The sequence below is a fragment of the Cupressus sempervirens genome, chromosome 1, assembly GCF_028749045.1.
Source record: "Cupressus sempervirens isolate cs-2001-9-10 chromosome 1, ASM2874904v1, whole genome shotgun sequence".
Classification (NCBI taxonomy): domain Eukaryota; kingdom Viridiplantae; phylum Streptophyta; class Pinopsida; order Cupressales; family Cupressaceae; genus Cupressus; species Cupressus sempervirens.
In genome coordinates this window covers 498,675,673-498,819,851 of record NC_143118.1, presented here as the reverse complement: position 1 = coordinate 498,819,851, position 144,179 = coordinate 498,675,673, and the positions used below count along the sequence as shown (strand labels likewise).

Here is a 144,179-nt window from a genome sequence, read left to right as displayed (position 1 = left end):
TGGAAGATATGCTCAAATCTTTCAAAACTAGGGTTTTAGCCTTCAAACAAATCTACACAAGGGTTGGCCTTAAAACCAAATTAAAAAAACCTACAAAATCACTTGATTAGATCTAAGAAGTTGCTGTAAAAAATTAAAAATTATAATGTAACAAAAATGAAAGCAAGAAAATGGAGCTAGAAACTTGGTTCTAGCCCCATGGTGGGTGCCAAAAATGTGTGTAGAAAATGCAGACACACTTCTATAAACCATTATTCTTGAGAATACCCATGAAAGAGGGCATCTCAAGAGGTGGCTTATAGCTCTCTATCTATGACATGCAAAGGCTATGAGATGGTGGCTCTCAAATGAACTAAACTATGCAACCCTTGCAAGGTGCACCATAAAACAAGAGATTCAAAAAGTAGAGGCAAGAGTGCCAATATCCAAGAATCTAATAAAATGTAATGCAAATGCAAGCTATTCTAAATGAAATGCATGATAACAAAGAGAACTAAGCTAAAACATAAATGAAATTAAGCTAAAAAGTATGCCATAATGTAAGTAGAATAAGAGCTAAGTTGAAATGCAAAAATGCAAGAATGCTCCAAGTCTCCAAAATCACCAAGAAAACCTACAATATAATAATAACCTGAGAGTCTAAGATTTTTGAATGAGGAGAGAGCCCTCCCTTTTAAATATAAATGGACAGTAGAGAATAAGAGGCAAAAGAGACATAATCAACGTAGGATAATGCATCTTGAGTGATCTATGTGCACAAGCATCTCAACCAATCACAATTAATGTTTGACTTTTGAGAGAGTTTGAAATGTGTGGAGGAGAATTAAAGTTATTTTTAAAATAGAAGATTCCTCTCACATAAAAAATTGTGCATTCATTTATAGAGAAAAATGTCTTTTATTTTATTTCTAAAATAAGAATAATGCTTTATGTGTGCACACTTAGGATAAGAGGTGAGTGGGGAATTTTATTTAATTAAAAGGGGGGAATGTTCTTTTAATTAAATATGAACTTAGGATAAAGTGGTCAAACTATAGGATAAAATCAAATAAATTGATTTTTGGAGATTTGATCAAGGATAAGCATTAGATAAATTATGGAAAAATGCTAGAAAGGGGGCTCATAGTCTAGATGAAGATTTTTAGTTGATTACAGGGGGAAGTTAGACTAATTTGGACAGCAAAATGGATTTGATAGAATTTATTGATAATCATATATTGCATGACATGGACTTGTAAGGTATAGACTATACTTGGATGAACAGAAGATCGGGTAAGGATCTCATACAAGTTAGACTTGATAGAGCCCTTATTAGTAATGATAGATTTCAAAGTTATTAAATGCTCCTTAACGGCTCATGTTAGAGCAAGATATGATCATTACCCCATTTTTCTCTTAGCTAACCTTGTTTCCATTAAAAAGAACTTTCCTTTCCAATTTGAAAAAATGTGGATCTTACACCCAGGGATGGGAAACCTTATAAAAGATTGGTGGAGGGTTAAAGTTGAGGGAAAAGCTATGTTCAAAGTTGCTAAAAAACTAAGAAATGTAAAAGATAACATTAAAAGATGGAATAGAGAAACTTTTGGGAATATATTTGAAAGAAAAAGTAAGATACTTGAGGAAATGAAAGATATTCAAGACAACATTCAATCTGAGGGTTATGAGAAAGTTACTAGAGAGGAGGATGATTTGAAATTGATTGAATTACATGATATTATTACTTAGGAGGAGATTTACAAGAGGCAATGATCTATGAAAGATTTTATTAAAGAAGGGGACATGAACACAAAGTATTTCTATATGACCACTTTGAAGCATAGAATGGTTAACAAAATTGCAAGATTAAAGGTAAATGATGTTATCACTAAAGATGATGAGGCTATTAAAATGGATGCTATGAGAGAACACAATCTTGATAAGGAAAAACATAAGGAGTTTCTAAGGTGTATTCCAAAGAGCATGTCTGAAGATCAGAACAACGACCTCATTGTCATTCCATCTAAAGTGGAAATAACAAAGGTTATTTTTTCCTTTGATGGAGACAAGGCTCCTGGCTAGGATGGCTTCCCCTTTCTCTTTTTCCAAACTTATTGGCACATCATTCAAGAGGGCATTATTAAAGGGGTTAAAGAGTTCTTTGGTTCTAGAAAACTCCTTAAATAATTGAATGGTACTTATTTGGCCCTCATACCCAAAAAGCCTGGGGCAAATAGTATGGATCAATTTAGACCCATTAGCTTGTGTAATTCTTTTTATAAGATCATTTCAAAAGTACTCACTCTTAGGATTTTGACTTTATTACCTAATCTGATTTCAAGACAACAGAATGGGTTGGTTCCATGAAGGCAAATTCTGGATTCTCTCACATTAGTTCATGAAAATATTCACTCCCTCACCAAATCAAAGAAAGAAAAGTTCTTACTAAAGTTTGATTTGTCTAACGCCTACACCAAGGTGGATTGGGATTTTAAAAGTGTGGATTGGAAGCTTTTAGTTTCAATAAAATCATTTTGGATATGGTTCATATGGTGGTCTCCTCTGTCACTTTTTCTATTCTAGTAAATGGTTTTCTGACTCCTTTTATCCATGCTTCTCGAGATTTAAGACAAGGGGACCCTTTATCCCCTATTCTATTCATTCTAATGGTTGAGTGTTTGGGTAGATTTGTGGAGAAAATGGTTCAAAAGGGGGATTTTGTGGGGTTAAGACCTTTATCTAAAGATTTAATATGTTCTCGCCAATAATTTATGGATGACTCAATTGTGATGAGAGAAGCTTCAGTAAAACATGCTAGGAATATTAAAAAGGCTCTTGATGATTATGGGTAGGCTACAAGATAAATTATTGATTGGAACAAAAGCTCTATTTATTTCATAAATGTTAATGTGAATAGACAAACCAATGTTCCATCTTGGGGGTGTTATAGTTTATGGGCTGGTAGTACCCCATGTCAAAGGGCCAAAAGAATTATGGGTTGTGAGATGGGTAGCCTTTCAGGGTCATATCTTGGTTCAACTCTATGTCTAGACCCTCCTGAGTCTTTCTGGAGTTCTCTTATTGATAAAATCCACACAAAGTTAGCTAGTTTGAAAGGATCCCTCCTTAGCCAGGTTGGTAAGATAATTGTGCTAAAATCTATTATTCAAAACATTCCCTTCTATGCTCTAAGTGTTTTTAAGATACCCATAAAATATGCTTTGGCTATTTGAAAGAATTCAGCGAAACTTCTTATGGATTGGTATGGAAAAGAATGACACTGATTACATGGGACAAGGTTTGTAAGCCCATTAAAAAAGGATTCTGGGGTTAAGAAAGATAAATAACATAAATGACTTTTTACTTACTCAACCCATTTGGAGATTGTACAATGATGTTGGGGAATGGAAAGACGTATGGAATAACAACTATAATATGGAGAACAAAAGTTTTATAATATTTTTCTTAGCAGTGATGATATTCAAGGGGACTCATCTATTTGGAAGCAGGCTTAGAAAAATAAGCAAATTATCAATAAAGGGGTGAGATGGAAGGTAGGCAATGGTAGAACTATTCATTTCTGAGATGGCATATGGATTCTTGATCATGCTCTAAGTTCTAACCAATAGTGGAATGGATATATGGTGCAATGCAAGACTATTTTTGGGACATATGTTACTGACTATTGGGAAGGAGATAAATGGGTGGATCTTACTAGAGTGGATGAGTCTCTAAATGACCTTAACAAAATGTTGAATGTTCTCTTTTTAATTTATGAGGAGGATTCTCTATTATGGAAATTTAATACTAATGGAATGTTTTTTGTCTCTTCTCTGTATGGTAATACCTTTAAAGACTGCCATGAGCCTTGTTATGCTAAAGCATGGTTTAAAGGCCTGACTCCTAAAGTTAACATCTTTTATTAGATCTTATTGCAGGATAAAGTCCTTACTATTGACAATTTGCAGAAAAAAGGTATGTGTCTTGTAAGCAAATGTTATCTTTGCAAGGAAGAGGAAGAGTCTGTTAATCACTTGATCATTCATTGCTCCTACACTAGAAGATTATGGGAGAGGAATTTTAGACTTCTGGATATGGAGTGGGTTCTCCCTTTTAGTATCCAATATCTATTCTTACCTTAGAAGTCACCAACCTGTAATGCTTTAATTAATAATTTATGGAATTACATTCTACCTTATTTATGTTGGAATGTTTAGAAGGAAATGAATGATAGGATTTCCAAGGGTAAGGAGTCAAACTCCAATCAGATCTCTCATAAGATCAAGAGTATGGTGATTGAGACTATCAGGCTAAGTGGGAAAGGCCAAGAGCCTCATGATGAGTGGGAAGCCAAAGTAATTAAGAATTGGAAATTTTAAGGGATTAGCTACTCTCAAAGTGAAAGAATTCTTAGAAGCTTGGCTATATAGGATTTCCCACAAAGGGATGGTATACAATTAATTTTGATGGGGTCTCAAAGGGCAACACAAGGATTACATGGTGTGTGTGGTATTGTTATCAGAAATGAAAATGGGGATAATATTGGTGCTATGACAATACCTATTAGAAAATAGACCAATCACATAGCGAAAGCTAGCACGACTCATTTGGATTATTATATGCTAAGAGTATGAGTATGGAGAAATTTTTGCTTGAAGGGGATTCCCTAAATATCATTAACTATCTTAACAAAGTTAATAACCCTTCATGGACCATTCATGACATTGTATGCAAAGCTATGAATTTGATTAATTCCTTTGTGGAATGTGTTATTACTCATAATATAGAGAAACCAACAAAGTGGCTTCCTAGATAGCAAATGTGGCTTGTAAAAGTCATATGAAGATGAATTGGAATAATGGTAATAACATCCCAATTGACGGGCTATCTTTGATAGAGTACGACAGAATTGGAAGTAGGCAAAAGTGTTTTAATAATGATGAAAATAATTAGGAGTAATTATGAGATGTTTTGGAATGGGGGGGGGGGGTGAGGATTATGATTATGTTTGATGAGACTACCCACTTATTACCACACATATTGTGGGTATTTTTGCAAAAGAGAAAAGCCCATTGTTATTTTGAAACGAAGAACTCAAATTTGCTTGAGCTCACTGGGAAGGATAGTAATTTCTATAAATTGAGGAATATGGGAGGTAGGAGAAAGAGTTGTGAGCCAATAAATTGCAAGGAATGAAAGCAAAAGCCAAAAATTTGGGACATTTTAGAATAGGGCAAGTTTATGGGATTCATGGAGAAATTAAAGGACAACAACCCGTCCATCACCAGGTAGTTCATCAAGACATGGAAGAATGATAGCATTTTGGTGGGAAATCAAAGAATGAATGTCACAAAGGATATCATAGCCAAAGCCACTAGTCTGGACATGGAAGGGATTAACTTCTACAGAGATAGGAAGGTGTTTGATAGAGTTGTGGACAAGTTTGTGGAGTTAACCAAGGAGAGGAATAGGTTGGTCAAAATTGGCAATACTTACTTTATCCCTCATTTTATTTCTAGACCCTTGAGGTTTTTTATGTTTGTTGTGATAGAATATATAACCCTAGATGGTCATTTTACAAACATTTATGGCCACCACTTCATGTTGGTTAATCACTTTAGGCATAGGGTTAGAATAAACTTCCCTTTCTACCTTTAGTAGTCACTGGATAATATCATCTTAGCCCTTCAGAAAGACCCAGAAGGGGATCGTGCATGCCATGAGGGTTTGATGGTGTTGATAATGAATCTACTTAAGTCTAAAAGAGTGGACAGACCCCAATTAAGCAAAAAAACTATGGAATGTGAAATTGAGGGGAGTGACTCAGATGAAGTCTATGAAGAGGATACTGAGGAGGAAGAAGCTAAGATGGTGGATAAAAAGAGGAAAAATATTTCCCCTGGGGGCTCGTCATCTAAGAGAAGGAAAAGAAATGAGGTGGATTATGAGATGGACACATGGATAGATGAAGATTTTGAAGAGGAAAAAGGGAAAAAGACTAAGGGAAAAACTGATAATAGAATTAAAACAAGAACTAGTGCAAAGAAGAATGACATATGTATGAATATCCCCTTCGATGATGTTCCCCTAATACAAAAAAAAGAGAAAAATCTGAAAGGTAAGAACAGGGTTATGCTTCAAAGGAAGGCTTTATAAAGATAAAGGCATTAAAGATACTGATGTTGGAAAAGATAATCTAGACGTGGATGAGGAAAACCTAAATCAGAGCAGTGCCCATGACGATCAAGGATATATAAAGGGTATCTTTTGGCAACCTCGGTGTGATAAGAAGGGACATTAACATTATGAAGGAACAGATGCAAGATATCAAAAGGGAGTTTAAACAACTTAGCAAGACTACTAGAGGTGAGAAGACTTTAGGCCAGCATTTAGATAGGCTGTTGGATATGATTGGGAATGCTAAAGAAGTTAAGAATTTAATTAAGAGGTTCCCACCTCTTAAAGCTAAAAATAGAGCTATGGAGCAAATGGTGAAGGACATGCAGAAAAAGATGGATATTATGGAGATTAGAGTTGATAGTACTGAGAATGTGTTAAAGAAACATGCAAATAAAAGTTGTTCCATATTGAAAACTATCACAGAGAATATCAAGAATTCGCTAGATAATCTAGAGCAAGGGAGAAATCAAGGTACAAAGGATATGAAAGAGGATCAAGGCCCCAAAAAATGCACAAGGGAAAATTCAAAGAAGACATATGTTATGGATGACAAAGAGATTGATGAGTTGAGGGCCTCTACTGTGAACATGAACATCCTAGCTGATCAAGTTTTTGACTTATTGAAGACCTTATAGTTGTCCTGATGTTGTCTTTTGGCTATTTTTTTTCCTATTTGATGTTTTAAGGTTGCTTATTATATTTTTTTGGTGCTAATGGACAGTTTCTTGAGGGCTTTCGATGCTTATATGCTTGGTATTTTGTAAAAGGTTTTGGGTCCTTCCAAAACCTATTTTTATATAATCAAAACTAATGCTTATGTTGAAAAAATATCAAACAAACAAGATCTCCAAATAATTTAGTTTTCGACCTACAAGATGGATTGAACCCTTATAAAATAATTGCACACTAGGAAACTAATTAGTACAAAATACTTCATGAAGGGATGTATGGCATCTTGAAACAAATCTCTAAGTTTTATCAAAACTACTTATTATCATTCACGACAAGACAAATATGGACATGTGACTCAAGAGTACATAATGTTTTAAATGGTCTAATAAGGTCTAAACTAATGGTTATCATTGTATTGTGTTGTGGAAGTTGATCTTCTCCTATTGCAAGTAGTATATTTGCACCTACACTAGTGCTATGGTTCCCTTTAGCCACCAAAATAAGTAATAGTAGAAAGCTACTAGAATTTAAGCATACTATGGTTCCCTAGGTGTCAAGGTCACTGTTGGACCTATTAAGCACTCCCTACGATGCCCTATCACCCCATTTATTTTAGGCATTTTATCAAATAGTTCATGTGCTTTGTCTATGCTCACACATTTTGTATGTGTATAACATATCATACCTCATTTCATTCATCAAACTCTCAACCTATTGCTTGAATTGTTTAACTTATTGTTTCCAATATTGAATATATTGGAAAGGAAAATAATCAAATCCTAATTAACATTCACAAAAAAAGTATTTTCATTTTGCTATGTTTGTTTTAACAAGTAATACACATTCTTTGTAGGGTAATACATTATTAAAAGAATTTGCTACAAAGATGCATTAACAACTTATGATTTCCATTTAGCATTCACTGATGAGGAAAGAAAAGCAAATGAAATCCTGTTGAGGAGACAAAAAGCCATGTCCATTGATTTGAAGTTGGAAACCCAAGCAAAATTCAAAGTTGCATTCAGAATGGGGGTGACTTGTCATAATAAGGGAACCCATGTTGATAAGCCAAGAAAATAAGGAAACACAAGTACAAAACATGAATGTCAAGGAAGCATGCAAAAACCACATCCAATGCACTCTATAGGGAACATGTATTACCGTTTCCGCTAACTATGGAGGCTTATTTTTTTGGTGAAATTTATTACAAGGAAAAATAAAAGACTCCTCGAAAAGTAGACATCAATGAATTACAATGCTATAAATATGAATGCCTAAATAATATTGAGCGAAAAATAGTAAACATTATATATTTGTGTGGGATTATTTTCCCATTTACACTAGTCTTGATTATACTTGGAGACATTGAACTGAATGTAAGATGTCTCACCTGGGAAAAAAATGTCGATGGTGAGAAGTTTACCAAAAGTGCAAAACCATAGTGACAAAAACTTAAAAAATATAGTTTGTGGTTTTTGTTGGACTACCTAAAATCCAATGTTGTACAATACAAATTCAACCACCTTCATAGAAATGAGATACAATAAGAGGCTGCAATTAATGCAAGATTGTATTGCACCAAGCATAGTCAAATCAAGTGTCAAGATAATCAACTCTAACATGGAATGCAAAGATGGGGTTGTGGGGTTATTGACAAATGTGTGTGAATTATTGTGGGCGAGGAGGGATCTTAAAATATATTCCAAGAAGGGTTGCCTTGGATAAGGTGTGAGGCAACACAATAATTTCTATTCAAATGAATGCATGGCTCATTATAATAGAAGGGTGTCACATAGGCATAAATTTGAGAAACACAGGGCAATCTCTCTTGATATTTATTCCATTACAAAGAATATACTCAAAGTTGTACACAACCCTTGGGTTTCTTTAGGCACTTTTGTCATGAGGTGTTGGATTCCCATTGGCCCACGTTCTAGCTACAAGGGCAAATTTTTAGATGTATGAAGGAATAAGGAAATGTCTGTCAAAGTCCTACTCTAAGTGATATGTGGTGTTGGCACACTTTGGAGCATACACATAGCACTCATCTAGGAGACAAAGGAGCCTTATTAAGGATGTTATAGAGAGCAAGGGAAAGGAATGTTTCCTCATTCAATATTTTCCTTCATGTATTCATTTCCATTTCTGTTTTCATTCTCATCTCTATTTATTAGGAATGAACTAGATATTTTTTAACTGTGTTTTGTTGCAATAATCATCTGGTCACATGAGAAAGGCCAAAATGTCACAAAAGATTTTTTTTTGCAAGGCATTTTGAAGCTCCATGCACAAAAAGGCATTCAGATGTAATGCCCTGCCCAGAGATCCTTGGAAACAAGGATGAAATACAAGCCAAATTTTTTTTTTTTTTACAAGTATGAATGCACATGACAACATCATACAAGGATCACAAAGATCGCAACAGAAGACTTCACCACAATCCTAGCAACCAACGAATATCTGAATGCCACTGCCAAACTGACACATGCAAACAAAAGCCAACAACAACCACACACATGATGAGGGTTCAAAGAAACCACTCATCAACAAAACACCAAGCTAGGGCAAATGCATAATCCTAAAATTTGGCTAAGCCTGAAATCCTAAAGCCTAGAAATTTGGCTAAGTCTAAATTTTTGAAGCTTGAAATTTCCTAGAATCTTTATCTTATCTCGGAGAGGTCTAAAACCTATCTCAAAAGATTCGTCGCATATATTAAAATATATCTTAAGTATAAGGAATTTATACTTAAACAATATATTTTAAACCTCTTAGAAAGACTGTTTTGAACTAGAAAGGTGTGAAATCCAATAAGGTGTCCAAAATAAACTTTCAAACCTTCCTTGGCCAAGCCTAACTGCCCCCTATTTCTCATGCGAGAAAGTGCACTAGTCTCAAGTTTTGCATGAGATCTTGCATCACTATGCATGAGAAAGTGCATGGCTCGTACGAGGATTCTCTGCACACCGTGTGAGGATTTGCATCCCTGTGCGAGGAAATGCATTCTCGTGCAAAGAAGTACATTCTCGCGTGGGGAAATACATTCTCACGTGAGGAACTACCTATCCACATGAGAAAACACATCAGCACGACAACAAAACAAGAATAAAAAGCATAAAAACATGAAAACCTCCACACTGGGGAGTACTGGATCCACCTAAATCGAGTAATGAACACTCAAGTGCATAAACAACAAGGAAAGAGGAACATCTATCCATCTAAACCATAGTCGTAGGAACATATTGAATGCAACATCACAGTGAACAAAAGTAACATCACAATGTATAGAAATAACATCACAATAACTGATTAACTAGACTAAGTACATGGTTCCTCCCAACCATCAATAGCAGCATAAGACTATTATGGGTCCTAGCCATCCCCCACGCGTAACATCCCAAGCCACCGACTGGATCGTTAGTACTATCGTAATAGGGATGTCATTACTAAAACATGCTATAATAAAAGCATAAGAAAATCTAACATGCTAGTAATAAAGTATAAGATAATCCTACAAGTAGATAACATCACCTATCACATGCTAAACATCAATAAGCAATAGGTAAACCAATACATCAATTCACATCATCTAGTCATATGCTAAACATCATAATATGGGAATGCGTCAAATAAACTAACATCATCTAAGCATGATATCCAAGCATTCCAATGAAAGCATAAATCACAAGAAAGCAAACTCTGGAACCTGAAGCATTAAGTGAAAACATCCAGCAATGGTCACACTAGGATAAAAGACCATCTCTGTACACCGATCCACAATAGTGGTATAGGTAGCTACGCCTTCCAACCATGTGGTACCCACAAGTCCACACCCGCCATGCTAATGGAGATAATGATCCAACCACAAACACACAAAACTAACATTCATGCCAGATAGTATGATGGTTGTAACCAAGAACCTAAGACAATGCAAGGAGTACAGGTCCTGGTCAGACACTCAATAGGCTACTACGTAGGGGCTGGCATCATGGAGAGTCGCTTGGCATTGAAAAGGCCAAGCTTAGATTGTGTGTCCTCAAACTTAAATGGGTGCTCACACATTGTATCCTCGAACTTAATCGGGTGCTCACGCATTTTATTATCTTAAATTTTATTACCATTCACACATTTTATTTAGTTATCACTTATATAAAGCTCCCTCTGCCAACCCATGGCGCCATGATCGTCAGGCTGCAAGATAAAAGCCCCCTCCATATGCTACCCTACCCTACCCATGCTCATCCTATGACAAGTGCCTATGGGCATGCATACTCCCATCCCAACCCCAATGATCATAACTTCTGGAAGTACCACGGAAGATTGGGCCTCGCAAGTCACCCAAAAAATGTACGTGCATATACTTGTGTGTGGCGCACCACCATCATGAAGATCAAAACACAAGGATAGGATGAGAACACAATGCAAAATATAACACCCAACCAAAAGCAACTCGGGAGGATGGATTCTACATGAATCCCAATCCAATAAATCCATACATCATAAAATCACTCAATCCGTCTCAATCCAAGAGTATGGATTCTACACGAATCCCAATGATGTAGCAAGACCAAACATCATGAACTCACTCAACTGGCCTCAATCCGGGAGCATGGATTCTACACGAATCCTAATGTCCATGAAACAATAACAAGGGTCCAAAAGAAACCATAACAAGTATAAAAATCACTCAACCAAACACAACTTCGGGAGTACGGATGCGGCATGCATCCCAATGCAACATAAAAGTGTAATATTGGTCTGACTGATACCCAAATGGATCATTCAGGTCCACAACTCACATTGTGCCAAGAAAACTCAAGAGAATAGGATGGCACGGAAAATGAGATAAAAACCTCAAAATTTTGGAAAAACTTCAAAATTAAAACCCATTTGGCCTTTGGGTACAAAAACCCCAAAAATCCAAAAATAATCAAATTCAGACACTATATGCAAAAATGACCAGCATAACAATGCAAAACCCCAAACCCTCATCCCAAAAAATAGGGAATTGTTCATACCCGTCCAACTAGGTAGAACTAGCATAAAAAAACGAAGGGGAACACTAGTTCTTAGCCTCCAAACAAATGGCTACCAAAAATATAAGCAAAAACGGAGCCAAAACAATAAAACAAGAAAGCCCTACCTCACAACCAAAAGGATAAAATGAGAATCTGAACCATAAAATAAATAGCCTGCAGAAGTAGCTGAAAATTGCGACAATGCAAGGTTTCCCCCAGTTAGATCCAACAAGCTCACCTTGCAACGATCCCACGCCCGTAGCTCCCACAACGAACAAAATAGTAAATCCTCATGAAGAGGATTTTGGGTTTTACTCTCCAACTTTCTAATTCGAAAGTGAGAAGTGAGGAATTAAATTCCTTTTTGGATACTTATTCACTTTTCGAGTGAATAATCGATTAGGGCAAATAACCAGCCAACCTAGTTGAACCCCGAATTGACCCAAACAAAAATAGGCTATTCCTATAAATAGGAATTCAACTATGGAAAAGCTACCAAAAATAAAAATAAATCAATTGAAAATCTCAAAAACAGAAAAACACAGAAATTTCCTTGACAACTTTTGTGACAATGCGAAACTCTAAATGCATAGACACGCTCACTAGTCTAATCACATAATGCAAATGAGTTCGGATTTAATAATCACCGAAAGGTTTAATTTAAACATTTAATTAAGGATACGTTGACCATATAAGGACGATATTGGTAAAATATGAATGGTTGAATCACTAACTCCACGTGCCACTACCAGGCATATAAATCCTACACACTAAACAACACGATCAAGTGCAATTGCATATAATAACATAGCCAAAGCAATAAATGAATTTAAATCAGCTAATTTAACCATTTATTTAATTATATTGAAATAATCTATTTACATCACTCACATTCGCATAAAGCATAACAATGCAAGAATGAAGTAAATAACCATAGCATTAAATCCATCACATAAAATAATCAGTGATATGCCCAAATATCAGATAACCATATATTATCATAAAACACACTGTCATCTCAAAATGGCATCGTCATGCAATATGATCAACTGAACAATAGAGTAGTCTAACATCTATGATACTGAAATCAAAGTATGACATCTGACCCTTAGGTCATCTCAAAAGTAAACATAACATGAGTAACAAATATCTCTCAGATCAAAATATAACAAAGTAAATGTCCACATCACATAACCAAATAATCCAAATGGACAATCCATTTCTAATCATTTAAGCATTTAATAAAGGTTTATTAAAGAACAACAAAAAGGCACTTAAAACACATAAGCAAACATAGTCATAAACATGACCAACCACTGCTACAAGAACCTAGTCCAGTGTAGCATGGTAATAGTACATAGCGCAATCTCTACACACATCTCAAGGTAATCACAGAACAACCTCATGATACCACATTGATCCTAGTAAGCACTAGCACAAACCTCAGTGAACCATAAATCATATCATAATCTCATAAATTAGTCAAAGCATAATCAAGGCAACCGATACAGAAACATACATCAAATCACCTCTACGATGTAGACCACTCATGGTCACAATCATGATCCCATCTTGAGGAGAGATCAACAAGGTTGCATCCATCAGGATGACTCATAGAAGTCAAATGGGAGAGGCACTACATAGGTGTCACTACCATCATTTCCTTTGAAGCAATCTGGTGACTATAATTACACAAATTTGTAGAAAAGAATCAAACCAAACTAAAAAAAATTTGCGACTTACAAGAATTCATTTAAATTTTGCCAAAAAATTATAAAGCATCTAAAACGTAACACTTCTTTCTATACACCTACATCATTCGAGAAACAACAATTTATAGTTTTACTTTCTAACAAAATAGGTTCAAAATGTGTGCCAATGGTGAAAATCATGATTGAATCCCATAATCTATTGAATGTAAACACAACATAGTTTGAATTTTTTTGCAGTGTTGTTCTTAGTAGAGAGAATGTTTTTAGTTGTGAGGGACCTTAGCACATTTGTGTTACAGGCATTAGCAAATAGTAACACTGTTAAAATTAAACAATAGCAAATTTATAATGTTTTCCATCTCAATTACATTGATTAGTGAAAATATATATAAAAGGACAATACCAAATGAAAGGTATTTTTCTTTGGTTGGACATCACTCAATGGAACTACAAAAAGACATTCCATAGACACTTGACTCAAAAAAGAATTTAACAATGAATCACACCAACCACTTGTTTTGATAGACTTGTCTATATTATGCACATTGATACAAAGAATGTGTGGAACAAAACCATATCAAAGGAAGTTTGGGATGCAATCAATAAATTATTTTACAACTTACAAAAATTATCAACATCAACAATGTTTAGTTTTAATCATACTTTCTTTTGTCCTCCAAAAACTTAATGTAATTTTCATTTATAAGTTGGACCACAATTCCTTGGACATCAACCTAATTAACTAGTAGTATCCCTAAAATTAGACCATAATACCCTAGACATCAACTTTTTCACATTTCAAATATCCTAGCAGGGAAGCAGGTCTTGGTAGATTAATGTCAAAGAAAACCATAGGTGATCAAATTCTAGAGTGTATTTAACATGAACAATTTCCCTAAAACTTAATAGGCCTGGATATTTGATGCCCTTATAATTTTCTACCTCAATTATGCTCGCTAGCACATAATACTTGCAATCTACAATGTGCATTCCCTTTGTACTATAATTAGACAAATAAAACATACAACTTAAACATCCAATAAAAATAGAATTAAATCACTTTTTGGGCTTCCACAAGGATTGACAGATGTGGAATTGATAGACTCTGGTTGAAGAGACTTGGACCCCTTGTCTAAAAGGTGAAGGACAAAGAGTAAGAATGTCTTTTTAAGATGGATTTCTAAGGTTTAGTTTATTCACAAAGCCAAAACTAGGCAAGAAAGTAATCCCTAGTCTGCCTCTTTAGATGGGCCAAATTGGATTTTTCTTAAAAAAAAATTTAAAAATTATTTCAATTTATAGTTTATATAATATATTATCATATTCTATTATTAAATTATTAAATAATTGATGTACCTAATAATATTGTTCAATTTGAACATTTATATTATTATTATTATTATTATGATTCTATCATGGATCATCAATTTCTTTAGTGCTTTTCATTTATTCTATCTAATTGATAATATATATCATGAAAATTTTAATAAGTTGTCCCTAACTCTAATTACAATTAGAAGATGGGTGAGAATATTTAATTTTAACACATTATACATAGAATTAAAATTTTAATTAAAATATAAGTTTTATAAATTATAGTTTTTATTTGTTGGGTGTATTTGAAATAATTTAATACAAAATGAATATATAAACACATTAATTGAAATATCAAAGTAACAAAGTTGAAAAGAAAACAATCTACACTGATTTTAGAGTCAATCCATTTTATTTCGTAGAACATAAATTACATTTCTTATAACATCCAAAATTCATTTGGAGAAAGAAATCTCACCTAATTAGGAGCTATGATTATTTTAGGAAACTGTTTAGGTAGAGTCAACTAAAGTAATAACTATGATTAGATCAAAAAAAATCTTCCAATCGTTGCACATAATATATCTCCTTATTTTCCTTATCATGAAAGCCAAGGCATATACCATAATACATCTAACAAAGCAACCCTCCTCCCATAGTGATAAGTTTAAACTAAACAACTTTATTTTATACCATAACAAATTTCACAAAGCAATTCCATAATGATAAGTTAAAGCAAAATAACTTTATTGTACTTGTCATAGGCAAATACTATTGCTTTCAGTTCTCTAGAATTAGTAATTAGTTCTCCATCCATGAACCATTAAAAAATAAATAATTTTTCTATTTAAAAAATTTTTCTAAAGTTTTTTTTTATAATTAAAAAAATATTTTTTTTATCTCAATTATGATTGGTCTATTTGATTTGGTCTTAAAGGAGCCCTTTTCTCGAAGGCTCCCCATAATACTTTTTTTCCACCGAAATATTAGGTCTACAATTTATTAAAGTGCATTTTGAATTTGAATTTTAACATTAAAAAATATTAAAATTTGTTACATATTTCCTTAATTTGTTGTAACTTGAGTTTTTAATATAAAATTGATGTATGCATTATATTATTATTAATATAGTATAAAGAAATTTTTATGGTACATTATGATATATATAAATGATATATTAAAAAAATTAATCAAAAAATATATATGATGTTAATATGTTTATGCTTTCGAATTTTTAATAAAAATATTTATTTTTTTGAAAATAAAACTATTTAATTTTTTTATAATGTTGAATGTTTTAATTTTAGTATGTAATTAGTTAATTAATATTAGACTTCATTATTTTTTTTTGCACTTCACATATTTCTAAAGTTTTGATATTTATTTGTACGTGATTCTAAATATTTATCATTATTAAGAGCTATTATACCTTTCCTTTACATTAATTTTACATTAAATAAATTATTAAAACTGATTTATAATTATTGTTAGAGCTAAAATTATATTAGAATCAACTCCTTAACTATTATGACAAGTAAGGAGTTGCATAATACACTCCAAATGAAATGGTTGGCACTAAAGTGTTTTTGAATTGGCTGGCTCTCTACTAGGTGGGAAATTGGAAGGGGAGAATCTTACGAGAGGTATTGATCCTGGTGGGATAGAAGGATGAATCGAGGAAAATTTGGCAAATTTTGATGGGACAAAAGGACAAATCAAGGAAAATGTAGCAAATTCTGAAAGAAGTATGGATGCTGGTACCACTAGTTGTGGGGTCCAAGACCTTTCTTTGGACTCTTTCACTGCAAATCACGTGTCTGGTTAGGTATTTGAGAATGAGAAAAATCCTTTGGAGAATGTGGGGGTCAATATTGAGACGAAAACAAAAGGTTCATGGAAAGGGTTAGGTGATCAAAGGACATGGTCTTCCCTGTTTGGTAGGAAACCTGGTGGAAAATCATCCTTCCCTCCAGTCACATTGAAATCTTGCTAGGAGAAAGGTGAGTTCCAAATATTTATTCTGGACCCAATTGTTGATTTCTCTGTATCTTCTATGGAATTTACTCTTGTGGGAAAATTTATGGGGGCTAGACCAAATATAGAAACTTTGAAAAAAATGATTAAATAGAAATGGGTTATCCATGGTCAAGTTGATATAGCTCCTATGTTGAATGGATTATTTTCATTTATTTTTAATTGTAAAGAAGATATGAATATGGTTCTCTGCAGAGGTCCATGGTCGTTTGGCAAAAGTACTCTCACTATTTAAAAATGGGAGCCAAATATGGATTTATCTAATGCCTTCTTCTTAACTACTCTAATCTAGGTTAGACTTCTTGGCCTTCCTTTAGAATTTTGACATGAAGATATCTTTAAAAGAATTACTGGTTCCTTGGGGGAACTAATCATAATGGATCATGCAACGGCCTCGAAATCTAAACTTCAGAGTGCCATATTATATGTGAAAGTGGCAAAGTTGAATCACCTCACTAAAAAAGTGGAACTAATTTCAAAACTGAGGAAAAGAATGTAGGAAATTATATACGAAGATCTCCCAAATACCTCTTTTGCCTACAAAAAGTAGGGCCATTGGGTGAAAAACTATCCTAATAAAGGCAAGAACAATCTTAAGACTGATAAGGAAGATAAAAAGAAAGAAGTAAAACTCCAAAAGAAAGTTTGGAAACCTAAAGCTATTCATGCAAAAGATGTGAAGGATAACTTGAACTTGGAATTTCAAGAAACTGGTAAAATGTCAAATTCAACCTTGAAGAAAAACTTGAGTAGTGAAAATTAGGGGGTTGGGGTGATGCTAGAATCTACCTCACTTGAGCAAAATATAGAGAATATGGTGGACATGACCAAGCAGTTAGTTATTTATCAAAAGACTGAGACAAACTAGGAAGATCTAGTTGAGATGGAGGAAAATTCTGTTGGATACTAGTAAATTGATGGTGCTAGAAGAATCCCAGAATTTCCAGTTGATTGAAAATCAGAATGTTACTCCTAAGCCTCTTGAGACACCTTTGTGCAAAGAAATTGTTCCCTTTAGGAATGATTTTGAACTTGAGGAGAAAAATGAGGAAGGTAAGGATTTGAAACATAAACTGAGTCAAAGGAAAAAGATAGAAAAGAAGAGTAATACAGTTCCTAAAGGAGTAGAGACTTGTAGTAGTAAAGTGGAGTAGCAAGCCAAGGTGAAACCAAATGTTGGAACTCCGGAGAAACCTGGAATGAAATCTTCTAGGAGAACCAAAGAAATGGAAAATATGCAGAATATTGCTAATAGAAGACAAGCAACTATTTTGGATTTTACCCCTAAAAAAAAAACATGAAAATTATTACTTGGAATATTAGGGGTTTGAATAGTAGTCATAAACTTGACATTGTTAGGAATTTTGTTAGAGAGCATAAACCAGATTTTTTGTTGCTACAAGAAACAAAGATGGAGAAGGAGAGAGTTGAACAAATCAAGTCTTTTAAAGATCATTGATTAAAAGCAAGTAGTTCAAAAGGAGCTTTAGGTGGAACTCTGATGTTATGGAAGAAATCTTACTACTCAGGAACTGTTTTGAATGCTAGTAAACATTTCATGGTGGTTAAATTACTAGCATTGATCAGAATAATGTTTGGTATATTGTTAATATGTATGCTCCAAATATAAAGAATTATAGGAAAAAGGTATGGGATACTCTTTCTCATATAAAGAGTAAAGATTACTTTGGTCAATGGATCTTCATGGGGGACTTTAATGTTCCTCTTTATGACCATGAGAAAAAGGGAGGTAATGTGAGCTAGCTGGATGGGAGACTGAACCTTATGGATTTCATTAATAAGGAGGGTTTAATGGACTTCAATCTTCATGGAATTGAGTTTACCTGGAGTAATAAGAGGCTAGGTAATGATTGTATTTAGGCTTGATTGGATAGAGCTCTTATTTCTCTTGATTGGACTAAAGAGTTTATTTGCAAACTAGAGGCATTATAGAAAATCGGGTCAGATTATTTTCCTTTGATTTTTGTTGCTGAAAAGATAAATTTCAAAAAAAACTTTCCTTTTAGGTTTGAAAAAATGTAGATGCAACATCCACAATTTGAAAGTAAACTAGTTGAATGGTGGAACATAAATGTTGAAGGAACTACTCTTTTTAGAGTGGCTTCATAATTAATAAATGTTAAAAAGGAGGTTAAAATATGGAATAAAAGATGTTTTAGTAATATTTTTGAGAGTAAAGCAAGTATTAAGGAAGATCTCCAATATATTTAGGGCAAGATACAGAAGGAAGGTTATACTTATGATCTTGTAAGAGAAGAGAATGAAAATTTGGTAGAGTATCATGACATTATCACTAAAGAGGAAATCTATTGGAGGTAAAGATCTAGATTATTCTGGCTGAATGAAGGAGATAAGAATACCAGGTTTTTCCATCTTTCTACTCTGAAGCATAGAGCAAAAACTCGTATCTCATATCTTGAAAAGGGTAATTTGAAGATTATTGAGGAAAAGGATATTTTGAAAGAGATGGTCTCCTTTTTTTCTTCTTTAATGGCAGCTGATCCTAACATTGATTCTGCTCACCAAGCTAAACTTTTAAAGGAGATTCCTTCTCTAATTATTGAGGAACAAAATAAATTGTTAGGTTCCATTCCTAACGAAGAAGAGATTTTAAAAGTTGTTTTCTCCTTAGGAGGGGATAAGTCTCTAGGACCAAATGGTTTTCCCATGTTCTTTTTCCAGAAGGCATGGAAACTGGTTGGAAGAGATGTATGTGGTGTTGTTAAAGAATTCTTTGGGGCTAAAAGAATGCTTAAGGAGATCAATTCTACCTTCCTATGTCTTATTCCTAAAAATATTGGGGCTGATTCTCCAGACCACTTTAGGCCTATTAGTCTTTGTAATTCCCTTTATAAGATTATCTCAAAAGTCCTCACATCCAGGTTGCTTTTGGTGCTTCTGTCTCTTATTTCTATTCAACAAAATGGTTTTATCCTAGGTAGGCAAATTCTTAATTTTGTTATTGCTGCTCATGAGAATATTCATTCTTTATCTTGCTCTAATAATTAGGGTTTTATCATGAAAGTTGATATTGCGAAAGCCTATGACAGAGTTGAATGGGCTTTTCTTGTTAAGATTTTACAGGCCTTTGGGTTTAATCATAAGATTGTAAGAGCTATATCTTAGTTGATCTATACTACTTTTATAGCTATTTTGGTGAATGGGTGCTCCACTAAATTCTTTAGTCCCTCTAGAGGATTGAGATAGGGAGATCCTTTTTCTTTTTATTATTATGGTTGATTGCTTGGGGAGATATATTGGGAAACTGGTTTTGCAAGGGGATATTAAAGGTTTGCAACCTTCTTCTCAACCTCTTACTTGTTCTCATGGTCAATTTGTTGATGACACTATTTTCATGGGCAAAGCTATAGTCAAGGAAGCTAAAAATCTCAAGAAAGCCCTTAGGTTGTACTCTTCTGCTTTAGGTCAGTTGATAAACTGGAATAAGAGCTCTTTGTTTTTTATTAATACCCTTGCTCCAAGATAGAACAAAATTGCTAAAATTCTAAGGTGTTCAATAGGATCTTTTCCTTGTATTTATTTGGGTCTCCCTTTGGAACCTAAAGCTCTAGACTCTTTTTGGGAAGATCTCATAAAGAAGTTTAATAAGAAATTGGCAGGCTAGAAGGGTAACCTTTTGAGTCAAGCTAGTAAAATTACCCTCCTTAAAGCTTGTCCCCAAAGTATCCCTACTTATGCTTTGAGTCTTTTTAGAGTACCAACAAAATTTGTAGATACTATTGATAAAATTCAAAGAATTTTCTCTGCTTAGGAACTAAGGAAAGGAAGAGAATGGCTCTGATAGCCTGGGATCAAATTTGTAAGCCTATCAGGGAAGGTGGATTGGGAATCAGGTCAATGCAAAGTATGAATAGAGCTCTTTTGGCCAAACAAGGATGGAGGGCTTATCATAATGATAAGGAATGGAGTACTATATGGAAATAAGTATCTTTTTAATGCTCATTTATTATTTGATTTTCTATCATCTCCTAATTTTCTTTCCCCTTCTGCTATTTGGGGGGCTGTGTAGGGAACTAAGAATACCTTAAGCAAAGGTTGTTCATGGAAAATTGGAAATAGACAGAAGGTTAGATTCTGGGAAGATACTTGGATAATGGATCATCCCCTGATTGAGGACTTTGAGGATAGGACCCAAGTTGATAGATGCAAACAATTGTATAAGACTCTTATGGGACATTACTGGAATAATAACATTTGGGTTAACCTTGTTGATGTTAACTAGGTTTTTCATAACATACAGATTATGTTGAATGCCTTTTCTTTATATCCCCTTTAGGAGGATAACATGATATGGAGTGTTGATCCTAGTGGTCAGTTCAAGGTTTCCTCTATTTTCAAATCTAAGGAGAAAGGTAACCAACCTTTATGGACAAAAGCTTGGATAAAGGGTCTTATACCAAAAATAAATATCTTTTATTGGATTTTGCTTCAAAATAAAATTCTTACTAAGGACAATTTGCAAAAGAGAGGCATTAATGTGGTTAATAGGTGCAGTCTATGTAAAGAAGGTTTTGAAGACATAGATCATATGTTTTTAAATTGTACTTACAGTCAACAAGTATGGAGCTCTATTCTCAACTACTGGAATATCACTTGGCTTCATTGAAATAATGTAGAACTTTGTTTTAAAAGTTGGATCTATCCATCTAAGGATACTAATGTTGATTTCCTATGGAAAATTACTCTCCCCCATCTCTGGTGGGGTATTTGGAAAGAAAGAAATAACAGAACCTTTAGAAATAAAGAAATGCCGGAGTGAGTGCTTGGTCAAAATATTGTTCAGGCAATAAAGAATTTTTTTAAGTCTCAAAGAAATTGTAATAAAGATTTTCAAATTGAAAATCCAATGTTTTCCAAAAGTTCTAATATGAAGAAAGAAGACCCAAGATTGAAGACTAGATGGAAGGCTCCCCCTATGGGATGGCTTAAAGGGAATTTTGATGGTGCTGCTAAGGGAAACCCAGGCAAAGCAGGTTGTGAAGGAGTTCTAAGAGATCATACATGTAATATAATAGATGTCATTGCTATACCTATTGGTATTTCTAATAGCTATAAAGCAGAGGCTATTGCAGCTCTATATACGATGAGGTTAGCAATGGAAATTGGTTTTTGGTACCTTTGGATGGAAGGAGATTCCTTAAACATTGTCAATATGCTCAATGGTAAAATTTTGATTACTTGGTCGATCAAAGCCAGTGTAATGGAAATTAAATCTTTAATGAATAAATTTGAGAAAGTATTTATACCTCATTCTTTTCGTGAAGGTAATGCTATGGCTGACTAGATTGCTGACCAGGCTATCCAACAGGAGTATAAGATGACATGGCATGATGACTTAAGCAAGAGTGTAGATTTGAAAGCCCTTAGGAGTGTAGATTTGAAAGCCCTTATTAATTATGATAGAACTTACACAACGAAGGGAAAGATTTGCTAAGATTAACAATTTAATGATATATGGAAGTGGGGTTACAGATGTCAGTGTTATTCTCCCGAGAAAGTACATTAATTTGAATTTTATCCTGGCTTTGCATGTATATGTTTTAATGAGTGTCTTAGTTGTTTTAATGAATACCTTGGCTTTGATTTATTCTTTATTTCTTCATGTCCACTCGACATTGGCTTTTTGTAGTAAAATGAAGTCTTTGGAAATGGGCGGAGAACCAAGAAAATAGGAGCCTAAAAATTGTAAAGCATGGAAGGCCAAAGCCTTTGTTTGGCAAATTTTATAGAAGGGTAATGTCACCACTTATCTGGAGCACCTTCATGGATGTAAACCACATGTCACAGAGACCTTCTTCAAAAAATGGATTGAAGATAGGGTTTCTATGCATGGGGTGACGGTGCATTTGTTTGAAGATTTAGTAGCCGAGGTGACAAGTTTGCCCAAGGAAGGCATAAATTTTAGTAAGGAAACATGTATTTCAAATGTTGTGTTTAAGAAATTTTTGAAATTGGATGAGGAGGAAAAGAACTTGGAGAAGAATGGTGACTTTTATGAGCTAGGTCAAATTAAGGTTACTTGGCAGGACATGCTCTTTTGCATCTGTGAGTATTTTATTTTAGATGGTAGAGCTAAGCATGTTCATAAATTTCATTTTGTGTTCCTGAATCACTTTAGGCAGAAGGATAGGATCTTATTTCCTTTTTATCTGAGATTTTCTTTACTTGAAGGTCTTCAAGCCCATAGGAAAAAAGAGTCTCATTCGATTTTACATGAAGGGTCAATTTTACTAATTGAGGATTACTATAAGAACAAGGCCATTGTGTCTTCCCCTACCTCTGAGAAAAAGAAGGGCTCTATTTGAGGAAGGGGTTAGTGGGAAAAGGAGGAAATTGAAGCAACAAACCCCTCGGAAAAATGTGGAAGAGATTACTGAGTTTGACAACTCAGATAATAATGATGAAAAAAATATGGAGGAGGAGGAGAATACAGATGTGGGAGATTTCAGTTCTACCTTGGAAGGTTACCCAGGTAGTAAGTGTGAAACTAGTAAGGATGAGGTAGATGAAAGCAATGATAAAAATATAGGGTCGGGTAATGTTGGTGAAGAGGAAATTAATCAAAGTGAGCATTCCTAGTGAGTGAGGGATGAAAAAGAAGTAATGGTGAAGGAAAAGGAGGACCTTACTAACAAGGATGTTGTGGATGTAAAGGAAGATACAAGGAAAGAGAAGGATGAGTTTACTGGTAAGGAAGAAATGGGGAAGGAGAAAAATAAATCTACTGGTAGGGATACTATGCTTTCTTTCTTGCATACTGCAAAGCTTAAGGTTGATACCTCTCTTCAAGTAGACTCCTGGATGCACAATGAATTAATGAATTTGAAAAGAAAAGTGGGAAAGATGCAATAGGATCAGGAAATTGACTGTGCAAAGATCACTCAGATGGAAGTTCAGGTTGGTAATATACCAGACAAACTAAAGGAATATGAACACAAACTTTGTTTATTGATCAAAGAGAGTGGCAATAAGATGAAGCAGTTTACTTTAGCATTTGTGCAGTAGTTGCAAGCTTAGGGAAGAGAACTAATGAAGAAATCATGTCTCCAAGTGGCCCAAGTAAAAGAACTAGACAAAGCTAAAGGAAAAAGGCAACCGAGGTAACTGAAGGATCTATTGCTGATACCATCCAAAGCACTGCGGAGGTAGGCAAATAGGTGGTGAAAATGATCAAAGAGCTACAGTAGCAACTAGTAGTGTCCTTGGTATTTGGTCTCTATTTTGGTAGTGGTCCTAGTAACTGGTCAGTGGTCTTGATTTTTCTAACTGGTTTTTGTTTGTTTTTTAAAAAAAACTAGGTTCTAGGTTCTTGTAAAACCTAGTTTCATTTTATGGTCTTATTTTGTGGTTTTAGGTCCCTATAAAACCTGATTTTGTAAATTTTAAACTGCAAGGTTCAGGTCCTTGTAAAACCTGGTGGTGCTTCATGGTTTATCTTTTGCTTTTCTGTTAAGGGTTTCGGGTTCCCTTCAAAACCTGTTTTTACCTTAATCTAAAACTATTACGACAAGTACATGCCTTGTTTTATTTACAATTTTAAATTGGAGTGAGAAATTAAACTTAAAAAATTGTAATAATTAATTTATCAAAAATATTAATAATCTTAAAATTTAATATTTCTATTAATGTTTCATTAATTAAGAAAACTAATTAAGTTTAAATTGCAGTATATAAATATGTTACTTTTTAAAGATCAACAAATGCATAACCTTAAATCATCTATTTAAGGTGAAAAACTTTTGTTTGAATTTGACTATTTCCATAATTTAGATTGATAAAAAGTGTAAGTTTTTTAATAATTAAGATAAATTTATATTATTTCATCAATAAAAATATTTTAAAAATTTGTTTATTGTAATTTGTAAATTTGTAAGTGCAAATATAATTATAATTTTCAAACTAATGGAACTTTTGAATAATATATAGAAAAAAATAGAGTAGGTGTCATTCATATTTTTTAGGAATTTTGGTCTCATGAATTTTATTTCACTTCAAAAACATTTAGCCCATGAGTTTTAGAATGAAATTGACTAAAGATTTTAAATAGATAAAGGAAAAGGAAAGGAAAGGTGGTTTTATAGTCCACGACACTATGCCATAGTTTTTGGGTTTACATATGGTGACAGTGATATGGGACTACCTCGTACTCTTTTTCGAGAGGTGCTTGGTGCTACAAACGAGGTGTACATACCCTACCCCCCAATGGGATTTGAACTTGTGACCTCTCTTTCAAGAGTACAAGTTCTCCACCACTAGGCCAACTCAAATAACATTATTTTATCACAATCATAATTAAAATTTTTATTTTATAATATGCTATTTTGAATCATGATACTTAAATTAAAATAATTGTCTACAATCCATTTTGTAATAAAATTTTACTTGTAATTTGTTTAAATATATTTAATTTCAAAAATTAAAAATATAGAATAACTAGAAAAGAAAACCCAATTTTTTTCCACACGGAAGAGAATGAAAATAAAAACTAAAAATATTTTAGCATGTAACATTTTCTACATGATAGATCAGCTTAAAAAACATTTCACATGACATTTAATCAAAACAATACCTACCATGTGATGGCTTCTTTCAAATTTTCTCCACTGTGCAAATTTTTTTTTTTTCCTTTTTTGGTAGGATTATTTGGTTATGAGACGACCTGCTCCTTAAAAATAATGCCCAAGCCCCCTCCATGGAACCCCTACATTAATTAAATCCATTTATTAAATGACTAGGTTTTGGAAAAGGCTTAAATGTTTGATGATACAATTAGAAAGAAGTTGGATGATAACAATTCAAAATGCATCTTTATTGGATACCAACTCAATTAAATCCTACTATTCTATATGATGGGAAGACACCCCTCTCATGTTCACATGCCTCCATATGGTATTACTTCTAGAAACCATGCATATAACTATATTTAACCTATACAATACCAAATTTCTTTGGACAACAAAGCATATGAGAATAATCATTTGTTCATTTAACATTGCACCATTCCAGTTCCAATCATAGGCTACCTTACAAGTAGCTAAGAGAAGGAAAGAACAATTGCAATGAGTCTGTTCACATCATTTCAATTGTACTCAGAGGCTAGGTTACATATAACAAGGAAAGAATGTATGTAGTGGATCTTGATGTTTAAACGAACAAATATTCTCTAAAGAAAATGAAATAATTGCTACAATGAGTCTTTGACATCTCTATATGAAAATGAGGAGAAAACTAAGAAGAAAGAGAAAAAAGGAAAGAAATAACTAGCAAAGGAGAAGTGGAGGCAAAGAAAGCTAAAATATGGAGAAGAACAACAACAACAACAAGAAGAAGGAGAAGAAGTAGAAAAAAGAGGAGGAAAAAGAGAAACAACTAGGGAGGAGAATATAAAGAAGAAAGAGAATAAAAAAAGAAAAAATGTAGCAAAAGATACAAAACAAGAAATAGATAAGAGCAATAAAATGTTAGTTATAAAAAATAAGAATAAGAAGTTCTATATATCTCTATCAAAGGAACTATTGCACCTCTTTTAGATGCAAATGATAGAATTAAAGTGTCAATTATATATATCTCTATCATATCCTCTATCAATGGAACTATTGCACCTCTTTAGGGCCCATTTGGTAGTTGGAATTAGAATGGAATTGGCATTCAAAATTCTAATCCATTGTTTGGGTTTGCACAATCAGAATTGGATTTGGGAAAAAGTAGAATTCAGAATCCCCATTTGACCCCAAAAACAAGAATTCCAAATTCTTCAAAATAATTGTTATTTGGAATTCTAGTTTTTCTTTTTCTTTTTTGAAAAAGAGGGGTAAAAACTTTATTGAACTTTAGAACAAAGCAATATAACACAACAACGAGCCAAAGCCCCAAGAAACACTAGAGACCACAAAAAGAAAGGAACTAAATCATCTCTCCCTAATACCACTTACATCCTTTGCCAAAGTCCTCTCCAAGTCTTGACATAACTCGCCTGGTAGCTGCTCCCACTCATCAATCTTCTAACCATCTATATTTCTAGATGCCCATTTTTCCAAGCTATCAACCGCCCTATTCCATTCCCTTGGAATATGGGCATAAGACACTGAATCCATCATAGAGCTACCTGCAAAATTTGCTGCACTATCGTAGATAACTGCCAACTAACATTCAAACTCTTCCTCTCAAGGAGAAGATTCACCAAAACCTAAGAGTCAGATTCGAAAATCACCTTATGCCACCGTAGAGCATAAGCCCACTTCAAAGCATATAGGATAGCCAAACCTTCTATCCTATTAATAGTTTGCATTCCTTTATTGATCGAGAAAATAAAAACCACCAGTCCAGAAGAGTCCCTACCAATACCACCAATTCTAACCGACCCCAGACTACCCTTGGAAGAACCATCCATATTAATTTTCAAAATGCCAGCAGGAGGGGCCAACCATTTCCCCATCCTTTGAACTTTTTTCTTCGCACTTCTACCTCTCCTGACACAGGCTAATTTCGAAGATATCCCCTATATACCGAACCTATCAACCATCACAACATCATCTCTCTCAAGTACCTCGCCCTTAGCTAAGACTGTATCTTGAATCATTCTCATAATTCTGGTCCAAACCTATTGAATCCCCAAAGTTTCCCCCTGGAAGATTCTTCGATTTTGTTCTAGCCAGATTTGTCATAGCAGAAAGGTAGGTCCAGCATACCAAACATCCTGTAAGAAGGGAGCCAAAGATGGAGGCCTCCCTAGGATCATCCAAAATTCTGCTAGGGAGGAGGCATGAATGCACAGGTATTTGCAAACACCCCACTAGAAATGCCATAGTTGTAGGGTGAAAGAACAACAAAAGTACAAATGTGAAGAGTCTTCCTTCTCACAACTATAGAGGACACACCTCAAAGGGTCGGAGAAACCTCTATTACGACTATTGTCCCAAGTCAAGCATCTATTTTAGACTAAAGTCCAAATAAAACAATTACATTTTGGCCAAGAAAACTTGTTTGAAACTTTCTTCCACCATGGAACCTCCCCCAACAAGTTGTTGGGAGAGCAACTCCTGATATCCAAAGGAAACAATGTACACACCCTTGGGATTAGGGGACCAGGCCAACACCTCATCACCCATAAGGGCACTACAGTTTTGGCCAAAAAGAATATACTGGAGCTCAGCATGCACCACTTCCAAATTGAAAATAGGCCATTCCTCTAGGTTCTTCCATCTTGCCTCCACCAACTGCCCCTGAAGGGAAAAGGACTTAAAGTCGCTCATCCTTGATCAACCAGCGCCACAAAACCTCTGGGCTAATATGCATAAATGAGGATATTGAACAACCATGGGAGGGTAACTATCCCAAGCATCATGCCAGAAAAGAGCCTCTAATTCACCCTTGCAAATCTAGAATAAACCACCCTTAATGAAAGCAACCCCTTTCTTAAGAGTATTCCAAATCATCGAACCTTTCCCATATAATAAGCTATATCGAGGGATATCTTTCTGGGGGATACCTGGAAAGTACTTCCGAGTCAAAATTCTAGCCCATACCTGGTCCTATTCCACACACCATCGCCAATACAACTTGGTAGCCAAAGCCGTACCAGCTAGCACTGATTGCCATAATCCAAGACCACCCAACTATTTTGGGCTATAAACAACCTCCCATTTGATAAGGCTCCACTTAGTTGAAGAAAGATTGCCAGCCCATAAAAATTGTCTTACTAAGGAATCCAGTTCCCTAACAAGGCTCATCGGCACCACCTGAACCATACTCCTATAGAGAGGAAGAGCCTGAACCACCAATTTTAGCAACTGGACCCGACCAACAAAGGATAGCCAGTGATGGGTCCAATGAGTAACTTTGTGACGAAACTTATCTAGAATAACCTGCCAGGATTCTCTAGACTGCCTACCACTTGAGATAGGAATCCCAAGGTAGATAGGAATCCCAAGGTAGAGCAAAGGAAGACTTCCAAATTGGAATTTGAGAATATGAGCAATTCTCCTCTTAATAGAAGGCAAAGTGTTGAAGAAAAAGATGGAAGACTTGCCCTCATTAATCAACTGACTTGAAGCAGCAAGATAAACATCCAACACCCTACATATATTAGAAGCCTCCTGAATGGTAGCCATGCCCATCAAAGCCGTATCGTCCACAAACTATAGGTGAGATTGCACAGGAAGGGATCCCCCCCATTGTCATCCCTAAATGAAGCCCTCTTCTACATTCTTTTTTATCAACTATCCCAAACCTTCCGCCAAAAGAACGAACAAGTAAGGAGAGAGGGGGTCGCCTTGCTGTAATCCCCGAGAGGCACCCAAAAGATCAGAGTGTTCCCCATTAATCAAAACTAAGAAGGAAGTTGAATTCACACAACCCATAACCCAACAGACCCATTCCTCCTCAAAACTAAGAGCTCCCAAAACCTTTTGGAGAAATGACCAATGAACCCTGTCGTATGCCTTAGCCATATCCAACTTGATGAACATAGCCTTATCTTTGGAGTTGGCCATAGAATGAATAGTCTTAATAGCCACAACCACTCCATCCAAGATCTGGCGACCCGTTACAAAGCCACTTTGTCCTTCAGAAATTAGCAATGGAAGCCACTTTTTTAACCTGTTAGCAATCAACTTAGATATCATTTTATAAATAACATTACAAAGAGAGATAGGGCAAAATTGGCTTATCCGGTCAACCCCTTCCCCCTTAGGGATGAGAGCAAGGAAGTTAGAGTTCAGGGCCCAAAGCATTTGCTTATTCTTCTGGGATTCTTGAACAACTGCCAATAAATCTATCTTGATAATATCCCAAAATTCCTAGAAGAACTCAATCGAAAAGCCATTAGGACCCGGAGCTTTACCTTTTTTCATCTGGAAAACAATCCTCTCTAACTCCTCCAAAGATATAACACTCATAAGATGCTCTTTCATTTCCAAGGAAACCAAGGAAGGAATACAAGAGAGGACCTAAGCCTCTTCAACCGAGTCCTCGTGCGATTCCTCCTTAAAGAAAGACTCAAAATACTGCACAACTTCACTGAAGATATCCTAAGAAGAAAAGAGAGCCTCCCCCCTATAATTCACCAAAGTTGATATGGAATTACCTTTTTGTTTGGCCTTCACCGAATTGAAGAAGAAAGTAGTATTCTTATCACCTTCTTGAAGCCATTCAATCTGAGCTTTTTCTTTCCAATAGATTTCCTCTCTCAGCTCCCACTCCTCCAAGGTTTTCAGAGCCCTAGCTTCCTCCTGCAACAAATACTCTAACACCCCATCCTCTCTAATCAATCTGGTAATATCATTCAACTCAGCCTGAGCCACATTTTTTGCTTGGAAAATATTTCCAAAGCAATACCTATTCCACCATTTGAGCTGATACTTAACATATTGTAGGAGCTTAGCAAAAATATACATTGCTGTACCAAAGGCAGGTCTGCCATCCTTCCACCACTTAGCCACACAACCATACAGGTCCGAGTCCCTCAACCACATGGGTTGAAATTTGAAGGGTGGCCACTAAGGTAACCGGTTAGAGGAAATAGTTAACTTAATGGGCCAGTGATCAGAACCTCTCCAATCTAATATCTTAGATCTGGAAGACCACAATCCACCCACCTAGTAACAGGAAACCATGAATCGATCTAATTGCTCAATGATGCAACTATCTCCCATCCTTCTATTATTCCAAGTGAATTGGCCATTGCTGGGCTTGATATCCATGAGATTAAGTGCCGAGATATTCTCCCGAAGAAGCACAGAGGAGGGCTCAAGTCTTGCAGTACCTCCTCATTTTTTAGATAGATCAAGAATATCATTAAAGTCTCCAACAATAATCCATGGCAAATAAAGAAATAGACCACGAACAAAATGAATATTATTCCATGTAAGAAGCTTACCTTGGAACTCAACAGGAGCATAGACATTAGAAAAAAGAACAGACTCACCCAATTTAGGGCATAGAGAGACCAAAGATAATGAGGACCTAAAGAATATCCACAACAGAGGTTGGATCTTCCGTGGGTTTTAGAAGCATGCCACAACCCCCAAAGATCCCTAAGCTCCAATGCATTGACATTGACCATTCTTCCACAATTTAGGTGCTATACTCATCATGCACTCAACATAAACCTTGGTATCCTAAAGAAAAAGAACATTAGGGGAATGATTTCTAACCAGTTCTCGAACAACTTTTTGTCTAGGGCCATTGTTCAAGCCCCTTACATTCCATGAAATAATGATCATTTCGGGGGAGTCAAAAAATTGGGAATCCAAGGTCTTGACAGATCCTGACTCCACCATAGTCTCCCTAATCATCTTAATCTTCTCTATGTCCTTCTTTCGACCACTTTTCCACTTTTCTTAGAAACCCCCTTCTTACCATCCTTCTGAAGAATACCCAGATGAGGAGACAACTTTCCATGCTTATCCATATCCGAAACTACATTCCGTGCAGGAAGAGTAGTGCCCTCTTCTCTCTATCCCAAATCAACATTTGATCCAAGAATCACCTAAGCCTCTGCCTGCCCATCAGTGACCATAGGCATGGTAGATTCCACTTGTGGAGCAGGGGGAGGACTGGACGTGACAATCTCTAGGTTGGACTCCGCAACAAATTGATCCACACTGGTAATTCCTAGATTAACTTCTTGTTGTCCCAATTCATCCAAAACCTCAAATTTGTTAAAAGTATCCTCCTCTTATCTCTCCATCAGAGTCCTCTTTTGTCCTCTATTATAATTATGAGCCTTGACCTGAACAAAACCCTCAGCATCCTTACCCTTGCCAGAAGCCAACTTCTTCCCTTTATTAGCACTAGGAATGTTATGAGGAGAAGGCGGAGGGTGCTGTTCCACTGTCTTGGCCTTCGAGCATCTACGCAGCAGGTGGCCATATTCATGACATAGGCGGCATCGAAAAGGAAGTGTCTCATAATCCAATTGCTGCACCTAAGAATGTGGACCCGCACACATTTCCACTACATCTAACAGTGGTCTAGTCAAATCAAGTTCCACACAAATTCAAGCAAAAGTCATAACCTTCTTACCAAGGGTTTGAGTTAAAGACCCCACTGGTTTTCCCAACATTGAAGCAAGCATATGAAGAACATCCTCCTGACAACACTCTATTGGAAATCTAGGTAACTGAACCTACATTCGAACCCGATTTAGAAGCTCCTTAGAAGGATTAAATCCTACATGCCATGGCTTAACAAATAGCCCAACCTGGTTGTAAAAATAGGATCTGCCCTCAAAAACCCTATTACGATCTACCATGCAGGTGAATGTGACCATGAAAAAGTTATTAGCAAGCAATGTGACCTCCATTTCGCCCTCTAGTTCCCACATTCTCCGAGCCCAATTTTTCAAAAATTGAAGGGATACTCTTAATCCCAAAAATTTGCAATACAACGAATGCTTTGAATAGTATTCAACATCCTCAACAATCATTTCATAAGGGATTACCAGTTTGGGTCTTTCTTTGCATCACTCAAGGCACCCGTTGATCTTCATGATCTGGGATCCACCCGGCAGACTTGATTATGTAGCTCCTGAACTTTGAGAAAAGAGGGCATTATTAAACACCCTTGCCCCTTGTTTTGATGGGTGCATATCCTTCCCATCATGCATAACTATGTCGGGTGAAGCCCTAAAAGGCTTACCTCGAGACATAACTTACCCACCGGCCTGGAGTGATCACGGTAGGGGACCACCATCCAGGCTCCACACAAAAATGACGACCACACTACCCGCTGAAAGTCGAACATCGAAGATCCACTGACATTAAAATACGTTATGCAAACAATACTTTCCCCCACGCAAACAAAAACTCACCCCCCCCTTAGACGCATGCCTAGGAATCACAGGAACCAGAATTCCCGTTTTGACTCCCATTTTAAATCTCATTTTTTGAAAATGAGGATTTCAACTAAAGTAAAATTTAATTGAATTTGACATCTGGATGCCCGTTTGGGGGCACCTATTTTTGCACAAATTTTTGAAATTTAATTTTTTTAAATGAGGGGGGGGGGGGGGGGGGGGGGGGGCGATTTTCCACTATTACTTGCTCATTACGTTTGGATTAACATATCTAAATTCTTTCGTCTTTCTTTTAATTTTTTCTTGAATTTTTATTTTGCAATGAACCTTGACATTTTTTGGCATGTGCGGAATTGGTATTATGAACAAATAATAATATTTCATTTGCAACATTAATAGAGCCGATATTATATTTAAAATATATTTGACAATGTTAGCTTCATTTAGAGTCCCCCGAAAAGTTTTGGCTACTGCAAAACAATGATTTACACAGACACCATCAAGTCTTTGTCATTAAAAGGAAAGTATCATTCACAGTAACAACCGCTTTCAGAGCATATTTACAAGCAAGTCACCTATGTCTATATTCCAATCACATTAAAAAACTCTTCTATTCACAAACAATTAACTCATAGAGGAAAAAGTAATCGTTTTACATTTAGCATTGTTACAGATTTGAAATTTATGCTCACTATTTTTGAATCTGATTATATCTTCTTCGGTTTGAATCAAACAATTTTAGAATACCATATTTAGAATATTTTTTTTTTTTGAGTTTGAACCAAATGGTCCCAAATTAAATTTTTAAAATCATAATCTGAACTCAAGTTTGAGAATTCCAAATCAAAATGCTAGAATTAAAATTGGGTAAAACCATAAGTCCCCGCCTAGAAAAGAAAATCTTTAGAATGTATAAAACCTAACTCCAATCAAACCTCTTTAAAAAAAAGAAACAAAACCAGGCTAAAGACGATGAATTTGGAAGGGGAAAACGTTCGGTTATCTCTCGGTTTGCGCGGTGGGTAACAAGAACATTTATTTTTCCCATGGAGCCATGTGAATGAAGACGAGACTAATTAGTGTAAGGCACCGCGGATCACAGCCTATGGTTTTCAACAGTTCATTTGGTCTTTTCCTTACTAGAAGAATTGAAAGGCAGGATTTGCGTCACACCGGTTTCTGGGCGGCACTTGTTTCTATTTCGCTTTGAAGGGAAGGGCAAACATGTCCGATAGGTATGCACTGTCTTTTAAATTTTGGATATTGCTTTCCATTTTTAATTTTTATCATCAACCATCTGTCTTCTCGGCGTGGAGAAATCTAAAAATTTAAAACCATGTTGGAATTTCTGCTTCGTTGTGGTAGCCTCACTCACTCGGTTAATTAGATTAAACGCAAGCTTGTCGTTTTTCGCTTTAGACTATTAATCCTCAATGTGCTTGTAAAAAGGACTATATTGAAGCGGGTTTAATCAGATTATTCAAGAATGTTCCCAACCTATGGTTCAGACTATTGAGATTATAAATTGGAATGTGAGGAAAATAACACAAACCATGCAACATCCCTTGCACAACATGGGCACCAGATGATCTGTATTTCAGCTTACTTCCCTTTACGTGGTACTGATTTTTATTATTCTGAATATGAATTTTCTTCAAAAAGAAAAAAAAAAAAAGGAAAAACAAAACGTTGGAGACTTTCATGAAAATTCTCTCATAACGTTATACAGAGCTCACATGCGAAATGGCCATTTCTTCAGATTGGATTATTGACTTCCTAGCATAATGTGAAATGATAATTGCGGATAGACAGGAAAGAAAAGAAATTTCTGGCGTAAAGCTGAAAGTAGTTCGAATGTAAAGATTGGCATTCCTGGATTTCGTGGGTTAGGAAAAATTGAGACATGGGCAAGGGTTCATAAGCTTTATAATTATTTTAACTTAAATTCATTGACCAGTTTATAAAACATGCAATTTGTATAGGTTGGCTTGCTGCAATTAGTCGGTGGCATGACATAACTTAGATCTATTTTCTCTCTTTAATGTACATGATAAAAGCGATGATCACTATATGGAGTCGATGAATTTGCATCTTATAAAGATACAAGACTTATTATATATAGTGTGAAATTTTTAGAGGCTTTTGCATGTGTGTTGCAGATCATATGGAAAATTCCTCTAAAGGTAAATAATTCAAGCAAGTGAACTTGGACATCATTGTTCTAGTACAACTTGAGTGGGCTTGATGGTGAAGGCATGTATTTGTACTTGGTGATGACTCAAATACAATCTTTACCTTTTTAACTTTGAAAGGGCTGGAAGGAATGCTGGTTAGCACTTTGAGAAGATTTTGAGGAATTTGAGCTGTTATTTTCTCATGGAAGGATAAGTGGGTTCTGGGGTACATATATATAGCTGAAGGACGAATTCAGCTTGTCACGATGACGGATGAATTGGGTAGCAGCGGTGTCTGACAAGATTAAAAGATGCATACTCTTTAGAGGAGGCATCGCAAAAAGGGCCAACTGATCTGTTTATTGTATCTTTGGTGCTTTTAGAGGGATAGTATGACACTCTACTTTAAAAGTGGAGGATGGTCTAAAGGAAGATGTGTTATAGTTGTCATTGCCTTTATATTTTTGCAAAATATGAATTGCCTTTGATCAGCATTTTGATTGTGAAACCCAAAAGCACTCCGGCAATTTCTTCCTAGGTAGCCTGCTTTGGAGGATCATATCTGCAAACTGGTTATTAGCTGTGTTATGGGGACGCGTCCCCTGGCTTTTTGCCTCGTACTCGTATCAGGTATGAAACGGGGACACGGGTACCGTTATTTTCTGTACCTTGTGCTGTTCTGAAACAAAATTTTTTGGCACTGTCTTCGAAATGCTATTTAAATCTGTGCAGGAGAAAGGCATATGAAATTCCGTACTGGGGACTGCATTCCCATCTCTCGACTCTACCTGATACACATTCCTGTCCTCTATTTTCTAGAATGGCGGCAGTTACAAAAAAGAGGCAAAAGTTGTTTAAAATATTTTTCTCTCACCTTCGCGCAGGCCCCACATGGACATTGGGGTATAATAAAAAATTCAAACCCTATTTTGGCTTCAAAAAACAAAAGGCTCAAGTCTTTTGTTCATTTGGAATTTTTTGCAAGTTGTGAAGAGGAAGAGAAAAACAGCAGCAGCAAGAGAGGAGTGCATTTTGGAGGTGCAAGAGGAGGTTTTGCCTTCATTTCTTCTTCAATCCAGGTATTTATTTTCTTTTCTTTTTATTTGATTCAAACTCTATTGTTATTTGTTGCCATTTTCATTTATTTTCATCACATGGAGAGGGCATGTTGAATGAAACATTGAAATAATTTTTTTTCCCCATAACTTGCAGCAGTATAATAGATTACAAGATCCAAAAACATGAGAAGTGAGGGTGAGGGAAGTAGTGATAGCATGGAAGTTGCCATGCAAGAAACTCAAATGTCAAGACAAAAAAAAAGACCTAAGGCAGTCATAAATGATTCTTCAGCTGATATAGATGTCCCAATAGAAGATGCAACAATTTTTAATCCATTTGAGTGCCCTTCCAAAGTCCTCAAAAGATATGCCAAAGGCCCATACAACCCTAAGAAACCTCTCCTACAATTTGCCACAAAAGTAGACAGCAATAAGTTAAAAAAATTCAGGGGGTAGTAGGGAATGGGAGTGTCATATATGCAACAAACATTATTTTGGGAGCTACACAAAGGTGTATTGTCATTTTTTATGAATAGGCTGGCAAGGGGTGAAAGGTTGCAAAAACGTTACAGCTGAAGAAAAACTTGAGGTCAGTAGGTTGCATGTGGAGGGGAGCCATTGAAAGCAGGGGGTCCAATAGGTAGAACACCCACACCCACTAGCACTACTGGCAAAGGGAAAGGGAAAGGCCAAGAGATATACAAATGTGGTTGAATTATTTAACATACAAGCAAAAGAGAAAGCTGAAGAGTCTATTTGCATATTTCTTTTTGCTCATGGTATACCATTCCATGTTTCTCGTTCCTCATTCTATAGACAAATTTTCTAAGTTATATATGCTACTAGTCCCTCATTTATACCACTAGGAGAGACTAAATTATGTAGCGCTATCCTTGATAAAAAGTACTCAAAAGTAAGTGTTTTGATGGAGGATACGAGACAAACACGGACGAGTGATGGATGCTCTATCATCATGGATGGGTGGACTGATATCAAACATTGACCACAGACCAATCTTATTGTCACTAGTATAACAAGGCCCTATTTTCTTAGAGCCATTGATTGTTCAAGAAAAAAAAAGGATGCATCTTTCCAATTTCATATTTTGAAGGATGCTATAGAAGAGGTAGGGTCTTTAAATGTTGTGCAAATAGTCACTAACACATTTTTGGACCCTGTGTTGTGTACATGCATTGAATAACACCTTGAAGGACATTGGAAAAATTGATTGGATAAAGGCTATAGCGTCCGAGGCTAGAGATGTGCAAATGCTTATTTGCGATCATCACACATCTCTTGCATTATTTAGGACATTTTCCAAGAAAGAATTCCTTAAGCCCGTGGACACTAGATATGCTAGCTACTTCATTTTGTTGGAGAGGATGCTTGAGGTTCAAGAGGCCTTACAATCTATGGCGGTCAATGTAGATTGGAATAGATGGAATGAATCAAGTACCTTAGATGGAAGAAGTGTGAAACGTAGAATCTTGGATGATAATTTGTGGACCACAATGAGGTAAGAATCTTAAATAATTGGTATTACTGATTTAATAAAAATATTTCTGATTTTAGCATTTGCTGATTTTTAAAAAATTATGATGTTTCTCACTTGTAATTTTCTTTTATTTGCAGATACATTTGCTCTTTCATTGACCCTATTGTGTAGGTCAAGCAAGTTATTAAAAACATGGAACCTACTGAGGAGTTCTATGAGGAGCATTTAAGCCTATTGTGATGAAAAGGTGGAACACTATTAACATCCCACTTCATATGGCAGCCTATGCAGTCAATCCTAAATGGTATACACCAAGGCCTGCGAGAGTGCCTCCATCTGCTGATAACGAGGGGGGTCTAATTTATATTTAAGTTTTAAGCTTTTAACAATTTAAGATTTGAATTTTTAATTTTTTAATATGGTTTTAAAATTTATTTGTAAAGTTTTTAAATTCTAACTTCTAAATTATTGTTTGTTCAATATAGTGAAGGAGGGCTTCTTCAAAGCCCTTTAAAAAATGTTTGATGGAGAGGATGCTACAAAAATTCAGGGGCAATGACTTGACTTTGCCAATCTTTGTTGTCTAACTTTTGGTAGACCAGAGGCGAAGACTGATATAGTTACATTAGCTCAAAGGGACCTGAGTGGATAGTGACATGACATGGTAAAGATGCACTTGAGCTGAAAGCTCTTGCTATTCGTCTTCTTTTGCATGTTGTGAGTTACGTTGTTGCAAAGAAGAATTGGTCTACATATAGCTTTATCAAATCAATCAAGAGGAACAACCTTACCTCTAGACAATCAAAGAAGCTTGTGGGTGTTTACAGTGTATTGCGACTAGAGGAGTGGCAGAGTCTTGAGTATCGGTTGACTCTAGCACTACATTGGGATGTTAATCCCAAGGATGCATTGCAGATTGATGAGGATGACACACATCTAGAGCTGCTTGGTGTTTTATTGGATGAGGACTCTCTACCTACCCCTACCAGTGATTCAGAGGGATAGGCTGATTTTGATTTAGATTCCTAGAGGACAACCATATTTGGCTTTCCGCTTTGTAGATACTCATATACATTATGGAGTTGGACATCTCATTTAGACTTTTGGTATTTACTTTATCATTATGTCATTTTGATTTCATGCATGATACATTGACACTTGGAGCTTTTGGGCATTTTTGTTATATGTATGCAATATTAGGATATATCATATATCATATATCATATTATCATTTGAATCTTGACAGTTCAATTTGCATGTATTGATCTTCCAAAATGTCTATGCTTCTATGGTGGATGGTTTATCAATGTTATGATATGAATATTTGTATTCTGTTTCTATATACCAAAAAACCTCCTATTTTTTAATTGCTGTCCCCTAAATTTTGGCTTCAACCCATATCCATACCATAAACATGTCCCCGTCCCTTAAAATGTCCCCATCCTAGAAACTACATGGAGCATAGGTTATTAGTCATGAAACGTTGCTTGGTAGACACATCAATGTGACATATGTGAGTGTTTGTGCACACTATCAAGTCCCCATGTGCAAATCTGACGTGTCTTCAAAATACTAATTAGGAGATTTGAGAAAAGGTTTGTTGTTTGCACATTGTTTGATCTATTGGAGTAGCCCTCTTCAGAGATCGACATTTCAAAATCAGATGATTTTCATGCCAAAACAATTGGTGCTTGCACTTGTCCACATATTAGTGTGTTCCTTTGCCCATTTTCAAGATTGCAACCCTTTGTTTCATATTTCTATAATACCAAATCCAAAGAAAATACAATTTATTGAAATCTGCAATCTGCATGCTATTTGTGCCTTGATCTTTAAATGGGCTAATTTTTAAAAATTCTAAGTCTTTTTCCGTTTTGTGTGTGAAAATATATTAAAATCCTAACTCTCATGCTTTCCTAGCCCCAAACACTAAATGTCACGTGTTTGTAGTCGCAAACCTTTAACTTTCCATATTTGTTTAACTTCAAACCTTAACTTTCCTCTTCAGAGATCAACATTTCAAAATCAGATGATTTTCATGCCAAAACAATTGGTGCCTACATTTGTCCATATCTTAATTTTTTCCTTTGCCCATTTTCAAGTCCCCAGCCCCTTGTTAAATATTTCTGTAACACCAAGTCCAAAGAAAATACAGTTTATTGAAATTTGCAATCTGCATGCTATCTGTGCCTTGATCTTTAAAGGGGCCAATTTTTTTAAAATTCTAAGTCTTTTGCGTTTTTGTGCGTGAAAATATATTAAAATCCTAACTTTCACGCTTTTGTAGCCCCAAACACTAACTATCATGTGTTTGGAGTCTCAAATCTTAACTTTCCACATTCTTTAACTCCAAACACTAACTTTTACATGTTTTTAACCTCAAAGCCCAACTTTTGCACTTTTCAAACCCCAAACTCAAACTCATGTCTTTTTGGTCAAATCTTTACTTTAACTATCACGTCTTTTTTGTTTTTACTCAAAACCTTATCTTTTGCATATTTTTAACCCCGAACCTAGTTTTTGCAACAATGGTTTCAAATTCTTAACTATTCTGGCTGTGGAATCTGCATTTCAAGAAACCTATAACTACCCCTCAGTAATTCTCATAGAATACATAGGTTTAGGCACAAAATGGATTGTTTGAAAAGGTTTACAAACTTAAAAGAAAGTGCAATTCACTGATTTAAAGTTGAACTCTATGAACTTCACCTCAAAAATTGTCTTCCTATGATATGCCATGATCACAACATAAGCACTGCATAAAGTTGTTGATGAAGAACGATGAATGCATTTGACGTATGCTTGCTAAAAAACAAAAAGAATTTGTGCAAGTTGTCAAAATTATTCTATTTAAAATAAGGAATTGATAAACAATAAAGTGATGGATCTGCTATATGTATATCGGAGTCAATGTATCCCAAAGTAATTTTCCCCAAAATCTATCAATCTTTCTTGCTAGTGAAATAAATATAGCATTCAACATTTGACTTGGCCAAGGATTTTAGAACGAAAGGTCCGGGACCTATATAGTAAAGGATTCAAAATCAATGGTTGCCTTATATCCATTTTGAAAGTGTGCTATGAGTTAGCTCAATGTTTTCTTTTGATAGTTATTGTTGATGATCAAGTGAAGTGGGTTATTAAGTAGAAATTTGAATATCTTTGTGAAATCATTAATAATGAGCCCTTCAAGGATTTTAAGGTTCTTTGCAAGATGAAGATTATTGTCCTTCAAGATATGCTGGACATTGCAACTTGGGATCTTATTGCAATCACCTGAAGAATGAAAACAAAAAAGACCTCCAACACATGCAGTTTAATTTATTTGGAGCCATGGACGTTGAGATGGAGAAAAGGTACAACTAGTTGGAGATTTCAGAGAAAAAGGAAGACACATTGCTCATTAAGACTAAATTGATGATGTCCTTAGTGTTTCTAGGTATTCTTGTCATAAAAAGTGATTTATGTTACTTGTTGTGGCTAAAGTTAGGCTTTTGACTTTTATTGGTTTGATAACTTCCATACTCTAACTTACTTAGTTACTAACCTAAAGTTAGTTATTGAAGGAGCCCATAAATACAAGGCAATTTGTAATGAAAGGGAGGACTTTTCGTAGTGGGGACACCATGGAGAATTTTTCAAAGATGCTTTTGGTTTCACGCCATGTAAAAAGAAGTTTTTGATTTTCTATATTCTCAGAAAGACAATGAAGATTGCATTTGGTTGTATGTCTTGAATGTATTTATGAGTTGTTTCTCTCAAATTTTCGTATGTCAAGTTGCGTATCTCTTTATGTAATGGTGAAATCCAATTGTTCTTCTAACTATTGTAATTGATGTGACAAAACATTTGCATTTCTTGGTATCTTGATGCGAGTGTGCTATAATAACTAATATTTTCTTATGTCAAGGTTTGTTATCCTTATTTTACTTTCTTTTCAATTGTGCTCAACCCCTTTGTAATCATCATCCATATGAATCTCAATTAGTATTTGTATGTCTATTGTTGGGGTTTATGTTATACATTTCCTTTAGTTTTGTCGTAATTTCAGATGAAAAGTACACAAAAATATCAAACACCCCTATCAAATGAGGGCATTAGCCCTCTCAAATGTAGAGGAAGATCACATTATTGAGTGATCTATCCAATTGTTGTGGGCAGTTTGTCACTCTACCATTGGGCTTTTTTCAAGAAATCCAAATTGACTAATTTGTTTACCAACACTATCAAGTCTGTCAAAGTGACCTTTCATCTTGATTACTATTTCACTTCCATTAATTGTCTTGTCAAATGGGTTGGTTCTTGTGATTCTCCTAATGTTAATATACTCCCTTGCTCAATTGTAAAACTCTAGGATTTAATGTAATATTTTTTTAAAAATCCAAAACCAAATAGGGTTTGCGGAGATTTGTTGATTGCATGTTCATGAAAGCTTGAAAGGTCAACTTTGACCATCAATATCTCGCACAAAAAATGGGATTGGACAAATCTGTTCGGTAGATGTTATTTTTGTACCTAAACAAACTAATCCCCTAGTTGTGGCTTCCTAGAGCATGATTTGGTATTTTTTCAAAGTATGAAGTTAGCAAGGTTTAGAGGGGTTTAGCCATATGTAATTTTTTGAACAGCTAAGAGACCTATTGTGAGCATTAAAATTCTATATCTTAGGCAACGTCGCACAAATCAACTTGGCAATGTAACTCTCACAACACTAATCAACATGTGTCATTTTTCGAGGCCAAGGGAGAGTGTTTGGTCAATTTCAAGGTGTTTCAGGAAGCCAGTGGGCTCGACTTAGCCACTATGTAGAGGTATCATAGATTGACTTTTAGTCGATAACACATTTTGTCTTTTGGCTTCAAATGCATGCAATTGCTATTGTAGAGAAGTTTTCGGTCAAGTGCTATCTGAACAAAATTAGTTGCCCTCTAAATTTGATTTAAAATTTCAAGTATTATTATTTAAATCATTAGTGATTTAATGATTTAAATAAAGATACATTTGATAATTAGTGAACAAGAAAGCATTGATATTATACTACCTTTTGGAAACTAATTTGAAGATTATCTAAGATTTTGGGGGAAAATTGAATAAAATATTTAAATCATATTTTAGAGGCGATTTAATATGTTTTATAATTGGCATTAATATTATATTAAAAGGCATTTGGATATAATACGACATGCAAAGAGATTTGAGATCTTGTTTTGTGGGGCCCTATTCTTTTTTTTCGTTACATGAGCTTTTTCATTAACAGATTGTGGGAAGTAAAAAAAGGCCCTACTAATACTTTTTTTTTTTCCAATGATATATGTAAAGGTTCTGCCAACTCAACAATTGAACTTTATCATTGGGTTAGTGAAAGCGTGAAACGACCCTAGTGAAGTTGAGAAAATCCAATGACGAGAGTTGAAATGCATTGACCAAGCTAGAAGGATGATATTGAAGTGAAGTTCACAAAAGTTGTTGTTGATTGTTGGCTTTAAAAAAGGGTTTCAATGATGCAATAGAACTCCAGAGATATATTTTTAGGGCATTATTTGTACAATAGAGGCTTGACAATTAGATTTTTTCAAGGTTACCGGAAAAGCCACTCCCCAACCCTAGACACGTGTATTGCCGTATCTGATAAGGATACGGATACGAAACGGCACAAATACGAGGGAAATTCGTTTCCACCCGTATTTTGAAATTCATCTTTTCCATACGCGTGCCAAAAACGTTGATTGCAACTTGCTAATTTTTTACAGCCGAATTTAGGGTAAAAAGCGAGTTCTCTGCCGTTACTGCCATTTTTCAAAGGAATTAAATGCCGCATTTGGAAACAGCAAATACATATTCTAAAAACAAATGAATCGAACTTCAGATTTAACGGGAAAAATCAGAGACCAAGTCATTATAAATAAATGCTTCAATGGATTAAATAATGAATTGCGAATCGATTTCTGGTGAACTTCTGTCTACGTGCGTCTCTGTCATTTCTCTGCGTGTGCGTCTCTGTGGTTTTCCGCTCAGGTAATGTTTATTTTTCTTTAAATTCGGTTTTATTTTTCATTTTTTCTAATGTTTGTCTAGTTTTATAATGAACAGGTTCTTTTTTTTCAATTTTCTATGGCGAGGTCAGCGAAAGTTTGAAGAAAGAAAGCTTACTGTCAATTTATTTTGTCGATTTGAAAATGTCGAATGAGTTAAACGAATGCACAATAATTAGGGCTTTGTCATCACATACAATGTATTTGTTCTTTACTTTACTTAATATTTACATTCTACTAATTAATCAATGAAAATATTATATTAGTATGTAGTTTAGAAATTTAAAATTAATATTAATATAATAATTACATTATATTATATGAAATTTAATTTAAAATTAGTTAAAAATATAAATTAAGTTAATATAGTAATTAGTTAATATAGTAATTAGTTATTAATATAATAATTTAAAATTAAATTTGAACTACATATTTTAAAATTAAATTAACTTAATATTTTATTTAGTTTTAAAATTAAGTTAAATTTAAAATCAAAATTAGAATTTTGCAATTACTAAATTTTAAATTAAATTTATCTTTATATTGTTATTTATTTTTGTTAAAATTTAATTATTTAAACTTTATAAAAATCATTAAATAACATGAATAATTATATAGATATTTTGACAAAATTAATTAATATTATAAGTATATTTAATTATTATTAAATTATAAAATAATTAAGATTCAAGTTTTAAAGTTATATTCTTGTAAAATTAAATTTGAAATAAGAATTATTTGATTTATATTTAAGCTAATCATTTTATAAATTATAATTTTAAATTTGTACTTTATAAAATCAATGTAAATTTATTTTTATTTCATAATTTTACTAATTTTTTAATTTTTTTCAGGGCACTAATCATGGCATCATCGTTAGGGTATGTCAGAGCATCAGAAAATGACAAGTGGATCAAACCAAATGCTAAATATCCATTATGGAAACATGTAACCATCATTGAAAAATTTCAAGGTGGCGGAGGTTTTAAATGGAGGTGTCATGAGTGTCTAATTGATTATAATGGTTCTTATACGAGGGTTCGTGGACACCTTTGTCACATAAAAGGTACAGGATGTGAAGTGTGCCTTGGTCCAAAGGTTGGACACCTTTGTCACATAAAAGGTACAGGATGTGAAGTGTGCCTTGGTCCAAAGGTTGATGGTCAACCAAGGAAGGGATTGTCATGTGAGAAGATTGCAAAGTATCAAAAAGAAGAGGAGGAAGCTAATAGTCAAGTTCAAAAGTCAACACAAAGGTCAAGTCTCAATAGACCTCCTTTGCATCCAACTTCAGGAACATCTGCTGGTGACAAGAGGCACAATTTAGGACCTCTTGAAAAGGCATTTAATTTGCAAAGTCGAGAGGATACAGATCAGAGTATTGCACGTTGTCTATATGCAAATGGAATTTCATTTAATGTGGTTCGCTCCCCATATTGGCAAGAGATGGTTAGGTCTATTAATGAAGCTCCAAAAGGATACAAAAGCCTAGGGTACGAGAAGGTCCGTACTACTCTTTTGATTAAAGAAAAAGATATTATTGATAAACAATTGCAAGTGCTCCGAGATTCATGGAAAATTTTAGGGGTTTCCATCATTTGTGATGGATGGAAGGATGCTAGAAATAGGCCACTAATCAATGTGGTTGCAATGAACCCAAAAGGGGCAATGTTTTTGAGAGTAGTGGAATGCAAGGCTGAAGAGAAAGATACACAGTTTATTGCTAACATTTTAATTGAAGCAATTGAATCTGTGGGGCCAGAAAATGTTGTTCAAGTGATCACAGATAATGCAAAAGTATGTAAAGCAGCCGGGTTGGTCGTGGAAGCAAGATATCCAAAAGTTCGGTGGACTCCTTGTTGTAGTTCATTCTTTGAATTTGATGCTACAAAAAATTGGCAAAATTCAATGGATACAAAAGATTTATGAAGAAGCCAAAGAAATTCAGATGTTTATTTGTAATCATCACATGTCACAGGCCATTTATAGACAATTTGCCAAGCTGGAGTTATTAAAGGTAAATTTCTTGTCTTAAAAATAAAAAATATTCAAATGTTTTTAAATTCAAATGTATTTATGATCTATATGTTTTTAAAAATATTTATTTATTTATTGAAGGTGGCTGAAACACGCTTTGCCACACACTGCATTGTTCTCAAAAGGCTGGAGTTATTAAAGGTAAATTTCTTGTCTTAAAAATTAAAACTATTCAAATGTTTTTAAATTCAAATGTATTTATGATCTATATGTTTTTAAAAATATATATTTTTTTTATTGAAGGTGGCTGAAACACGCTTTGCCACACACTACATTGTTCTTAAAAGGCCTGTTGATGTCAAACAAGCTTTGAAAAGTATGGTGATTAGTGACATTTGGGTAGTATGGAGACAATCACAAACAGACAGAGCAAATAATGTAAGGACATTAATTCTTGATGAGGATTGGTGGGCTCAAATAGATTATTTACTATCTTTCACTGAGCCAATATACACCCTCATTCGTCGGTGTGATACTGATAAGCCAATATTAGGTGACATCTATGATTGCATAGATACAATGGTGGAGAAAGTTAGAGATATTATTATAGCAAAAGAGCAAGATCCCTCTGAATTTTTTTATAAGCAAATATATGAGGTAATAAAAAAGAGATGGGATAAATGACAACTCCTTTGCAACTTTTGGCATATGCTTTAAACCCTAAGTACTATCATGCTGATATGTTAGCATTGCTAAATAGGACAACACCAAATAAGGATGTTGAGGTTGTTGAAGGATATAAATAAGCTTTCAAGAAAATGTTTACAGATCCTAGAGTTGCTGCAGAGATTCGAGATGAGTTTGGGACATTTGCTTCCTCTGATGGAACTTATGCAGACATTGATGCAATGGCAGATAAAAAAGAAATGAATCCTATAAAGTGGTGGAATTTCCACGGTGCCTTGACTACACATTTGCAAAAGCTAGCCATCAAACTTCTATCATAGGTCTGCTTTTATACTAATTATTCTAATAAGAATTATTTCTTATTTCAATTTTATTTGATTGTTTGTGTCTTTGTAAATTATAATATAAACACTTTTATTGCAGGTTTCTAGTTCTTCTGCATCTGAGAGGAATTGGAGTACATATGGCTTTATCCATTATGTGAAATGAAATAGGTTGGTAGCCAGCAAAGCAGAGGACCTTGTCTATGCGCATTCCAATCTTTGTCTATTGTCACATTCCTCCACAAACTACATCAAAGGACCCAATAAACTTTGGGATGAAGAACCAGAGATAAGTGACATTGATGTATCCATAAATGCATTGACACATCTCAACCTCAATTTTGAGAATTCTGACAAAGTTGGAGGCTCCTTAGGTGAATCGTCAACGGGTTCTGAGAATCTAGGTGGTGGTTGCACACGATCCAACTATCCTAGCTCTTTAGATAATCTTGATGATCTAGATCTCGAGTTTCAAGAGAACAGTGATGATATTTTTGATAGCATTGATTCAGCCAAACTATTAGTATTTATGTATTTGATTCTCGTTTTAATAATAAAACTATATCTAACTATAGTATTTTGGAATATGTCACAATTATGTGTTTATAATGCTTTGATTATAATGAAAATCTTCTTTAATGATTCAGAAAATTTGTTATATATATATATATAGAAGTGTTTTATGAATGTTGTATCCTGCTGTTCCCAAATGAGAGGTCCCAAAAAATAGGCGTACCCGTACCCAATACCGTACCTGTATCCGATATCGTATCCATGTCCATGCAACCTTGGATTTTTTAGCTCGGATGTGATACCATTGATCTGGTCAAAAGAAATGAATTGCAGCGATGTATCTTGGTTCAGTAATAAGTTGCCAATGGTGAAAGTATAGAACTTCCATTTACATCATATGTATTCGGCAACAATAGTAGCAACATGTGTGGATATTAAAAAAGAGCATGTTTGGAGAAAGTGGAGATTAAGATGAATGTGGGCTGGTCCTAATGCTGTGATTTCTGCATTTCCTTTCTTCCTTTGTTGGCTGCATTATTGCTAGGCGGCAACACCTATATTAATAGTTGTTCCTTTGTAATGACTTTATCCAAGGAAGAGGGAGCTTGTAGCAATGTTGTCTATGGGATCATTTTGTAGCAGTGAGTGTATTTTGAGGGTGCTATTTTTGGGAACACATTGAATGTTGACATCGAACCATTCCCAAGTGAGTGTGTTCGTGTAGTGACCATAAAGATGGCTTTGAGTAAGTCTCCACATAAGTAAGCATTATTACCTGTGTTGTATCATTTTATGTGGCTGTGCAATGATTGTGAAAGATAGTCATGGAAAAAATTGTGCATAACATTTCGATGACTTCATGTCCCTAGGAAGGGAATAAAGAGATTGTGTGTTCTATTAAATGATGGTTTTTTTTTGCTTGAAACTCTATATGGGGGCATGAACATAGGATACAATGTTTTGAGGGAACAATGAAGGCTACGGTTAAGGTCCATGCAACAAATTAGCACCTGCGTTTTGAGTAGATTATGGTGCCATAGAAAGGTTGCCTCCTTGTAAGGTCCATAACTTGGACTTCACTTAATTTACCCTAAACTTGCCAACTAGGGTTTGTCTTGTGCTTGGGAATGGCAAATTTGCAATGTTCCGCACTAGGAGGCCTCAGGCAATTAAGTTTCTTGCTAAATAATTTATCTGTCCCCACCTCTCTTCCATAGGCATTAGAGAGATTAAGAATAGAATTTTGTTAATGTTTTGCCTTGAAATAATGATAAACAAAAATAAGTAGAAGTAGAATAAAATAGGTACTTAAGTAAACAACTTCTTATCCTAGGAAAACCCTTCAACTTGAAGGGAAAAAAACGCAACAATGCCAGAAAAATATCTCTTATATCAATGTCATAAATGTTCAAGTACAATACTTTTCACTTGAAACTATATCTATAATGTCCCCATTGGTTGCCAGCATCAGAATTTCAAGGATTAGCCTAATATTGGATCCTTGTAGGCTAATGAGGATGGTTAGAGGGTCTTCTGAGGATTGATTCATCTCCAACATTCAGCAATTTATGAATTTGACCTTTGTTCGATGTCATTTGGACTCCATTTGTCATACTTACTATGTATAGTAATTCAAGGGTAATAGAGATGGACCCTTTCAAACAAGTATTTCAAGAAATATTAAAGTTCAAGTGACTTAAGTGATCTATTTAAATATTTTAATGTTATAAAGTTATAAAGTTACTTAAGTGACTAAAAGACGAAACAGTCTTTTATCCCACATTGCTAAGTTGTTCGAGCCTCTTCTCATTTCGAAGTTATAAAGGAAAGCATTTGCATTGGGATTGTTACCACAAATATATGTTATTTACTAAAATCCTAAGAGTTGCTTAAATTTGACTGGATATTTCCTAAGGACGAAACCCCTTGAGAAAAAGAGTGAGACTAGACGCAAACCTAGCATCTCACATTGCACTTTGTAATCGAGATTCCAAATTGATGCATTGAAGGCTTATGAGAAGTAGAAGTTCAGTGGCAGAAATACAGGTGATTGAAGATATTTCTAGGTAATTAGCACGTATAGGTCAGTAATTGGTATTTTGGAGGTTTATGAGAGATTGAAGCTTGGATGACAAACAAGTGTGCAGTCATTCCATAGCCATAGCCGAGGAAGGAGAGGTTAACGTGGGCTGTGAAACCTATAGTTTGGACTTACTAGAAGTCGGATCACCTACAACTAGGCACGTTATAATCCAACAGCCATATATCGTAGCCTGCAGGGAGTATAATATTCTGTAGGTTTATCAGATGGTAGATTGAACATGGCAGCTGCACCTTCATCACAGGCCCAGGTGGCACACTAAGTCTGAATTCGGTAGATAGGATGAACGTAGAGTGTTTGGGTGTTGGCAATTTTGGAGTTGAGATCATTGGAGGCAGTAAACAGCAGTACAAATTTCCCGGTATATGCGATTTGACCAGGTTCCAATTATTACTCATTGTGTTTGAAAGCTTGTGTTAGTAATATAAACATAATTAGTACGTTGGAAATTCATTCAGTAGTTATTCCTCTATGTTTCAAGATTGTTAGAATATTGTATAAGGTCTACTGTAGTGGAGTATATATTTTCAGAACTGTTATTTCTTGAGTTTTCATATTGTTTGCACATTCCTTTGGTCTCATTACTATATTCCTATGAGTCGGATTTCTTACAGCAGTATCCAAGCTTAAGACATGGGTTACATTCCAACTGTTTGACAAAATATTTCTAACCCAAACTTGATTTCCTATCAGAACAAGCAGGGATTATTACAATATCATTCCTCAAGCCAATCATCTATATATTGAATAGAGAGACTCTTCATATCATAACTGGAGGTCTCTTTAGTTTCGAAATGCGAGCCTCTGTATATTTCAAACACAACTCTTCGAATATGCATGTCTATTCATATAATAAAATGTCAATTATTTAGAGTATGACAAAAATAGCATTATTAATATCTTCTCTAGCTATTGATGCAATACAGACATATTGGTCCAATTTCAACATATAGCAAAATTAGAGATAAAGCTCTCTATCACAACTACAATCTTCAACACTCCCTCTTAGCAAGAGAGAGATCTTAGTATGGAAGACACACACATAGCTGCAACCAAAGATGTTAATAATAAATTCTCATCACATAGATTCTCATTAAAACATTGTTATCTCAACATAACATTATTCATCGTAGTCACTTCATAGTAGCATAAAATCAAAGTCGTGGAGTCACACACATGACTTCCACCATGTCTACTCGCATAGGGTGGATCCACCATACCTACTCACTTAGACTTCTCCTAGAAAAGAACGGATTTTCATTTTGCCTACTCGCAAAGGGTGAAATGAAGAGTTCCACCTCAGAATTCTCCATAGAAGAATGCATTTCCACCATGCCTACTCGCAAAGGGTGGATCTATTGTACCTACTCATAGAGGGTGAAACAAGGGATCTCCCCTCGAACTTTTCTCACAAAGAAGAACTCATTAAAGCACATAAAGATCATCTGAATGCTAAGATTCCCTCTCAGCCAACACTCCATCCTAAGCTGACAACAAACTCACAGTTTGACTCAAACAACTAATCAAGCAAAGAGTTTTTGCATTCTCCCTTTGCCACACAAGATCCCTCTACAGCGGAATGGACTCTCTATGAATATCATTTCTTCTTCTTAAATGAAGATATGTATGATGACTGCAAGCAACACCCCCAAGTTCATTTCTATAGTTTGCATAATCTTTCATCATTTCATTGCATCTCGATTTGTCCTGTAACCAAGAAAGATTAAAAATATCTCAAAAAATTAATACGTAATGAAGAGAAATATAGCATACACTATTCTTGATAATATAACAAAAAATCATGATTTGTACTCAAAGTATATTTATAGAATGCTTATCTCTTTCTAGTCCAATATGTTTTGATACAATGATCTTGATGTTTTCTTCATATCCGATGCGACTGTAGTCAGAATAATTAATAAATAATAGAAACAGTGGCCTTTGTTACTTCGGTCTATCCGTGGTTGTACACCAACTCCAGCAGGTAAATCCCAACTTCTACAAATATCTTCACGAAATGCTGGAATGTGCACTCTCCTGCACACAATCTACAAACCCAGAACTTCCTCTATAAGTTGATCACTAAAATAACTACCCAACTACATTCACAAAGCGATGTTGTTGATAAGACATTATGACTATTGACTATATCTTAAACTCCACCACTCTGAAAAAGTGGCAAATGATTTATTTAAATGCGCAAGACTCAAGCCCCTCAAATTTCATTGGCTTAGGTTAGCAAATCTTTGAGCATAAAACATTTTGATCAGAATATTCCCTAAAAGATGTTGTTGGTTTCCAAAACCGCAGATTGGAATCTTAGGAGCCTTGCCTACTCGATGCTGGGATATCCAACCGGTTAAGACCAACTTGTCGGGATCGATCGATGCGATCCAAATCCCCTGTGCTTCTGGCGTTGCAAAACTGAGGTTGGTGTACCCGATCTTGAACAGAACACTTAGATCGAAGATGCTTATAGCAGATAAATTAGAATGTGAATACAACAAAAGCTTTTCAAAACGACAAGAATTATAAAAAGCTTTTATCTTGCAAATTATGAATTAAAAGTAAATAAATGTATGAATGTTTTTGAAATAAGGATAAGTATGAATTAATGCAACAAATGAATATATTAATTCTTCAAAGGGAAAGATATGGAATAATTGCCAGCATATGGATTACGAATCAAGAGTAAAAGGCCAGTGCTTAATTACATGGGCAATCAGAGTCAATATTATAAGTTGAAACATACAACTTTATAAAGTTCAATATACTTAAACTATAAACAATTTTAACAATTCAGATGTGATGCGTCAATTATATAAACGCAATTTTAAATTAGTCTAAGATGCACTTTAACTCGTGTGATATGGAGACAAACTAGGCATAAATATGGAAACAATTAAATATTCCACAATATCTATGTTTATCAAATTTAAAATGCAATAACGACCTAGTCCACTTATCCGAATATTAAAATATTTATAGAAATTAAATTTTTTTTTTAAAGGACACAATTTAATAATAAATCAAAACTCTAATGCAAATAAATTAAAATAAATATTTCATACTGATCCAGATTTAAAATCGTACTTGAGACACTCCTTAGGGATGATCCATTCAATACAGTTTGACTCCAGAATCGCACAAGAATTTATTCGATAATCCACCATCCACAGGTGTAGTTCAAAAAATCATTTCTTTATCAATAAAAGAATAAAAATATATCATTGAGCATAGGATAGGTAAAATTTTAAAATATAAAAAATGAATATTGTCCCTCGTTTTGATTTTTACATCTATTTACAACCAAATAAAAAAGTTGGAAAGGTTACCCAAACCATCGTGTCCCTTCATAAAACAATTATTCCTATGTCAAATTTACTAATACTATTTTATTAAGGTAGAAGATAATCTGCAGTTATGCTTCAATTCCTCACTCTATAAACCGTGAAGACATTAGTGATTTGGTGTTTTCATATCTGCATAGGCTAGTCTTTATTCTCATCGAATATCTTCTTAGACCTACAGCAAATACGGTGCATCTGTAGATGATTGTTCTTGAATTGGGAGGCCAGGCTGGGCATCGTTTCAAATGATTATATATCTTCTAAACCTTCTGGCTTCTCCGATTTGCGGCACATATGCAAATCAAATTCCTTAAGCGAAATTAACTCTAAGACTTGGAAAGCTGCATAATTCTGGACTGTCATATATACGGAATGCCTTAAGTGATATGATACTTTCAAATCCCTCTACTTTCTTCACCTTGCTGCCTGTCAAGCTACCTATCAGTACAAAGGTTCATAGAGACACTAACTGTGCAAAACATGGAAGGCACTCTAACTCCCCAGATCCATATATTCACAGATGCTGAAGCTTCCTCAGGTCACGGACACCTCCTATGTCATTGAGGACATCACAGCTTTCAACTTCTATTGTCTTTAATATTGCCGGCAGGGTTTCGAACTCCTTCAATACATAGCGTCTCAAAGAACAAAAGTCTTAAGGAAAGGACAACAATTTCCACAAATTGATATTTTGGAAACATTCATGTGCTCTAGTTGTATCTCCTCGACCATGGACCTAGGCTCAAAACTAAGCTCCATGATTGGCATCCAAAATATTATCAGCTTTTTAAGATGGATCAATGTTTTCAAAAAGTACTTCAGTGCTGACCTCGCTATCCATAAAGCTGTTAAGAACTTAAGCTGCTCCATGGAATGTGGTAAATTTTCTTTTAACCAATGAACAAACAGGCTGCATCCAAGAACATCTCCTTCTCTTGTTTTGTTCTGCATTGATGTGCAAATAGTTTGTGCTGTTTGGATTCAAATCATTTGCATATACAATGTAACCTGTCTATGCTGCAGGGATAGCAAAGGGTCCTATACCAGCAAACATGTCGCAGATGATCTGCCTGGGCTGGAATTGTGTTACCAACCTCTTGTGTTCATGTTCTAATCTTGAGTTCCAGATGACTGCCATGGTTGTAGATGCAGTATTGAATACTTTCATGGCTCAAATTCCTTGCTCCCTCACTGGTGCAACTCGCTCAGAGATCATAACTGTGGATTTTTGGCTTCCATTTCTCCATATGGCAGTTAACCTTACCTCTCCCGTTAATAACTATTGGCCTCACAAAAATCATCAGGTACATTCAAAGATTTGAAGTTCAAATGAATGCGTTCACCTTTCTTCAGGGACAAATCAAGAAGTTAAAGTTTTACATTAATATTTGATGATGACATATATACCCCATGTGTGACCTGGAGAATCAAATTACTGGTTATCGACAATGGTATTTTATTCATGCTGCTTAATAATGTCTCCGGTAATCACTGCTCATAATGATATTTGCTTTCCATCAAAATCTGGAAACCATGCTTAGTACTGCAAGCTAGTATCGATACTTCTGTCCTGATGACCTTTATAACGTAAGGTAAGATCTGATGCCATAACTTTTTGTGTAAACATTAGTGCCTTGCTTTGTATTCCTGTATTTCTAATATTATATGACCAGTATTTACATCTGATCTCCATATATGAATAACAGACTTCAGGAACATCAACAATTAATTGCCAGAAGAATCTTAAACAAGGTCCACTTGTTACTCCACTCACTTGCACTATCTCTGACTGGTATTTACATCATTATTACCTTCATATCGACTGGTAGCAAAAGTCAGAAAGTATTACCGTTGATGCTCAGGATATACAACTATTCAAAGTTAGATATGCTACAAATCTCTCTCAGAAAACTTCTGTCTCTGGTTGCGATTTAAATTGTACCCATATGACATTATAGAGTGGATTCATGATCTAAGTAAGTCCTTCAATCCTGACTTTGCACAACATATGCTAAAATCTCCTTTGACTAATGAACAGGCCGGCTGCATCAGATTAACATTAGCACTTATCTTTTTGACTTCAATGTCTTATCAAAGAGCTCTCCATCTTTACATAACTCCATCAGTTTGTGAACACGATCGTCATCATCTTCAGATGCATTGCAGAAATGGATTTCAATCATGGAGTCTGATACATAAAATATGCCCAAATGGATGCCAAATTTTTTTGAATTTTAAGACTCCATCAGACGCAATGAATTCTTCACAGTATCAAAGATGAACACGCACAATTGGAAACTCTATATATTCACATGCTCAAGACTATATATTATTAAATGGTTTCCAGATACAAAATGTCTGACTGAACAAATGCCCTGCCATTTCACATACTAGCTGGCATGATGAATGATAAACTATCTCTGATAAATAAATGCTGCACACCATATGCAATCTAGGAAAATAACTTTTTGTGTAATCATCACACACAAAATAAAGTGGGCCTGTATGAATTTTTCAGTTTCATACCTGTCGACCAAGTCACAAGGTTCGAGTTCGACGACTATGAAATTCGGATGAAGTTCGACAAGTCCAAAAAATCCAAAAAAATTCGACATTAAATTCGCCTAATGTAATTTTCAAAAAAATAAGTATATAATAGTTTTTATTATTATATATTTTAATAATTGATAAAATAATATAAGCATTGACATTTAATTATAAATATATGATATTTATGATTATATAATATAAAATATTATTAACATGTTTTAATATTTAATAAATAATATAAAATTAATTACAGAAATAATAATAATAATAACAAAACATTTGATAATAAAAAATTATAGTTATTAAGTAAATCTAAAGTTAAATATTTTCAAAACATTAAACATACTATAATAAAAATTTAAAACTATAAATCAAAACCTAAAATTAAATAATCTTCGAACATTGGAAAACAATATAATCCTGCCCAAATTGTCGAGGGAGAGGAATGGATGCGAATGCGAGATGCCATTGTTGATGGAGAAGAACGAAAGAAGCCAAGTTCACAAATTTCGTTCGTTGCAGGAACGACCATGACTTGCGACCTGCACTCACCTGCGACCACGAACTCCAACCTGCAACCCACGACCATGACCACGACCTGAGATTTGCAACCCACGACCATGACCACTAACTGCAACCTGCACTCACCTGTGACTTGCACAAACACGACAACCTGCGACCTACAGTACAAGCAATGACGTGCGACGTAAGACGAATTAGAGCCGAATTTATGCGAATTTTTAATTTATTTTTTAGGTTCGCCGAATTTTGAACCTAGAGCCGAAAATTCGGCGAACCTTGTGACATAGCTTGAGACCATATCATAGACACAAGCCAATCATCTATATATGTTGAATATAGAGACGCTTCATATCTCATTTGAAGGTTTCTTTAGTTTCCAAATGTGAGTCTCTTCATATTCCAAATGCATGACTCTTTGTATGTTGCATATCTCTTCATATAATAAGTTTTCAGATATTTAGAGCTAGTCACGTTGAATGCCACATTGTGCTCACTTAATTATAATGAAGAAAATGATGAAAATATCATCATAAATATCTTCTCTAGCTGTTGACAGGATACAGACGTATTGTCCCAATTTCAGCATATAGCAAAATCAGAGATAAAGATCTCTATCACAGCAACAATCTTCAACAAATTCATTCATACATTAAACATTAAATGGCAACTGAGTTCTTTAACTATTAAGAATCGTCAGATTAGTGATTATTATACAAGTTTACTTGGCGATTAAGTATAGATCGGGTTCCTTGATTTTGATTGGTGAGACCTCACAATAGATATGTATTATGTTTCTTTCACTTTTATACAACGTAATATTCTTGATCATCCAAATCAATGGTATCTTTGAAAATGGAGTCATCCTCATTTTATACCAATGCAAGAATCAACCTGTCCTAAGAATAAAATAAAAGATCACAAGAAGTCAATGATACATATTAATTTTTAAACAAGGCTATTATCATTTTTTTTGTTTACATTGCCATATTAGCTATTGATTACTTGAGATATACTGCCATAAGGATCAGCCATTTAAATAGTTAGAAGTGGGAGACAAAGAGACATGAGTTTTCAAAAGCACTAAATATGTGATTAACAAGGAGATTTAATATTTAAAGAAGTAATCTAGTAAGCTAATAGACCTGCATTGATAAATATGCATAAGTTAAATGTCCTAATAACAAACAGAGACATAGGTGTTAATAACCATCGGCCCTAATTATTGAAGAAAGCAGTTATTGTAAGAAGTCTCTTGCCTTAAGGAGGAGGTGCAACTACGACTTTTCTGAATTAAGGGTAAGATATAAACTTAAATAGAAATTCGGCAATCATATACATATACATATACATATATATAAATATATATATATACATATACATTATGTGTGTGTATATATATATATATATATATATATATATATATATATATATATATATATATATATATATATATATATATATATATATATATATATATATATATATATATATATAGATATATATATATATATATGCATATGCATATGCATATACATATAAATGTATATACATAGATAGACACACACACACACACACATGTTGAGCAATGTCATCAATTGTCCAAAGAAGAACTCAACAAATTCTACTTGCAGCAAAACAATCAAGGGGACATGATTTATTGTGTGGAATATGGAGCAATAGTGTTTATGAAATAACTCTCCAAATGAAATGAAATTGAATGTTCAAAAATTGTAGATACACCTGGTATTTTTTAAGAAGGATATACTCAATCTTAGCTGGAAAAGTTACCCTGCTTCAATTTCGCAGCTGCCCTCTTCTTTCCTGTTTTTTTATAAATCTAGTTATCCTTTGTAAGAAAGGCACTGGTCTGAATTAGATAGACAAACATATATTCACACTTCACTACTCTAGACAATGCCTTTTTTTTCCCTTTCAGTCAGCTGAACATAGGCAGTCATGGCTTCCAGAAGGGTTTTGTGGATGGACGTCAATCTGATTTTTTAGCTCTGAGTTCCCCATGTTGGCTGTAGATGTCATAGCTCAGCCCTTTGTTAGCCATGTTGACCATTGACACTGCTACTTCACATAGAAATGGACGCGTATCCATGCCCTCCTTTCTGTTCCATCTTCTTGCCCAAGCTTGTATTTGATAATGAAGAAATGACTTTGGATTTTAAATTTTTTGGTTTCTTAGCAATATAAATATTGTCTTTAAATTATTCAATCATTTATATGAACATATTTCATGTTTATAAATATATTCCTACTTGTTCATTCATATAGTTATGATGGTTATTTATTTATATTAGTAATTGTGTTATTATTTATTTTGTTAGGTTCCTTTTACTCAAATTGTTAATATTTATTTTATTAAGGATTGTATTTATTTTCTTATTAATATTTCTTTTATTTCAGATTACTTATATCATTTATTATTATTTTTAATTATTTGACAATTATTTAAAACCTTTGCTCAATATTATAAATATCTATTTATAAAGTTTGACAAACACTAGAAGTTGAATAAAATTGAAAGTCCAACCCTCATTAAAAAAATACAAGCTAATATAGTGTCTGTTGTATTTACAAAAATTGGATTAATATCAAAGTAATGTATATTATTCAAAGAGTTGCCAATGTTTTCTCTTGCTATAGCAAAATGTAATGTATCTGCCAAGTAATATGTTCAAATTACAGAAATTGTTAATGTTAGTCCATAAGGTTCGTGACAACCAAGTCTTATGAGTCCAGGAGTTTTGTCTCTTCATTGCATCAATATTGAGGAACCCTTACATTGCACCACTTGGATTGAACTACTAATCTATTTTAGACATGATAAAAGACTTAATCTTTCTTCGATCACGGTGAACATTTCCTTCTTATCATTAATGATGGTGATAATAATTGCAATGACAGATTTCCTGTAATTATTCTTTACAGCCCTTATGACTCCTCACGATTTAATAATTGCTATTTGCTAATGATACTTTCGATTCTTTCCTTAGTTTATACTTTAGTCAATAAATGATTACCAACTGCTAATCAGTTTTGATTAGTTTCTTTAGGGATCTATTGATATCTGTTCATGCCTTGCCAATATAATTGTATTTGATTATGTCTTGATTGATCAATATCTTCATATCTCATGGAGTGTGATAATGTTATTTAAGTCTCTCTCAGTAACTATAATTGGCCGTATCAATAGTATTGATGTAATGAGCATATGTCTTATCCTTGTCTTTGATATTACATGGTGGTGCTGTCTATTCTTCAAATGCCAACGTGGACAGTATCAATGCTGGTGGTGCTTATTTTTTTTATGGAATAGAGAATGATATTATTGAGATGTTCACAGCATGTGGTCTCCAATTATATTTGCCTTATTCTCATTCTTTATGTGCGCTCGCTGTATAAGCCTAGTTGCAAGACATGTACTAACCTTGTTCTCTTTCTCAACTAAGATGACATGTCATCAGTTTGTTTCCAAAAATCTTGTGCATTATTGTATTTGGATATATGGAATTTTCATGATTCTTATTTATATTTGAATCTCTTGATATTTATTTGGTCTCCAATTATATTTGCCTTATTCTCATTCTTTATGTGCGCTCGCTGTATAAGCCTAGTTTCAAGACATGTACTAACCTTGTTCCCTTTCTCAACTAAGATGACATGTCATCAGTTTGTTTCCAAAAATCTTGTGCATTTGTATTTGGATATATGGAATTTTCATGAATCTTATTTATATTCGAATCTCTTGATATTTATTATCTCTATTTTGTGTTGCTCACTGAAGTCTCTGTTGAATGCCGTCACTGATGTTTTACTAGTCTGTTTCAAATTGCTATCTTCTAATTGACATCTAGTCCTTTCATTGTCCTTGTTGTTATAGTCTACGGTCTTTATAGATTTTCCTTTGTAATGTCCCCCTGGGCAATTTCTCCATGTTTATCTTATTCCTTATTGTTAACACTCTTAACAAATTGACTATTCATATGGATTTTCACAAATGTCCATATATAAATATCTACCATATGAGTGCCTTGTAAAGAACGAAGAAATTAATTAATTATTCTACCATCTTTATAATAATAAGGATCAAAGTTACTATAAGCTCCGAATCTCTATCTCAATGAAAAATCTGATATAATTTCCAATCTGAAAGGTAGTATTGATGGATCAATTGTCTTTGATGTTGATATTATAGATTAGATCACAGTATATAAATTTGCATGTAAATAAATATTGTTCTTGGATTGATATCGATCTGATCCATGATAAGCCTTTCTTTGGTCGCTGCTCCTGTCTTAACTTTATACCCATGGCTGGTCTTATCTAAAGTTAACAATCTTCCTTGTAATGTTTATTCCTAGGACACTCACCAATGAGATAGTTATTAATGTGCTAACTATAAGAAACTGTAATGTCCCCTTTTTGGGACATTAGAAAAGTTAAGACTTATTTGTATAATATTAAAATTGACTTGGAGTGTGTGGACTCAAAATATAAAACGTCAATTTAATATTATAAAGTGGGCTAAAAAGGGACAAAGAGAGATAAGACAAAAAGGCTAGGAAGCGAGTCGAAGAGTCACAGTTGTGAAGATAAAAGGAGATGAGACTCATTCATTTGGCATACTTGATTTATTATTTAGATTTCAGTTTCTCTCTTGTGAGAGTATTTGGAAAGCTTCAGCTTTCAACCAGTGTGAGGATGTAGCCCCTCTTGCCGGCAGACAGTGGACGCAAACCCATTGTCCATGGAGACGTCACTTTAGGTGTCTTGTATGTGCTTATAGGTTCTTATCTAAGTGTTCCAATTTGACTATAAATTCTGTGTTTAAGATTGGATTCGGAATGTTGGTTATTGTATTGCTGTTGTATAATGCAATAATGTTGTTTTAAGAAATTTCATGAGAGTTTATTAGTTTCATTCTGTTGGTTTGTAACACATTTCCACATGCTTGAATACTAAATCCTATTTTGAGAAAGAATGGGTTTCTGGTTTCTATGGTGTTGCGTGATACATATGCCTATGTTTAAGTTCTGAATATATTGTTGAAAAAGAAATCGAGTAAATATCCAGTTTGGGATATTTCAAACACAGAGGACTTGATCCTTCCAATAGTCTGATTGCCTTTTCTGGAATTATCTTCTAAAGTCTTGGTGCCTTCTCTGATTAATGTCTTAAAGTTTTCTAATCATGAATCTAGAAAAATAAAATATCCCATCCTTCCATGAAGTTAGGTTGTGTGCCTTCTTATATCTTTTATATGGATGATGAGTTGTACTCAAAAGGCATGTCTTGTGCCATTTTAGAATTATCTTTCTACTTTAATTGTATTGTTTTAGGTTAATTGGTGATTGCTAACTTTTAACTAATATTAAATGTTGTACCTACAATAATGGTTGCCTTGAGAGTCATCCTCCACTAGACATTGGCTTGTCATAATTAATCGCACCCTTTGTCATAATAATTCCTTGCTAATACTTGTTCATTTGGTAATATGCTTTGTATCTTCAATGCTATTGGACCTCGATGCTTGGCGTCTTAGAATGAATTCCTCCAACTCCTTCCATAAACATGTGTTTCACTCCCAATGCGTGGACGGTTGTTACCAAACAAAAAACATATGCTGTTATATGAATCTATCATGTTGATAGTAATATCCTTGATTAAATAGTTCTCAATTTTTGCATGCAAAGCCGCTAGAATATCTAGGTTGTTGTCTTTAGAAATGGTATAATCATTATTTGTTTATATTATTGATTTTTGATACATATATTTTTAATATATATGTTTCATGTATTTCATATTTGAGATGAATATAAATCCTCACCAAATAACAATATAAATAATAATATAGATATAATGTTTATATAGTCCATTTTAGTATTTATTAATTATTTTGTAAATAACCATATAGTATTTTTTTTTTGGATTGCTAAAAGGTCGAAGTCCTATATATTATATTTATTAAAATTCAAAACAATACAAAAGACACTGGTAGGAAAGAACAGAGAAGAAAACCTCCAGTCTTGCTCGGGACTAAGTCTTATATTATTACATATGATAAAAGGGGCATACCATTTTACAAAATTATAAGATGGGTATACCTTTTTACATTTTCAAGTTTGAGTTTAGCAAGAAACTCCTTTATTGAATTATAAACTCTCTTCCATTCATATGGTATTAAAGTATTATGTTGTATTACTCATATAATCTTTATAATCTAATATTTTTGTTTATGTATTTAATATTATTATTAATTTTTATACTTTAAATTTATTATTATTTTATCTAGTAATATTTTATATTTAATTATTGTTGAATTCCTATTTGAAACAGGGATGTGATAGTGCACCCCGTTGGTCTTTAAAACCACAAATTGGAAATCTAGGAGTTTTGTCAATTCTCCATAGGATCACTCAATCACTTCTGGCCAACGAATGGGAATAATCCAAATACTCTTGCACTTCAGGGTTTGCTACACCTAGGCGGGTAGACCTTCACTTTAAACATGATCGCCTGGTTCAAAGCTTTTATATAGCGAATTTAAATCTTTGTGAATTCTTAGGCTGCGAGGTCCTCGAACTCAATCAATATGCTGCTTTATATATGATTGCTTGAAATGGTTGAATGCTTATGTAGGGTAATCAATAATTGATTAGATACTTGCTAGAATGGGATATAGACGAGAAACTCTGACTTCAACTATAAATTGAACAACTATATTTTAATGATTTCAAACACCAGTGCTTTGTTTATTTGGGCAATAGAGTTAACACAATGGAGACTTTTATGTAGAACTGAGACAATATTTATCCAAAATAACATCAATTACTCCTGAGCTCTGCAAAAGATAATTTTTATACACAATTTTATGTTACTGTTTTGGATTTTGAATTGGGGTGCTTGCTTAACTATCTCTACCGTATATGTATTTTCCTCTGCTGTTTGTTAAGATGGATGTGCTGTTTTGTTTGAATTCTTCCTGATCATAACTTTCCTTTCCTCTTTATCACTTTATATTCTCCTGTACATACCACAATATCTTTATTCTGAACAACTTGATAAAGGCAACTATACAATCTTTACAATCAGTCTTCAAGATCCTTATGGAAACATCTTTAGATTCTTTGTGTTGGTTTGCACAGGTTTTTGCACAAATGGATGCTCAAAAATTTGACCTCCATTAGTGGCTCTTCTTGGGGACATATGCTCCTTGTGGGCTATTTCTGCATGGAGCAAACCATATTAAATCTGCAAAGTGAAATTGGGTGGCCCCTGGCCCCCAATGAACTTAGCTCCTTTCCTTTATTGAACACCCAATCTTGATCATGCAACATCTTATATCTTCTAATCATAGTATACTTTTCCTTCATCATTTTGGTCAGCTGCCCATGTTTCAAACTTGTATTTGGTGAACCACCTTTATGTACGATACTTATTTGGTTTGCTCCATCAATGTGGTTTTTGCTGAATGGAAGATTGCTAGAATCATACTTTTGATCAGTTATACAAGCATCAAAATCAGTCTGCTTTGCTTGGTTGTTTTGTTGCACACAATCTTCTATGTCTCCACATTCAGGATGCAGATTATGATTGCCTGATTCAATCTTTTCTTCACATCTATTCTGCAGAATCTGTTCATATAATGGTTTGAAAGATGGTTCATGTCTAGGAGACACTTCTTCACATATATCATGGATATGGTCAGGTGAGATATCTAAGCAATCTGCAAAACTATCCTTCAGTCTATCTTCCCTGTAGTGCTTGGCTGATTCCATGTTACCCTCACATATTTGATAGACTTCCTGTTTGAAAGATGTCTCACCTTGTAGATGCATATCATTTGTTTTATCAACTTCAAACTAATCACTAGGCTTGTTATCTCCATGATGCTGATGGATTTGATTGCATAGAAGATCCTCTTCAAAGAATGTATTCAAGAATGTAGAGAGCCCGGTCATATTTCCATGAGAGCTTTAATCTGAAACCTCTCCTGTTTATATGCTGCATGCTGTTCTATTTCATCTCCACTATTTGAGTCTTGGAAATTATCTCCTTCATTTAGTACCCCTTCAATATGCACTAAACCATTCACCTGTTTATTCTAGCAGATTGAGAAAAAATTTGGACCATATTTCTCAACATGTTTATGATATTCCATGTCCAACAAATTCAAAATTTCTTCCATGCTAAGACATTGATCCTCTTCCTTTTTACATTTGTTGTCATCTGTTGTCGCACAAGTTTCATCATGGATGGATTCTTCTTCATATTGTCCAAAAACTTTTTCTCCATTCAAATCTGAAACATCTTTACACTTTTGTCTCACTTTGGTATATTTTTCCTTGTGTTCATCATCTTCTTCTAATATCTGACTGAGAAGCTTCACGTTAGGGTCCTTTGGCGAGATTCCCAACTAAAAGATTTTGTTTAGGAATTTCTCATAAGGAGGCATGAGTTTTGATGGTATCTCATGATAAATGTTTACCATTCTTATGAAATAATGGGTTGATGTCTTGCCTTCATATCTTTCTAGATTGAAAAAGGCATCAAGTGGAGACATGTTAAGATACTCTTCCATGCTGTAGCTTTGGTGTTCATACTGTTCATAACACATGTTATCTTCCTCGCTTGCATCATGAAATTCATATAAGAACTATTGTTCAAATTCTTTCCAAGATGAGATACTTCGTGTAGGTAATGATTCAAATACTTGATTCACATTGTCTTTTAACATCTTGACAAATAGCTTCATCACTTGATCTTTTGCACAAATTTCATAATCCTCTATAAATGTATAAAACTCATCCAAATGCCAAAATGCTAATTCATCCCATTCTCCATGGAACTTTGGTACAAGTTGTGAAAGCTTCGGGAACAACTTGTTAGGTTTACAATCAAATCTTCTGAGATCCAACAACTTGATGCCATCTAGAATGAGAGGCTTTCTTTGAAATGATCAATACATTTGAAAAGGCTATTTACCATTTCCTTCTAAGTCTTCTCCCTCAACAGAGTTACCTATTGCAATCTTTATTGAATAGAGTCTCCACCTCTTTCGAGGAATGTGTTGATTTTGTTGATCTTCGCAGTTCTCGCTTCCAACAACGTATCCATCCAAACAAAATGATGAAATTGCTTTCTAATCCTGATTTGAGAAATCTGAAATTTTGGGTTTCTTCACAATATATATTGTGAGCAACTCTGCCCAATAGAGTTGCCAATCTATTGGTTCCCAAAATCATAGATTGGAAATCCAAGAGTTTTGCCAATTCTCTGATAGGATCATTCAATCAATTCTTGTACTAGATGTTGTTGAGACCCCTTTTATGATATCCTTTTTGGTATCCAATGTGCCTTCTTTTTCTTCATTGAGTTTTGTTTCTATTCTATGGAATTGACTCCTTTTTCCACACTAGCACTGGTTCCCATGGTTCTTTGCATCTGAAACATAACTTCTTCCTTCTTAGACCGAGAAACGCATAAAACACGAGTTACCTTTCCTTGTCTATTGGTTTATTGTTGTCCATGCCCAATCATAAGTTGTAAGCTATTTGGCTGTAGTTTGATACCTTTCACACTTTGAATAACTTAGCTTTAGGGATTTGGGAAACCACAACATTAAACACCAACTTAATGGAGCCGATGCTAAGGAGGGACTCTTTTGAAGGTTCTCAACATTCAATTTTCTGCTACTGGTCTAATGAGCACCTGGTAAGTTTGTGGATAATTGCAAATAATTTTCCCCTTTTCCAAGTACTGAGTGAGTCAATAAAACTGAACCCAGTCAAAGATCACATCTTGGAATTGAAGATGGAGAGGAGGCGGCACAAAAGCAATGCCTAAGAACATGAAGATGTGTGTTAATGGAGGGAGGAAAGCAGCATGTTGCTTGGAAAGTTAAGAATATTGGTATGTCTGCTAGACCTCCTTAAAGAAATGATTTTGGTACTTTTGGCAAAGATAGAGTATTGTTGAATTGAAATTCCAAAACTAGTATATTTCAGATAATCCAGCAAGTGTGATTAGGATTAGTTGGAGAGAGCTCCAGATATGATTATAATGTATAAAAAGTAAAATGCACGTGGGTGGAAGAAATAGAGATAACTTTTGTTGTGCACATGTTCAAAATTTTGGATTAGCTGATCCTAGTTTAAAGCTATATGAATTAATTACATCATAATTCTCCCACATCTTCACATAGATTTGAGCATGAACATGATGCAACATTCCATGGTGCAATTGAAGCCATGCGGTTAAGAGTGTGAGCATATAGAGAGAAATTGAACAAATATTAGATTCACTCAATCACTTAAGGCAGAGGAAACAAGAACTTAAAGCACAAATAGATTTGCAGGAAGCTTAACTTGCTCGACTTGTTTAACAAGAAGCCTAAATTGCCCAATAGCAAAAGCAGCATTATGGTTATAATATCTTAATCAACCAGTGCAAAAGTAGCAATGTAATTTGGAGTCAATAATCTCCATATGTAAGTTCCATTTTGAAGATAAGCTTAGACATTTTCACTAGCAAGGCAACCGAAGATGTGGAAAGGCATAACTATAGACAGGGAGATTTCTATCCGATCCCTAAACTACCCTGACCAAATATGAAAGAATTTGGGGGAAAATCACCCAATTTTAATGTAATAATACTACCAGTAGAGAAGAACACCTTAGGCATTCAAGAATGGAATTGAGATGATGATGTTCTGATGAAATTGTTTGTGTAATTCCTGGAAGAGATCATAAATGATTCAACAGCCTTCTAGATTGTATAATGATTCATAGGATGGGTTTATGAGATTATTAAGGTTACAATATAGAATATGTTTATGGGATAGGTTCACCATCCATGAGTTGACAGCTATTAAAATGAGAGTGAATGAGACTGTTGTAGATTTTATTAGCAGGTTTATCATGGCAATGAGGAAAGTGCCACCTGATTTGAGTGCTTAAAAATTGTGTTTGGTCCTCTCTTGTGGTGCATTTGATGCTAAGTTTGGAAATTGCCTTTGAAACAAGAACTCTCAAACTCTTGAGAGAACCATATATTATTGCAATTGGCATTGAAAGAAACATGAGAGCATCAGTTAAGCATATCGATAGGGTTTCTGTGAAAATTTCATAACCAGACAGTTACTGATAAGATTGAAAGCCTAGCAGTGCCATGAGAGATCTATTCTATTGGGTTGCAAGAAAGGAGAAGGGGCTTCTTTGTCACAATGCTACTACCATTATAACAAAGGGCAAAGGTTGCTCGATAAGCTTCTTAATACTTATTGCTGTAAGGACTTGAGTAGAACAATAAATAAATGATTTCTCAGCGAGGTAATTCAAAACACCGAGACAACAATCCCGTCCCCTTAAGGAAAGATCATGCAAATGCCCAAGAAGATTCACCCTGGTGTGAGACATGTTATTTACCCCATTAGTGAATGAAGAGTGCTATTGTAGGTGCATTTTTAAGACAGAATTTCCTAATGAAGATGGTAATCCTGTATATTATGAAGACAATGACATATGTTAGTCTGATGCGTATGAATTTAAACATAAGATTGATCAAATTAAAGTGCATCTCATTGTGTGCTTCTTTCAATATGATAATGAAAACATTTCAGTTTCAGTTGTCCTGCCCCGATCATAGTGGCTCAGGTTGCATCAATTTGGGATCATTTAGTCTAGCAAAGGCAAAACCAAAAAGAGCAATGAATTATGGACAGTGATTCTTCCAAAATGAGCCTGTCCTACCAAATAAAATTGAAGGATCAATTGGTGGCCAGCATTAAGGGATGCTTCACTCGGAGGAGCTGTATTTATTGTTAAAAATTGCTGTGAAGTTGACTCTTCATTCCTTCACGGGGGTTATAAGTAGGGCAGATCTATTCATGAAGAAGGCATCAGCTGATCAAGTATGACTTGAGCATGATTCAGAGAAAGTACGGAAATCTATAATTTAGGAAATTGATTGGTATGCAATATGATTGTATTTACTATTTATCTGTACAAATCTGTTAGGAAGCTTGAAGTTTATTTAATTAATTAAATTGCAAACAGAGGAGTTATGACTGTGATTAGTTAAAGTTATCTATGTTTTATTCTTGTTTCAATTAAAATTTAGTTTTGATAGTATGTTCTATGTGTAATAGGACTTTATGCAAGTATTTTATGCACGGTGCATGCCTCAAAGGTGAGCACTGCGAATTCTCACATGATTGGAAGGATCAGTCAAACAATGTAAGTCCTGAAAATCATTAACAAAAGGAAAAGGCATTATGATAAATGTAAAAATCTATCTTAATTCTTTGTTGTATGCTTGTGTATTACATTACTTTGTGAAACTAATGATAATATTTCTTTGATGGTCAATGCTTGCAGGTGTGCACCTTCTACCAGCGAGGAGTGTGCTCTTATGGAAGTCGATGCAGATATGATCATGTTAAGGTTTCACGTCCTCAAAGCATTCTTTCTTTGTCTCCAAGTTCTCGAATAGGATCTGAAGTAGAGCTGAATCAACCCAGAATAAATAGTGGTTTGACATTGACTCAGAATAGTCCAGTTGCCTGGAACACAGGAGATCTTTCGGCTCTGAGTAAGCCTTATTTTCCTCCTGTTGGACATGTCGGGACACCTGGTTTACAGGATGAATTGTCAACTTCAGGAATTGAAATTGCAACAAAATCTTTAGATGGTAATGACCAGCCAATATGTTCGTTTGCTGCTGCTGGGAAATGCCCTCGTGGCAACAACTGCCCCCATCTTCATGGAGAACTATGTGCTACCTGTGGTAAGCACTGCTTACATCCATACAGAACAGTAGAGAGAGAGGAACATATCAAACAATGCCAGCGTAATCAGAAGCGTTTAGAAGCATTACGACACAGTCAAGAGATTGAATGTAGTGTGTGCTTGGATCGGGTGCTAACAAAATCAACACCCGCTGAGCGTAAATTTGGCATTCTGTCAGAGTGTGACCATCCATTTTGTATTTCCTGCATACGTAGCTGGCGAGGAAATACTCCAATCCCTGGCATGGATGTGAACTCTGTATTACGAGCTTGTCCTATTTGTCGGAAGCTATCTCATTTCGTCACTCCAAGTGTGATTTGGTACTCTAGCCAAGAGGAGAAACAAGAGATCATTAATAACTACAAAAATAAGCTCCGGTAATGTGTATATCTTTTTTAGTTGATGTTTTAGAGTACTTAAGAATGGTGGGTTATATTAAGTTTTATTATCTAAATCTCTTTGTGGATGTTAATGAACATTAGAGAGCAGGGATTTCAAACTTGTTCTCTCGGCAAGTACTTTTTTGCCATGGATTTTATCTGATTGAGATTATGCTGGAAAGACTTTAAATATATCATATAAAGATTGCAATCAACTTTATTACATCCTATACTTTTCTGCAAAATCTTATTGCAGTCATTTTCTTGGTCTCATCGTTTCATTCTCATGAATTTTTTAACCCTTTCTACACAGGTTTGGGAATAAAATCTTATTCTGAACGGTAGATGTTTTCAAACATGTGTGCAAAAAGTTGATGTTACATCATTAGTTGAGATTTTATTATTTCCTGACACTTCTACTTTCAGTTCCATTGATTGCAGGCACTTTGACTTTGGAAATGGAACATGCCCTTTTGGAACCAGTTGTTTTTATAAGGTATGCGTGTTTGATTGTCACAAAATTTTAACTTACAAATTTCTCTTGCCTGTCATCCTTGCTCTTAGCCTTTCATTCTTTTGTTCCCCACCCAGTTCAAATTACATACAAAAGAAGAAAATACAGAAGATCATTTTAACACTAACACAAACAACAAGATGTCCAAAAAAAAAACATTGAACAGAACACCGGCATAGTAAACAGATGACAGGAGACAATGACATGCCCAAAATACACGGCAAATGAATAGAGAGAAAATTACACTCTCTATCCATTAATCAGGTAGCCATATATTGTCTTTCTTTTTGGTAAATTACATAGTAACACGGGCATGCATCCTCCCCCCTTTTGTGTAAAGTTCCTGCAAATTCTATAGATTCAGATCTGAGATAATACCTTTAGGATTTGTTGCTGTTCTGATCTTCTTCCTCTTCTAAATGTAAAAGGTAATTTTCAGAATATTTAATGCTATTTTGAAACTTGTTTGTCTCTGCAATAACTCATATAGGGCAGTATTGTTTTTAAGGAGCAGACTCCAATGTATTGTGTGTTCTTAAACTACAATAACACCCACCTATTATACCATGACCAAAGGGCATGTCCCTCAAAGGGACATGACCCTCTCTAGATCAGCCCATACTACACTTATAGAAATTGGCGTCCATGAAGGAGATAACACAAATATTAACTAACATAACTACTAGTTATAGTTAGTGCATAACATGTTTATTTCCCAAGGATCGACGCCCATCCTATTTGCAAAGTGTATAGTATATAATGCTTTCAAATGTTATACAAGGGGAGAAGATTAAGGTGCGGTCTGCACTCTCATACTAGTATGATATCACTGTTATAAATTTAACACTCCCTCTTAACTTATTATGCTAAGAGATAACATATCTAGCATCATCAATTACGATGAATAAGCATAGATTGATACTCTATATCTATTTGAATCTTCTGAGCAAATAGTGTCATGGAACACATGATACTGAGTCATATAACCATCTTGTGATATGACTTATACTAGTGAAATCAGTATTGCATGTAATGCAATACACATAGGATAAAATCCGAATAATGATTAAATTCTTCATTTATCCAGGTTGTGACTCATAGGAACTGGCAATCCTATATCACAACTTGATCTTGAGTCAAGATCTACTAGAACATAGGATAAATTCTTCCTTTATCCAAGTTGTGATTCTTAGGCATAGATATGCTTATGTCACAAATGCTCATGAAGTCACCTAGATCTAATAGTAGTTCTATACTGTTCAACACATTATTTGAGAGATCGTAATCTCTCATACTGTCTTTTGTACAAGTATTCATTACCTCAGAGATTGTCACCTTTAAAATAATGAACACAAATGGTGGAGCCCATAACAATCAATAGCCTGACAATAAAATTATTTTATTAATAATATAAAGAATACAAAGAATACAAATGAATATAAAGAATACAAAGAATACAAATATAATGAATATTAATATTTTTTATTAATAATATAAAGAATACAAATGAATTACAATTCAACCATACCAAGTCTTTTCTTGAAGTGATCTATCTTCACTCTAGAGAGAGGTTTGGTGAGAATATCCGTTGTCTGATTTGCAGTGCAAATGTATTCTAATTTTATAGTTTTCCTGTCTACCATATCTCTTACATGATGGTAAGGAATTTCGATATGCTTGGACCTGTCATGAAAAACTGGATTCACTGAAAGCTTGATGGAACTCTGATTATCACAATGAATAATTGACGGATTCATGGCTTGATCAAATAATCCTACAAGTAACTTTCTAAGCCAAACTGCTTCCCAAGAGGCCATCGTTGCTGCAATGTTTTCAGCTTCTGTGGAACTTTGTGCTACTAAAGATTGTTTTCTGCATATCCAAGATATCATTGCTGATTCTAAATTGAAACAACATCCTGAAGTACTTTTTCTGTCTTTAACACTTGTACCCCAATTTGAGTCAGTGAATCCATGTAAATCTAAGTCAACTTTCTTATATCCTTGTAAGTATCTCATAATGTGTTTGACTGCAACTAGGTGAATCTCCTTTGGCTCACACATAAATTGACTTAAGGCATTAATTTGAGTCAGTGAATCTGTTTGTAGAGAGTAGAATCTATAGAAGGTGATTCTGCTGTTGCTTTTTAAAGTTTATGTAGATTGGTCTCTATTAGAGAAGACATAGACTTGCAATTCCACATTCCAAATCTCTTCAAAATATCTAACGTATACTTCCCTTGATTAAGTATAATGCTATTAGAATTCTGCCGTACTTCTAGTCCTAGGAAGTAATGGAGTCCCAAGTCTTTCATCTCGAATTCTCTAATTAGAGCTTTCTTGCATTGATCTATGAGATGATCATCACCTGTTATTAGTAAATCATCAACATACAGTATCAAAATTACCATATCATCTTTATCCCTTTTATAATATAGATTTGGATCGGCTTCATTTTTGCAGAATCCTAAGCCAGTGAGATACTTATCAATTCTTTCATAGCAAGCCCTTGGAGCTTGTTTAAGCCCATAGAGAGCTTTCTTGAGCCTGCAAACAAAAACGTTAGGATTGATGAGTTTCAAATCCTTCAGGTTGTTCCAAATATACCTCTTTTGTAATCTTTCATTTAGGAATGTTGTTTTTACATCCATTTGATGTACTTTCCATCTCTTCAATGCTGTGATGGCTAGAACTACTCTTACAAAGGTGTATTTGACAACAGGAGCAAAGGTTTCTTCATAATCAATCCCTTCTTTTTGAGAGAATCCTTTGGTTACAAATTTGGCTTTATATTTTTCAATGCTACCGTTAGCAACATGCTTTATTTCAAATATCTACTTGGAAGAAACAACATATTTTCCTTCAGGTCTTGGAATAATTTCTCAAACATCATTCTTCATCATAGATTGGTATTCTTCTGTCATAGCTTCTTTCCAAGTTGTATGTTTAATAGCATCTGATGTATTGGTTGGTTTTGATTTAGACAAATCATTCATGTTTGTTGTATAACTAGAAAATCTTTTGGGTCTTTTGCTTTCTTTGACTGTTCTAGGATGTGTAGCAAAGTCTTGTGCTTCCTCTACTGTTTTAATGGCCCAATGTGGTCTTTTCTTCGAATTTTGAGTTTCTCCAAGATTAAGGTTGTGAATTTCATCTTCAATTTCTTCCATGTTCTCCCTTTGAGACTCAGATTCAGTATTTCTTTTAGAACTAGGTAAAGGAGAGGGTTCTTCAGAACATAAGGCTCTTTTGAATGCTAAATCTTCTTCAAAAATTACATCCCTACTAAGTTCAATATTTTTCTCTTCAGGTATGAAAATCCTATATGCTTTAGATGTTTCACTATACCCTACAAAAATACCTTTCTTCACAGAAGGTTTTAACTTAGTTCTCTTTTCTTTTGGAATATGGATATATACAGGGCACCCAAAATCCTGAGATGACTTATATTGGATTTAATTTTAGTAAAGACTTCTTCAGGAGTTTTATCTCTAAGGTAGGAGTGAGGGCTTCTGTTTTGAATATAGAGAACAGTACAAGAGGCTTCTGCCCAAAGATAATATTCAAGATTTTGATCAAATATCATAGCTCTAGCAGCTTTTATAATTGTTCTATTCTTCCTTTCTGCTACCTCATTTTGTTGTGGGTTATAAGGAATGGTATACTCCTTAATTGTTGTTTCATTACAAAACCTTTTAAACAAATTTCCCCTCCATTATCAGTTCTAAGAGTTCTAATTTTATTTCTTGATAAGTTTTTAGTTAAGGTTTTAAATTCTTTAAATCTCTTTAGGATTTCTTTTGATTCCTTGCATTTTAGGAAGTAAATCCAAGTTTTACTAGGGATGTCATCTATGAACATAATATAGTACCAGAATCCTCCAAGAGAAAGAACAAACATAGGTCCACATAAATCTGAATGGATTAATTCCAACACATTATTAGTTTTTCTAGTGCTATCAGGAAATGGACTTTTGGTGTTCTTACCTAGAGCGCATCCTTTGCATATGCTTGAGTGATCTTTATTCAATTTAGGTAAACCAGTAACCATCTTCTCCATGGTTGATAAAGTTTTGAAATTTAGATGTCCTAATCTTCTATGCCATATTTCATTTATGTTTGCAACTTCATGAATTAAAGCTCGAATAGGTTGACTAGGTTTTGAATTTAATTCATACAAATACCCTTTTCTTTGACCAATCAATTTTGCTTTCTTAATTAAGGAGTTCTTAGCCTAGGTTATGACTTTACCATCCATAAATGCAACATTATGTCCATCATCTTCAAGTGCTATAATCGAGATTAGATTCCTTTTTATTTCTGGTACATAGAGTACTCTTTTGAAAAGTAAAGAACTACCTGACTTTAGTTTCAAGGTGCAATTTCCAATTCCTTTGACGAAGTGTGTTGAATTATCACCGATGTTGACTTCGCCATTAACCTTTTTTGACATAGAGTCTAGTGCTTCTTTGTATCCTGTAATATGTCAAGATGATCCACTATCAATTACCCATGCTTTACTTGAGACTTTATTTGATAGTGCTGAATACAATATGTGATTCTCAGGATTATAGTTATCTTCTTCCCTAGTGATGTTTGTACAGTTCACTTGTTGTTTAGAATTCTCAGGGCAATTAGATCTGTAATGTCCAAATTTTTCACATCTGAAACATTTTATTTTGGATAGATCTTTCTTAGGTTTATCATTCTTTTGACTACCCCTTTTCTTCTTGAAATGCTTCTTTTTCCCTTTATAGGAATTTGTATTAAAAACATGAAGTTCTTCATCTTCCCTTTTCAGTTTTCCTTCTTTCTTAAGTTTTCTGGATTCTTCCTGAAGAGAGTCTCCCTTAAGTCTATTGAAGTCAAGAAGATTATCTGTGGCACTTACTCCTTCTGCGAATGTTTCCCATGAATTTGGTAATCCATCTATAGCCATCAGTTTTAGTATTATATCATTAATGATGGTTCCTATACTTGAAAGTTTATCTCTTAGGCTGGCAACCCTTAGGAAGTAAGAATTCATCAATTCTCCCTTCTTTATTTGTATGTGATTTAGTTGCCTTTTTAGTGTGAGAACTCTAGTTGCATTGTTAACCTCATATGCATTTAGTAATGCATTCATCATATTAAATGCAGTATGATGTTTCGTTAGCATGTGTACTATATCATTTTTCACTCCATCTAATATGATCTGAATGGTTTTCCTATTTCCTTTACTTCAGATAGAGTTATGAAGTTCAACAGTAGGTTGTCTAGATTCTGAATCAACAAATTGTTTTACATCATTTTTTTCAAGAGTCATCATGATTTTGAGTTTTCAGGCATCAAAGTGTTCTTTCCCATCAAACCTGTCATGGGGTTTGATTGTGTATGCTATTGAAGATAGGAGAATGATGCTAGATATATATCAAGTTTGATTATTTAATTTGTAGAGCCTAGGTTCGACTACCAGAGCTCTGATACCATGTAAAGTTTTTACATATTCTATAAGTTTAGATATGAGATAATACCTTTAGGATTTGTTGCTGTTCTAATCTTCTTCCTCTTCTAAATGTAGAAGGTAATTTTCAGAATATTTAATGCTATTTTGAAACTTGTTTGTCTCTGCAATAACTCATATAGGGAAGTATTGCTTTTAAGGAGCAAACTTCAATGTATTGTGTGTTCTTAAACTACAATAACACCCACTTATTATGCCATGACCAAAGGGCATGTCCCTCAAAGGGACATGACCCTCTCTAGGTCAGCCCAGACTACACTTATAGAAATTGGCGTCCATGAAGGAGATAACACACATATTAACTAACATAACTATTAGTTATAGTTAGTGCATAACATGTTTATTTCCCAAGGATTGCCACCCATCCTATTTGGAAAGTGTATAGTATATAATGCTTTCGAATGGTATGTAAGGGGAGAAGATTAAGGTGTGGTCTGCACTTTCAAACCAATATGAAATCATTTTTATAAATTTAACATTTTGCCCCACATCTTGGAGATGGGAACTCACTAGGGACGTGGGCACTTCGTTCCCCGATCCTCAGTGGCGCCATCAGATTCTGCCACCTCTACCAAGGATGGGTAATGTCCCAGTGTTGACTATTTGTTGATTTGGCTATTTATGTGAATTCAATGTTTGATGTTCCAATTAAATGCAATGTTCATGTATTTTACTCTTTTACATCTTTATATCTTATATTGCTATACATCTTTTCATGAGTAGCATTTTAAGTACCATATGTATAGTATATACAACCCTCCTGGTCCCTTGCCACCATCCCCTCGCCCTCCCCAAATTAAGGCTCCTTTGCCTCGTTGTCTCAGAAACTTGTCTCCTCGTTCCGGAAACCCGTCTCCTTGTTTTGGAAACCTATCTCCTCGTTTTGCTTTCCCTCGTCCCCCAGGGTAGTGTAACTATGGTAAATTGAAATATCCCAAACTGGATTTTTACTCGATTTCTTTTTCAACAGTATATTTAGGACTGAATATTGCAGATGCATTACGAACACAATTGAAACCCATAGAAATTCCAATAGATATATATTGAGCTTCTTCTTGAATATAATATTCAAAACTCAAACATAGGCAAATGTAATATGATACAACAATGAAACCAGAAGATTCTCCACAAGATAGTAATACGTTCTTTCAAAAATAATATTCAAGATTCGAGCATATAACAATGCGTTACAAACCAATAATATAAAAAACCCAACAAACTCTTATAACTCCTTAAAATATGTTATTGCATTATACAACAACAATACGATAACCAACACTAACAAATCCAATCTTAAATACAATTTAACAGTTAGATTGGAAAATTAGAATAAGAACTTGTAAGCGCTTATGAAACCCCTAAATAGATGTCTCCTTGGACAATGGGTTTGCGTCCATTGTTTGCCAGCACGAGGGGCTACGTCCTCATACTAGTTGAAAGCTGAAGCTTTCTAAATAACTCTAACAAGAGAGAAAACTGAAACTGAATCATAAATCAAACATATCCAAATGAAACAATCTCTTCCTTCTTTTATCCCCATAGATATGACTTTTCGACTTCCCTCCTGGCTTTTCGTCTTATCTCCACTTGTCCTTTTCGCCCACTTTATAACATTAAATTGACCTTTTATATTTTGAGTCCACGCTCTACAATGGTATTTGTCTGACCACCCTTATTTTAGTGAAGATTGTGGATGTAAAGATGGATGTCAGTTCTATTCCTGGGTAGAGACCAAACTACTACTTTGACGTAAAATGTTTCTCACCCTCATTCCCTTGCTCAAAAACTTTGTTCACAATAATGGAAAATGTAAACCAACATCTTAGAGTAATCTTTCAAAATTTGAGGACGTTATATTGCAGTCAGAAGTATGGAGAGGAGCACTGTAATATCCTTGTGAGTCGATAATTAGTTGCTATTGGAGGCCGTTCATACACATATGACTCAGCCCTCAATGTGGAGTCTAAATAAACTGATCGGCAATATAATCTTCTCTGTCTTTTTGGCAAGGAGAAGTCCACGTCGATACCAATCCAATCCAGGGGCTATCGTGAACTAACTGCAGCTGATGAAAAATCTTGGCCACAATGTATGGTTCTGTTGGTATTAATGTGTCGTAGGAAGTTGAAACTGCGGCCAATTTCTTCACTGCAAAACATGAGACTCAACTCTCGATGAATAATCTCAGGTGCCTAGTAGATACTAATGTTTCATAGGCTTATAGAAGCCAAATAATAAATGCCTTGCAATATAGACAAACTCGGTTACACTAATATTGCCAAGATGATAAATTCATTCATGCAAATAAATTCTACAGTCTTGACCTCTGTCGACACATATGGGTGAATATGTTTATTTGCCACAATTGCAATATACATCTTCTTTAGAAGTCTTTTCAAAGATTCCCGCTAAACTTTTGATTAATGCAGACCAAATAATTCCTCACCATTATTCATATTTGGTCCAACCATAGGAGCAAGTCTCCTGTGACGATGCAATCTGCTTTATTGACAGAAAGACTCCTCTATTTGCAAACAGGTATGCTTTCCAAAAGAGAAATACAACTTAGAATGAGAGGAAGTTATCACCTGTGTATCTAGATGCTTCTACTGATTTGACGCTATTATTCTTCTTGCGAACTCCAGAATCCATGCTGCCATGGTTAACTATAGACTTGAATATTTTACTAATTGTTTTTGTTCGTAGAAGCTTCATACATGTAAATGCTTCATGTCTTGTTTCCTGAAATTTTCTCTCTTATAAAACCCTAATGCTAAAACTATCTTTGATAAAAATTTCAGAACTGCGTAATCTCATACACTATTTATATATCTGCAACTAAGTGCTGATCAATCTTTTGGCTATACCTCGCAGGATGGCAGGAACTACGCTCTGATACCATTGAAATATCCCAAACTAGATATTTATTTGATTTCTTTTTCAACAATGTATTCAGGATTGAATGTTGCAGATGTATTACGAACACCATCAAAACCTGTAGAAATTTCAATAGATATTTATCCAACTTCTTCTTTGAATATAATATTCAAAACTCAAACATAGGCAAATATAATATGATACAACAATAAAACCAGAAGGTTCTCCCCAAGATAATAACCTGTTCTTTCCAAAATAATATTCAAGATTCGAGCATATAGCAATGCGTTACAAACCAGTAATATGAAAAACCCAACAAACTCTTATAACTCCTTAAAATATGTTATTGCATTATACAACAACAATACAATAACCAACACTAACAAATCCAATCTTAAATACAGTTTAACAGTCGGATTGGAATACTAGAATAAGAACCTGTAAGTGCATATGAAACACTTGAATTGATGTCTCCTTGGACAATGGGTTTGCGTCCATTGTCTGCTAGCACAAGGGGCTACGTCCTCATACTAGCTGAAAGCTGAAGCTTTCTGAATAACTCTCACAAGAGAGAAAACTGAAATTGAATCATAAATCGCATATCCAAATGAAAGAGTTTCTTCTCCTTTTATTCCCACAGCTGTGACTCTTTGAGTTCCCTCCTGACTTTTCTTCTTATCTCCACTTGTCCTTTTTGCCCACTTTATAACATTAAATTGACCTTTTATATTTTGAGTCCACGCTCTCCAAGTCAATTTTAATATTATATATAATACGCCTTTAACATTTCTTATGTCCCATTCTAATGTCACAAAAAAGGGGACATTACATAAATTATCACACATAATTATTAGCTTGGAGATGTGGGGTTATAGATTTGACAGTTGGCATATGCTTTTTAATTTTAATTTTTTTTTTTCTGATTTCTTGTTTCGGAAATTTGTGTAGTGCTTTATAATTTAATTCTACGATAAATGTGATGCTTCCATTTTGAAATAGGATTCAACAATAAATACTAAAATAATAATAATAAATTAATAAATTAATAGATGAATAAATAATAATAAGTTATAATATAATTTATTATTAAATCAATTATATCATTAATATAGTAATGAAAGAATATTATATTTTATTAGATGCTAATGAATAAATACAATATAATAATAATATAATATTTAGTATTATATCATAATATAAATAAAATATAATAATTAATATAATATCATTTCATTATAATAACAACAATAGCATAAGAATATAGAATAAGTTTCAAATAAATAAATAATAAAATTTTAAATAATAGTATAAAATAATCCATATCTATAAAAATAATGATATATTATTAAAATAGTATAATGTTAATATAATAATCAACAATATATAAGTTGAAAAATATATTGTATATAATAATAATATGTTATTTATTAATAACAATACTAAAGGTATTTCAGGAGAGTCGTGTCTTTCCTTATTCTCCCGTAAGGATGTATAGTGGCAAATCGAACTTCAATTTGGTGGGGAGGAATATGGTGCATGCTCTGCATAGTTGAATCTTTGGGCCTTCCACGTGGCCTGTCTAGATGGTTTCTGGCCTTATCTTTATGCTGATTCATGAACTGATTGAAGTTTATCAGTTATCTCACATCAGCTGGTAACTGTAAGTACTCATCCTTGTCTACCATATTGTCATCGGTAATATGAGTCTCCTCTTCCTCTGCTTTTGGATCAGGATCCCTTTTCACCGGAGGAGGAAGGAAAGTGGGGCGTACAGGTTGATCAAACCTTGTATCTGCTGTTCTGTTGTGAGTTCCTTGCCTTGCTGTACTCCAACTGTACTAGTTGCTAGATCTTCTAGAGTGAGAATGACCAACTCTCATTTGATCCATAGCAGTGATCATTTCGTCCTGAGATTGCTGAATCATTTGCTGTTGTTGATGAGCAAACATAGTCAAGAAATTATCTAATTGATTATTTAAATCATGAGGAGGACCTCTGTCCTCTCTTTCCCATTTTGGTCTCAACTGGAGTAGTTTCTACTTCGTCTTGTTGCGCAACTTTACTCCTTGTATTCTATCTATGTGATTCAATTCCTTTGGAGTGTATAGAAACCTGTTATACGAACATGCAAACAAAAAGCACAAAAAAGAAAATTGAAACCTCATAGGCTGGCAAGGTTTGTGACTTTGATACTCACTGAAATATCCTTACTAAGGATTTAACGAAAAATATATTAATTCTCAAAACAATCTGTAACTCAAACTTTTACAACGAAAAAACTAAATCTGACTTGAAAAAGATACCTACAGTAGAAAAGTTTTATTATTCGGTGTAGTGCCTACCCTTAGTTTGCATTTTTGCTATCATTGCCAAACTCTTTTAGGCCAGTTTTATGCTTGTTGATTAGTAGTATTGTTTTGAGATTATTAGATATTGTTTCAGATTCAATTGATTTATGATGAGATTACTTGGTACTCTATACTTCATATTTGGCATGATGATTATTACAGTGTTTTCAGTTATTAATGATGATTAGTTAGATGGATTATCATATGTGTATTCTTACGGATGCTTACCCCATACTGCATGTGTATGGTGTGCGTGTATGTTTTCTTTATGTATGGCGTGTCTGATGTGGTTAAGGAAGGGAGTCGTAGTCACCTGCTAGTCGGGATCTACACAAAGCACCACTTCTTGCCATTGCCTGTTTACTTTAGAATATTGTGTTTGTACATTTGTGGATTTTATGTAGATTGCAGGTACCGGGTATTGACTTCCCTGAATTGCAAGGATGAGTGTACTCTATCGCATTATCTCAATGGTAAGAGAGGGGAGATAAATTCTTAAGTTCAAATCCGAAACGTTTAAGCCATTTGTCCTAGAAAATTAAGACAAATATCTGAGTTGTTTACTTTCCGAATGCGTTGGATGACGTTAATTTGTGATTATAATCCTTTAGTTCAATCTTGTATGTGTCTTTCTATGATGGGTTTTCGTATTTTGTTTTATAAGTCTTTGGTGATTTTTCTATTAATTAAGTCAAATTAAATGATTAAATTTAATGAAAAATTATTATGATATTTTAATATCTAATTATATTTAATTAATTGAGAAATTAATTAAATAAAAAATATTAAATATAAAGATAAAAGTTATAAATTTAAATTTTAGAACGTGATAATATTTTTTTAATTTAATAATAATAATATTTAGAGTTCATTTTTAAATAAATGCTAAATGCTATTATTATTTAAGCTAATAAATATTTTATCAATAAATGTTTCAAAAATAAATTAAAGCATGAAAAGATATTAATTTATTAAGAGTTTTAAAATTGCATAAAGTATGCATAAGATTAAAATATAACAAATAAATAAAAAAATGGAAAAGATATTAATTTATCAAAAGTTTAAAGATTGCATAAAGTGTGCATGAGATTAAAATTTAATAAATTAATTAAAAAGAGGAGTCAAGTGAATTAAATAAAGTTATTTTATAATTCATTAAATGTGCATGAAAATGATAAAAAAAAAGATAATAAAGAGTTAAAGAGTTGATGTTTGGTGAGCAAGGAGTCCTCTCGGGTGGCACAATTAGTGCCGTGAATTTAGGAGAGAACTCCTTATCATCAATGGGGGTTCATTTTCAAAGGACCGCAAATTTTGGGAAGGAGAAAGAATTTCTGAAGAGAAGGTTTTTGATAGGAGAAATTTCTGTCACAATCTTCTTGGGCGTAGCGATTAGCATTAGAGTCCAGGTAGATTCTTGTGATTATTCGCACAGTTTATTACACCTTTTCCTTTCTTGTCTTCATTGTGGCTGTCGAATGGTTATCTGAATAAATCTTGTGACGAATGTTTCAGTATTGTGAATTTCTAATATGTATCTTAATCTTCTGTACATGGGAAAGATTAAAAGATCAATATATTCCTTTTTTAGTAGATTTAAAAGTGGAAATTGAATGGGGAAGGGTTTTGCATTAAATTCGAAAATTTCAATTGAGAATTCGATCGGTTGGTCATATTTCCTCTATTTGAGTAAAGCTGAAACTTTTTTATTAAAAAAAATATTAAAATTAGTTATATTTATAATATTGGGGAAAGGGGAAATTTGTTTTGTTTAAATAATAAAATTGTAAAAAAAAATATTATTATTTAGGGGGAGGTTTGTTTTAAAAACAAATCTTAAAAAATAAATAAAAAAATAAAAAAATAATGGTTTGTTGGCGGGGGCTACCAACTCTATCCGACCCTCCTATCTTCCTCCCTCGGCCGCCAAGGTAGCAACTGTTGAGGTAGTGACTGCCTTAGGCAGCGGGCCGCTAGTTGGCCGTCCCTTTAAGGGACTTGCAATTTGAAATCGCATTCATATGAATTGTTTTTTTTTTAAATTTTATTTATTAATTGTATTTTATAAAAATTTAATTATAAATTAATAATAATTTTATTAAATAGTTTTTGGAAATTAATTTTATTATTTACTAATTTAATTATTAATAAATTATATATTTAAATATAGTTATTTGTAATTAATAAATTTATTAATAGTTTTGTTAAATATTAATAAATTAATAAATTAATAAGATACTAATATAATTGTTTATTTCATAATTATTAATTTAATTTGATTAAGATTTGCTTAATGATGAATATTGTTTAAATGGGTTAAATGGGGTTTTAAATTTAGTTTTTATAATTATCATTAATAATATTGATTTTAATAAAATTGTAATTATTTTATTGGAAAATCAATAAGTATTATTTTAAACAATTTAGATAAATAATTATTCTTAAGTCATTTTCTGAATCATGGACTGAAAATCGAATTAGGGTAATAGTACTTTTATTCAAATATAAGAAATGGGTCAAACTATAAGGATTAAGATGTAATCTTTTAAACTTGAAAACTTACATTGAACGAAAACTGGAACCTTATTGTTTAACTCAATTGTGTTTTCAAATCAAACCAAATTAGGAGACTACTCTGTTTTTGTGTGTTGTTTGTGTTTCAGGTTTTGGGTTGACTAAAGTGTTGACCAGTTTAGGATGTCTACTAGAGGCTTGGGAGTTCTGTGGTTGTGATTTTATGATGAATTGATCTTGATCTTTCAAACTCAATCATGGTTTTGTGTTGGTATGCTCTATGATTAGGATAATACTAAACTCCATGATTCAAACACGCTGAAACTTGTAAATGAGTTAGACCCTAATCTGTACCAAATATTGATGCCATAGATCACCCTTTGTTGGAAAGAAATTGACAAACTTGTTGTAGAGATATTTCAGCGTCTGATATGCAGCACCGAAGAAGAGACTAGAGGTTGTTGAACAATTGACTTTCCAAACTTGGTTGTGTGTCCAAGGCGGCAGTCTGGGGTTTGTGTCCCAATTGATGACAGACTTGTAGAACAGTAAAAGTCATAATAACAATAACATAATCCTCTTTTGAACTTGACCTTCCCTATAAGGTTGCCACAACCCTAAAGCCAATATTATTAGGGCAACGAAACATGAACTCCACCACCAAGCTAAAAACATAATAATTTGAGCCACAACTTTAAAGTTTGGAATAAATAAAATGATTCTCTTTTAATTGTCATACGACCCCTTCTATGACTGAAAATTAGGGACTTAAGTGAGATTGGTCCCACCACCACCAAAATAACTCAATTTCCTCCTTTTCTAAAATTAGCCTTAGTGTTGGAGGATAAAGTTTTTACACTTAGCAAATTAATTGAATTACTACAGTTGCTAAAGAGGGGACATGACAATGTCCTTATTTTGAAATAGGATTTATAATAAATAGTTAAAAGATAATAATAAATTGATTGATGAATAAATAATAATAGGTTATAATGTAATTTATTATTAATATAGTAATGAAAGAATATAATATATTGAACACTATAATATAGTAATATATTAAATGTTATTGAGTGAATAGAATATAATAACAAGAACTCTTGGATTCTTTGCCTAATGTTTAAGAAATAGCCTTAAAATAGTAGAATAACTATAAATGTTCCAAACAAATAAAATAGTAAATGGATGAAGACAAGTTTTTTTACAAAGTGGATGAAGACAAGTTTTCTTACAAAGTGAATGAAGTAGGCGCGCAAAATTTACTTTGATAATTTTGTTGGTATTTTAGATAGGGGTAGACATCTAAAATCAAAGAATAATAGAGCATTCCAAAAAATAATTTTACAAATTTCTAATTCTCATAATTTAAAAATATAAGAGTACTTAGAATAAATAGTGTCGTAGTTTCGATTTCAAACCAATATTGTTAATGTCATATTTTCCATTTCAAACCAATGTTGTTAAAAATCATATTTTGAACATAATGAAGAGGGAAAATAATATGATTATATTTTAAAATTAATCAGTTTGATTATTAAGTCATAATTTTTAAAATTATCATATAACAAATAATAAATACTGTTTAAGAAATTGTTTTTAAGAAAATAAATATATCATTTTGACTTCAACTAATTATTAAATAATCTCAAACCAATTAAATAATGTTTTACCAAATGTAAAATTAGATCTAATAATTAATAAAGTAAAACTAAACAAGACAATAAATATAAAGTAAAATGGAACAATATTTCAAGTAAAATTTTCTTTTTCTAAAAGTGCAGCCGATTGTTGTTTCCATACTTTGCTTTATCTGTTGTGATTTATTTAGTGCTTTCTAGAAATGAGTGTTGGGTGGCCTCTTTTGGGAAAAAATAAAATAAAATTCCACAATAAAGTTAAGATAATAGTTTTATCCTATGAGGATTAAAGAAGCACTTATCTTGTTGGTACAATGTTATTATTCTCACTGAATGTAATGGAATTTCATTAGGTGTTGAAATAAATTTATTATACCGTTTTCAAAAAAAAAGATAACTATCAAGTGGGTGACGATGGGTTTAGCAGATGAAGGTTTATATCATCTGATCCAAGCGGTGGATTAACTCAAAGTTTGTACTATTCTTGGTAACAAACCAAAGGAGTAGTTTGCATTTTCCTTGAGATGATTAATTATGCCCGAGGATCGATGTGGAGGATTAAGCTGTGCAGGATTTGTAGGTGGATGTTTTTCTTTTAGTGAAAGAGGGAAAAGGAGAAATATTAATGAGTGGAAAAGGGAATACGATAACTAGCAAATAAACTTGCTGCTTGAGGAGGGTGGAGACAATTAGCAACAACAAATGAGGAGAAATGTTTTGATCTGATTGCCTTGAGATGGACACAAACATGTGCTGGTGTGGCTGAGAGAGCTTAGGGCCAGTCTTTCAGAGGGTGGGAAGGTTAGCTCCCTGACCTATTCATGGTAATGGTGTTATATGCTTTCTACTGTATTAGCCTTGCAGATCATAATACTCGAAATGGTCAACTTGGTGGGGGCCTGTTGCAGAGTCACATGGCTCTTCTAAGTCTAATTTGTCGTCATGCTCTTGATATGTTACACTATTTTTATGACTCTGGAAGCTTCGTGATTTTCCATTTAGTAAGTTTGAGACCACAATTCATTGAGGGGTTAGCTCAAGTTGTTCATGTGCCTAGGATGTGTTTTTGTTGCACATAAGCCTTCAGTGTGCTAAGAACACTTATTATAGGATATTGAAGGAAGTCCAAGGGCTTGCTATAGATTTGGGCCCTTGTTGGGTGTGGTCTCTAGTGCTTTAATCTCCTTACGGGCATAGGATTTCCCCTAAAAAACAACCCCAACGAAATCATTCGCCTCAAGCTTTTGCTGCTTTTGAAAGTCACTATAAGACTTCAATGCCACTGGTATTCGGCAGAGTTGCCATGACTGATTTCAAAGTGGCTGAAGTAGTTTTTTTTCGTTAAACTTCAAGAACATTCGAGAGTTCTATTTTTCTAATTTTTGAGTACAAAAAATAATATTATCCTTGGGAAAAATGTCACTAACCAATTAGAAAATAAAAATTATTGACTCAAAATTAATTAAAAAATAAATAGATTTTTCAACTTCAGAAATTCATTGATTTTAGTTGTAAACATTATTTCTGACCACAATTGAAAACATTAGTTCCCTGCCTATGTATAAGCAGGGACTAATAATAATATAATATTTAGTATTATATCATAATATAAGTAGAATACAAAGTTGCATGGACACGGATACGATATCGGATACGAGTACAGTATCGGGTACGGGTACGACCATTTTTTAGGACCTCTCATTTGGGAACGGCAGGATACAACATTCATATAACACTTATATATATATATATACACTAGGTTGCACGGGTACCTTGCCCCCCCCGGACCAAGATAAGTTCAAACCGGTTCCAAGTTCAGGTCCGGTTCGAACTTGGTTCGACTAGGGTCCTCTTTTTCTTAGACTTGGTTAGCTATGGTTCAAACTGGGGTTTAAACCTGGGCGAACCACCTCCAAAGAATCGCACCCAGTTCAAACCCACTACTACGGACGACACTTTAAGTGTTTTATTTGCAATTTTGTATAATTTTTTGGTGTCCATGTAACCTAAAAAGGTGTTATTAATTGGTTTTGTGCCCTCTCATTGTCATTTTATGTTTCTAAATAGATTATTTTGTCTTAAAGGAGAGCACATAAGATTTTGAGCAAGCATCCGATTGTGCAAGGAGGAGTTTGAAGATTGATTTGTTGGTGTTCTTCAAGTGTTTGTGCATCATTCATACACATTTGCAAACTTGCAATGGCTGGAAAAGGTAAGATCTTATTCCATTTGCTATTGGTTTTGCTCTAGTTTTTTCATTTTTACATTTCTCTTTCAATCTTCATATGTTCTTGAATATTTTCCATTATTCCAAAATTTGTCATTTTTTTGCATATAAGTTATGAACATGTATCTAATTTCTTGCCATAGGGAAAGGAATGTCATCTACCTCTTCATCAATAGGCAAGACTGAACAAAGAATGGAACCCAACTCTGATTCTGCTTTATGGAAGTATGTAAACATTATAAAACCCCTTCCAGGAAGTGGTGCATTCCGTTGGAGATGTTGGGGATGTGGTGTAAAAAGAAATAGTTCTTATTATCGTGTGGTAGGTCATTTATGTGGTTATACTGGAAGAGGAGTCAAGAAATGCTCTGGCAAAAAAGGTGCCCGTGTACCAAATCAAACTGTGTTAAAATATATTGAAGAGCATGAGGCAACAAAAGAGAGAGAAGGGTGTAGGGCAACATAACTCAGTAGCAATAAAAGTAAAAGAGCAAAGGGAATGCAACTCCCCTTAGATGTTATAGTACAAGACCACTGCTTCTTCCGTACTGCAGCAGACACTGACACTGAATTTGTCCACGTTGTACACAAAAGAAAGGGGCCACTAGAAACTTCTTTTCAAAATAAGGGTCGGGAAATTGTTGACATTGAGGTGGGAAGATGCCTATATGCAAATGGGTTGTCTTTTAATGTTGTCCGCTCTCCATTTTGGAAGGACATGTTGAGGAGTGGCAATGAAGCTCCAAAAGGGTATTGTGGCCCCGGGTATGAGAAAGTGTGCAACACCTTGTTGGATGATGAGGTCCAACGTTTTGATAATCAATTGAAACCCATAAGGGAGTCATGGGTTGAGATAGGGGTGACAATTGTTTCAGATGACTGGAAGGATTCCAAGAATCGTCCCTTGATCAATGTCCTTGTGGTGTCCCCTAAAGGGACAATGTTTCTGAAAGTGGTGGATTGTGAGGGCAAAGTAAAAGATGGGCCATTTATTGCTGATATCCTAATTGAGGCCATTGAACAAGTGGGTGCAAGAAATGTTGTCCAAGTCATAACGACGAATGCAAAGAATTGTAGAGCAGTAGGTTTGTTGGTTGAATCACTATATCAACATATCTTTTGGACACCTTGTGTAGTCCATTCACTCAATCTTATGCTACCAAAGATTGGGAACCAAATTGAGTGGATCAAAACAGTGTATGAAGAAGTTGAGGACATACAAAATGTTTGTCACAAACCACCACATGACTCAATCTCTTTTCAGGAACTACTCAAAATTAGAGATATTGAAGGTAAATGAACTTGAACTCAAGTTAGTAATTTAATTTTTAATATTTGACAATTTTTGATTTTTCATATTTTACTTATACAATTGCCAATGTGTATACTTTTTCTAATTTTCTAAAATATGTATTTAATAGTTGTTTTTTGCTCTAATTTATGTCACAGGGTGCTGAGACCCATTTTGCATCCCATATAATCGTCTTAAGACGACTTGTGCAAGTGAAAGATGCACTTCAAGGTATGTAAGCAAAAGAACACTGAAAGGGCAAACAAAATAAAGGATAGGCTATTGGCTGAGTCATGGTGGGAACATGTAGAAAATCTCCTTAAGATCACTGAGCCCATTATGAGCATGCTTAGGTATACTGACATGGATAAGCCTTGCCTCAGAGAGATCTATGATGGCATAGACTCAATGATTGAGAAGATCAAGCAAGTTATAAATGAGGAGGAGCAAGATCTGCAAGAGACCTTTTTCAAACAAGTGCGAAAAATTACTAATGAAAGATGGAACAAAATGATCACTCCATTACATTTGCTTGCCCTATGCCTTGACCCACAAATACTATAGCTCACAATATTGTGATTTACTAGAAAGGTTGCCACCATATAGAGATATGGAAGTGTCTGAGGGGTACCAGGCAACATTTAGTAGAATATGTCTTGATGATGATATGAGAGATGTAATCATGGATGAGCTGATAGAGTTTGTCAATGCTAGAGGTCTAAGTAATGATGCTCTTCATCATCGGTTCATGAAGGATGCTCATGGTTGGTGGTACGCCCATTGCCAAAAATTTTAAACATTGCAGCCCCTTGCAATCAAAGTTATATCACAAGTAAGTTTTATTTTTTAAAAATTAATTCACTTTATCTTCAAAAGAATCATGACTAGATAGTGATTTAAATTTTTTTAAAGATTGAATTAATTCTTTTTTAATTGCTTACCCTATGTTGTCTTTATAGGTTGCTAGTTCTTCTGCATTAGAAAGAAATTGGAGCCCTATTCTTTCATCCATTTGGTGAAGCAAAATAGGTTGCAATAAAAAAAAGTAGAGAACCTGGTACTTTTGCATAACAACTTGCACGATCTTTCACACAAGAGTCAAGAATACAAAGAAGGGAAGACAAAGAAGTGGGATGTAGGTGCAGAGATTGCGGACTTGGATGCCTCCTTTGTTGGGCTTACAATTGATGATTTTGATGACTTTGATGTCAATACCATTGTTGATTCTGCTGCTGATCCCATTGGCCTTGGTGCAAATAATACGGGAGGTGAAGAAGGAGATGAAGAAGAAGAAGATGAATATGAAGAAGATGAAGATTGAAGAACTTAGAACTAAAAAATCTGAATTTTAATAGATTTTCATTCCATTAGTTAAATCATGAACATGAAACAATGGTACTTGAACTTGATATTTTAAATGTTTTGAATCTTTGATGTTGAAGTTGATTGAACTATGTTACTATTTGATAGTATGATCACTATGATATGTTACTGTTTATGGTGTTTTAAAGTTTTTGTTGTTTAAATGTGTTTATTTTACTATGCTACATTCTAATTTTAAACGTATGCTTCATAAAAATGTGTGTGTATATATATATATATATATTTTTTTTTTTTTCTTTTTAAATTTTTTTTTTTTTTTTTACATGTTTTTGTACTAACAAACCCAAACGAACCCAAACTCCTTTCCAAAATTTTGTCAAACTTGCAAACCGGTTCTCGAACTTCAAACTTGGAATTGAACTCGAACCGGCAACTTTGTGTGCGTGTATATATATATATATACGTAACAAATTTTTTGAGTCATTAAAGAAGATTTTCATTATAATTAAAGTATTATGAACACATAATTGCGACATATTCCAAAATACTGTAGTTAGATATAGTTTTATTAGTAAAATGAGATTCAAATACATAAATACTAAGTTTGGCAGAATCACATACTATAAAAAATATCATCACTATTCTCTTGAAACTTGAGATCTAGATCATCAAGATTCTCTAAAGAGTTAGGATAGTTGGATCGAGTGCGACCACCACCTAGATTCTTAGAACCCATTGACGATTCATTGAAGGAGCCTTTGATTGTGTCAAAATTCTCAACATTGAGGTTGAGATGTGTCGATGCATTTATGGATACATCAATGTCACTTATCTCTGGTTGTACATCCCAAAGTCTATTGGGTCCTTTGATGTAGTTTGTGGAGGAATGTGACAATAGACAGAGATTGGAATGGACATAGACAAGGTCCTTTGCTTTGTTGGCTGCCAACCTATTTCGTTTCATAGAATGGATAAGGCCATATGTACTCCAATTCCTCTCAGATGCAGAAGAACTAGAAACCTGTAATAAAAGTGTTTATATTATAAGTTACGAAGACTTAAACAATCAAATAAAATTGAAATAAGAAATAATTCTTATTAGAATAATTAGTATAAAATCAGACCTATGATAGAAGTTTGATGGCTAGCTTTTGCAAATGTGTAGTCAAGGCACCATGGAAGTTCCACCACTTTATAGGATCCATTTCTTTTTTATTTGTCATTGCATCAACTTCTGCATAAGTTCCATCAGAGGAAGCAAATGTCCTAAACTCATCTCGAATATCTGCAATAACTCTAGGATCTATAAACATTTTCTTGAAAGCTTGTTTATATTGTTTAACAACCTCAACATCTCGTTTGGTGCTGTCCTATTTGGTAATGCTAATATATCTGGATGATAGTACTTAGGGTTTAAAGCATATGCCAAAAGTTGCAAAGGAGTCGTCATTTTATCCCATCTCTTTTTTATTACCTCATATATTTGCTTATAAAAAATTTTAGAGGGATCTTGCTCTTATAATATCTCTAACTTGCTCCACCATTGTATCTATGCAATCATAGATGTCACCTAATATTGGCTTATCAGTATCACACAGATGAATGAGGGTGTATATTGGCTCATTGAAAGATAGTAAATAATCTAGTTGAGCCCACCAATCCTCATCAAGAATTAATGTCCTTACATTATTTGCTTTATCTATTTGTGATTGTCTCCATACTGCCCAAATGTCACTAATCAGCATACTTTTCAAAGCTACAAGCCTTTTGAGAACAATGTAGCGTGGCAAAGTGTGTTTCAACCAACCTTCAATCAAAAATAATTATTTTTAAAAACATATAGATCATAAATACATTTCAATTAAAAAACTTTTGAATATTTTTAACTTTTAAGACAAGAAATTTACCTTTAATAACTCCAGCTTGGCAGATTGCCTGTAAATGGCTCGTGACATGTGATGATTACAAATAAACATCTGAATTTCTTTGTTTTCTTCATAAATCTTTTGTATCCATTGAATTTTGCCAATTTTTTGTAGCATCAAATTCAAAGAATGAACTACACAAGGAGTACACCAAATTTTTGGATATCTTTCTTCCATGACCAACCTGATTGCTCTACATGCTTTTGCATTATCTGTGATCACTTGAGCAATACTTTTTGGCCCCACATATTTAATCGCTTCAATTAGAATGTTAGCAATAAACTGTGTATCTTTCTCTTCAGCCTTGCATTCCACTGCTCACAAAAACATTGCTCCCTTTGGGCTCTTTGCAACCACATTGATTAGTGGTCTGTTTCTAGCATCCTTCCATCCATCACAAATGATGGAAACCCTTGAAATTGTCCATGAATCTCGGATCACTTGCAATTCTCTATCAATAATATCTTTTTCTTTAATCAAAAGAATAGTATGGACCTTCTCGTACCCTGGGCTTTTGTATCCTTTTGGAGCTTCATTAATAGACCTAACCATCTCTTGCCAATATGGGGAGCAAACCACATTAAATGAAATTCCATTCACATATAGACAACGTGCAATACTCTGATTTGTATCCTCTCGACTTTGCAAATTAAATGCCTTTTCAAGAGGTCCTAAATTGCGCCTCTTGTCATCAATAGATGTTCTTGAAGTTGGATGCAAAGGAGGTCTATTGAGACTTGACTATTGGCTTCGTCCTCTTCTTTTTGATACTTTTCAATCTTCTCACTTGACAATCCCTTCCTTGGTTGACCATCAAGCTTTGGACTAGGGCACACTTTACATCCTGTACCTTTTATGTGACAAGGTGTCCACGAAGCCTTGTATAAGAACCATTATAATCAATTAGACATTCGTGACACTAACATTTAAAATCTCCGCCACCTTGAAATTTTTCAATGATGGTTACATGTTTCCACAATGGATATTTAGCATTTGGTTTGATCCACTTGTCATTTTCTGATGCTTTGACATCCCCTAACGATGATACCATGATTACGGTCCAAAAAAATTAAAAATTAGTAAAATTATGAAATAAAAACAAACTTATATTGATTTTATAAATTACAAATTACAAATTATAATTTACAAAATGATTAAATTAAATATACATCAAATAATTCTTATTTCAAATTTAATTTTACAAGAATATAACTTTATAACTTAAATCTAAATTATTTATTAATTTAATAATAAATTAAATATACTTATAATATTAATTAATTTCATCAAAATATATATATTTAATATTTATTATAATGGTAGCTACTCAAACAATTGTTAGGATTTATAATTAATAATGTTATTTAATGATTTTTATAAAGTTTAAATTTTAACAATAAAAAATAAAAATATAAAGATAAAGTTAATTTAAATTTTAGTAATTGTAAAATTCTTATTTTAATTTTAAATTTAACTTATTTCAAAAACTAAATAATATTAAAATTAAACTATATTATACTTTATATTTATTTATTCACTTTTCTAAATTGTATAATAATTTCAATTATCAATATTATTATAAGATTGAAAATTAAAATTAAATTTGAACTATATGAAATTGGAATCATATTAAAAAAAATGAAAATAAAACTTAGACAAACAATGCCGAAAACTAAAGTGAAAAGTCAAACCAAATAAAATTACTTTACTTATGCACTGCGACGAAAAACAACAGATGAATGGAAGCAAATATCAGAGAAATCAAATGCAAATCACACCAGAGTAATCATCGCAGCAATCGTATAACTATTTAAAATGCCTAGCATTGACCAAGAACTCCAAAAGAAATCCCTACTGATTAGCAAATTGATGCAGAACAATAATTCCAATCAAAAATTGCATTATTCAATTGATTGAAGGATTTATTTATAACAACTTATTTTTTGATTTTTCCCATTAAATCTGTAGTTAACTGAAGATTTTGGTAATTTCAATTCCATTTATTTTTAGAATTCTTATCCATTGTTTGCAAAAATGACAGTTATTCTCTTTGAAATCGATAGGCTAGCTAAAGTTAGTCCTGTTTAAAACTATAGTTAATTGGTTTTTTTCTCAAAGACTGGAGATATTTTTCTAAATTTGGCTCTAATTTTTTAGCAATCTGCAGTCACAGTTTTTGGTATGGGTCTAGAAAAGACTACTCTCAAAATACGGGTGGAAATGAATTTCCCTTCGTATTTGTGCCATTTCTTATCCGTATCCGTATCTGTATCATATACGACAATACGCATGTCTAGGGTTGGGGGGTGGCATTCCGTTAACTTTGTTAGAATATAATATCATTTCATAATAATAAAAACAATAGATAGAAAATAATAACAATTTAATGATGTTGGTCGCACAAGGTTTAGGGTTTAAACAGCTTCGAAACCTCATATGCAACAGTAATGGTGGCTGAGTGTGGTCATTTAGTAGATGGAATCTGAGAGGTTTTGGGAGTCTAGATAATGGGTCGAGTTGGTTCCCAAAACCACAGATTGGAATCCTACGAGTCTTGCCAACTTGATCTGGGATATCCAATCGGTTATGGCCAACATAACAAGATCAATCAGTTTGATGTTCTGCACTTGTGGCTTTGGAAGGCCAAGGCGGGTACACCTCTAATCCTGAACAAAATACTTAGGTCCAAGATACTTATAAAGATCAATTTGAATATGAATGTAACAAAAGCTTCCTAAATGGCAAGAAATATAGAAAACTCTCAATTTGCACAAAAATGCAAAAATTGCTGAAATAATGCCAACTTCGCAACTTCAATGATAACTCCAGAGTATAAATGCTTCAAAACTTGTAGATTATGAATTGAAAACAAAATAAAAGATTATATAAAGGTGAGAGTATTTTAGAATAAGAATAATAATGAATTATTTAAATAAATGAGTATACTAATTCTTCAAAGGAAAAATATGAAATAGTTGCTAGCGTATAGATTATGAATCACGACTAATAAAAAGACTAGTGGTGAAACTTAAAGGGCAAATATAGGTATTATATTAAGTTCAGTACGTACAACTTTACAAAAATCTATGCACTTAAACTATAACAATTTAAAAATCAAGACGTGATGGATCAAATATATATACACAGTTTTAAACTAGTCCATAATGCACTTTAACTCCTAAGATATGGAGAGAAACTAGACATAGATATAAAAACAATTCAATATTTCACTATATCTATGATAATCGAGTTTAAAATGCCATAAATGACCCTATCCACTTATTTGATACTTAAATTGCTTACATAAATTAAAAAATATTAATAAAGGAGAAAACTATATAATGTTTCAGACTCTAAAGCTTTGTGCAAATAAATAAAATAAATATTCTTACTGGTTACGCCAGAAAAGAGAATGCAACGAGGACACTCATTGCTGATGATCGATCCACTGCAATTCGATTCCAAGATCGCATATAAATTTTTCACTCAATGATCCAATATCCATGAGCTTAGCTCAAAATTCCATTTCTTTGCCAATGAAAAAATAATATATCAAGAGTGCATATATAGTATGCAAAATTTTTAGGAATTGTATCTGAATTGTGTGTATATTGTATCCTTCATTTGATTTTCGTGTTATATTTATTAGAAGTTGAAGGATGTTGGTTGCTTTTCCAAGCACCACACCTTTTCACAACAAATAACTAATCACATAACTTTAATATAACTTTGACTGAATGGTTTTATAATTCATTGTTTTGTGTTCTTAAACGGTGGCCAAACTCAATGTGAATGGTTTGCTCATATTGGAAAAGACAAGAACTCTCATGATCCATATCTGCATAGGCTCTTCTCCTCCTTTGAATGCGTATAAACTTGTTCCTGTTTGCTGCTGTAGCATGTGCAATTATTGGATTTCCTGTTCCTATGTTCCATCTTCACAGGCATTTTGCTCCTCCTTATGCGTTGATAAAACCTGCAACAGAATCAAAGCGATATCAGATATATATTAAAACTTAAAACCACAATGGAATCGAATGAAGCGAATTTCCTGTGATTCCAGATAGAAAAATGCTTGATCATCGAGGCATAGGAATGGCCTTTATTTTGAGGCTCTCGCTTGCTACAAATATATCAAAAATATTTTCTTAAAGTACATTGAATGTCCCATTCTTTTCAGCAATTGCCTATATGAAAGCCCCTGTCCTTCGTGGCCAGCTTTGTAAAGACAATTTGTAGAACATGAATTGCTATCTGTTATAAGATGTATACCAGACCGGTCACGATCTAAGTATGATCGATGAGTTCATGAATTCTCATTGTATATATGCAACCGTATAAAACTTATACGCAGACAATCCAAATTTGTGGTTGTTATATTTAAGCAACAGACTTGAAACCTGATTCACACATAAATAAGGGGAAGGTGACATATTCCATTTCACGCTTCACAGTTGCGGAGAACCAGCCCTGAAGATCTGCGAACTGTCTATGTTCAGAATGAGATGTTTAATTCTTCAAAGTTAATCGGAAATTTATCCTGACTACAATTTGATCGCTCTATAATTTGAGAGTATTCATTGAGCAATTTAACACCCACAATTTTTAGCAATTGATATCTGCATAAACTTCTTCCACTCCAATTATATTCTTAGAACTGTGGTTACTTACATGTAAAGAATAGTCTCTCAAATAAAGTCATTAATGTTCCTCTTGAAATTTATGAATTTGATTCCATTAGATCCCTTTCAGTCACCGTATTATCATTTAGTTTTTCCATACTCTCACAAAGAACTGTTGCTTTTCATTCTGTAATTTAAATCAGTGGCATGCTGTCAACATTAGTCGCTGTATAGATGGGCTGTTGTTTTTAACAAATGCCTCGTACCGCTAGCCTGTAATGTAAGAGACACACTTATGCTTAACTTTGGCTGAAGATGCTTGTTGTGACTGTGACTCGAATAAACAGTGTTTCAAGAAGATGTATTTCTCAATGTGTTAGGATCAATGAAAACTCTTTGGGAAACATGGATTCTGTTGGTCGAGATTGATGCACATCCTGGATAACTGAACTTGTTCAATATGGCAACAAAGTGCAAGTATTAGTTCTTGACTACATTCACAAATGTCCTCCATTCTTCAATATAAACATCATCCTGTTGCTCCTGTGAACCATGGAAAATTCATGAAAATACATTGTCTTCGTTCTACCACATTCTCAAGCAATGGAAATTTCTGCAACAAAGTTGTCCACTGTTAGTTTGTAAACCTTGACTTGGACTGCTTTACACTTTGAAATAACTCCTGTAACTCTAGAGTGTTAAGGATTCTTTTATAACAGCAGTTGCAATAAATGTGAATTCCTCATCTGGAATCTTCCATGTTGCTTCATTTTCCCTATTCAATTCAACAACCATTCCTCTATCCAAATAAGTATTAGATAGGTTCAATATCACTGAAATCATTCCCCTTAGTCAACCATCTGAAGACTTCCCTTTTAATTCCTTAACATGAGACTTACTGGATGTTGCTTCCTTCTAGGGTATTTGTGTCGTAATTCTTGTCATACTTAATCATAGTTTTATTGCTATCTTTATTCACTCCTTTGTTAAACCTTGTTGTGTATGTTTCTTTTTTGGTTTTTATCTTTACTAATCTGATATCAATGATAATATTCATCAATCTTCAACATTATCTCTCAAATGGAGGTTTAATTTTTCGCAAAAAATTAGGGCTCCATCAGGTCGAAGGTTTCTTGGAATAAGGATGCATGAAATTGAAGAGGGAATGGTGAAACCCAAACGATAGAACAATGGTGCGAGACAAAACGTTTACAGTGATTGGGGGTGGCACGGGATGCATGATCATAGTGGTTTTAGAATAGTTGACAATTCTCTTTCAAGACTATTGAAAATAAATTTTGGCAGCCTAACAACACCATTCCAACAGTCAGTGAAACACAAATAGTTATCACTCATTGGTTTTTGTTTGATTTTTTGTAATAAGGATGCATGAAATTGAAGAGGGAATGGTGAAACCCAAATGACAAAACAATGGTGCGAGACAAAATGCTTACAGTGACCAGGGGTGTCATGGGATGAATGATCATAGCGGTTTTAGAATAGAGGATGGTTCTCTTTCAAGACTATTGAAAAGAAATTTTGGCGCCCTAACAACACCATTCCAATGGTTAGTAAAACGCAACCGTTAAGCACAGATAGTTATCACACTAGTTTCTATTATTGCCATGGATAATATAGAATGGAGTAAGTCTATTAGTTACTTGAAAGATCATGCCTTTTTTGTGAAATGGGGTGGCATTTGGCTTGTTTATCCTAGAATTGAAGAATAATTTCTAAAGAACCTAGGCAAGGGTTGCCGAGTAAAATTGATCTCCAATGTTTCTTTTCTTGGTAATAGTGGCTGCACATGTAGATAAAGAATGGTTTATTAATAGTGATCCCTTCATAGATGGAAGAGGGATCTCGGTGGTTGATTGAAGCCCTAACTTTCATCTTGCAAAGGTGAAACTTGGCATGATCCTAGTTTGGTTATATCTGCCTAATATTCCTTTTGAATATTTGGATCCAGTCGCGATGAAAGTAATTGGGGTCTTATGTTAAACTTGAAGAATGGGTTGATAATGGAGAATGTTAAGTTTGCATTAGGATGTTGGCAAACATTTAAGAGGCTCACCCTGTTGGTTATCGAAACCATTGATTAGAAACCTACGAGCCTTGCCTGCTCGATGCTGGGATATCTAATTGGTTTTGGCCAATTTGACAGGATCAATCAATTCGATTTAAATCCTCCGCGCTTTTGGCTCTGCAAAACCAAGATCTGTTCACCTGATCTTGGACTGCAAAACTTGGATCCAAGATGTTTTATAGCGAATAGATTATAATGCAAAGACAATTTCCTCAAGTGGCAAGATTTTAAGGAAAGCTTCTGGATTGCAACTGTTGAATATTATTTTTTAAAATTTGAATACTTTAATAGAGTTGTGAAATGCTGAAATACGATTAAGAATGAATTAGATATTAAACCCTTAACATGGAAAAATCAAAATATTGCCAACAAATAGATAGAGAAAAATGAGCAATTTAAAGATCAGTGTTGGAATTCAAGTGGGCGATAGAGTCAATATTATAAGTTTCACATACAACTTTTATGACGTTATGATATTAAATCCATAAGCAATTCAATTATTGGGATACGTCAAATTATTTTGTTTTCTGCATATTAAAACCAGTCTATAATGTTTTAACCATTAAAAGGACAAAATAGATACAAATAAGGAAATAATTATAATATTCCACAGTATTTTTATTTATCAGGTTTAAACACCAACAAATAATTTAATCCACTTATCCCAAAAATAAATTATTAATAGAAGACAAATAACTCATAAAGGACGAACTATATAATATTTGTATTCTAAAGCAAATAAAATTCTCACTGATTATACTATGTAGAAATTCGTGTTTGAGGACACTCCCATGTAGATGCTCCACTCAACACAATTAAATCTCATAGAATATTGTAATGTATGCTCAATATTTCAACATTCAGTAACTTAGTTCAAAATCGATCCCTCCAGCAAAGGAATTATAAAAATCTGTATGTCTTAGAAATGCAGAGAAATTTTTTGTACAATGAATGGTCTTGTTTGATTTTTCATATCATACATTTATAGAAAACTAAAGGATGTCGGTTGCATTATCAAACATTGCAACCTTTTACAAACAAAACTAACCAATATCAAACTTTTAATATGGTTTAAACACAGTTTTGGTTTGTTATAATATAACTAGCGGCTCACGCATATATACCCAAGCCTTCCGCATGATATTATTTGCGATATATAAATCTTGTGAAATTGCAAACATTTAAGGAATTGAAGAAATCTAAGGGCGAAAAGACTTTGGAACTGTGGTCCATCATACCCCTCAGACATTATTCAGATTCTGCCTAGGATATATGTTTATGCTCGCCACACGTTCATACTCCTCTTCTAATCTTATTTCCATATATGATATTCCTTCACGTGACATTCCTGCTCTGTATGAATCGGTTTCAAATTCTTCTTTGGTGCTGAAGATATCTAGTGCGTGCTGACTCCCCTATGATTTCTGGTGTTAAAACATAAGGCAATCCGAGCATGAAGATCCTTCCACTAAAAACCATGATCAGATTTCCTAAATCCGTAAACATCTCAATACTCCTGATGGTATCAGCTCTCCTCTTTCGCTTGAATGCCTATAACAAACACAACAAAATAAAAATTAGTAATCGAACCTAAATAAATAAAGTGACTTGCACTTATATCTTGGCATCAGACTCCAAAATTGGACTCCAGAAGGCAATCTTATGTTAATTATTTGATTCCATTATTTCTAATTTTTTGACTTCTGTTTGTGAACAGAAAAATGTGATGGAGCATCATCAATAATAAGCCACTTTCAATATCATTGCTTTAGAAAAATATTAGGTGGTTGCACGAGTCATCATCCTAAGTGGACGTTGCCTCTGATATTAAGAACATTACCGTTCTAACTATCACTTCTAAATGCAATCCAATGAATCTGATTTAGAGGACAATGTGCATCTCCTCAATCTACTATTCCTGTAAGTACTGCTGTCTATGATATGGACTGAGGATGGACTTTGTCTCCAAATGATATGTGTAAGACTTTTTCCTTCCACACTTTCTCATTAGGCATTCCAATTGATACTGGTCACTGTCTGTTCAAATTTGCACGCATTAGAGTATGTTGACATCCATGTGGATTGTATCAGGTGAATTCATTTAATTCCTGAGAGGTCTTCCCGATATGCTTCTCACAGGTATTACATTTTTGACAGAGACTTATTCTCAAATTTGCGATGAGAAGAGGCATTTGTTATACTGAAAATTCTATTTTCCTTGCTACTTTGGGTAATGTTCCAAATCATAGTTTGATCCTCATCCTCAACGATTGTACATGCAGTTGTAGATGTACGACCTCTTCAAACATGTATTCCAAAAACCTATAAGATTCAGAATTCGGATTCACCTATACTCAATGGCTCACATTATACATATTGTGGCTCCTTGTCAATTAACAATTGCTTTTGGCCTTTCACAAAACAAATAATAATCTGAGATGTGATGAGAACACATTTGCTTCATCATCCATTATTATCCCAATATTGCATTTTCTGTCCAGATTAGGAGGATATTTGAAATTATTTTGCAAATATGCTTTCAGACTCATGGCTCTTTATAGGACACCACTGGTAGATCAGAGAACATGTAGAAAGTACTTCACAGAGTATATCTCGGGATTATTTATCTTTCAAGTCTTCACTAATCAAGCATAATCTACATGCTCAAGACTTTTTAAATAGTTTTGATTTAACTCCAAAGTCACTTTTAATTATTTTATAAGTTGGACTTGTAATTTTCTAATGTCTTCAAAAAGGGGACATTACAGGTTGTCTCTCCTCAAGATTGCTTGTCCTCAAGCAATAGCGTACCGGGATCTCATATAAATCTTCAATTAGGTCTGTAGCCCATCCTAAAATCATATCTGTAACATGGTGAAGCAAGGTGTCCAATTGCAACCCTTTAACCAATGAAATTCCTGGATCCCAAGTTTGTCTTTGATACTCTGCTGCGTTTGTAGGTTGTGGAACTCTGATCATAAACCTCAAAGTGTGCAGTATCACAACATAATCCACCAAATGCAAAACAAGCACTCTGCTACCACTTGGATTCCAAACCAACACGATCTTGGGTGTAGAAATAGGAGTCTACCAATCTATCATCATCCTGAATTAACCAATTGGACAAAGAGATTATCTTACCCAAACCAAAAACATCTTTAGTATGTAGGAAGCCCAACTCATAAGATCCCCACCCGCTGCTGCTATAATCTGAATCGGGAATAGAAATGGCAACCCTGTTGACATTTTGCCTTTGTATCGGAAGAAAAATCGTCTCGTGAGGTATGTGCCTCCAAAGGAGATCAATCTGTAACTCACTACCTTCTGAAAGTTGAGCAAAATCTGAAAATGTAACAACAGGCCAAGTGTAGCAACCACTTATGGACAATTCTGAATTTTCAGTACCACCATCAGTATCGTCACCCTAATCAAACATTTCCATCAACAAAATGATCATCATCACTCACAGATTTTAAACTAAAATCACTTGGTTCATCTTCTACCTCATGATATGGTCAGAACATATATCTGCTGTTGTAAAAATCAGAATTCATGTGTTTGGCTTCTTGCTGGTCCTTGAAGCTTTCTTCATCATAATGAGACTCATCTAAATATGGTGTAGGGAAACTTAGTTCATCTTCATTCTTACTAAGGGTATTGATCCGTTCTACAATGCGTATGATATCCTTGGTTCTATGATCATGCCCACCATCTATTCCAGTGGTTGTTATAGAATTCTGATTTTCAGCTTGATATAAGGAGTGGTGTGTCATACTTAGCTGAAGGAAAAGTTCATCTGCTTCTTTTTCCTCATCTTCCCCAAATTTTATAGCAAGCTCCCCATCCACTAAGAGCTGCAAGTAGTTTGATTTCATCACTTCAAACGCTTCTTTGATTGTTTGAAGATGCATACTAGTGACTCCACATGAGAAACCATGTTGCCTTTCATCACTTTGAGTTTTCCACACAAGTTCTTCAATGAATTTGTGAGAGTCATCTGCCCTTTTTAACACTTGGGCTAGCTTTTCTTGTAACTTGTAAGCTGTCCGTTAAATCTTACAGTGATAAAGGCTTGTGTTCAAATTCACCTAGGGAGTAAGGGTTGTCATGTGACACATTTTCTGATTTATTCTCAACTGTTGGAGTAATATAATCATCATTTAATTGTTTCTACAGCTGATGTCAAGCATCATCTTGAGGTGCTACTGGAATAGCACTATGCTCATCTATGGATTTATCGAAGGGTTTTTCCTCTTCACTAGTTTTGTCAATAGCAATCAGCAACTCACCAATTAAGAGCTTAGGATACCACTCATTAGTAGCAATGGGCTCTTCCATAATTTCATTCTCATCTGGTTGGAAGTCAACCTCCAATTTGTTTTCAGATGTACTTGTTCCAACTTGTGCCTCTTGGATCAAGTCTCCATTTACATGTGTCCTTTGTCCTTACATTGTGGGGCTGTATTAGTTCTTCTTTATCTTGCTGCTGTTTGTACTTCTCAACCTTTAGCTTACATTGTTTGAGCATTTCGTTGACCAGCTGACAAGCAATAGTAGAAGCTTCTTGTTCTTGTCTTGAAATTGCTAACAACTTATGCACAAGAGGTTGGAAATGAGTTTCACTCTCATTTATGGTTATAACCATAATAGTTTCCATAGCTGCAATATTATTTGCATGGTGATCTTCCCCAATTGTGTGCACAAAATGCTGAAACATGGTATGAATCAAATCAGACAATCCCAAGTCAAGTAGAAGATATCACAATCTGACTTCTGCAAAAGATTCAGCATGTCTGCTTTCCTTGGGAAATGACAACAATTGATGACACCAAGATGTTGAAAACTATTAAAATAAGCTGAACGGTCCTTCATGGTGCCTTCTTCATAGGGTCTCCTCGCTGCTAAAATTCTTATGACCTCCATTAGGCATGAAGCAACTAATTGTTTTATCTCACTATCTGAATTATTTAGCCACTTGCGATGATTCAATGTAGTTGTTGCAGGTATAAGAGCAATCTGCAACAGGTGAGAGGGTGATTGCTCGATTATGCTTAAGCATCCCTCCAACTTAATCAAAGGGATTAGTGTATGTTCACCTGTTTGTGAATCTTGCCCCAGCTTGGTACCTGTTTCATTAAGTATTTTGGCCAAACCATTTTTTGATGCCATTTGAAACTCACAAATCTGATGCAACTAAGGTTCTGCACCTGTGTCTACTTAAATTTGTCAAATAGTTTGCATGTATGATGACTGGGTGTTCCTGTTTGAACTGAACTGCTAGGAAATCCTGGCAGTAGCTCACCATCCAAAGTTATATCATATGTACACAAATCATAAAGTTTATTGATTAAACAACTGAAATTGTTCCAAAGCTAGTTCCTTCATTGTGGCAAATTTTAACACAAAGCTGATGAAGTCGGGAGTTGTTACAGCCTCAAGGACTTTGTTGGAAGACAATCTTATGCAGGCCCATATGATTGATATAAATATTGCAGGACTGTTGTTTATAGTTGCAAGCTGCAGATTATGATGGCCCTAAAAAATAAACACCATTATTCTGCCTTTAGACACCTCCCAGCTCTAGAAATGAATGACAAGTGCACCCAGCTTCTAATGGTTCCACCAAGAATGCATAGGAAATAAGCTTCAGATTTGTTATTATTTCTAGTCATGCCAACGACTATCAAACCTATCTCATCAAGTACTTTATGGATGTCATCGAACCTTTTCTCAGGAAATAAATAATGTCTGTGGTTGCAATTCTAATCACTGCACAAAAGATCACGATGATACAATATATTCAGGAGTACTATATTCTAGTTTTGCAAAATTTCCTGGGAATGGATACTCCTTTCAATAGTTTCAGTTAACAAAGCTCGACTCCCTTCAGCACACTGAAATGCCAATATAATCCTCTTTAGAGTGTATTTGGGTGGCCTCACATAATTGCTTGGTGCAGAATATCTGAGCACTTGAAAAAATGATCACAGCAGTGGTAATGGTTTCACAACTATATATGCCAATACATCCATTCTCGGCTTATGCATAAGTCTTCAAGGCTATTCATGACAATACTTTGCAGACAATTCTTTCTTTTGTATTCTCATTCCAACATGAAGATAAATCACCCCTCTTTCCTCTTGCTCCATGATAGCAGTCACCATCCTGTCAATTGCAAAGGTCAACCCTGAAATGAGCTTATTCTGAGTGCGCCTGGCTTATCGTGCAGTATTCGTGAGTCTGAGAGGGGTGTCGTCCTCAGATTGGGAATCTCCAAGACTGAGCAAAGTTCCTGTTTCCTCAGTTCTCCTCCGTATACTTGCAAGACTTTACTGCATCTGCCACTGTTGTGATTCTTATCAAAATCTGCTGTAACTTCCTCTCCTACTATCTATAGAGCCATTCTACCACTTCCCATTTACAAAAGACTCCAGATTATGGTGACTTCCTTGTACTCTGTATTAGGGGCAGTTCGCACGGCAAAGGCTAAGCCTTCAAATATCAATGAAGGCACCTGAATAGTTACCAACTGTTCTATGGAAACAATAGAAGATCATGACAATCATTACTTCTCATTGTCATCCTGTGTGATATAGTTTGTGAGTAGGTAGGAACCATTCCAAACATTTGAATCCTCCGTTCAAAATAAATCTTTAATCCTTCGCACGCATAACGTTAGCCGAGTTTGATTTATTTTCGTTTTAACTGTTGTAGGAATATTTCAATTATTCTTTATGGTCGTTACTACACCTGTATCTTTTCCAATATAGAAACAACAGAAACTCCACTTGTCTACTGGCTTCCATGACTTCCTATATTTAATAATGCCATGAATCTGCTTAGGCTAACGCCAGGACGTTTGGCTTTCAGAAGACACTCGATTACCAAACTGATGCTTTCCTACTACACAACACCTTGCTCATTCTGCATATATGAAATTCTCGCAACAACTGTATAAACCCTGTTCGAAAACTTTGAGAAAAATTAAGAATTTCACCATGATAGTTGGGGTAAATCAAAATTCGTTTATGCCAAGTGCTCTTAAATGAATTTTCCAACACAATACAACTGCTCTGTTAATATATGGACTCTGGCTTTATAAAGTGCCCAAATGTGTTTCATTAATACTGCAAAACATAATAAGTCAACTGCTAGCTCACGGGAAATCATAATTGCAATAGAAATGCAAAAATTCACCCAAATTCGCTTTGGCACTATAGTCTTGTGAAGTAACATTTTTGGGAGCGATTTAAAAAAAATCTGGGAGGGATTTAAAAACATATTATGGCCATATAATAGTTATTTCATTAAATTTCTTGGCTCCCGAAAAGATTTCAAGGGTATTTCAAATAATAAAATTATCAAACACCAGCTTCCAATAGACACACAACATTTGCAGCCAGAATATTCACAAATGAAATTTCAATCGCCTAAGCTCCCTGAAATTTAACATATGATTTGATAAAAATATGCTGCCCCCCTCTTCAAAACTGCTGCTAATATTAGTTCACATAAAAAAGGTAAAGTTCATTGAAGTGCCAAGGAAACATTAAACAATTCACTCGATCTATTTGGTCTGCTCATATTCAAGATAGAGTTTCCAAAACATTAAAATATAGACCTGTGATGCACGATACAGTACGCAGTAATAAACTTGTCTCCCAGAATTTTATGGAGTCCATAGAAAAACTCACAAAGGCCACAATATAAACTGTCCTTAAATATTACAGCTCAGAATTTTCTCTCTGCATGCTGCTAAACATATTTCATCTATAGTGAATCATTCTCCATAATTTAATTCAATCACCAGAATGATTTTCTCAACCCAGGTATAATTTTTCAATGTTAATCTTCAGGCAGGCAAGAGTACTTTGCAAATTTGTCTCAAACAATCAAATAAAACATTTGATAAATTTTTCTGTAGAAATGTTTCTAATGAAACTTCTAATAGAAATTAATGGACTCTTCCATAGGATGGCAGAATTTTTAGCTCTGATATTACTGTAATATCCCATTTGGATATTCTCTACAATTTTTCCTCAATAAAATTTCCCAACATGAACAAGAACTTATATAATAATAACCAACAAATAACCAACACAATTATCTGGTAAATAACCAAAAATACTCCAAAATTTGTTATTGCATTATAAAACAACAATACAATAACAACCCAATCATATAAACAGTGAGGACAGTCCAATTGGATAATCAGAAAAGAAGCTGAATCCCAACTGTGAACTCTATGCCGGTTTCAAATTCACCACAAAGATGCGGGGCTACGTCCAATCCAACAAAGAAGAACTTGAGGGTTTGTGTCCTCGGACCTTGAAAAGGAGCTGAAGCTTCCTTATGTTCTCCAAAGAGAAATCAGAAAATCAACCTCAAATCCAAGCATACTCAAAGTGAATGAGTTTACCTCTTTTAATGCTCAACAGTGACTCTTCAAAGTCCCATTCTATCTTTCATCTTATTTCCCCTTTGTCACCTTTTCCCCTTTTTAATCTAAGTTGCCTGTTCGGGTTTGGTTGCAAGTTTGAAGTTTGAGAACCGGTTGGCAAGATCGACAAAATTTTGAAAAGGGGTTTGGGTTCGTTAGTACAAAAACATCTACAAATTATACACACACACACACACATTTGTGTGAGGCATGAGTTAAAATTAGAATGTAGCATAGTAGCATAAACAAATGTGTGTGTGTGTACACACACATTTTTGTGAGGCATGAGTTAAAATTAGAATGTAGCATAGTAGCATAAACATATTTAAACAACAAAAACTTTAAAACACCATAAATAGTTAAACTTGTAATCATAGCGATCATACCATCATATAGTAACATAGTTCAATCAACTTCAACATCAAAAGATTCAAAACATTTATAATATCAAGTATCATTGTATTTGTTTCATGTTCATTTAATCATTGTTTAACTAATGGAATGAAACTCTATTAATATTTTAAGTTCTCAAATCTTCATCTTCTTCTTCTCCGATATTACTTGCGCTAAGGCCAATGGGATGAGCAGCAAAATCAACAATGGTATTGACATCAAAGTTATCAAAACCATCAATTGTAAGCCGAGAAGTGAAAGCATCCAAGTCCGCAATCCCTGCACCTACATCCCACTTCTTTCTCCCCTTGTTTGTATTTTTGACTCTTGTGCGAAACAAGGCACAAGTTGTTATGCATAAGTACCAGGTTATTTGCTTTTTTTGATTGCAACCTATTGCGCTTCATCGAGTGGATGAAAGAATAGGTGCTCCAATTTCTTTCTAATGCAGAAGAACTAGCAACCTATAAAGACAACATAGGATAAGCAATTAAAATATAATTAATTCAATCTTATAAAAAATTTAAAATCACTTTCTTGTCATGATTCTTTTGAAGGTAAAGTGAGCTAATTTTTTTAAAATAAAACTTGTGATATAAATTTGATTGCAAGGGGCTGCAATGTTTTAAATTTTTGGCCATGGAGGTACCACCAACCATGAGCATCCTTTTCGAACCAATGACGAAGAGCATCATTACTTAGACCTCTAGCCCTGACAAACTCTATGAACTCATCAATGATTACATCTCTCATATCATCGTCAGGAAATATTCTTCTAAAATGCTGCCTAATACTGGTCAGACACTTCCATATCTCTATATGGTGGCAACTTTCCTGGTAGATCACAATATTGTGAGCTATAGTATTTGGGGGTCAAGGCATAGGCAAGCAAATGTAATGGAGTGGTCATTTTGTTCCATCTTTCATTAATTATTTTTTGCACTTGTTTGAAAAAGGTCTCTTGTGAATCTTGCTCTTGCTCATTTATAACTTGTTTGATCTTCTCAATCATTGAGTCTATGCCATCATAGATCTCTCCAAGGCAAGGCCTATCCATGTCAGTGTGTCTAAGCATGCTCATACCGGGCTTGATGATCTTAAGGAGATATTCCACACGTTCCCACCATGACTCAGCCAATAGCCTATCCTTTATTTTGTTTGCCCTTTCTGTGTTCTTTTTCTTCCATACACCCCAATTGTGGCTGATTACCATACCTTAAAGTGCATCTTTCACTTGCACAAGTCATTTTAAGACGATTATATGTGATGCAAAACGAGTCTCAACAACTTGTGACATAAATTAGATAAAAAACCAAGAACTAGTAGGTACATATTTTAGAACAGTATACACATTACACAAGTAAAATATGAAAAATTATAAATTTTTAAATATTAAAAATTAAATTACTAACTTGAGTTCAAGTTCATTTACCTTCAATATCTCCAATTTTGATTAGTTCCTAAAAAGAGATTGAGTCATGTGGTGTTTTGTGACAAACATTTGTATGTCTTTAGCCTCTTCATACATTGTTTTGATCCACTCAATTTGTTTCCCAATATTTTGTAGCATAAGATTGAGCGAATGGACTGCACAAGGTGTCCAAAAGATATGTTGATATTGTGATTCAACCAACAAACTTGGTGCTCTACAGTTCTTTGCATTGTCCGATATGACTTGGACAACGTTTCTTGCACCCACTTGTTCAATGGCCCCAATTAGGATATCAACAATAAATGGCCCATCTTTTATTTTGCCCTCACAATCTACCGCTTTTAGAAAAATTGCTCCTTTAAGGGACACCATAAGGACATTGGTCAAGGGACAATTCCTAGAATCCTTCCAGCTGTCGGAAATAATTGTCACCCTTGACTCAACCCATGAGTCCCTTATGGGCTTCAATTGATTTTCAATCCATTGGACCTCGACATTTAACAAGATGGTGCACACTTTCTCATAACTGGGGCCACAATACTCTTTTGGAGCTTCATTGGCACCCCTCAACATGTTCTTCCAAAATGGAGAGCGAACAACATTAAAGGACAACCCATTTGCATACAGACACCTTCCCACCTTAATGTCAGCAATTTACTGACCCTTATTTTGAAAAGAAGTTTCTAGTGGCCCCTTTCTTTTGTGTACAATGGGGACAGATTCAGTGTCAGTGTTCGTTGCGATACTAAAGAAGGGGTGATCTTGTACTATAACATGTGGGGGGAGCTGCATTCCCTTTGCTCTTTTACTTTTTATTGGCATTGTTATTGTGTTCTGCTGCCCTGTGTCCTTCATTCTCTTTTGTTGCCACATGCTTTTCAATATATTTTAACACAGTTTGATTTGGTACACAAGCGCCTTTTTTGCCAGGGCATTTCTTGACTCCTCTTCCCGTGTAACCACATAAATGACCTACTACACGATAATAAGAACTATTTCTTTTTACACCTCATCTCCAACATCTCTAACGAAATGCACCACCTCCTGGAAGGGGTTTTAAAATGTCTACATACTTCCATAGAGGAGAGTCAGAGTTGGGTTCCATTCTTTGTTCGGTGTTGCCTATTGATGAAGAGGTAGATGACATTCCTTTCCCTATGCCAAGAAATTAGATATATGTTATAATTTATATGCAAGAAAATGACAAATTTTGGAATAATGGAAAATAATCAAAAGATTCAAAAGAACATATGAAGATTGAAAAAGAAATGGAAAAATGAAAAAAGTTAAAAACTAGAACAAATATAATAGCAAATGGAATAAGATTTGACCTTTTCTAGCCATTGCAAGCTTGCAAATGTGTATGAATGATGAACAAAAACTTGAAGAACACCAACAAATCAATCTTCAAACTCCTTGCACAACTGGATGCTTGCCCAAAAACTTATGTGCTTTCCCTCAAGGCAAAACAATCTCGTTAGAATTATAAAATGACAATGAGAGGGCACAAAACTTATTAATAACACCTTTTAGGTTTTATGGATGCCAAAATCATTTAAAAAATTTCTAGTTAAACACTTTTCCAACCGTTCCTCTCTACAGGTTCGAACTTGGTTCGAAAATTTTAATGTGGTTCGCCCAGGTTTGAACCCATTTCGAACTAGATCGAACTAGGAGTGCAAAAAGCGCACCTTGGTTGAACCAAGTTCGACCTAGACTTGAACTTCAAACTGGTTCAAACTTACCTTGGTCTAGAGGGGTGGGGCAAGGGGAGGTACCTGTGCAACTTAGTTTTAAAGTAAAAGAGACTTTTAAATAGTTTTAATTTAACTCCACAGTCACTTTTAATTATTTTATAAGTTGGACTTCTAATTTTCTAATATCTCCAAAAAGGGGACATTACGGGGAGGTGGTAGAATAATCTAGAGCTTCTAGCTTCGTCTTAAAAGTTATTAACAATGTTTCAATTGCTTTAGTTCCAAAGAGAAGAAACGATTTCCTTTGATGACTTTAGGTCCATTTCTCTGGCTAAAACCATTTACAAAATCATTGCTAAAGTCATTGCCAATAGACTAAAGCAAGCCTTATATTCATTTCCAAGGAGCAAAGTGAATTTCCCCCCAATAGATCTATTTATGAAGGGGTGGTTTGGCCCATGAGGCAATTCACACAGTGGAGACAGGCAAACTTTCAAAAATGATGGTAAAGCTAGATATTAGAAAGGCATATGATGTGGTCGACAGGGAGCTACTTATTTGAGTATTGGATAAATTTGGTTTTAGCCATGATTGGGTTAATTAGATCAATAGTTGCATTTCTACTCCCAAATTTTCTATCTTGGTTAATGGAAGCTCTCAAGGCTTTTTTGAATCCACTAGAGGATTGTGACAGGGGGTCCTTTATCGCCTTTCTTATTTATCATAATCGTGGAAGTCTTGGGTAGATTAATTGCAAAGCCAGGTTAGATAGCATTTGGAAGGCATTAGAATTGTAGTAGGGTTTGGATTGGAACCCCTCACACATTTGCAGTAGCTGATGACACTTGTCTCTTAGGCAAATCTACTATTAAGGAGGCGAGGGTGACGAAATCCTTCTTGGATGATTATAGTAGGATCTCAGACAATCAATTGGCATAAGTCTAAGATCTATTTCTTTAATAACTCTCCTAGACTTAAATAGGAAATTAGTTATATTATGGGCATGCAGATTGTTAAACTCCCAAGTAAATATTTGGGGATCCCTTTGTTTGAAGGGGCTTCCAAGGCTAATTTGTGGCAAGGTTTAGCAAACAGTTGTTTTAAGATGGATGGATGGATGGAAGAGTAAGTGTCTGAGCTTAGTAGGTTGAATAATGTTAGTAAAATTAGTCATCCCTGCTATCCTTGTATTCTCAATGAGTTATCTCAAGATTCCGTAAAAAGTTTTGAACATAATTGAGGGTAGGATGAGGAAATTCTTTTGGAATGGAGGAAGTGAGGAAGAGAAAAGGCCTTTGTTGGCTTGGGAACAAATCTGAAAACAAAAAGCTCTTGGGGGGCAGGATTGAGGAGTTAGAATCTAATGAATGAGGCTTTGGGAGTGAAGCTTGTGTGGATGATGTATGCTAATTTGGAGTTGTTGTGGGTGCGAATGGTAGGGGCCAAATACTTGGATTCACAACAAGATAATTGCATCCTCATAGTAAGGAACCCACCAAGGGGATCAACCATTTGGAACTTTTTACTTGATTGTCATTCATTATTCACCAATTACCTTACTTGGCAAATTGGGGATGGTTTGTAGGCAAATTTTTGGACCGATTATTGGGATGGGCATTCAAGGCTACATTTGGATCAAGAGTTTTGGGGAGATTTGTGCTATTTTGGAATAGTTGTGGGGCTCTAAGGTGGTTCAGTTCTAGTGGAAACTCCATCAGGCTTGGATTGGAGATGGAAAAGTTTAGAAAATGTTAATGTGGAGGAGCAAGTGAAGTTGTATTTGCAAGAGATCCTTGATTCAAGAAAGGTTTTGAAGTCACACAGAGGATAAATTAATATGGTATGCGGTTACAAGTAGGTGTTACTCAAATAAGATTGGGTATAAGATTTTTAACTAATGAGGTCAAAGAGGAGTTGTAGCCAACTAATCTATTTTGGGTTAAACATTGCCTCCCAAAGGATGGTGCCTTTGCATGGTTGGCAACCAAAAGGTGGATTCTCATGGATGACAAAATGCAAAATTTTGGTGTTTATGGCCTTTCTGATAATTCCGTAACTTTATAGTCCTATAGTTCTGATAAAATAGATCATACAAATCTGATTATAGAAATGATGGCTTTTGAAACCTATAAATATGTTATATTTTTCCTTAGAGAACCGGCGCCTATCTTAGGTTAATCCTTGTTTGTTTTATCACTAACAAAGATTAGTTAAGTATTATATTGTTCATGTCTTAAATAGGCACCGATTTATAGGAAACAGTCCTGGCCAATCAAGGAAAAGACATGTTCCTTCTAGGGTCATGTTCATTGGTCAGCATATTTATAGAGGAATGTTTGGTGGATAAAGAGCACGCAAATAGATTTCAAGTCTGCTTCTTTAGCAATTATTTCCTCATCAATTTATATCAGAATATAAGATATTACTTGCAGAACAACAATCAACAAAGGAAGATTTCATAGTCACCAAGGATCAGAACAAGACTATAACCATTGAAAGAAAGATATTAAATCAGAGTTAGTTGCAGAATATAACTGAACATTTCATCAGAGTTTTGTAGAAACTTTACACTTTCAAGATGTAGCTTATGTAGTAGCATTGTCACAATGCAAAGCACTTAATTCAAGAAAGGTTATGTTTCCAAGAGATTCTTGATTCAAGAAAGGTTTTGAAACAAAATCCAGATAACCTGATATGCTATGCGACAAAAAGTAGGTGTTACTAAAATAAGATTGGGTATCAGATTTTTAACCAATGAGCTCAGAGAGGAGTTGTGCCTCCTAAAGGATGGTGCCTTTGCATGTTTGGCAACCAAAATGCGGATTCTCATAGATGACAAAATGCAAAATTATGGTGTTCATGGCCTTTGAAGATGCAACTTATGTAAGGAGCATTGTCATGATGCAAAGCACTTACTACACAACTGTAAGGTGGCTTCAGAGGCTTGGACTATGGTTCAAAGTAAATTAGGGTGGCATGGTTCATTACCTAATACTTTAGAGGATCTTTTTCTCTGTTGGCCACATAAAGTTTCCAAATCTCTTTTCTGGACTATGGCAAGTGTGCCCTTCTATAGAGTGTGAATTATGGAAAGAGTGTAATAGACACATGTTTAGAGGGATAGAAGAACCTTTGGATAGGATTTTTCAAAGAATTGATAATGGCATTGAAGAGAGTGTGAATGCTTTAGCATGTTTCACCTCATCTCACATTCTTTTCACATATTTGGATAGAGATTGGCGAGGAGGATGACTGAGTTTGAAATATAGAATCAAAAAACAAGAAGCTAAGGGTCAATGTAAATTGGATAGATCAAAAGTCAAGTGGTTAAAACCTGATCAAGGATGGGTAAAAGCAAATTTTGATGGGGCCTCAGTTAAATCTAATGGCAAGGCAATGGTTGGTTTCGTGTTTAGAGACTATGAGGGCAACATTTTAGCTTTTGGAGCGGTTCAACTGGTCAATACCTCAAATAATATGGCTGAAGGACTACAACTTTGGAGGCATTACATTGTGGAAAGGAGACGGGGATGAACATTCTTTACCTATAATTGATGCCATTGAACGAGACTTTATTTCACTCTAGCATTTAAAACCTGTTGTTACAATTAAAGAGGCTTTGAATGGGTTTCAAAATTATCGGGTGTCTTTTATATGTAGAGAAGGCAACCTAGAGGTTGATAAATTATCTAAGTGGGCTCTCTTCTTTTCACGGGTAAATGAACCCAAATTTGAAAATTTTAGTAATGATAACTCATTTAGTCCACGTGGGTGGGATGGAGTTTAAGGGGATGATGTGGCTCAAAAAAGTTGACTTGGCAGAGGAGTTTGATGTAATTAAAGAGGCTTTGAATGGGTTTCAAAACTATTGGGTGTCTCGTATATGTAGAGAAGGCAACCTAGAGGCCATAAATTATCTAAGTGGGCTTTCCCTTTTCGTGGGTAAATGAACTCAAATTTGAAAATTTTAGTAACAACGACTCGTTTAGTCTACGTGGGTGGGATGGAGTTTAAGTGGATTATGTGGTTTTAAAAAAGTTGACTTGGCAAAGGAGTTTGATGTTTATGACAGGTTCAGAGACGATCTTAGAGCATTAATTGTGTAATGACGATTCAAAATCTTGGCAATATCTACCTTATTTAAAACTATCCTTTTCGCATGAAAATGATGATAATGAGATTTGGCGTCGCTCCCTTTCACAAAAAGAATGTCCTATCATTGTGCAAGGGACACAAATGATTTAACAGATCATAAATTTTTTGTTAGGCACAAATAACATAGTTTAAAGGAGAAGGGTCATTTAATTATCTTTAGGTTTGGTTGAGAAATTGGTCGTCTGTGACAAAGTGGGTGGAATAATGGAAGCTAACTTCTCTGTATCTACCAAACTCCAACATAAATCATTGCTTGGGCCTGTTTCCAAAAATAGAATGAAGTGTTTGTTGAAGATTGAAACAAGGTGGTAATCATGGTTATCATGGTGGTGGGGAGCAAGTTACTGTTAATTCCATATAACTCTGATAATCATGACTGGTCTGAACTACAAATCATCAAATCTAGTAAAGTATGGAGATCCTTAGAAAGGATCGGTCTCTTAAATACATTATTATATGACCTAATCAACGTCTTCAATGGGGCACTTATTATGTTCTATTTTACATAGTATAGTTAGTATATTTACTAAGTAATCATAATCTCCTTTAGATGCCGATCTTGGCAAGATAAATTGAGAGTTTATATAGAGGGCCAACTTGGAAAGAGGCGTGTCCTTTCTAAGGATATGCCTCTTGGTTGCCATATAAATAGAGGGGTAAGGATGTGGATAAAGGACACATGAAAATTATATGGTCTGCTCCTTTAGCATTACTGCCCTATCCAATTAATAGCAAGTATAAAACATTTTGTAGAATAATTGTTATACTCCAAATAACACTTCATATACAGGTCATATATATTCAAGATCATCTTCAACATGTAGTGAAAGACATCATATCAATTTGATTGTTCAAAATTTGTAGAAACTTTACATGGTATCAGAGCTTTGGTAGTTGAACCTAGGCTTTGCAAATTGACAATCAGATTTAAAATATCTAGCAACTCCTACCTTCAATGGCTAGCACAATTAGACCCGAAGATAGTTTTGATGGAGAAGAACACTTCGTTGCTTGAAAATTCAGAGTTATGATGATTCTTGAAGACAATGATGTAATATAGTCTGTTGATAAAGAATTTGAGCAACCTGATGCTGATCCTCATAAAACTATTTGGAGTAAAGGAAATAAGAAAGTCATGCAAATCATATTAGATGGATTTAAAAATGAAATAGAACCTATGCTAATGAAACATCAGACAACATTTAATATGATGAATGCATAATTAAATGCATGAGGTTAACAATGCAATTAGAACCCTTGTACTAAAAAGACAACTAAATCATATACAAATAAAGAAGGGAGAATCTATGAATTCATACTTCCTAAGAGTGGCTAGTCTAAGAGATGAACTTGTAAGTATATGGACCATAATTGAAGACAAAGAGCTAACACTTCTGGCTATAGATGGGTTACCGGATTCATGGGAAACATTCTCACAAGGAGTAAGTGCTAGAGATAATCTTCTAGACTTCAATAGACTTAAAGGAGATTGCCTTTAAGAAGAATCTAGCAAACTTAAGAAAGGAGAAAAATTGAAAACTAAAGATGAAAAACTTTATGTTCTCAACACAAATTCCTATAAAGGTAAGAAGAAGGACTTCAAGAAGAAGGGTAATCAAAGAAATGACAAACCTAAGAAAGATTTATCCAAAATAAAATGCTTCAAATGTGAAAAATTTGGACTCTATAGATCCAATTGCCCCGAGAATATACAAAGCAACAAGTAAATTGTAGAAACGTTACTAGGAAAGAAGAAAACTATGATCTTGAGAAATGTGTATCATATTCTACACTATCAAATGAAGTATCAAGCACAACATGGGTAATTGATAGTGGATCATCTCGACACATTACAGGATACAAAGAAGTACTAAACTCAATATCAGAAGAAGTTAATGGCGAAGTTACTATAGGTGATAATTCTAATCATTCAGTAAAAGGAATTGAGAATTGCACCTTGAAACTGAAGTTGGTTATTTCTCTCTATCTCAAAAGAGTACTCTATGTACCAGGAATAAAGAGGAATCTAATCTCGGTTACAACACTTGAAGATGATGGACATAATGTTGCATTCATGGACAATAAAGTGATGACCTGGTCTAAGAACTCTTCATTTAAGAAATCAAAGTTGATTGGTTAAAAAAAGGGATAGTTGTATGAATTAAACATGAAACCTATTCAAGTATTAAGTCATGCATTTACTGATATAAACGAATTGTGACATAGGAGATTAGGACATCTAAACTTCAATGCCTTATCAATTATGGAAAAGGTGGTTATTGGTTTACCTAAATTGAATAAAGATCATTCAAGCATATGCAAAGGATGGGCCCTTGGTAAGAACACCAAAAGTCCATTTGATGATAACAGTAGAAAAACTAACAATGTTTTGGAATTAGTCTACTTAGATTTATGTGGACTTATGTCTGTTTCTTCTTTTGGAGGATTTTGGTACTATATACTTTTTGTAGATGATTTCTCTAGGAAAACATGGATTTACTTTTTAAAATGCAAAGAATCAAAGGAAATCCTTAAGAGATTTAAATAATTCAAAACCTTAATTGAAAACTTATCAGGACACAATTAAAACTCTTAACATTGATAATGGAGAGGAATATATTTTAGACTTGTTTAAAGATTTTTGTAAAGAAGTAGGAATTAAGAGGGAGTACGCTGTTCCTTATAACCCACAGCAAAACGGGGTAGTAGAAAGGAAGAATTAAACAATTATAGAAGCAACAAGAGCTTATGATATTTGATCAAAATTTAGAATATTATCTTTAGGCTTCTAGAAGCCTCTTAAGAGTATTGTTGTCTATATCCAAAATAGAAGTCCTCACTCTCACCTTAGAGATAAAACTCTTGAAGAAGTCTTTTCTAAGGTTAAACCAAATATAAGCTATCTTAGGATATTTGGGTGCCCAATATACATATATGTTCCAAAAGAAAAGAGAACTAAGTTAGAACCCTCTGGGAGGAAAGGTATTTTTGTTGGGTATAGTGAAACATCCAAGGCATATAGAATTTTCATACCTGGTCGGAAAAACATTAACTTAGTAGGGATGTAATATTTGAAAAAGATTTAGCATTCAAAAGAGCCCTTAGTTCTGAAGATCCTACGTATATACCTAGTTCTGAAGAAAATCATGAATCTGAGTTTCAGAGGGAGAACATTGTAGAAAATGAAGATGAAATTCAAAATCTTAATCTCGAGGAAACTCAAAATCCTAAGAAAAGACCACTTTGAGCTATCAAGACTGTAGAGGAAGCACAAGACTTCGCTGCACCATCTAGAACTTTCAGAGAAACAAAAGACTCAAAAGATTTTCTAGTTATATACCAAACATGAGTGATTTATCTAAATCAGAATCAACCAATGTTTTAGATGCTATTAAACATATAGCTTGGAAGGATACTATGATGGAAGAATACCAATCCATTATAAAGAATGATGTTTGGTAAATTATTCCAAGGCTTGAAGGAAAATCTGTTGTTTCTTCTAAGTGGATATTTAAAATCAAGCATTCTGCTGACAATAGCATTGAAAAATATAAAGCTGGATTCGTAGCCAAAGGATTTTCTCAGAAAGAGGGAATTGATTATAAAGAAACCTTTGTTCTAGTTGCTAGATACACCTCTATAAGTGCAGTCCTAGCTATTGCAGCATCAAAGGGATGAAAAGTACATCAAATGTATGTGAAAACAACATTTCTGAATGGAGATTACAAAAGAGGTATATTTGGAACAACTTGAAGGATTTGAAACTCATAATCCTAAAGTCTTTGTTTGCAGGCCCAAGAAAGCTCTCTATGGGCTTAAACAGGCTCCGAGGGCATGGTAAGAAAGAATTGATAAGTATCTCTCCAGTTTAAGATTCTCCAAGAATGAAGCTAATCCAAATCTCTATTACAAAAAGGATAAAGATGATTATAATTTTGATACAATATATTGATTTATTAATAACAAGTGATGATCATCTTATAGATCCATGCAAAAAAAATCTAATCAAAGAATTTGAAATGAAAGTTTTAGGACTCCTTCATTACTTCTCAGGACTAGAAGTATGGTAGAACTCTAACAACATCATACTTAATCAAAGAAAGTATACATTAGACATCTTAAAGAGATTTGGAATGTGTAACTGTGGACCTATGTCTTCTCCAATGGAGACTAATCTACACAAACTTAAGGAAGCAGCTACAAAATCACTCTCCATGGATTCTACTATTTACAAACAGATGATTGGGTCTCTTATGTGCCTGGTAAATACAAGACCTGATATTTGCTATGATGTTAATGCCTTAAGTCAGCTTATGTGTGAGTCAAAGGAGATTCACTTAGTTGCAGTCAAACACATCATGAGATAGTTACAAGGCACTCTTAACCTTGGGCTCAAGTATGAGAAAGCTGACTTGGACTTACATGGGTACATGGACTCAAATTGGGCTAGAAGTGTTACTAATAGGAAAAGCACTTTAGGATGCTGTTTCAGTTTAGGCTCAACGATGATGTTTTGGATATGCAGAAGGCAGGCATCAGTAGCACAGAGTTCCACAAAAGCCGAATACATTGCCGTAGCAAAGGCCTCTTGGGAGGCAATTTGGCTTAGAAAGTTACTTGTGGGATTATTTGGTCAATACACAGATCCTACTATTATTCATTGTGATAATCAGAGTTCCATTAAGCTTTCTGTGAATCCATTTTTTCATGACAGGTCCGAGCATATTGAAATTCCTTACTATTATGTAAGAGATATAGTAGACAAGAATACTGTAAAGTTAGAATACATTTGCACTATAGATCAGACAACATATATTCTTTCCAAACTTCTCTCTCAAGTGAAGATAGATCATTGCAGGAAAAGACTTGGTATGGTTGAATTATTATACATTTGCATTCTTTAATTATTTATGAAATAATTTTGAATTAAAATTATTGTTAGGCTATTGACTGTTATGGGTTTCACCATTTGTATTCATTATCTAAGAGGTGACGATTTCTAAAATAATGAACACTTGTATTAAAAGACATTATGAGAGATGACGATCTCTTAGATAATGTGCTAAACAGTAGAGAACTACTGTCAGATCTAGATGAGTTCAAGATCATATTGTGATGTACACATTTCTATGCTTATGAGTCACAACTTGGATAAATGAAGAATTTAATCATTCTTCGAACTTTATCCTATGCACTGGTAGATTTTAACTCAAGATTATATTGATGGAGCTCTGTTTTTTTGCAAAAAATCAGGGCCTCCATTTATGACATAGGAGGTTTGAAAATGGATAATAATTGATGTCAAATAATCTCATAACCAAATACTGGTCAGTGAAAATGATAAAATCAAATATATACACGGTACAATTAACCTCTGTCTTTTAATTCCGGTGACTTTGAAGTTGTGGTGTAATTCTGTGTTAATTAAGGGTTGTGAATGGACTTATAATGCTTCTCTAATCAGCAAGGTTACCTACTGAAGTATCCGAAGTGTGTGAGTCATACTCATGTTTTTATAATGTCATTTGGAATCTACTTTATCATAATCATTTTTAAAAGATTAATCCTTTTTCAAACATTATTCCCCACCATTGGACAAGGATTCCATATCCTTGGCTTATGTTTGATCATTAGAACATTGTTATAACTGTCATGAAAGTAACAATTAGGAGTTGTTCATTCCTTGGAATTTGTTTATCCCTTACAACCATCCCAAGGACATATTGCTCCCTTTAGAAAGATACAAACACGTTTCATCTATTAAGTGAGCATAATTCTTTTGCAGAATCATTTATCCAATGCTTGATGAAAGACAAAATGAACAACTCGAGAGATTTGATGGGATAGTCTTGTTGGTTCCCAAAACCGTAGATTGGAAATCCAAGAGCCTGCCACTTCTCCGATAGGACTTCTCAATTAGTTCTGGCCAACGAACGGGGATACTTCTTGATTCCCCTGCACTTCAGGCTCCGCTACACCCAGGCGGGTAAACCTTTACCTCAAACATTGACTGCCTGGTTCAAGGCTTTTCCATAGCGAACTTAAACTTGGAGTTCTTCGACTAGCAAGGTCCTCAAACTTGTTGAAACTAAAACTGGATGCTGAATATTTAATAATTGAATGTTTTGTATAAATTTTGTAAATAATGAAATTGATGCTTGCACGAGGAATATTTTGATTTTCTGACTTCAACAAAAAGACCAGTGCCTTTCGCTTATTCGGGCGATATAGTCAACTTCGGTAAATTTTTATATACAACTTCATAATGTTCAATGCACTTATACTGCCAATAATTTTAATAATCCAGATGCGACAGACCAATTATAATGCAATCTTAAATTAGTCCAGATTGAATTTTAACTCCACAGGGAGACAAATTGGATAGAGGTACGGAAACAATTTAATATTTCTCAACACCAATGGTGATCAAATCTAAAATGCTAATTGACCATGTCCACTTATCTGATGTCAAAATCATATACAAAATTTTAAAATATTATTATGAAGAACAATTCGCCTGCAGTTTAAATCTCCATGCCACTAAAGATAAACAAAAGACATTTTATTTTCTTAAAAAATAAAATAATGGACTTTATATTACAAAATCATAATATGGCCCTTATCCCTCCGTACAAAATATATAAATATAAAAATGCTTCTTCTCAATATCTGAATGTCATATGTGTCTTCTTGAATCTTTTTTATTGTTCAAATGATACACCTTTTATATTTCTAATACTAAAGGAGTGTCACCTTTTAAACCAAAAAGTTCTCTCTAAAAAAATAAAATACACCTCTCCTTAATTTTAAAGGCTACCATTATTAATCACATTCCTTTACAAATTATTATGTTCACTTATTGGACATCTTTACTTTTTTATTTATATTCTAGCGCCACTTAATAGTTGATTATTAATAATAAAACCATTGAAGGTTTTAATTTTTGAATTATCAATGATAATTGGCTTCTCTAGGGCTTGTGTGTTAAATATGGCTTCCTGAATTATTCTTGTCAAGGTATATTCTCTGGCAAATGCGAAATATAGTCCCCCGTCTAGGACTTCACCATTGACGCATACTGGAATTGATGATAATTTCAATTCATTCAAATTTGGTGGTTCTCGATACTGAATGGCTCTTTGTTTCTGGCTTTCCACGCAATTTTTGTCTTCAATGTGTTGTCGAGATGCCCATCACTGTATGCTTCTGGCCGCCGAGAAGTGAATGGTAAGGCTAGGGGTGAACGGTGAATAGAGTTTACGATTCATTCCTCCTCCAACATAATCGTAGCCTTAAACAAGATTTTTTAAAGACTTTAATTATTTAAAACATATCGTGCCTTTCATATTGTCATGCCCAAAATACGAGGGCAAAAACACAAATTTAAAAAAAAAAAAAAAAAAAAAAAAAAGGTTCACTAAGGTTTAAGAGTTGATTCACAAGAATAGATTTACTACGTTCATCTTAAGAATATAATCATGAGAAGAAATTCATTTCTATAGTTAAATATTCGTTATTAAATTGGTATCAACATTGGGTTCGTTATTACATTATGACTTCAACGATATATGGAAATTATCTAAACAACAAAATAAATTGGTTTTAATTTTAACTACGCAAAACAAATTACATTATCCTGTTAGTCTAACATAACTTGTTATGTTTACAAACATCATGATTAACTTTCTTAACATCTAAACTAAATTTACATCTAACCATTAACTAAGAGTGTAGTATTTATCGATTTACAAAAAAAAGAATATCACTAACTACACTCAACTTAATTCTAAAACTAAATATGCCTACATAACAAAACAAATTAACCTTGTCTATTAGTCCAGTCTTTTACTAAACTTTAAATACATTAATGAAGTTACAAAAAAGAAAGGACAATTTAAATAAACTAACTAATAGCTAACATCAAAAATATATATAAAAACATCATACAATTTAACATTAAATCTAAATTAAAATTAACTAAAAATTTCAAACTTAATTTTAAAATATATATACTAATACCAAACTTATTTAACTAAACCTAAATTACCCTAAACTACTTAAACAAGTAATGTTTAAAGCTTTTCAAAAAAAATAACATACTAATCTTACTTAGACATTGACCTAAACTAAATTTAATACTAACCAACATGCACACTAACTAACAACTAGAACATACCCCAAAATTTATCTTACCTAAAACTAACTCTAACATTTACTTCCCCATCCTACACTAAGACTACCTCAGCGCTACCCAGGCGATATAATAAGGATGGGACAGGCCATCCCATCACTCCCAAGCGCTGACAAGGCTGCCAGGACAGGTACAGTCCCCTTGCCCACATGGGCGATAAAGGTAAGTGAGAAAGTTTGCATTGTGTTTAAACAAAAACTTGACATGCACTTGGCATTAATGCCTATTAGAAACTTGCACATGAAAACTTCCAAAGGAAATGGCGACCCAAGTGCAAAAAAAGCAGGTTGAAAAACATTCAATGCAACTTCAAGCAAAAAACAAAGTAAACTCCAGCGCATCTCCCATGTGATTTACTACTGCACAAAGGATAGGGTGAAGTACAGGGGTGATGTCACCTAGTGAAAGTTTATTTTGACTTTGTTTCAAATTTTCTCAAGCCCATTCCAAGAGCTGGTGCCAATGAAAGGAAGTAGTTAATGCAAAAAGTAAAGTTGGTAGGAAAAGATATTAGTTAGTTTAATATGTTAAATATTTTGTTTTGATTGATTATATTTATTTTATATTTATTCATCCATTTGATAATTTATTTATATTATTCAACAAGAATATATAAGGGAATCTTTAAAGATTCTCTGTTACCAAAGGGGGAATTAATTTGTTTCCCATACAAAAAACAGAGAGTATTCTTACTCTAAGAATATATTTTTTTTCCAAGTGTTAGAATTGCTAATGCTAAAAATTGCCAAGGGGGATATAATTTTTTTTAAAAATTTTAAAAGTTAGATTAATCATAGAGTTTAATGATTTGACAACATAATAAAGCAAGAGCAACTTTTCTCCTAATAAGCACGAAGCCAAATCAAGTTCCCATTTTAACAAATTTTTTATCCTAACATTTTTGAAAAATGAATTTTTTGCATAATTGAACATCTTCATTTATCTCATTTTGATATTCATTCCTATAATTGAAAAGAAAAATACGAAGATCTCATGAGAAGCAATATTACTGAATTACTATTTTATTGACAACCTGATTCAAATGCTCAGCCGGGAAAGAACCAGGGAAAAAATCCGGTGTTGTTGCCATTACAACAAAGGTTTTAAATGCAATTTACATAGGATTTCAATTCCGAAATTTCAACAATCAAATTAAATTTTCTTCATGGCCCTTAACAAGGGACCTATTTCGTTTTTTGTAATACATCGTTGAGGTCGTGGAGGGAACGTAAGCTGACCAGGTGACAAACAAACATACAAGGAGACAAAATCAGACATTCATATCCATACTAGGTTTTCACAACAGGATTCAACATTGAATCAAAACTAGGGAAAGGTGAATTTTTCCAACAAGAGATGTCAGACAACACCAAAATAGATACCCAATCAGGGCTATAACTCAAGAACTTCCGTTCTTCCATTCTTACATGCCAAAACTCATATGTGGTTTGTGCTGACAGGTAGGGGCCCATAACACCCTACCCTCTCTCCTTCTTCTCGTTCTGAGAAGAGACTCTGCACTGTTGGAGTCCAACTGAATATCTTTTCCGAAATTGGCCACTTTTGCCCTATCCAAGGGTGAGTAATGCCAAAACACCCATACAAGAAAACTTCGAAATTCAAACAAAAACATGAAAGAAAAGCATTCAAGAAAACATTGTTTCAATCCTTCCCAAGCATACCCAACATACATACAAGCATACCAATAAACAACACAATAGCATAAACATGAACCAAGCGTGAAACATCATGAGAAACATGAACAACATGAGCAAGGAGATGAAGAACTCCTACCTTCACAAAGAGGTTATGGTAAAATAAACAAATTGAGAAGAGCTTTTCCTTCCTTGCCTTCAATCTTCCAAGACTTCTCTCTAAAAATAGAGATTGGGTAACAACCAAAACTACTCCAAAAAGGGCCTTTAAATAAGATCCAAACTCAACCACCAAAAAAAACAATAACTTACCCCACTCACCTAAAAATCTAGGAGTTTCTAACTCAACCAAACCTAAGGTTAACCTCTAAGTGGAGTTGAGGTTATTCAACTCATGGTAACAACTTTCAATTTTCGCACTAAGGCAAAAATAAACTTTTTGAGTGACCTCAAAAGTCAACAAAGGGGGCTAAGGGGGTGAAAAATGCCCCCAACCCATACCCATACCCCTTGGGTATAAAGATTTCATGTTTTAAGGCCTAAGGAATAGATTTGGGACCAAACAAATGCTAGGAATATTTAAGACCATCTAACAACTCCAAAATGCAGATTAAGCACTAATCCAGATTAGGGGTAATTAAACTCGATTAAAAATAAATTAGCGTAAAGGTCATTAACTTAGTCCGACTTAGGTCCAAAGGTTACACAGATAACCCTAACTAGCATGCTGGAATGCATAAGCAATTCACGAGTGTCAGTTGACACTATAAGAACACAGTTACGAAACATTAGCATTTACTGATCATGGAAAGATACATTCATACATCTCATAATACAATTAAGTTACGAACAACAAGGTTTCCACGAATGGCACATAGGGATCAGTTTCGTTCCTCCGTTGGGTTTCTCGGCTAAAATATCCTACACACTCATTGCACACATCTGTAGTCCCATAAAATCACATGCACATATGTATATACGTATCAAGAAATCACATAAATTAAAACATACATCTTTCAAATCAATCAGGGTTTCTCTTGTCCTGCTCATATTATTAATCATTACAATTTCATAATCAAATTGTTAATCCTGCATTTACTTACTTCATCAACATACATGTTCATAAAACATTAAATGACGAACTCAAACATTTGAAAGTAAACATCACACACCATGAAATAATATAATATGTTCAAGTATCTGATAATGTCTCGACATCTCGAGTCGTGAGTATCAAAATAATAATAATGTATCACTATGTTACGATGGGTTGGGGCGAGGCTTCACACATATTGGCTTTGCATCCCACTTCGAGCCTGTATCCCATCGAGCTTCCGCATCCCATATTGGTCCAGGATCAGACATTGTAGAAGAGATGTCTTTCCGATCAAGAGTTACTGGATTTCCCCATGAACATCTTGAAGAATCATTTGTTGTGCTTTGTCTTGTCCATACTTTATCTATTCGGGACTTCAATCTTCGGGGTCTAGTAGGAGTTGCAAATTCCTGCACTGTTATTACATCAAGATCTGCTGACATTCGGCTTGGTGTCATCAGAATTGAATCTATACTTGATAAAATTGAGGCTCTTGGCAATCTTTCAATATTTGATTTTCTTCCAAACATATCAGATTGATTCTCTGATACATCAATTGCAAACCCAGATTTCCACCAGCAGTACCATTGCTTGTCGTTGGTTCTGGTACAGGGAGATATTCAAGTTCATAGTTGTACTTTGGCAAGCAAAAGAATTTAAGAGCACTAGCTACAAAGTACCAAAATGCTTTAGGTACTTTTCTGAAAGCTCTAGAACATCACTCACGAAACCATAATATGCAACTGTAAGACCTGCGTGAATGTCACCAGTTTGGACCCACTCAACTGCAAAAACATCTGTTGCTGTTAGACTGCCCTTTACAATAGCTAATACAGCAGAGATAGGATCCCTAACCCCCATCACTGTCCAAACAAGGGAGTTATCAGAGCCTGCAGGAATAATTCCAATTGGGACAGTCATTGCTTCAAAACCATTGAGAACCTGTCATTTGTTTATTGATATTTATGATACAGCCGCACTTTACTATCATATGATATCTCTGATGTATCTTAATATGGTGCAGGTTGGTTATCCAATACATGTTCTTTTGTCACTTCTTAGGTGCTGAAGATTCCCATCTTCATTTTGTATATTATTGAAACGTATATATCATAATCAATAAACAATCTTCTCCACCATTATTTCTTAAATGGAGACTCTAAAAATCAGAGTTCCATCAAGTCTGAAAAAGCAATACAAGATATAGAAGTAAACATGAAAGATGTTTTCAAATTAGAATATTGTACAAAGATATTTGTTGTGGGAGAGCATAAGACTTCTGATGAAGAGGAAAACCAAATAAGCATCCATCATCTGAAGCCATGATGGAGACGGTAGTGTGCCAGAAATAAGAGTGCCTCATTAATTTTAAAATTCTCAAACCAATGATATATAAAGCAAAGATCATTAACCCATTAGGAAGAAAGAAATCTGATGGTAAAGGAAGTGAATTGGTTTCCAATCATGTCAATATCAATGCTGTGTTCATCAGTGAAACAATATTGATTAGTATTGGCAATCATTAATAAACGTACAATATCCAGTAAATGAAAAGGAATCTCCAAATGTTTAAAGATAATTGGCAATGATGAATATTCTGGAATTTACAACATGCCGTCAGGAATATGTTATTATCAGAACAGAGCCTTGTCACCCTTTGCACAAGTGTATGAATCAAGAGTAGAATATACAGTGGAAGATAAAATGACAAATGGAGTGTTGAAATTACCCACGCATCTATCTTTGAAAAATCCATTTTATGAAGGGTATCATCCATACGTAGGGGCAATATCATACCATCAAGTAGGAATATATTTATAGCAAAGAACAAGTACAAGTTCATCTCATAGAAGTGATCGAATCAATAGGAAATTTGAAGACAATGATACGAATGGCGGCAACTCAACTATTGGGAGCAGCTTTGAACAAATCAATAATAAAATGCATAGTTCCAATATATATGATATGCAAGGGAAAGATATATTAAAGAAGATTAGAGTCGATGATTAAAATAACTATGTTATGAGAAACTGCCATTTATATTTGAGAGACACAACTTTTGAAATTTGAAAAGTTGTGTTGCTTTTATTTTCCAAGATATAAAAGGGAGATCATTTAACCAAAAAAGACGAGATTCAAGATTTGAACATTTTATATTCTTAAGAAGAAGTATTTTATATTTACTTGTATGGAGGGATAAGGGCTACATTATGACTTTGTAATATAAATTCTATTATTTTATTTTAATAATAAAATAAAATGTTCTTTGTTTATTATTAAAGGTGTGGGGATTTAAGCTACAGGCGAATCGTCCTTTGTAATTATTTTCTAGAATTTTGTATACAATTTAAATATCGGATAAGTGGACATGGTCATTTAGCATTTTAAATTTGATCATCGCAGATATTGTGAAATATTAAATTGTTTTCGTATCTGTATCCAGTTTGTCTCCCTACTAGAGGAGTTAAAATTCAATTTGGACTAATTTAAGATTGTATAAATATTTGATTTGTTGCATCTTGATTATTTAATTGTTGGCAATATAAGTACGTAGAATATTGTAAAATTGTACGTTAAAATTCACTGAAGTTGACTCTATTGCCCGGATAAGCAGAGGCACTGGTCTTTTTGTTATTGAAGTTAGAAAATCTATATATTCCTTCTATAAGCATCAAACTAATTATTATTTAATTATACAAAAACATTTAACCATTATCTAGCATCCAGTTTTCATTTTGATCGAGTTCGAGGACTTTGCCAGTCAGAGAACTCTAGAAATTTAAATTCGCTATAGAAAAGCCTTGAACTAGATAGTCAGCATTTGAGGAGAAGGTCTACTCGCCTAGGTGTAGCGGAGCCTGAAGTGCAGGGGAATTGAGAAGTATTTCCGTTCGTTGGCCAGAACTAATTGAGAAGTCCTATTTGAGAAGTGGCAAGCTCTTAAATTTCCAATTTGTGGTTTTGGGAACCAACACATATTGTGATATAGGCCTACCAGTACCTATGAGTCACAACTTTGATAAAGAAAAATTTAATCATTCTCCAAATTTTATCTTGTATGCTGCATTCCATGCAATACTATTATCACTAGTATAAGTGATAAGGCATATCACAAGGATAGTAATATGATATAGTATCATGTGTTCAATGATACTACATGCTTAGAAGATTCAGATAAATATAGAGTACAAATCTATGCCTATTCATCTTGATTGATAGTGCTAGATATTTTATTTCTCTCTATGATTATCATGTTAAGAGGGAGTGTTAATTTCATACAACTCTAATAATCATGACTGGTCTGAACTATAGATCAGGTAAAGTATGGAGATCGTCAATGTCTCTTAAATACATTATTTATATGACCTAATCAGTGTCTTCAATGGGGCACTTATTATGTTCTATTTTATGTAGTATAGTTAGTATATTTACTGACTAATCATAATCTCCTTTAGACGCCGATCTTGGCAAGATAAATTGAGAGTTTATATAGAGGGCCAACTTGGAAAGAGGCATGCCCTTAGAAAGGGGTAAGGATGTGGATAAAGGACACACAAAAATTATACAGTCTGCTCTTTTAGCATTATTGCCCTATCCGATTAATAGCAAGTATAAAACATTTTGTAGAATAATTGTTATACTCCAAATAACACTTCATATATAGGTCTGATATATTCAAGATCATCTTCAGCAATTATTGAAAGGCATTATATCAGTTTGATTGTTTAGAATTTGTAGAAACTTTATAGTCAGGAGAATTGGAAATGGAAGATAAACATCGACATGGTTTCCATGGTGCCGCTATGGGGTTTGCAATTTGAGAAAGAAGATGATACGGTGAAATGGGTTGTGCACTCTTTATTTGATGATAATGTGCTTTTGGACATGAATTCAATCCTAGAATTGGTTGTGCCAGGGTGGGGAATGAATATTTGAGAATGTTTTGTAGATGAAGTAGATGCCAAAAAATATGGGTTCATCCCGTTCATAAGGTGGTGGGAGAAAAATGATAAGGAGACTTATTTGCAGGAGCATTGGGAGTTGTGGTTGATCTTAAAAATGGAGCCGCAGAAGTTGGAAGAAGGCATAGTACCAAACTTCCCAATCTAGGTTCCACGATGTGACCACACTCCGTGGCAGACAACAAGAACAAATGGTGGCAGCGGCTCAAGGCAAAGCTTAATAATGGCTCTCTTGTGTGTGTAGATAGGCAGTTTTTAGAGTTTTTAGGCCTGCTGTTTTGAATATATATTTCCACCAAGCCTAGTTTAGTTTTGACTAAAGTGGATTAGTTAGTCAATAATGGTGAAAAAGGGACTGTAATATGTGGTTTTTGTGAATTCCGTTGTTTGATATTAGTTTGTAGTTTATTATTCAGGCTTGAAGCTATATGAATTTTTTGATTAGTTATGAATTGTGCCAGGTCAGAAAGGAAAAAAGTCATATAGGTGTTCAGATGAGGGGCTCTAATAGAAGGGTCTGTTAATGATGGCTGAGATAGTTGTCGTCAATGTAAAAAAATGCATGCACTTGTTTATGATTGTATGAACTATGTATTCAGACTTTTAATATATTAATGCTAATATTATTACTGATAAAAAATAATAATAATAACAAAGAATAAGAATATAGAATAGTATATAAATAAAAAATAATAAAATAATAGTATAAAATAATCCATTATCATATTATTATGTAATAATAATTAATAATATATACAAATAATGGATTATATAATAATAATTAGTAATATATTATTAATATAATATAATATTAAAATAATAGTAGTCAACAATAAATAATATTAATAATATATTATATACAATAATAATATATCAGTTATCTATGTTACCAAATTCTCTCCAGCAACCTTCAAAGTTTAGTCTTTGTCAATTCACCATAAATTTGCTGCAAAATTTGTCGGAGGGACCTGGGCAAAATTTGGAAGAATTTGCTGCCTAGCGACCAAACTCGGGCTGAATTTGGTCTCAAAGCCAGAGTAACGTGAATCGTCATGATTCATGCGATTTCGTGATCTGACTTAAGGCATGCAATTCATGGTGAGTCGGTGAATCGGCTCGCTGATTTTTGTGCCAAAAATTGCCTAAATTGGCAAATTTTGTCAAAAATCTCCAGAAATCGGCAAAATCAGCCCCAAAAATGGGCAAGTTGGTAAAAAATCACTAAAAACCACCAATTTTAAAATCGTTGGATTTCAAGGCTTTTTTCACCTTGTCGATTTGTAACCGATTCATAGGCAATTCATAGGCAATCCACGATTCCAGTAGGCCTTGCCGATTCTCATCCGATTCCGATGTTTGGCTCTTTGCTTAGGACAAATGTTTTTGACGTTTTCAAAGTGTTTTTTTTCCTAATTTGTTTTGTTCAACCCTTCAAACCCTAATATTGACCACTAAAAAGGCCAAAAAGAACGATTTGTATGTCATTTGTTCATTTGTGAATGAAAAAGAAAGCTTGTTTGTAGAGGAAATCCAAATTAACAATAGGTGGAATCCAAATTGACAATAGGTGAAATCCAAAGTGATGATTATAGAGGAATTCTTTAAAAAAGCTGTTTGATATCTTTGAATCCAGGGCTAAAAATTTGAATCTTTAACTTTTGATCTAGCTTGGTTAGGAATTCTTTAACCAATGCAAAACAAAAATTTAGATAATTACACATCTTTTGATGATATAGAAATATGTTCCATGCATGTGACAAAGCAATTGCGTCATGTTGCATGTATGGCTAAATGATGCATTCAATATACTATTGAACTGAAACATAGATATGGTGGTGTATTTTCCTATTTTGCTTCACTATTAGCATAGTGGTGTAGAGACTAATTTGTTTTTACACACACGCGCACACACACACAGACATGCACGCTTGCATGTGCACACATTTAAGGGAAAACATGTTTTTGTATAGACAAATCCAGAATGAACCCGAACCCACCCCCAAAAATTTTTCAACGAATTTGGAGCACGAATCTCGAATTTGACTACAAACCTGGATCGAAAGCGGCAACTTAGTTACTTATTAATAAGAAATACTAAAGGTATTTTAGGAGAGTTGCATCTCTCCTTATTCTCCTGTAAGGATATATAGTGGCGAATTAAACTTCAATTTGGGAGGATGGAACAGAGAAAACTTAGACATTGTCAGCATTAGTAAATCCAGTCAGCCAATAATAGCCAGATTGCAGAGATCAGACCAGTCATTATTGAATATACGATCAGTAATTAATATTTTATGCAGTCAGCATTTAGTTTTACAGGGGAAAGAAAATCCACTCTTTCCATCCTACAGCAGAAGAAATCATCTCCACGTCAAGGCATAGGAAGAAATCACCACAGACAGCCATCTGGGAATAAGCAAAATGCTTCCTCATCATCTCCACGTCAAGGCATAGGATAAAATCATCACAGATGCAGTCATGTGGGAATAAGCAAAATGCTTCCTATTATTATTATATTGGAGTGGCTCATCGAACAAGAGCCAGGTAGATGAATAAGGAATGCTTTTTCATTCAGTCAGCATATAAGTCTCAGTCAGCACCATAGGTTAAAGGAATGAATATTTGATGTCCTGTCAGTACTAATATACACAGTCAGCAAATAGACAAATTGAAGGAGATTTAGTTGTCTTCAGTTGGCAGTTTAGTCCCCAACACTCCCTATTGAAAAAAGAACTGATATTATTTTGTTAGCGCTGGATCTGAATTAGTATTCTGGTAAAGACAACACACTAACCTACAATGAATTCCATAAGGAGATCACAGAGTAAAGTTTGAGGAAATACTGCATTGTCGGAAGTCTTAGCAGCCAATATAATCACCACACATGATTGGATAAAGATACGTACACATGATATATATTAAATTAATCCAAGTAGCTACAATAAAATAGTATTATTTAGATTTTGAGAGCAGACTGAGGAGAAACCTATCTGATGAAGGACATCGATCAAAGAGATCAACCTGATTGAGAAGTCAGACTTCAGATATTTGTATGACCTATCTTATTCAAATAAGAATTACATCTCTAACTACATGTTTGTTCCTATTTCGTTTTGGATTTGTGAATTTAGGGCAAATTACAAGGGGATCCCAAAAGGGACATTACAATAAATTTATCGTCTACATAGTTCATGTATTTGCCTATATAACTGGTTTGTGATAATTTCATACACATAATTGTGGAGTTTCAGCATGCACACAAGGATGGCAGACTAGAAGAGGTAAAGCTTCGACATCTTGGTACTGCTGATGGAAGTACAGTGATTGCAAAAAATGTCAGGTATGTATATGAATTCACAAATAAGTAAATTAAATTGGGTATACTTGTATCCCAAAATTTGACACCGTTGTTGCATGTCAGAAGACTTGTGTTAAGTTGGAACTAATTTCTGATACGAATCTATTTTGTTTTTCACATCAGGCTCTCTGAATTTCTAGGAGAACTAAATATGTGAGCAAACCTGTCAAAGTTTTGAAATGTAATTGCAGAGACTCTACCTTCAGTTTTACCAAAGTGTAAGTTTTTCATATGTAATTTTCTGGCCTTTGACTGAATGATAAAAGTACAGCAATCATTTTATATAGGTCCCTTATGCTTTTTCCACTCTTTCCAATACAAATTAATTGACAAATTGTGCAGGTAATTTATTTCAAATCGTGTACACCCCTGAATATCAGTCACAGCTTGTTCTAATTTAGCGCTTTGGCTGCAACAAATATTTTGATGAATCTTACATACTAACTGGCGGTATTGCAATATATTAAGGAACATATTTTCTTTTAAAGTCGCTATTCAAAAGGTGGTGTTTAATGCATATTGACAGCAATAATTTGTTTTAGATAGCTATTCTTGTATGTAATAAATGGCACCTGTTTCAAGAATTTTTTTCAATATTGTCATTGGCAGAGGCAACAACCATGCCTTGTAATATTGTTAATTGAGGATAGCTAGATACTTAACACAATCTCATTAACTGGTAGAAGTGTGGTTTTCTTCTTTACAGCCCTGTTTCATAGGCACAAATGGCAGCTTCTCTTCTTGAGATCAACTGCTAAAAATGTTCAGTCCACAATGTGGCATCTTTATCCTGATTCAAGTAGTGTATAGAAATGAAATGACTTTGGTTGTAACTTCTTTATTTGGTACATTTGTAATATTTAGCCGATAGGCTATTTAATAGGGAGAATGGGCCCTGCCGAAGCTCACATGTCTCACACTGGATTTTCTAGCTTCCATTTATTCGCTGATTAGTCTAACACTATATTTAGGTGATGGTAGGAAAAAACACCACCACCTTCCTCAAACAAATCTGAATGTGAATGCAATAAGATTGTTTGCGAAGGGTTTTAAAGTAATCTCTTGCTGCCACATAAGATTGTTTGCAAAGGGTTCTAAAGTAATCTCTTGCCACCACAGAAAATTTTATAAATTGTTTAGCATATTTCTATTCCTCAATTCTCCATGCACCTTTCTCAACCTTTCTTCTTTCTAACTTTCTATTGTCCATTTTAGGAAAGCCCATTTGGTATTATATCACACCCAACAAAAAACATTCAAACTGTAGACTTCAGGCCAAAGAGAGAATAGATAAACTTAGTCTAAAATCAGCACGTACAAAATGTCTAGATCTGGGTTTTATTTTATAAGTTTATGCTCATCGCTATAATGACAGAAATCACACACCCTGCATTACAGAGTCCTCTTTATGTGATGTCAACATTAATAAAAATATAAAAGTAAAACTACTGCAATGAGATTCAAGAAATAGAATTTGAAGTTTTGGTTAAATTGTTGGGGTGTGTAAAAGCTGCAATGTCTTTGAGGCATTTGGTGAAACAAATGACATGTCTTGCCTGTGTGCCCAGATTTTGCATACATGTCTACCAAAGCATTTCCCACGACAATATCTAACAAAAGTCCCCTCCACTTATGTTTGGATGGATGCCCATACCTTATTCTAAAGCTCCCATTTGTCATGGGAGGGAAAGGATGCAGGCAAAGAGGTTGGTGAATTTGGTTTTACACACGCTGAATGCATTTGCTTGGAAGTTTTGGGAGATTTTTCGGCAAGTCCATTTTGTAAATATCCTGCAACCACGGCATTCCATGAAACCATAGTTCTTTGAAGCATTTTGTCGAACAGTCCACTGTCCTTGTCTGTGCTTTCACATTTTCCATACCTCTAGCAAGGCAGTTGCGACATCTGACAAAATTCCTCTCTGCTTTCTGTTTTAATGGATGTTAATACCTTGTATCCAAGCTCCCAAATTGGCTATACCTCTATTAATTGTACTTGAAATTTTTAAAATCCTCTTCAAGAGATTGACTTTGTTTACATCCTACAATCATTGCAGTCCATTAGACCACATTTCTTTGAGATATTTTATCAAACACTTTGTGTGTTTTTTTGATGCTTCCACATTTTGCATACATCTACTAGAGTAGGTCCAACTGAAACATCTGACAAAATTTCTTAATCATTTATGCTTTGATGGATATCCATACCCTGTTCTATAATTCCCATTTTCTCAGAGGCAGGGAGGATGCTAGCAAAACTTGTAGAATTTGGCTTTACACCAGCCAAGTGCATTTGCTTAAATGTTTCTAAAGCCTTTTCAACAAATCCATTTTGTACAAATCCTGCAACCCTTGCTTTCATTACTTGCAGATGTGCTAAGAACAGAAATGCAAGTTCAATGAAATTGGTTTAAATTTACAGGAATATTTTACTATCCAAGAACAAGCACTGTACTAGTGAGAAAAACCGAGGATTTGAAAACACTGATTTTACATGTGATAAAAGATGGAATAAATTAATAAGCAGTTTGCGATTTTTACATACTTATACCCTGGATTAAGATGCTTGTAGAAAACCTCTTCCAATGCTATAGTTGCTACCAAGGATAGTGGCATCTAAGTGTATTTCATAATCCAAGTTTCTTCCAGCTCTTTATCTATTCTCAAAATTGGACACATCTAAACAAAAATCAAACTGAAATGTAAAGAGCACGGTAAAGACCACAAACATATGCATTACATCAATAGAGCACATGAAATTCTCATTAAGTCTGAAGGATTCATCCACAGACTGGTTTAGTGGCTGCCCTGGCTTCTTCCCATTTACTTCTCTTAGATCAGTGAAGTCTTTATATGAGAAATAATTTATACGAAACTGACCATGCCATCCACCATTTTGGGTTTTCTACATCAGTATGTTGAAAATTAATCTCTTTTTCTTTGCTTCATGGTTATGTTGTAAATGCAAATATACTAGCACTAGCTGCACACGAGAGACAAGGACAATTAGCAAGTAGTGCAATTAAAATGTGGTGCACATACACCTGAATTCAGATTAATACTTGACATTGGCATTTCATTCTCACTATTTTTGCACTGTATATATGATATGTAGGGTTTGTTAGATTTTTAATCTATTATTCATTAATTTTTTGTGAGACATGTTTAGAAAGTACAAGAACTTTAAAAGCTAAGAATGATTGTATTATGAAGTGTTTTTCAGATATAGCATTATTTTGTATTTTTATATATAGATAACAATATTTAATTATATATAGTGTGAGAATATGTCTGTAAAAGAATCGACTACTAAGTTTAGCATTTGCAATCACGATTCTCAGAAATTCAACACCATATGAATCCAAAATTTGTAAAGAAAATCACATGAATAGTATGACGTTGATTCTTTTTTTCAAGTTTGCTGTATTTAAAAATGTTGTAATGGATGTGTCAGAAGATTGTAACAGAGACAGGATTTGGACTTCTACTCGGAAGTAAATATCAATGATGGCAGATTCATGGTCAGACAACAATCTTTATAAAAATATTGTTTTGAAATCTATTCATTTCATAAATAGCTATTTCAATCGAATTATTTTGAAATCTCAAGTCGCTTTCTATTTGAAACATCCTATGCTCAAACAATCTTAGAAGAGTTTTCAGATTCTCTAGGAATTGAAGTTGCCAAGAAGTTCAATTAGGGTTTGTGTGTTTGTTTAAATTGGTGCCACTTAACATAATTCCGGATTATAACATAAGGAATGGCAAATCAAGTTCGGCTTGCATTCCAAGGCCTCTATTTATATGTTCTCTTTCCTCCAAATTCTATTTATTAGTCATTATGGTTTGATAAATTATTTTTCTCTCCCTTGATTAGTTACTAGCAATCCATAGCAAAAATAAACTGATATATTTCTGGATTCGAATGTGTAAAGATTTTTTACCCTCAACGTTTCAAATCACACCAAGTGATCCATCATCATGATGAAGAGAGCAAGAGGTGTCAAACAAAAATGATGGATCACTTGGTGTGATTCGAAACGTTGATGGTAAAAAATCTTTACACAATCGAATCCAGAAATATATCAGTTTATTTTAGTTACTAGCATTTAACACTTGATAGAAACCAATCAAGAACAACTTTAAGGACTTGTACTCCCACACATCTGATAGTGTCACCTTTGAGATGTTCCCATGGAAATGAACATATTTGATTCATTGAAAATCAGCTTTTACATTCCTTATTTTTTTTCTCTACAACTCATCATATAATGTATATATTGCTTACACCTTTGGTGCACATGCTGCTTGTATTTGTTGGGAATTGATCCCAACTACCATATCTACGACATCATTGTATACTTCTTCTCTAGCCATCATGTTATCCTCTTTATCATGTCATATCTGTGTGAACATGACAACTTTATAAAATATTTTAAATCTTCTTTATATATATATATAGTGCTTTTGGTTTTGTGGCTGTCCTTAGCCTCCTTGTGTGTACAAAGGGTAAGGACAACAATTTTGACTAAATGTATAGAGAGAAGATTCTAGAAATTTTAGTGCAGCTACATAAGGTTAAAAGGGCAGTTTTGGTGAATAATGAATGAGGGAAAAATGGGTAAAGATAAATGTAACGCCAGTATTGGGGTACAAATATGGGCGTCATTTTTTGGACGGTGGGGGGATGACCTGGGGACGACGACAAAGGGAGGACAGGCAGGGAGGGGTGTTGTATAATATACATATAGAACTTAAAATGCGTCTTATGAAATGATGTTTTAGTAGAACATACCAAGTGAAATACTTGAACATAGCGAAATTGCAACATGAACTAGAGCCATTGAACATTCAACATAGTAATATATTACATAATCAATAGTAACACTCAAAATAGAAATTCAAGTATCCATCCTAATGGGAACATGGTTGTAGAATAGCTAAGGTGGGGGTTTCTTGGGTGCGCAAGTACTCGGTGTGGGGCATCTTGAGGATGACTACTTTAAGGTTAAGGTGTGTCCCTGTGTTACACTAGTAAAAGATAGTCATTTCTATAGCAAATAATAGATAAGTTTGGAATAGAGGAATTTCATTTGTAGAATTTTTGAGTACAAAGAAAGGGCAACAACCTTGCCATGTAGAGAGGTAGAGAGGGAAAGGATACAATGAAGAAAATTAAAGTAGAAAAATAAAGAGACAAAATACATCTATATACATATATAAATCTAAAGTAAGTAAAATCCTTCATCTAAATAATTACAATGAAGGCATAATTGTGTTCACAAGATTAATGGGAGCTCGTTGAAAATGGATACGCATAATCAATAGATGCAACTATATACAATGCATTGTCTTAGGTAGAGAACCAATTATTTAAGGATAATAGGAAGAAGATTTCCAAAGTTTTTAAAGAATAATAGGAAGAAAACTTTCGAAGTTGTGTGCGTGTGGAAAATTTCCAATGTGTGTGTAAAGAAGAATTTTGAATTTGTGTGTGACGAAGTTTTCTAAAGTTTTAGATTAAGGTACAAACATGTTTTGAAGGGACCCAAAACCCTTTTAACAAAAGAAAAAGATCAACAATAAGCACCACCAGGTTTTATGAGGACCTGAAACCTAAAGTTTATCAAAAAATACAAAAAACCAAATTTTACATGGACTTGAAACCACAAGTTTAAACCAAACACACCCATGTTTTACAAGGACTTGGAACCTAAAGTTTAAACAGAAGTTGGAAAAAATAAAAACAAAACCAACAAAACCACATAGACCAGCAACCAGCACACAACACACATGACCAACACCTACAATAGCTCTTTGATGATCTTTCGCACCTCCTTGCCTGCATCTGCAGTACTTTGGATAATATCAATCGTGGCATAACCAATAACCTCATGTGCTTCAATAATCTTTGTCCTCATACTCTTTCTCGTTCTCTTACTTGGCCCTCTTGGACTCCTCACCCAACTGTATCTGGAGACATAATTTCCTCATTTCTTTTCTTGCCCAGACTGACCACCACAACACATAAGTTGGAAGTAACTTGCTCCAACTTAATTGATGGAGTTCTAGTTCATACTCTTTAAGTTTGTCAAGGATGTTTTCAACTTGTCTTTCCAGATGGGCTCTCATAGCACGTTCATGGTCCAAGTCTTTCTGAATAATCCCAACTTTTTTCTTGAGCACAATGATCTCATTGTAGAGCCATGAATCACCTTGAAGGGATGCCTTTGCTTTAAACTTGATAGTATGAAGAAAATATAACTTCGCTAACTCATCTTTGCACCCTGCATTAGCCCTATTCGCCGTGTCAATAGTAGTATCCTTATTTTTCTTTATTGACTTGGATCTCGGTGTTTGCATCCTGCTTCTCATTGAGGTCCTCTTTATTCTCCTTACTCAGGGTGTTCTCCTTCATGACAAGGACTTTACCCTCGTTATTCTTTCTAGTGTCCATGTCCATTTTCTCCTCGTTGGAATTCCTTTTTGAAGGAGAAAGGTGAACACTTTGTTTCCCCTCTTCATCCCCTACAGTTTCCAACCCTGTGTTAGTTTTTCTGTCTTTACTACTCTCAAAGTTTTCTAAAGTTGTGTGCACCCGTGAAGAAGATTTACAAAGTTGTGTGTGCGTGAAGAAACAAATTGTTCAATTAGCATATGAAAAATGTGTTAATTACCTTTGACTAATAATGATTTAATATAATCTATCTTTCTATCTATCTATTTATCTATCTATCTATCTATATTACTTATATTGTTGGAGATATCTAATAATTATAAATCAAAAGTAACATTGTTGATTATTAATCTGATTAGAGTGTGCATGCATTACCTTTAGGCAAACAATTTACTACAAGGAATGTCTAGTGAGTAGGACAACTTTAACCATTATAGAAAAAACATATTAAACTCAAAACATTTGTGAAATGAGAATGGAGTGTCAATGTCCTACTACAAGTGTTAGCATTATGATTTTGCAAAAACCATGTAGTGGAAAAAAAAAAAAATTTTCCATATCCGGATGTAGGTCATATACACATTTCTTGGATGATTGAGAAGAAAGTTAATCAACAAAGGAGAAAATACATATTTGTTAGTCCCAGGGAACTAATGTTTTTATTTGACCCCCTCTATTTTTTTATTTGACTAAGCAATTCTCATATCTTTAAAGTTTTGGATTGTATATTTTAAAATTTATTTTTCAGAACAAACTTACCTTTTTCTGATTGGTTGTACACTATTTTCCTAGACTTTTATTCTATTTTTCAACTTATAAAATGTACAGGAAATCCACCAGATAAGTATGTAATTAATGATCTTGTTAGAATTTATGAGATGAACAATTTTTTGAATTAAATAATAGTTGGCCTCTTAAAAATCTTGCGATGATGTGGAACTTGCTAGCCATCAGCCGTAGAGTTGCTTTATGTGCAACAAATGTGTGTTGTCCACTTGTATTTTTATTTGGATTGTTTCAAGTTTGATTTGTTTTAATTGGTATAAATATAAATGACAGATGACACTTTACTAGAAACCCACAAGTCTTTAAATTTTAATGCACATTTCAAATGTATTACTTTTAACAACCAATTCACGAAGCAAAAGCTTTTTTTAATATCGTCTCTATTTTAAATTTTTTAACAATAGGTAAAACGCATTCAAGTGATTCAAGTTAAAATGATATTTTAAAAAATAAAGTTATAAATAAATCAAAACAATACTATTAAAGGAAAAAAGTTAATTACAAAACCATTTATAATTTGAGGCTATTTTAAAATTAAAAATATATAGAATAATAATTTTTTTCCAAAACATAATGACAGGAAAAGTGAAAAATTTAAAATTTATAATCATTAATGTTGTCATTTATTATTTTAATAGCATTTTAAATTTAAACATATGAATTCTTTAATTTCTAAAATTTTAAAATTTTAAGAGAATTTTAGAACTATTACACTAGAAAAAACATTGAGATATATTCTAATGAAAATTATAAGATTTTAAATTGTGTTCTTGTCAACTACAATTTCAATAATATCCCAAGAGGTTTTAAGTTTGCTAATTAAATAGAAATATAAATAATATATAAAATTTAATATAAATATAAATATAAATATAAATAATATATAAGTTACCAATATTTTATAAATTTTAATCTCCATAACCAGTTGATATATATTATAATTCTCTTGTGACATTAATATCACAAGAGAATTAAATATCACTTATAGACATTAATATTACTTTGAAATCATAAATGTAATAGGCAAAGGAAAAGAAGGAAGAAAAAGGCATGAAGTCATCTTGAAATATGGGAACACTAAACTTCCATATAAACATTCCAAGATGATATCCCAAAAGGTAGGACTCAAGCTTGCAAAGAGCTCTTGTTGCATATAGTATTGAGTCTAAGGTAATACTTGTTATACAATCCAATTAGCAGAAAAATTACAACCAATTGAAATGTGCAAATCGTAGGAGATGAAACGTGTGACAGAAGTAAAAAGAAGATTTAATATCTATAAGCACTTCAAATGTGACTTATATTCCAACTCAAACTAAAAAATGTGGTCAGGTGACACCATACATCATAAGGACAACCTTGAACACTAAGGTAAATCCAACAATAACCATGTTTGTTTAATACTCTTGTGATGAGACATCATGTCCACCTTCTACATGTTTAAGTCACATGCCAAATCCCACAGTAGCAAGTTTAAGCAGAGAGAAATCAAAAGTTTGAGATTTATGAACATAATCCACATGAAGACAAGGTATATATGACTCATTTTTTCACTTTGTAGTCACATGTAGATGATCAAGTTCATTTTGAAAATTCTATTAAGAAGACAAATGGGTGCATTGTAATGGATGAATTAGGTACTATAGAAAATAATCAATTATGAGAGTTAATGAGTCTTCCGCAAGGAGAATAGGGTATGGGAGTAACAAATGTTTACAAATATCATACTGAATGCTAGTGTCGATACACAAACATAAGGTAGGACTTGTAGCCAAGTGTTATTCACAATAATATGGAGTGGAAAAATGCATATTTTCATCATATTGTTTTGAGTCTAAGGTCTACTTGTTATACAATCCAAATAGTAGAAAAATTATAATCAACAGAGATGTGCAAATCATAGAAGATGAAACATATGATGGAAGTAATTTTATTTATATCAATAAGTACTTCAAATGTGACTTTTACACCAACTCAAACTAAAAAATGTGATCGCATGACACCTTCATACGTCATAGGTTAATACTTTGGGTGATGGGACATCAAGTCCACATACAAGTTCAAGTGACATGCCTAATCCCATACTAGCGAGTTTAAGCAGAGAAAATCAAAAGTTTGAGATTTATGAGGAAAATGCACGTGAAAAAAAATGCATATAGACTTCTTTTTTTGCTTTGTATTCACATGTAGACAATCAAATTCATTTTGAAAATGGTATTAAAAAGATAAATAGGTGCATTGTAATGGATGATGTAGATGCCATAGAAAAGAATCAATCATGAGAGTTCATGAATCCTCCACAAGGAAAATAGGGTATGGACTTTAGAAATAAAGCTTTACAAATATCATGTTGAATACTAGTGGCGATACACAAAAACATAAGACAAGAACTTGTAGCCAAGTGTTGTTCACAATAATATGGAGTAGACTACAATAAGACATTTGCAACAGTAGTATGTTTAGACATCGCGAGGACAATACTAGTCATAGCAACCCAAAATAAGTGGACACCATATCAAATGGATGTGAAACCATAACTCCTCAATGACATCTTAGAAGAAGTCTATGTGAGGCAACCACTTCGATATTAGATATTGGACCATGAAAACAAAATTTAAAAATTAAAGATGGTACTCAACAAACATTGACAAGCCTCAAGAGCTTGGTATGATAGATGTAATAGAAAATGACTTTAATAGTTGCAATAATGAACCTACATCATATACAAACATGAATAAGGTGAGATCATGATTATTTTTAATATATTGCTGAATTGATATTAATGGGTGATTTATCAATGTCAGTTCAAATGAGCTATGAAAGAGGAATTTGAGATGACTAGTTCAAGTTTAATGAAGTACTTTCTTCATATAGAGGTCAATCAAAATTAAAATGGTATATTCATTCTAAAATTGAAGCATGTAAATGAAATCTTGAAGACGTCTAACATGATGGATCACAAAAAAAACCCAAAATCAATAGTGACAAGTTTGAAATTGAGCAAAGACATAGATGTGACTAAAACTTTATATAAAAAAATGTTTGTAGTATTATGTATGTACCAACCAAAATTGAATATAATATTTGAAGCTAGTCTCATTTCAAGGTTCATGGAGTCTCCAAAAGTTTCTTAATATCAAGTACATATAAAATCCTAGTTGTTGAAGTATTTGTAGAAGTAGAGGCATTAGAGATAGGATCAACAATTGGGGTAGAACATGCATTTGCATCAGAGAATTGTGGAAGAAAAGTTGGTTGCATAATAGAGGACTAGGGTGTAAATGGTGCAAAAGGCATACTCACATTGAAGTGTTCAACAAATTGAGTTTGCATCATTGAAGGCTGTAATGCATTTGTTTTATCTCATGATCTTTTTTAATCTTGTGCTAGAATTTAATTTCTTCATTTATCCCACCAATGAATGGTTGATTCATTTTGGGATCTCCTTGAGAGAAATATTTTGTTGATTTGACTTAACCGTGAAGAAACTCTTGGCTCTTGGTTTAGATATGGGGATTTTAACTCTTCACTACTTGAATTAGAATCACTAAATAATGAATTGGGTCTTGGATTACTAAGTTCGACTTCTAAATGCCCTGTTCCCTTATCTAATGATGCATAAGCAAGAGTCAACACAAATTCCTAGGGTACAATAGGTTGTGACCTATTTTTAACTCTATGAATAAAATATCTTTCAAAGGGGTGATTTATATGTACCTCTATTCATGCTACCCTTTTTCTTTCTCTTATTGGTTGAACTCTTGCCGGAGGTGGCCTTTGTAGAGATCTCCTTCCATGCATATCAATAAATGACTTGCACTCATAAACCTTGTTATTTAACACTTTTTAACACATCCTTCAAACATAACACCTTCATATAAAGGTGTCTTAAATATCATGGACATTGGTGAATATTCACCAAGTCAAAGTTGCTACCCTTTTGGGACCAATAGGGAAATAAAATCCATGTTCACTAGCCAAATTTCTTGCTGTTACCAATAATCTGCATAAAATTCTCACAAATTTGTGCATTTCAATCTATCATAAGATGCCATAAATTTGTCATTTTCCTATATGCAACTCTTAAATTGTCTTAAGTTTGTCATTTTCCTTTTTTGAGTCTTCAAATGCAATCCTAACCATCACTTTGTTTGTGATTCTTACTATCGTTTTGAGTTCCAAAATTTTATAAATTGGACTTATTTCCTCATTCTTGGCAATTACATTCCTAGCATTCTCCTAAATATTATGTCAAACTGCTTTCACTATTCTGTGCACTTATTCATTTAGGAGCTACACAACAATATTAGAAAAGAAAAGAAAAATAATAAAGGTTCATTAAAGGAGCATTTTAGATTTGGTTTGATATGTCTTATGTTAATAATTTGTTTTGATGGTTTTATTGGTTATATTAGCACTATGTTTCCGTGATTTTATATAATTGTGGTTCACTAATTCATGATGATTTTTTATGCTCTAGTTTTGTATATATGTGTATATTAGACACACAGGTGTGTGTGTGTGTGTGTGTGTGTGTGTGTGTGTGTGTGTGTGTGTGTGTGTGTGTGTGTGTGTGTATTTGTATAATGTATGTATATATATGTATATATATTGTTGGACTAACCACCACCGTTCTCCTTCAAGATTTGTGACATGGCTTAATTGCCTCATGTGTTCTATAAGTCTAGTGGTTGTATCAGGCATTAACAAGTTGATCTTTTGGTGCAACGACAACTGTAGCTTGTAACAAGTGGTATCAAAGCTTGGTCACAAGTTCAAATATCCTCGGGTAACACTAAGGGGGGGATTATTGGACTAATCGCCAACATTCTCCTTTAGGATTCATGACATGGCTTAACCACCTCCTATGTTCTATAAGTCTAGTGGTTGTATCAGGCATTAACAAGTTGATCTTTTGGTGCAACGACAACTCTAGCTTGTAACAAGATGTATGTGTATATGTTTATAGATATGTAAATACAT

The 144,179-nt window shown here is 34.1% G+C and overlaps 1 protein-coding gene across 2 annotated transcripts; it reads left to right on the top strand.

The window, feature by feature from the left end:
• Nucleotides 1-33,729: 33,729 nt before the first annotated feature.
• LOC149578421 (zinc finger (CCCH-type/C3HC4-type RING finger) family protein) lies at nt 33,730-132,790 on the top strand. Of its 2 annotated transcripts, XM_089829036.1 has the most exons (7): nt 33,730-33,982; nt 67,690-67,777; nt 67,919-68,706; nt 69,136-69,205; nt 131,847-131,935; nt 132,077-132,171; nt 132,296-132,790. In XM_089829036.1, the coding sequence occupies exons 1-6, from the start codon at nt 33,972-33,974 to the stop codon at nt 132,108-132,110; spliced, it is 1,080 nt and encodes a 359-aa protein (XP_089685162.1). In that variant the 5' UTR covers nt 33,730-33,971; the 3' UTR covers nt 132,111-132,171; nt 132,296-132,790. The 2 variants fall into 2 exon arrangements, with proteins under 2 accessions (XP_089685162.1, XP_089685163.1); XM_089829037.1 differs by lacking the exon at nt 33,730-33,982 and having other exon boundaries at nt 67,679-67,777.
• The last annotated feature ends 11,389 nt before the right edge of the window (nt 132,791-144,179 follow it).

Bases quoted from the DNA above. Each gene is read 5' to 3' on its own strand.
- LOC149578421 (XM_089829036.1), top strand. The intron at 67,778-67,918 runs GTAAGTCCTGAA...CAATGCTTGCAG, and splicing joins GGAAGGATCAGTCAAACAAT to GTGTGCACCTTCTACCAGCG. The intron at 69,206-131,846 runs GTATGCGTGTTT...GTGGAGTTTCAG, and splicing joins GAACCAGTTGTTTTTATAAG to CATGCACACAAGGATGGCAG.